Source organism: Sturnira hondurensis, unplaced genomic scaffold (assembly GCF_014824575.4).
Source record: "Sturnira hondurensis isolate 20B ecotype Veracruz unplaced genomic scaffold, ASM1482457v3 Scaffold0022566, whole genome shotgun sequence".
In the NCBI taxonomy this organism is placed as follows: Eukaryota; Metazoa; Chordata; class Mammalia; order Chiroptera; family Phyllostomidae; genus Sturnira; species Sturnira hondurensis.
In genome coordinates this window covers 14,612,313-14,751,158 of record NW_028095197.1, presented here as the reverse complement: position 1 = coordinate 14,751,158, position 138,846 = coordinate 14,612,313, and the positions used below count along the sequence as shown (strand labels likewise).

The window sequence follows — 138,846 nt, the reverse complement described above, 5'->3', positions numbered from 1 at the left end:
AGAAAGTGATTGCGCAAAGCATTCTCTCAACAGCAACCTAGACTTCAGCAAACCACGATGCGCTGTGCTCAGAATTCCTAGGGAAAATGGTTTCCAACCTTAAATGCTACACTCAAACAATTCTACCAATAAAATATGGAATAAAGATAGGCAAGGCTTTAAAATTTTTCTTCCAATGTGACCTTTTTCAAGAACCTACTGGAGGATGTGTTCCACTAAAGAGAGAGAGACCGAGACAGAGAGAACCAAGAAAGAGCCCCGCGAAGTGACCCAGTACGGGACAGATGTGAGTCTCTTTACTCAGAGGCCACCAACCGAGTAACACCCAGGGCATATCAGAGGCTCCCCTCTGCTATCACCAATCCTTTCCCACCCCACCCTTTTGTCTTGCCCCAGCCTTGCAAATGTGAAATCCTAACCCTTACACAATCATTTTACTCACATCTAAATTGAAAGGACAAAGCCAGTGCCATTTGCTATCCTGGCACCATTGGCCGGGCAGGCCTGTGACCTTGTTAAACATGACTGCCAGTTCACTCTTCTGAGATTCTGTCCCCGGGACTGGAAATTACTGGGAAAAAAAGAACAGAAAGTGACTAATCGCTCCCTACAGCCACAGGCAGAAGATAACCTTGGAACCAACTGCAGCCTCAAGTGACACCACCCAACAGCCTAGGGCCACACAACAGCCACCATCCCCACCCTTTTAGTCCAATTGTAATCCAAAAAAAGTGCAAAGCCCCCACCCCTCAATGCTGGTGTCTCTCTCCTTTCTCGGAAAGTGAATAAAACTTTACTCTCTCCACTTTCTTCTCTTTGTGAATTCTTTCACCGCCAGCATCACCGACCACCCTAACACGAATCCCTTCTTCCAAGATTTCTTTAATTAATTTCTTGGTTCACTCACTCACTGAGTGCCCATAAACTACAGTTGAATTTGGAAGGAAAAAAGTAGAATGAATAATCTTTGTTTTGGTTCTCTTTGCATTTCTATTAAGCCTTCCTTTTTTGAGATAGACCTCTGATTTGAAAGAGGAACACAAAGAAGGTAGATAAAGGGATTTCCCCTGCTAGCTAAGACTTTTGAACAAAATAGGTATGCCTTTACCTGTTCTTTAAGATGCAGCAACACCCAGTTCAAGTGCCAAAGCCCGGGAAAGAAGGAAATAGAAAACAAAACAAAACAAAACACAGAACAAGTAGAAAGGCCACATGGACAATAACTAAGGGTGGGGGGCGGAAAGGGGAGGGAGGCGGGGAGCATGGGGTGGGGGGCGGGCAGGGTTGGGAATATAAGACAGAAAGCTGTACTTGAACAAGAATTAAATTTAAAAAATTATTAAAAAAAAGAAAAAAGCCCCACAAAAAACAGAAAACAAAACAAAAAACCCCCTTTCTTCCAAAGAAATTAGCAAGACCCAAATAATGCTGCAAGCTGTGTTAATTTTTCAAAGTTTATATTTCTGAAATCTTAGCTCTAGCCATTTAAATTCTGTACTTCTAAGTGCAAAATGTTTTTGCCTTCAGCCTGATTTGAGTTTTGGGCAATTGACTGAGTCCTAGGAGGCCCTAGCGTTCAGCAACAGTGGGGTCTGCCCATGAGTTTTATAATTTCGATGTGCATTCAGGAAACTGTTGGTACTCGCATGCAGCCAATGCAGTTGACACTCTGTTCCCTCTGTGCACCCGCGCTCACTGGCAGCTGCTGTAGGTAGTATCCAGAGCATGGACAGCTTTCCACTCCGAGCACATGCATCTCCTATTCTCTGCCTTGAGGCTTTCCTGGCACTGTGAAAATTTTGCAGAAGCTCAGACAGGCTCTGTACAGAAGTGTAGAGCCACTGGCACCCCTGGGACAGGGGATAATTATCAACCAGTCAATGAATAAATACTCCACTTTCTCATCCTCCATGGTGTGATTCTGAGCAGGGCTGACTGTTTTGCACGACTTGAACTTGGCAGACCTTGGGAGTGAATGCCCCCTTAAATTTTGCACCCTGGTTACCTCATGCACCCCACACTGGTCCTGGCTTTGATTTTGAGGCAAGTTCCTCACAGTTTCTGAACGCTAGTAGCTCATAGTTAATAACCTGTATTTACCACACCCTTCAGTGTTATCTCTCCTTTTCTTGTCTCACTTTCCCTACTCTCTCACGGTGCATCCTGGGATTGTTTTTCAAATACAGTACTTGCCTCCATTTCCTTCTCAGCTTCTCCTTCTGGTAAACTAGGGTGGGCATTGCTTAGAAATGATGTATCCTCCCCGCCCACCCCCTCCCCTGACCCCATCCCAGAGGTGACTTATTTAAGCTTATGACCACTTGGTGATGTGATTCCCATAGCTGTAAAGGCATGTCTTATCTGAGGCAGAGCTGAACTCAGGCGCTTCTGGCACCCAGGGTTAGGCAGTGACTTCCCTGCAGAGAAACACACATGGGCACTTTCTGGGGTTTTTTGGGTGATGGAGGAAGGAGCTGTTATATGTTGTTGCTCCTGGGTATTCTAATGATGATGATGTTTGGAGAGGCATTTGGGGTGATGTGAGGGCAGATAAAGACCAAGGAAGGATAGAAAAGCAAGAATTGCCTAAGTAATCACCCCCAACTTTTCCCTCATTTTGGTCTCACGGCTTGAGGGCCTGGTTGTGAGCCCCTGCAGGAGGGGCATGGCGCCAGAGCAAGTAACAGAGTCTGTGTTTGTGAAAGAGACAGAAAGCTTAAGGTACGCGCAGTCCTGCTTTGGGACCAAGGTAGCTAAAGGCAGTATACATGTCCCACGCCGTCCTTTCGCACCTTGGCCTCAGCCCTGGCCCTCAGATCACAGTGCTCATTCCGGGTCAGAGGCCTGTCTGCAGAAATGTGCAGACCTCAGTGCAAGGAAGCATGAGGGAGGAGCCAGGATGGACGGAGGCAGGGCAGCTGGACCTCCCTTTAAGGAAGGGGCTGGTGGGCTGCAGGTCGTCCCTGTGCAGGACAAAGCAAAGACCCTGGGGAGGGACGACTTCGGGATAGGGGTAAGTTCCTGAATGAGCAAGTGGAGGCACTGGACTGATAAAGTCTGGGAGGCTGTTCATGTGACCTACTTCGCAGGCAGGTGAGCACAAAGTACAAACCTGGGCTATTTTCAGCTATGCGATTGCCATAAGCTTGCTGGCATCCACATGATTTAAACAACCTGTCAAGCGAGAAGCCTGGCCGTCAATTATCCGGGACTCCAGCTCTGTCACTAACACTAACCTTGGGCAAGGCACTTGACTTTTCTGTGCTTCGGATTTTTTCATCTCGCGAGGACCTCATCGGGCAAGATGAAAAACGAGGTTCTTTTCAGTGTTATGATAACGAGTTCTTTCTCCAGAAAGTACTGGTGGACACATGGAAGGCTAGAGAATGTTCCATCCCATGGAGCCTGCCTTGGAGTTCAGAGAGTGGCTGTGGCCTGGGACCCTCTTTCTCTTGAATAAAATACAAGGTTATGTGACGAGACACTGTGCAACTGTAGAACAGTGTCAGTCACACTGTTGTGTGAATGTCTGCTTTGGGGCTTTGTCTTAAAGGTTTGAGACACAATGCTTCAACAGATGTTTTATTGTCCTTGAGCCACCATGCCTTTGTTGAGTTCTTTGTAGACCATAAATTTAAGCTTGAAACACAAGTTTGCTAACCTGGCAACCAACTGCACTCATTTGTGGTTGGTTTGGAATGAAACCCAAAGCAGTTCTTGGAGCTGCTTATTTTCTGCCTGGCCTCTGGTTTCTCTCCCTCACTTTATACCTGACACCTTTTTATTATTTTATTTCCCACAGACTTGGCAGATTGCTGTTTTAGAAAGTTAAATGGAATGCCTCCAGTGGAGGTGTGATATCATGGTGGTCCCTGCTTGGAAAAGTAGAAAGTCCATTTCCACAGTGCCATATTCTGGGGGCCGCAGGCTGAGATTTCTCTGTTGGTGGCCCCTCCCAGCCCGGGCTGCACTCTGGGGGGCAGTTTTAACTGGCTGTGAACTGTCCATTCATCTCTAATTAGCAGCCGGGCTGGACAGTGGTCACACAAGACCAATCTGACAATAGCAAATGGTGCTCTGCTTCAGAAGTAATTTTTAACGAAGGCTGTTGTCCAAGGAAGGGTGGTAAAAGGTGGGGCACCCAGCAGGACTATTGAAAGAAAGCAAAAATCACATGTGGTCTAATATCAGGGGTAGTGGGAAAGTACACAATGGAAAAAGAAACTTTTAAAAGCATATTATTAATTTCTGAATATGCCAGTATGATCTTATAATAACACTATCTAGTATTTATTGAATGTTGACTATTTATCAGCTATGTTCCAAGTACTTCTCTCTGTATATTAACTCAGTAATCCTCATCACAAATCTGTGGGGTAGGTACTATTATCCTCACCTTATAAATGAAAAAACCAAAGCACAGAGATGGTATATACTTTGGCCAAGGTCACTCAGCTCCTGAAAGGTCAAGGCTGGGATTGGAAACCAGACCACATGATTTCAGAGTGTTCACACTTAATCACTCTACTGTTTCCGTCCACATGGCAAATGAAGAAAAGAGCACCAATTATATGCATATTTCAGGCCAAGTCAGAAGTGGAGGAGACATAAGAAGAAAGGACATTTAAAAAATTTATATGAGATGATGGAGGTGAACTAAACGTGTTGGGGCAAACACTTCACAATATATGTGAGCCAAGTCATCACGCTGTACATCTTACTCTCATCAAGTGCTCCAGGCCAATCATATCTCAGTAAAACTGAATGGAAAAAAAAAAGAAAAGAAGCAGAGGGCCACAGTGAATCTAAGCCTCTGGCATGGCTTTCCTGCCCTTCCCCAGAGGGCCTTGGCCAACCTTCTGCCTTGCATGCTGCCACCGCCCTCTGAGCGACACGCCTTGGCTCCGGCTGCAGTAGGCGGCTTTATTTGCACCTGTCTTGATTTGCGCAACGCCCTGTGCTTTTATGCCTTCATATACCTTTCCATCTACGCTTGGAGAAATCCTCAAGTTTTTAGGCTCAGCTCTAATGCCAACTCCTCCGTGAAGCTTCTTCAGACCTTTCAGGCTGGGTTGTTGCTCCTTCATGCTTCCTCAGCACCTGGCTTTTATCCCTTCACTGTAGCTTGCTTCTGGTAGTATTGGAATTGCTCTCTCTCTCCTCGCTCAGCTATGAGCTCCTTCGACGCACGATAGCACCCGGCACACTATGTGGCACATAGCTGGTCCTCCATGAGTGCTTACTGGAAAAAAATGCCTAAGGCAAGTGGTGTCACCATCAGACAGGTATGGGTGTTCAGAGAGTCTGTTTTCAAGCTTAGGTAAAGAACTTCAGATTTGGCCCTAATTATCTTGATGGTTTTTCTCAATCCATTCACTTATTTTGACTTGTTTGAATGAATTGTTGACATTTACATGTACTTGGCTGATGATGAGACGATACTAACATATGAATTAAGTGACCACGCTAATGATGATGTGACAATAAAGCATACAAGGTGGAGCAAGGTAGGTTTACGGTTGTTTGTATGGAAAACAGTACAGTAATTAATAAACAATAATACAAGGATAAAGTCTGGTTTGTGTACTCAGAACTGTGAATTTACTTTCACCCCACCCTGTATATACAAGTTACACCCTCATTTCCAGGGCCAGTCATGAAACCCTCCCTTTTCATTCTACCAGGTAGGCAGGTGTGCAGGTGGAAAATTATGGACATGATAGGAGTTTGGAATTTCTGACATAACTAATGAGCATCAGAGGTTCTTAAACAGTCTATAGAAATGAAATTTGAGGATAATACGTTAATAAAGTATAGGCAAATTTTCAGTTAATTTTACTAGACAGTGAAAATTACAACTGATTATAAATTCTGCCTTTGCTCCCAGTATGGCTCCCCTCTTTCCCTGAATAGCTGCTGACCTCGGCAAGGATTCCTGGCCCAGCGTGGCTCAGTCCCCTCACCTTCTTTTATCTTGTTTCTCCTTTGCCATGGAGCAAGCCAACTCCTGCTACAATGCGTTATATCTAATCATCTGCTTTGCTGCCTGTCCTTACTGACTCCTTTCTCACCCGTAGTTTCTCTTTACTGTGTTTTCTTCCCCTCGGGTGGTCTACACTCTGGCATATTAATATTTTCTCTTTTGGGGTTTGTTTCCTTGGTTCTCAGCACTTGACTAGGATCTTAGAGCCTCTGCCTCTACCTTCATCCTTCAGTTCACCTTTGGGCAGCCCCCGCCCAGCTCAGCGTTAATCCTATTTACTCACTAAAAGTGTTCTTTGGGGTGTGTGGAGTCTAAATCAGGACTTCTAGTAATTAACTCTTAGTTTTTAGAGAGGTCATTTTCTCGGTCTCTGGGGGAAAGAGATGGAATTCTTGGCAAAGTTGCAGCTGGGAGAGTCTCTCTCCACCTCCACTTACATCCTGCCTCAGAACAATCTCCCTTCCCATGAAATATCTTGGCATATTCACTTAAAAGCTCAGCAGAACATTTCACATAATGTTTTTATCTGGTTGTATACAATTGATCCCTGCTGATAGAGAAACAGATTTAAAAAAAATTCAATTTTCAAACAATGAGAATAAGCTGACTACCCTGACCCTTGCCCTATTTCTGAGCCCCGCCCCTTGGGCTCTGGCGGAAGCAGCTAGTAACAAATAAAAGTCAATGTTTACTAATTCATGCAAATGCTTGACAAAATCTCATTGAATATGTCTATAATCCTGAAATGAAGAAGGATCTATAAACCTCAAAGCCAGAAGCCTTAAAGGAAAAGATTCATAGACGTAACAAAGTTACAAAAAAAAAAGAAAGATGGCAATCTGGGAAAAATACTAAAACACATGAACAATCAATGAGTTAAAACACTTGGCTTAACGAAATGCTCAACAAATAAATCAGGAAAAGATAAACACTTGGATAAAAAAGATCAATAAACTAATGAAAAGGTGTTCATTCTTTCTAGTAATTAGAGGTATAAATCAGAACAAAAAACAAGTTAGATTGGACATAATTTAAAGACTGAGAAAATGTTAATAAGAGGGTGAAAAATGTAGACATATTTATACCAATATACACCTATTGGAATAGCTAAGGTAAAACAGTACTGACCATATAAAGTGCTGACAAAGATGTAGGGCAATTGTAATTCACATGCCTAGTGAGAATGCAAAATGGAACAGTCACCCCGCAAAAAGTTGGGCAGTTCCAAACATACACCTACTATTTGACTTAGTACTCTCACTCCCGGGCATTTATGCTAGAGAAATAAAAAACTTATATTCAGATACACACACTCAAACTATATGCAGATGTTTATTGTAGCTTTATTTGTAACTGCCGGAAACTGGGGGAAAAATATCCTTAAGTGGATGAGTGGAGAGGCAAACTGTGGTATATCCACATAATGAGATACTACTTAGCAATAAAAAAAAAATCCCATTGGAACTACTGATGCATGCAACAACTTGGATGAAGCTCAGCGTTGTGCTGAGAAAGAGGTCTGTCTCAAAAGATTGCATACTATATAAATCCACCGAAATGGTATTTTTGGAAAGATAAAATTATAGGGACAGACGATAGATCAGTAGCTGCCAAGGGTTTAGATGTGAGGAGAGGGAGAGGTGTGTCTATAAAGAAATAGAATGAGGAAGATTTTGGGGAGATGAAACGGTTCTATATTCTGATTATGGTGGTGGTAACGAATCTATATATGTGTTAAAATTCATAGAATTTTAGAGCAAAAGAAAAAAATAAATTTTATTTTATGAAAATAAGTAAAGTAGGCACTCTAATACCCTATTCATACATTGGTGCCAACTTTATGGAGAGTAATTTACCTATATGTATCAAAATATAAAGTATGCCTATTCTACTACTTGATAACGCCAAATTTGCAAAAATATTCTCAGGAATCTTTGCATCTGTACAAAGATAGTATGAAGATGTTCACGGCTATGTCTTTTATGGTATTAAAAAGAGCTATAGACTATACGTCTATCTGTGGGGATTTGGTTTCAAGTCATGATATAGTCGAACATTATCCATATTTAAAATAATATAAATTTACACTTGCTTACATGGAAAGTTGTCCATAATATGTAGTGAAATAATAGTTTACAAATAGCATATATGACATGCACTTGTTTTAAAAATGGAAGAAAGCATACATCTAAATATATATTTATTTATAGAAAAACTTCTGGAAGAATGTACATGAGACACTCTGACAGAAGTCATCTCTAGCTTGTGGGCTTATACTGATTCTCGCTTTTCCTCTTTATACTTTTTTCAGACTCCTTTTTCTTTATACTTTTGTTATAGTGTTAACATTTGACTCTGAGCATGTATTATATATTTTTTAAATTTATTTTTAAACAAAAAAACCCATGCAAAGTTTTCGGGTTTGGGTTTTAGGCCATGAAAAAATGTTCTCAAGTCAAAAAATATTCTCAAGTCAGGCTTATTCAAGTGTCACGCACACCCCAAAAGTATATTTCTGGGACTGCTGAGACCTGCAATATTATTTCCATTGTTTAACTTTTCACCTCCAATATGTGTTGTTTCCTAACACTTCCTCATTTTTGAGGAGCTGTCTTTGATATTTAAAAGGTAATTCTTGGGCTGAAGGAATATAACCTGAAGGCATTTACAGGCGTAAACATCAAATAATGCACCTTGCTTAGCATCAAGTATGGCTTTATGCATATGGTGATTGGAGGATAAAATGGAAAGGTTATCTATTACTAAATTTAGAAATTACGTCTTGATAGATTTGATGGTTGACTTAAATATAACCTCTTGTCAAGCATCTGTCTTTAGAATCAAATTACTAAGACTCCACAGTTTCCTTGAAGTCTTGAAGTCTCACATTTCTGTCTGCCTTTGCATGGCTTTATGTAAATGAGAGTGTGAAACTGCAAAGTTAGTGTTCACTGTATCACATGATATATGACACACTGGTAATTACACAGAAATGTAAGGTGACCCACAAATTGTCTGCAGAAGAAGTAATTGCCATTAGCTCATAGAATCTTAGCTCATTGGAAACTCTCTCACACACTGGAGATTCATTTGCGGGTGCTTTTGTCTGCTCGGCTTGCTCGCTTGCCTGTTTTTCTGGTCCATCTCTTCTCCATGTTTGCCCTACAGCCCACCCCCCATGGAGTGCTGCCTGTTTTTTCAGTCTTCCGTCTTTCGTTTATCTCCAGGGTTTAAGTCAATAAACAAAGAGTCTTGAATCCAACTTTGAACTCTTGTGAGTTTGGATGGTTTTTGGTCTCATTTTTAGTTACCAAAAGAGAGTGTTGCTCCTGACCTCTTGGACTCTTCCCTGCTGATTTGACGAGGCCTTTGATACTAGAGAAGGGTGGGATTTTTGAGGAAGTAGTATCTCTTTTGGTGGAGGTGGTGATGCCTTTTGCTGCTTTGTGACTCAAGTTGTGTTCAGTTCCAGTTATAATTGTATGCCTTGAAAAACTCAAATTCATACTAGCAAACTAGCAAACTTAGCAAAAAATCAAATTCAAACGTACAATCTGTAAAGAGAGATGCGATTCTTATGAGTGCAGAGATGAGAGAGTTCAGCTACAGCGTAAAGGGACTCTCAGCTAGATTTAAATTTCACCAACATTTAGGTAAGTTAGGCTATTTAAGACATATAGGTATCACTGGGGACTTGGGCAAAATGCAAATGACATATTCCATCTAGAGAGAATCTCTTTCCAGTGGTTACTATGTAGGAATAGGCCTCCTGCAGTCAGGGCCTCCACCTTTTCAATAGAAGCCACAAATAAAGACTTTTGTGTGATATTTCCAAGCTTGTCAGCTATTTCAAATAAAATATCAGTACACTCTAATCCAAACCATGTGTCAGACTGCTGGATGCGGCCATGGGTTGCCAGTGTACAAATTCTGATACAAACTAAAGTGCATAAACTTTTGAGAGCTCAAAAGTTGGGAACGATGAAAGCTGTTTTGAGGTCAGGGCATAATTCCAGCAGTGAACTTTGAGGCCCCAGTTTGAGAGGTACTACTGTGTGCTAGAGACAGAACAATGGCTTGGTAGTAATGAGATCTCTCTGGAAGCCTCCAGGACTCTTAGGCTATTCTAGAGAGAGAGGGTGGGAAATCTCAAGAAAGAGATATTGAACTTCCTGTTAATAGGTGAGTGGGGATTTGAATAATTAAATAAAAGATTAAAAAGAGATATGACCCTATTTGTATTTTAACTCCAGGCTGGTGAAGTAGATTGTATTTGTTTATCCGATTTAAAAATCTACAAACTGGAATTTTGGAAAGGAGTCACATTTATTAAGTTATTCTCGGGCATTGGGGAATAGTTATACTGTTGTTCGGGATAATAATAGTAGCGATCAAAATGGCAATAATAATAACCACAGCAGTCATTTGCTGAGCACTTACCATATGCTAGGCATAGTACATGCACTTCATATGTACTAACTCATTTAATACTCACAGGGTAGAGTCTACTATTACTTCCCTCTGTTGGATGAGCCAACCGAGGCTCAGAAAGGGGAAGCCACTTGCCCAGGGACACACAGGTATAGCGTACAACTGAGGAATTCTCACTTAGCCGCGGATCCTTAGAATGGGTTTAACATCCTCTCATTTTATTCATTTATTTTTTGAACCATTTATAAAACTACTCACCAACAAGTTTTAGCTGCCTGGACCATTTTCATCTCTCTCCATTATTTTCTTCTGTTTTTCATTACTGTGTATACATTCTTTTAAAATATTTTAGGGTTTACTGTTACCATGTGGTAATTTATGGTTTGCCTTTCTGCAGATGTAAACTTATCTCCTCCCACTACTTATCTACAAACTCTGTTCTTAATGCCGCGTCTCTTAGCTGAAAAATAGGGTATGTTTACCCTAGAACATTTGTAAAATATAGACATGTATAAAAATTTGCTTCTAATCCCACCATCCACAGAAAATAGCTATTAACTTTAGATGGCATTCTTTCCATTCATTCCTATGCACATGCATCTCTATGAAAACGAGTAGAAATATACTACTATTTTTACTAAATGTAAATCATATGCACACATAACTATAGCTTTCCTTTTTTCAATGAGCATTTATCATGAGCAGTTTCCCATATCACTACCTTTAAGAACATTATTTTAATGACTACGTGGACTTTTATCATATAGGTTTATCAGAGTTTATTTTAAAGATTTCATGACATTAGATGATGGAATATTTTTTAAATGTTCACTTTTGCAGATAACATAGTGACAAACATGTTGCACATAAACCACTGACCATATATTTGGTTCTTGTCTTAGTGTAAATTCCTCTGAGTAAAAGTAGTGGGTCAAAGCTGCTTTATATGCATTGCTCAGTCGCCCATCTGAAGGTTGGACCTAGTCACGTGTCACCGGCACCCTCAGATTTTATGATCTTCATTTTTACATAATTTTCCTCTTTCTTTAACCTCTGATTTTATTCCCTTAGACGTCTTAGGACTAGACCCTCAATTAGCTTTCTTTCTCATTCTACCAGTGTGTTCAGGACTGCCTCCTCCCTGGCGAGTAGACAGACGAGGCGGGTAGACCGCTGCAGGGACTTCTGGCTGAGCTCTGCTCGGTAAGGGAGTCAATCAAAAGGAAACCAGCTTTAGGGTCAGCTCTGTGCAAAGCCCCTGACCTCTGGGAATGGGGCCCACTCTCCACCAGTTTATGTACTTGGGGATGATTCTGCATGCGTGGGTTTCTAGGACCAACAGCCACCCAAGAAATCGCTCACACATCACTGGACATCAGTCACCAGGAGCATGGCAGCGAGAAAGGGAGATAAAGGCTACTTCCATGGTGTGGTCACAGCACATTCTCTGGGTAGCCAGTCTTTGAGGACTGACAAAACATTCATTTTCTCCAGACAAAGTGCAGAAGCCATGAGGGATACTGTTACAAAGACAGGTCAAAGACCCAACACGAGACCACTGAAGGGCACAACAAAGGGAAGACCCTGCTGCTTCTGAAGGAATGGTCCCCAAAGTGCTGAAGGGGAAGAGAGGCTTGGGCCTAGGAGAAAAGAGAAATTTGGAACATTTTCTAGGATTTCCTTTTTTTAAAGTGATTTATTACCTTATTAATATGCTGGAGAGAAGGAAAGCTCCTGGCTAAGAAATAAAGCAGTCTATCATCCCAGAAATCACAGCCAGGAATATGGATTCTTAACAAGTGTCAAAAAAGTACTCTGAATAAGGAGAGAAGAATGCAGATACATCACTTCTGTTATAATACACCCATGGTTTCTTTTAATCCATAAACTCCAATTATTTTCTTGTCAAACGTAAGGGTACTATGTCCCCTCTAAATCTCTTGTTACACCTACCAATGGATCGGAGCCAAGGGTATTATTTGTCTATTAATTTGAGTAATATTTCTCTCTCACCTACCCTCTACCCCATGCTTTCCCTCTGATGGGGGAAGTGGTTTCTGTATCTGTTCTCTGCCCCTTTTGCTTCCTACTTGTAGAGCAATAGTACAGCCGAGTTACTTAGTTATTTCCATCCATCTCATTCAATATGTACACTTCAACAGGACAGGGGTGAAGATGAGAAGGATTTCCGAGCAATGGGAAACTATAGGAGCAGAGACACGGAAGTTTGTGGAAGGGGGATGGGTAGAGATGAGCTAGAGATGAGCTAGGGAAAACATGACAACGAAGCTTCACAGGCCTCCAAATGTCATGTTTTCAAAGGTCTTTGTAGGTTTTTTTTTTTGTAAGGAAGTTTGAGGGATTTTTTCCCTCTTTGTAAGCAATGGAGAATGGTAGAAGGCTTTGAGGGGGAAAAATATGATTAGACAGTTTTGGCGCTTGTGTTGGTTTGCTTAGCTTTTTTCTCCCCCAAGCAATAATGACTCCCATGTGGTAGGGAAGATAAATAGGAAGAGGAAGAAGCTAAAAGCAGGCAGGAACGGGAGTCTGGAGGTTACTGCAATACAGAAGCCCAGATATTTGGCTTGGACTTTGGCAGTGGGGGTGAAGATGAAGAGACAGCTTTAAGAGATATTTAGGTCTGATTGACCTGACTTCGGTGCTCTTTAGAATAAGAAGAGAAAGATAGAGACAAAGCCATAAAAAATAAGTGAGGATGACTATGATTTCCCCTAGCTGATGTGTGGATGATGATATCGTTCAGTGAACTAAAAACTAAAACGCAGGTGGAGGAGGGAAAATTAAAGGGGAGATTAGAAAACTGGCTTGGGGTTTACTTGTAGAATGTCCCATTCAGTGTTGTGCTGGGAACTGTCAACAACTGGTTTTCTGAGAGGAGAAAAGAAAAGAGAGCCCTGATTGTATCGGATTTCCAATGGTGTAAATATTCCCACCACTGGCTGGTTTTAAAGCAGCCCAGGGGAAGTCACTTATTGTCGAGGTGGGAAGAGATATACACACTCCGCTCTTCTGAGTCGGAGTGAGCAGCACATCACAGGTCCTGCTGGCTCCTTTATGTGTGTAGCTCAGCAAGGAGATGATAGGGTTTAAGTGAAGCCACTGGAGTGGAGCACGTAGAAAGAAAAAGAGAAAATCAGTATCAGGGGACACATATGGAGAGAGGAGTCTGGAAAAGAACATTAGCTGACAGGCAGGAGAGTCAGCAGAGAACCAGATTCATGCAAAACAGGAGAACTAGTTTCAGGAAGGAAGGTGTGGTCAGCAGTGTCAGATACCAGAGATCAGNCTGATTGTATCGGATTTCCAATGGTGTAAATATTCCCACCACTGGCTGGTTTTAAAGCAGCCCAGGGGAAGTCACTTATTGTCGAGGTGGGAAGAGATATACACACTCCGCTCTTCTGAGTCGGAGTGAGCACATCACAGGTCCTGCTGGCTCCTGTATGTGTGTAGCTCAGCAAGGAGATGATAGGGTTTAAGTGAAGCCACTGGAGTGGAGCACGTAGAAAGAAAAAGAGAAAATCAGTATCAGGGGACACATATGGAGAGAGGAGTCTGGAAAAGAACATTAGCTGACAGGCAGGAGAGTCAGCAGAGAACCAGATTCATGCAAAACAGGAGAACTAGTTTCAGGAAGGAAGGTGTGGTCAGCAGTGTCAGATACCAGAGATCAGGTGGCCTAAGGACTTAAAGGAGGTCATTGGCAATGCCAATTAAGCAGGCGTTTTTTTTTTTTTTTTTTAATAATGATAAAAAAAAAAGACAGCACTTAGCCTTTCCCGCTCTCTTTTTAAGGAGGTCATCAATGAATTTGGACAGCACAGACTCAGTAGTGGGGGCAAGAGTTTGCCTGAAAGGGGCTAGAGAGGGAATGAATGGAAAGGGTAGAGATGAAATCTTTTCAGCAATTTGGCTCTTAAGAGAAGACGAGTGTGAAGGGAGGCAGCTTGAAAAGATGGCTTTGAAAACAAGAGTTGTAACTCATTGATGAGTTAGTAACTCAGGGACTATATCTGTCTGTAATTCAGACTAATTTCTTGGCCCCAATGATAAGCAGAACAACCACTTTCTTACTCAAGTCCAGGAGCAGTAATGGTCTGGAATCTCGTTTAGATGCTGATGGCAGTCACGTCAATACAGAAGGGGATTACATTGATTCAGTTAAATTGAAATTGTAGGTTTGGAGAGCCTATGGGACTCATGGCTTACTCCACAAATAATGGTGACTTCTCGTATTTTTGTTTGTTTGAACATTGATTGTGTGATGATTTGTTTATGTGTCTAACCATGTATTGGAATTAAACTGACTCAAATATGAACTGTAGTTGCTTTTATTCCTCCTTAGGCAATATAAAAGGATTATGTATTTTTTAAAAATTTTTGAGGCACTCCTCATTATCCAGGAATGTTTTAAAAAATCCAGCTATTAGATCTTTTTGATTGTAACAAATTCAACTTGAATTTAGAACGCTTCAGTTTTTATTCTTCATCGACTGCCTGTAATGCCCAATTTTTATTTTCAGAGTTTCCTGGGACCAAACAGAGTATGCACCAACCAAACTACATGTGTGGTGAAAATCATTTATATTTTAAACAATGTGTGTATGTACATTTAGGCACAATGGTTAACAGATATTACATACTAAAGCAACCTCCAGGAAAGCCTGTTCGGTAATCTCTAATTGAAAAGTCTCAGTGGAATGATAAAATCAAGCTTCTCTGTAGCTCCGTGACTTCTAGCAGGGTCTCCAAAGTCACAGCTGCCCAAAGGGCAATTCTGTGATTAGGAAACGCCAAGGTCATCTCAGAACAGAACCTCCAGCAACCTGGGCTACATTTACAGAATCAGCTTCTCCAGAGCAAGAGCAACAGAGAAGGGTTTTCCTACCTATTAGGAAAGGCTCCTGTAGGGTGGAGAGTTGGAGTTTTGGTGTCCGTGGCAGGAAATCTGAAGACTTGGAGGAAAGTTCACTACTGAACAAATCAACCCACGACATTCAAGGGAGAGAATTCACCCTCTCAAGGGACATATTTCCTTAGGCCCTAACTTTCGCAGTTCAGTCTTTTTGTCATATGAATTTGTCACACTTGCAAAGAATCGGTTTGGTGTCATCCGACTTAAGTCCTTGCATCACCTGGCCAAATCACTTAGCCTCTATGGAGGCCTGGGCTGTTTTATTGCTCAAAATCAGTGAGACTCATAAACAGGTCTGCAACATTACAGTGTGTACACATTTCATTGTAGAGGTAACACGACAGATTGTTCTTAGTTAAAAATGATCAAGTTTGGCTTTGAGGCCACTGAAGTGTGCAATTAGAATCAATGGCTGTCTGGGGCTTCCTTCTGCTTCTTGGGTTCACCTTCTTTCTCCAGCATCCTGTCTTTGTGTTATTTGTACAGGACTTACTGTTCTTTATTTCCCAGTAGAGCAATCTAAGGGCTTACTTTTAGTAGGGTGCTCTTGGGAACAATAGCCTTCAAAATTCCAAAAGGAGTAATTTGGTGGGATTTTAAGCACTGTGATAAGTGGTGGTAGAGTAGGGGTAGTGGAGGGGGTGGAAAGTCAGGGAGACCTAATCACTCTCCCAAATCGCACATAGAGGAGCTTTACTTTATATCTAGAGGGTCATAGAGGTTACTTTTAACTTTTGCTAGACCTGCGGTTTTCAAAGTTTGGCATGGGAAACACCTTATAGGCCATGGCTAGTAATAACATGACAATGACCTGAAAATGACATTAATAGCCACCTAATAACATCCTCTTTCTTCACAATGCTATTCTTTTAAGAGGCCTAAATGAATAAAATTCACTTTCAGAAAACCCTGGTGAGGCAGGGAGAGAATACGAATTTTTTCCATTTTTACAGATGAAGAAATGGAGGCAGAAGTTTGTAGATCGTGTGGTTCAGTCAAATTTGACCCCAGAACCCAGTCTCTTGGCCAGGGCTATTCTTTGAGCCAGGCAAGAGGGACCTCTCCCCTGCAACCTGAGATTCAGAAGGCTTGGCTCTGGCCCTCTGCAAACTCCATCCCTTCCTAAGTGAGAGCAGTCCACGGGGCCAAGGGACCATGACACCAGAGGTCTGGAATCCCAGAATTCCTGGACCAAAGTCTCTTACTGCACTTTCTAGGGCCTCATCACTGGAATAGTACCTGAGCTCAAGTTGTGGCAGTGACTGCATGCCTGGAGGAAGCTCGTGCAGCTGGGGGGTCCATATGCACACAGTGGAGGCTCTTCTGGGTTATGATGGAGCTGGAGGTGGGAAGAGAAAGGGTCTGAGGCAAGCTCTCCCATTTCACCACATTCTTGCCAAAACTCAGGTCAAACTATAAGGAGTCTGAATGTGAACTGGCCATTCCTGATTGCTTCCAAGGTATCTTTGTCAAGGCAGAAGACATTTATTTTACAGTTTGTTGGCTTGATTTATAACTCGAATATTTAGACATAAGTATGTGGGCCTTCATTTGAAATCTTGCTTCTGTTTGTCAAATTCTAGGGGCAGTCTTCCTCCTGGCTGTCAAAGCCAAGGCTAGATAGACTAGGAAGAAGTTGGAGATCTGGGATGGTTACATGATTTTACACAGCTATGATTCTCTAGCTACACTTTGCAAATATACAGAAGCAAAAATGCAAGCCTTGGGCATTCATCACTAGGACCCTGATCAATACATTGAAAATAAAAGGGGGCTGGGCCATATGGACCTGTCATTTGGGGCTCTCTCCTTCCCCCAGGTTATGGAGAGAAGGAACAAGATGATTTTCGTTGGCCCACCCAGGGACCCGGGAGGCCCAGGCTGGAAATCCCAAAAGCAGTAAGTTGCCTATTGATTACCAAAGTCGGGAGTTGTGGCGAAAAATAAATAAGGAAGTAAAACAACCAGCCAATTATCCAGAGGGCTGTCTGCCTTCCTGCACGCCCTAGGCATTTGGAAACAAAGACTAAAGGGGTGGTGTCGGGATGGTTTTCAGCCTCGTGTTCCCAATTACTGAGTAAACTGACAAACAAAAGAAAAAAAAATTGCTGAAAGGAGTTTAGAGGAAGCGATTTTCTCTAGCGCTGTTGGATCACAGGAACATGGATGAGACAGTCTCCGGCGCCGTTACATACCCCTCGTTTCCTGCTCAGGCCGGGTCAGAAGGCGCAGCCGGAGAAGCGGGCACTGTCCGCAGCACCCCCATCCCCCTACCTGACGCCTGCAGCCCCACGGGGAGCTGCGGGGCATCGCCCGTTTAAGGGGCGGGGCACGGCTCCACGTGCTTTCTGCTGAGTGACTGAGCTACAAAAACAGAGGCAGGGGAAGGGGGCGGGGAAGGAGGGAGTGAGAGAACAAGCTTTGACCGATAGTAACCTCTGCTCTCAGCGCAGCCGAATCTATAAAAGGAACTAGTCCCGGCAAAAGCCCGGTAATTCGGAGGGAGAGTGTGTGGGGCAGGGACCCGCAGAGCCGAGCTGACACTTCTTTCCCCGGGCGCAAGGCAGGGCAGGGGTCGCCGCAGGACGAGGGCCACCAGAGCCAATTTCTTGGGACGCTTTGCTCCTTTCCCCCCCTTATTTCCCTCCCTTCTTCGGAAGGGTTTTTTTTTAAGGGGTGGGGAAAAGAGACGAAAACACAAAAGTGGAAAACAGGTAAGACGTTCTTCAGTGACTTTAGGCGTTACTGTTTTACTTTGGGACTGTTTGGGGAAGTGCTAGGTTTGGGGGACTTGAGTCCGAACCCCTACCTCTTGCAATGTAAATGGTGCTGGGATGGCATAATGCGGAGAGGACGTCCTAGGAAAGCTCTGGCGACCCAGAGACGCGGTGCTGCTGCGCTCCGGGATTGCCCTGCGGTAGAGCCCGGGCGCATCTGTGGGCGTGGGGACCCGGGCGCAATACCTCCGGCTCGGGGGGTTGGGGGGCTCCTAGTCGTGTTGGGGGCGCTGCTGCTGGAGTGGGAAGACTGGTAGGTCCTGCACTGGTAGGTCCCATTGTCTACAATCGCCTGAGCTGGCTAGAAACCCCTCTGGCTGTGGGTCGGCGGGCGCCCACCGGGATGAATGCCCACACCTTGTCCCTACTCCGTTCTTAAGTAGCTGGTCTGAGTTGAGCTCAGATCTGGGGATCCACCCCATGCGCCCTCGGACTGGAGCGGCGCATTCTTGTTTTCTAAGAACAGGACTGGGAGGTGTCCCAAACGGGGTCCGTGGTGGTATTACTCACTTGAGGCCTCAGGGGCTTTGTTTGACTTGGGGGGGGGGGGTGCGGGTCCTGCTTATGGTCTCCTTGCGCTCACCGAGCTGGCGTCCCAGGCACCTCGAGGTGGACGAGTTTTGTTATTTTAAAAACATGACTTGGAGAGCCTTCGGAAACCTGGAGCTGAGGTGCCCTTTCCCTCCTCTCCCCCACCCCATTTCTTCCTGCCCTCTGCTGCTTGTCTCTTGAGGCCGCCTAAGGCAAGGCACAGGGATGGAGAAGCTGGGGCGAGATGGTGCAGCGGAATGACCGAGAGTAACCCCGGCGGGCGGTGCAGAACTGAGCTCCACGGCTGGGCTGGGCTCAGCGTGGGGGTGGCGAGGGCTGGGCTCCGGCTGTCGGTGGCCCCGGGGGACTGGTCCGCAGCGCCTCCTGGCCCGGTGGCTTGGGAATCGGCCCGGTGGCCGGAGCGGGCCAGGCTCTGCAAGGCGTTGTCGCTCATGGGTTCCAATGGAAAGCCTGTGAAGAAGGAAACCTGGGAGATCAGGCGAATTCTCGTTGTTTTTTGTTAGAATGTTTCCTGACTCCCAGCCATTGCTATTTCTGAAGATTCTTGGGGTGTGGGCTACTGCCAGGATTATGCGTAGGTGCCTCTTTTCAGCACCTTATTAGAAAGAAGGAAATAAACAAGATTTTAAAAAAAGGGTGGGGGGGGGCGATAGAAACTTCTGGCGCTGAAAGTAATTGACCCTTATCTTTTGCACTGAAAGTAATTGACCCTTATCTTTTGCATTGTTTATAAAACCCACGGCTTTTCTGTGATACCTCACAAAGCGGGTGGGTGGTATATACATTCATATAATAGAGGACAAATTTGATATTTTAAAAAAAGGCACTATATAAGTAAGGCCCCATTCCCTCTTTTCGCCGCCCCCGTTCAAAGGAACACCTCGCGAAATTTTCCAAGTTCAAAGGCGAAGTTTCCTTGTTTTAGTTGGGGACAAAAACCCAAGTTTTGATCTTTTCACACAAAACTGAAATCTCAACTAAAAAGTGCTTAGTTTTTCATCTCCCCTTTTATTTCAGCCCATTTTTCTCATACCTCCCACATAAGTGATGGGAGCTTTCTGTTCATATCATACAGCTGAGACGCTTCTCTCAAAGTAAAGGAAGCGTGAAAGTTTGGAGAATGTTCCGGAGTAGGACCTCTTCAGACAGTGTAATAATTTCCAAGTACTCAGTTTCCATTGTCAGCCTGTTCCCCAAATGCCCCTAAAAGCATTAATGTAATGCATGACAGGGAGAATTTGGAAGACATTGGATTCACAGAGCCAGTCATTATCTACTTGAGCAAAAGCAATAGAATCAGAGTGACCAGCCTTAGTGATGACCACAGTCCACGTAAGTAGTCAGCGTAATTCACAAGCCCCACTTTAAGGACAAGCTGTGCATTTTAAAATGATGTGTTAGTGAAAGAGACACCTGTGATATGTGTCTCCCCTCCAGATGCACATTTGAAATCTCAACCCTTACCAGTATTTTGGTTTCTGTATAAATAGAGGCCTGGGATGGGCACTGGACACATTTTGACTTAGGGCATGGTTATAGTTCATGTAAGAATGATTAGGATAGGGAAAGAGTGATTGGGGCTTGGTTGTTTTTAATCTTTGCTCTGGGAAGTCTCAATGTTTATGTTATTAAAAATTAATGAAACTGAATGAAACAGTGATGACTTTTTCTTATCTTCCATAGTATGTACCTTATATAGAGAGAGGTTGTAATATTTTCTCAGTGGAATTTTTTTTTAGGGATCTTCCCTCCCATGAAGCGAGTTGCTTATGCTGTATTTGTAGTGACCATAAATTGTTAGTATCTTCATGGTTTCAGTTTTTAGCTCCCAAAATAATTAAATGGACCTTGTCTTAAGACTGTTTGATTATGAACCTTTTGGATATCTAGAAAATACCGGTAGATGTGGTTTTTGCATTTCTACAATAGTCTCGAGTCCAAATACATTTTTATTTACTTATCTGGATGCTTAAGAGATAACACTTGTATAATGCTCCATATAGTCCATTACGCCAGCATCAACTTTTAAATGATCTTTCTGAAACCTTGTTTTATTTAACTCTCCTGGGAGAGGGCTTACACTAGAAACCAAGACCCTCTTCATATCTGCAGGTGGCAATAATCTTAAATGCCCCTGTTATTGCATGGGCACTGTGAAATAGCACTGTGTGCCAAACTAATATTCCAAATGCCTTTCAAACACAAATTTAATCTTTCCATCAAACTGATTTATTAGTCCTGTTTTGTAGATTAAAGAACTGAGAGGTTAACTAGCTTGTCCCTGACCATACGTCTTTCGAGTGGCAGAACTAACATGTGAACCGCGCCCGGAGCTCCCCTTTGTTAACTCTCATGCTGAATGGTGAGGTTAGTGTGAGACAGTTTCAGCTGCTGCTGGCAGAGGACTTTGCAAGGATGCTCACTATGTTCTGGTATGTTCATGGGCTGAGTCCTTATTAGAATCTACAGTCTGTATCGTATTTCCCTTGTTTCAGAGGGGGCCAGCCAAGCTCTCTTCAGCTTGTTGGGACATTGGTTGGCTAGGGATTGCAACACCATGGAAAGAACAGACAGTAAGATGTATTCATCTCAAATTCGTGGTTTAAAATGAAAAATGAGCTATTGCTTTAGCCAACTATTTGTGAGTAGGTATACCATCTCTAAACATTTCCCTGTGTGATACACAGAAGATGGAATGACAGAATATTTGGCTATCAGAGTGTAAGGAAAAAAAGAAAGAGCTATCAGTTTAACTGATGAACCTAACTTTGGTGAAAAATTTTTTTGATTATCATACAATACGATTCCTGCCTGTTTTATCCTTATTTGTGTTGTGGACTTTAAAAATTTTTTTTTATTTTTAAATCATCACCTAAGTATATGTTTATTGATATTAGAAAGGAGGATGGAGTAGGGGCATGGAGGTGGGACAGAAAGAGAGAGAGAGACGAACGTCAATGTGTGAGTAAAACCTGTAACCTAGGTATGTCCCCTGACCAGGGATTGAACCCACAACCTTTTGGTGTACGGGATTGATTACACCATGCTCCAGCTAACTGAGCCACCTGGCCAGGGCTGTTTTTGGACCTTTTGGAATAAGCTGTTTCTTTTACTGCCATTATTGTCCAGGAAGCAAATTTAGCTTTTTCTTTTCTTTTTTTAATTTAGCCTTTTTTAAAGGTATTTTTCTCTGAAAGTAAATACAGTTTCAAAGTCTGCTTTATAAAAGTGAAATTGGATGGAAACTATATTGCTATTAAATAGGTATAGCGAATTAGATACAAACTCTTAGAAAGCATTTTTTCTTGGTAGAAAACAGTCATGTTATTGATTTACTGTGTGCTGGGTGTTTTGAGCATTCTACATGTAATAATTCGGTTCATTCTGAGGAGAACCACATGAGGTGGCTACTGTTACTGTCCTTTGAGGAATGGACAGGTTAGGTGGCCCGATCACCGAGTTTGTAAGGAGTGGAGCTGAGGCTGCATCCCAGGCAGTTTGGTTTCCGTGAATTGACCAGTATTAGGGTCAGGACCGATCGACATCAAGGTTCTGACAACTGAAGTACCAACAAGAGGCAAAGAGTGTAGGCCCCTGTTCATTTGGATTTTTTAAAAGTTTACCTGAAAATAGCCCCCTGAATAGGTAGCCTGCCTAGAAGTTGTTGGAGTGGTATGTTTTAGAAATACGAGAAGCCAGAGAATGAAAATCTCGTATTCAAAATGGTTTTCAGAGAGGGCCTTCGGTCACTCTGCATTCTGTCGAGATGCTAAACTGCATCAGAGAGCTCACGTGTCTGCACGTGTTTACTCTGACAACACGTGCAGACGCGTGAGACTTGGGTCCTAAAGCAAAATGAACTTTGAAATGCTGCCTTTTTGCGTTTCCAAAACCTACTTTAAAACCTTACTTAAATGCCATCCTTCTGATAAACTCGCTGATTCGCTCTTCCATGCCAACACAGAGTTAAAATTAACTGTCCCCTTTCTTATCCCTCCGTAAGATTGGATTACAATGCTATTCATGTCATGTGTTTAATTGTGTTTTGATATGGTGACATTTCTTTGTCTTCCTCTAGAGTGTATCCGTCTCCAGGAGGTCTTTGATTTATTCTCCCAGCCCTTAGTTCAACTCCTCTGATGTGGAATGTGGAAGGTGTTCAATAAATGTTGACTTAAACAACTCAAACAAGGAGAATGGGAAACTAGTGTTTGTTTTCTGTATCAGAAATAAAATAATGGGGTGATTATAGAAAGATAGTAGAAATAGAATTATTTGAGAAGTAACTGGAGTCAAAGTTTTCTGACTGAGAAATTTTAGTACTTACTTAAATTATCTAGGCCACCTAACTTTGTGGAACAAACAATTCTGATTCCATTCAGTTTCACTTCTCTTTTTGAGGCAGCTGCGATTTTGAGAAGATGCTGTAGTTGGTGACATTTCACATTCATGTACTTTGGTTTTCACATTAGTTTATTTTTAAAATAAGAATGAGATAATTTACAAAGTAATTTACAATTTAAATACGTTTTAAAAACCAAAATAATCTTTACGCATAGAATATTATGCTAAGTGAAATGAATCAGTCAGAAAAAGCGAAGAACCATGATTTCACTCCTGTGGGATATAAAAGTGAAACTCGTAGCCACAGACAAACAACAGCACAGTGATTACCTGAGGGAAGGGGGAAGGGAGAATAGAAAAGGGGAGCCAAGTATTTGGTGATGGAAGATTTGGCTTTGGGTGGTGGGCATGCAAAACCCCATCATGTTTCAGAGAAATGTACGCCTGAAATCTATATTACCCTATGCACCAATATCACCCCAATATAAAGCCGCCAATACGCCCATAACAGCCTTTTATGCATAGGACCTTTTATTCATTCTCTCCCCCTCTCGGTCACTCTTTCTCTTTGTGTGTATGTATGTATATATACATATAATTCTTATATAATATATATAAAACCCATCAGCGGTTATGTTTATTAGGTGAAGATTTTTGACTACCTTGAGAATATGATGAAAGCTATGGATTTTCCAGAAAAAAATACACATAGGCTTGTACACTCCAAATTTTACATAGAATTAACAATTTTACACATAAGTATATTTTGCATATGATTTTACTAACTTAGCAAGGAGCCACACACATAACCTTAGGCAAGTCGTTTTAGTTTTCTGAGATTTAGGTTCGTTTGTGAAATAAAAGAGGCTGAAGTACTTTTAAGGACCCCTTCAAGCTCTGATGTCTTTTAACTCTAGGTCTGTATTGAGGAAAAAGGATGCTGATCCTTTGATTGGAGCTTCTCAGCACTGTGTCTTGAGGGAGAGCAGTGTAACAGGGTTTGAGATCCAGAGGGGGGCACTAAGAAAGCATTAGAGGGCTCCCCGTGCGAATAATGACGGAAGAAAGGAAGAGGATGGGAGGGGAGGAAGAAGGAAAGAGAGCTGTGGAAATTGCCTGTTTATGCATTAGGTGGGCCAAGACCTCAATCATAGAACCAGAAGGAAATTCACACCTGAAATGCAAAGGGGTTAGTTCATCTCAGTAAATTTCAGTAGAGCAGACAGGATGTAGTGAGACACAGTAGGACGTTGTTCTTATCGTTTGACTCCCTATTTGGAGAATCATCATTTGGACTCTCCATTCTGGGCATCTCTGTCATCTCTATTTTGGGTGTAGGTTTTACTTCTTACACATAAATTGCAGTCCTGTTAAGCCAGTATGTGATAAAAAAAAAGAGAGAGAGAGAAGAAGAGCAAACCAAGACTCATTCATCTTTTAAGAAAGGCGTGTTAAGTGTTCATCCTAGAACAGCGGTTTTCAACCTTTTTCATCTCTTGGCACACAGAAACTAACTACTAAACTTTTGTAGCATACCAAAAATACATATTTCTTTTGCCAATCTGACCCCCAAAATAGATTCAGTTTTGGTTCATTCACAATGGATGGCAGTTGTCGTGTTGGCTGTTGTCATTTTTTTACTTGACAGTCTAAGGGAAAAGAGGTCTGTGCTCCTGACTAAATAGTCAGGTATCGCATGCTTTCAAAGTTCCTGCGGTTCACCAGTTGAAGATTGCTGTCCTAGAGAGTTGGACTAACCTTACAGCGATATTTCTACGTATCTCAGAAGACTCATTGGGTGTCGATACGGGCAAGACACAAAGCTTTGTGAAAGCATTGTCATAAATTTGTTGTTTCAGAAATCATAATAAATGAGGAGTAGAAGGAAGAGGGAGGGAGAAAAAGAAGCAAGAGGTTTCAGGGGTGGAAAGAGAAAGGAGCTGCTAAGCTGTTTGGGTTTCATATCCTTATTTACACCGGTTTTGCAGAATTCCTGTAGGAGGCCAGGTTGGGAATAATTGTTTATGCCCATAATCCACCCAAGTTTGTTTTCTTTTTTTTTTTTTAAAGTAATTTTAAAATCTTATTCTGGAATTATTTCTTGATCTGAGTTTTTCCTCATAGATTGTCTTTTTTTTTTTTTTAAGATTTTATTTATTTATCTTTAGAGGGGAAGGGAAGGAGAGAGGGAGAGAAACATCAATGTATGGTTGCCTTTCGTGCGTCCCCTGCTGGGAGTTGGCCTGCAGGGAACTGGCCTGCAACCCAGGTATGTGCCCTGACTGAGAATCGAACCGCGATCGTCTGAGTCGCAGGCCCGTGCTCAATCCACTGAGCTACACCAGCCAGGGCTGTTTTCTTTAAGAAGCAAGTCTCCGAGGGTATGACAGCTTGAGATTGATTCTCTCTGGTATTTAGATGATACAAATTTGACATAAAGGGACCACTGATGGAGGGAGCAGCCCTCCTTGGAAAGGCAGAGAGAAAGTGAGGACTCAAGACTAATGAGTTTAGATTGTACTGTAGACACTTCTCCAGTCCCAGAGGTAGGTCCTTGTGCTGGAAGGTGGCAGTGTACCTCTGCTGGGGTGAGGCGTGACCTCTGGTACTGGAAAAGGGAGGGAAGAGGAAGGTAGACTATTGAAAATATAAAAAATACTGTTTATATTATATTTCTGTGAAATATAAAATGTTTTAAAAAATACTAAGTATATAAATGAAATGTGTTAATATGCAAGAAATACCGTTGAATTTTTTAAACACTGTAAGGTACTAGGTGCTGAGCCAATGCCAAGACTTTAAGGACCTGCCACCATAATAACCCTTAGCTTGGCATTCAAGGCTCTTTGGACTAAGACTGACCATTTTGGATAGCTTTGTCCCAGATTATAAGAGGCATACTCCAAGGAACTGCCCCTGGCTTTCTCACCAGTGATTAGCACATAGTATGGCTCAATAACTGCTTAACTGAAGCGCCCTCTACAGGTTTTCTCTGACTTCTACTTTCAGAATACCTTCCGCTGCTTCTTGGCCCCTCCTTGTTTTGAAAACTCATGTCCATCCTCTGTGGTTGCTTTTGTTTGCACATACCCTCCGCTCACATTCCTCTGTGACTGACATTGTTCCCATGCACCTTGGCCGGATGGGAGCACAGCCTGGACCGGCCTCCCCTGCGTTTCCTTGTTTAGTTGCCACGACAGCCCCGAGATAGGGCAGCGTTACAGGCCACTCGAGTCATTTCAATTGACTCACGTTTTTGTAATCACTGATATGTTTTTAGAAGTCAGCCTTCTATCGGGCTCCTAAAGTGGAAAACCGGTGTCGGCTATCTCAAAGAGAATGTCATTTTAAAAAGAAGTAAAGTAAAACCCACCTATTTTTTAAATTCCGTCTGTAAAATAAAATTGCCTTCTGAAGGCCCTAGCTGGTTCTGAGACTTGCTCTTACTTTGTTAAAAAGGGAAATTGACCGGTGTTACAGGGGTGTTGAAGAGAAGACCAAGCCAAAAACGTTCTCTCTAATGTCATAAAGTTTTTATGAAGGCTAAAGAGGTGCTGAAAAGAACAGGATTTTCTCATTATGTGATCCAGTGTTCGATATCATGCCTGTCCACTTTCCTAAAATCTAAGCACCACTTACGTTCATCTTGTATAACTCTCCCCGCTGTGGGCAAATAGACTGAGTTGGCCCCTTTTTTCAGATGGTGCACCTGATACAGAGAGAAGTTAAATAACATGCTCGTGGTTTACATGTTTGGACAGAGCCAGGGATTCAAATTAGGGGCTGATATCCAAGCTCCAGGCAATTTTCTTGGACTCTGGTGATCATCTCGTGCAGCCTCCTCATTGCATGGACGTGTTTTCCGTTTTATGGCTCAAAGAGGGAGGGTGGATTGCCCAGATGACCTCCCCAGCAGTCACTGACTGCAGGTTAGTATCTTGACCTCTTGCCTTTTTAATCCAGGCTTGTTTGTACCAGAATTTGGGGCAATACTTACAGGGTCCTTCTAGGTGAGAAGAGATTGTGGCTACAGAAGTCTATCCTTCTCAGCTTAAAATGGACCCTGAAGCTTTGAATAGGGACTGGCTTCACTTATGTATTCTTTCTGTCAGTCCAGTCTGAGTCTTAACGGGTTTCTCAACTGGATTCTTTTTCTTTCCTGCAAATAAAAATTACTCTGGTTTTAGACTGGAATTGGAAGGACTTCTCCACAGAAGTTCTGAAGGTTGAGTCTTTCCTAGGAGCCGTTTCCTTGACGCACAAGTACAAAACCCTCTGCTAATTTTGGCCAGTTAAGATCAATTGTGATTCAAGGCAAGATTCATTTCTTTTCTTTTTTTAAGAAATTTTGTGTTAATTATAGTAAGGATCTTGAATTCAAGAAAAAGAAAGGCTGTGTAGTCAAGTAGTTTATTCAGTTGTCAGTCCTGTTGCAGGATTTGCAAATTTAGGGGAATTTGTACCATTTTCCAGTTTCTAGCACTGGTCACAGTTTGCAGGATCGCAGCGTTACTTTCTCTGCAGAGCAAAGGGAGGGTTGTCTGACACTTGGTTCAAATGGCCTTCCTGAAGGGGCGTGTGTGCCCTGGAGGGTGCAGAGACCAGCTGGACTCTCTGTCTTTAGGTGGAGCTCCATCTGGGGACTCCCTGGTGCTCACCTGATGTGGACACTTAGCACATGGTCCCTTGGGAGAGTGAATTATTTGAACTTTTAAATGCCACTGTAAAACCACAGTTGGAGGGAAGAGGCTGACAGGACTTGCACCCCATAGTTCAGTTTCAGTTTCCCTTGAGCACTTCCTAACCTGGCAGAGAAAATGTTTGATGGGTGAAAATAGTGCTTTCTAGAAGGAAGTCTCAGAGTCATGATACTGTTCGCACCGTACAGAGCTGTTTCCTCTGGGAGAACCCTCCCAGACCTCAAGGAGTGGATTCAGGGTGCCAGTATTTTTTTTTTTTTTAACTAACAGCCTTAAGTTTTTGTTTCTCAGAATCACAAGCATGTGGATTCAAACTTGTGATTTTATTCCTCTTCCCCAACTTTAGCGAGGCAACTAGCAAAGTGATTTATTTTGGTTATCGTTGAGAAGATCTGTTGTCAAGTGGCGGGGACAGGTCCCCGGCCTCCCTGACTGCTCTGGCACCCTGACTGGGTCCCCAGCTGCCTTGCTAACTGGTCCTGGCTGGGCCGTGGAAGCAGAGGTGTCTGGGATACATGACATGCCTGCACTGCCGGAAGGCCTGGCTAGTGAAAAACCTTATGAAGAAGGTTGCTGGGTTGGGTCACATACTCTAGGAGCTAGGATTGGACGGAAGTCCGGAGATTAGACAGCTGGTTTTGGCCGAAGTCAAGGAAATAAAGTGTTGAGGTTAGAAGAATTGTATTCAGGCGTAGTGTTCCTGACCAATGCTGCCAGTTCTGGTTTGGGGATGGAGCCCCTGGGGGCGGGGGCATGTTTACGATGGTTCTAGAGACCCAGTTTAGTGAATTGCAAGTTCTCCTTTGCTCACATGAAGTCAATGAAGATGAATGTCCTTTCAAACAAATTAGAGAGGCTTTGAGGAAAGCCAAATTAAATACGCTCCTGCTTAAACTTGTGTTGCCTTGAACACAGCTGGAAAATTTGTCATGGTTTTAGGCTACCTGAACCTTTACTTTTAATGACATTTTTCATGTGTTGCTGTAGGGAACCCGTTTTAACCCTTTTTTTCCGTTCCTGGGGTCTGACCTCAGAGGTCCTCATTCTATACAAAGGTTTAGCAAGCACCAAGTCATTCTGGGCACTGGGAGTAAGAAAATGCTGAGACACATTCATTAGCTTGCTGCACACGAGTTACGGGGACCAGCTGATAAATTGGTATGCCGGGAAAGATTGTAGGGAGAGCTGGAAAGATGGAGGAATTGTAAGGCCCAGATTGCGAATAGGTTATTGACCAAGAGGCTGGAGGAAGTAGGGTGGAGAGGAAAACTGAACCCAGATACTGAAGACTTGAAGGAAGGTGGCAGTGTGCCTATATGAAATAATAGAAGTGAGTGGTGCCCCCCACCCCCCCAAAAAAGGGTTTTCTGGTAAAACAATGGCAGAAGTGGCACCACAATACCCAGGTGACCTTTTCACATCTTCCACTGAGTTGGGCATGGGAGAGATTTTCTTCAGTTTGTTCTGGAGAGGTCCGTCGTCGGAGGGTTAGGAGGGAGAGTGCCTGTGGACAAAGGAGAAGAAGAGAGATTTGCCCATGCTGTGCCCCACCCTTGATGAGTGTTTTACCTTATGAAATCTGTTACACTAATCATAATAGCTGCCATTTACTGGATACCTGCTTGGTTCCAGGAACGGAAATAATGTTTTACGTACATGGCAACTCTATTTTAATGGAAAGGCTACGGGGGCTCAGAGTCCCTAGGGTCCCAGAGCTGGAGAGTAGCAGTAAAAATTCAAAGCCAGTTTTCTCTGACTCCAAAACCTCCTTTATTTCTACTCAATCAATTCAAGAACATAAAAAAGAGTTAAGGGGGTTTGGGGGTGTTTGCTTTTGCTTCATGGTAGCGTGGGGTGAAAGGAAGGGGAACTGGGTGGAGGGATGCAGGTTTGCCCGTCTCAGATCCTTTGAGCCCTTCCATAAAAACAAACCCTTCAGGCTGGGAGACGAATGTCTGAAGATGCTGACCCTTCAGAGGTGTAAACCAAACAAAATGGTTTTTGCTGATACAGTCGCTAAGCCTTTTATCTTAAAATTCTCTTGGAAAACCCTCCTACAACACGACGGAACATTATCCAATCTTTTTTTCTTTTTTTTTGCAGATAAAGGACCATTTGTGGAGGTTTGTTTGCTTGTTTCTGTAGCTCAGGGTGTTTATGATTTCAGTAGTTTCTCCCTTGCAGGTCCCACTTATTTTGGCATTTTGATTGTGGTTGAAGAATTTTGATTTTTTTTCTGTGACTGGTTGATTTCTTTTCTAGGGGAAAGGTTCTTTCTCCTTTGTTCTGCCCGCCCCCAACCAGGGAAAAGGCAAATGGTTGTATTGTTTGATGCAGTCTTCCTTTGAAGGTTGTTCTGTGTGTGTGAAGCAAAAATCAGCAGGGGAAGAAGGGCCATCTCTTCTAACACTTTGTTAGGATTTCCTCATAATTCTACCACGGTGCAGCGAGAATGTGGTTACAGGACAGATGTGCTTTCAGAAACCTTCACTCCCCACGTTAGAAGTCCTGAGACTGTTATAGCTGGTAGAGACTGGAATGTTGAGTGTTAAGCAGAATCTTTGGTTGTACAAGTATCAGTAACATAATAGAAACAGATTTAAAGCTTTTGAGTTTCTTTTAACAAACATAGAATTAAGATTTTTTAATTGACTTTTCGAGAGCGAGGAAGGGAGAGAGACAGAGAGAGGAAAACATCAATTTGTTGTTCTACTTATTTTATGCATTTATTGGTTGATCTTATGTGCGCCCTGACCAGGGGTTGAACCTGTAGCCTTGGTGTATTGGGAGAACACTCTAACCAACTGAGCTACCTGGCAAGGGCTAAAATAGAGTTGTTGAGGCCCAAGAAATTATGCTTCTTAAAGACTAGTTACAGATTTGTACAGTATTTGTGGATCTCTTCTAACTTTTAGATTTTATATGTTTATTTCATAGTCCTCATTTTGAAAATTAGCCATTAGCAAATAATCTTGTCCAGGAAATTAAATAATGTATTCCAGGGTAAAAAAAAAGAGTATGCAATTATCTATAAACTTATTGCTACTAATAACCAAGCAAATATACCTTTGGTCATTTCAAAACAGTCCCACTAAATTACAGATTGCTGGAATTGATAAAATTCCCTGGGTCTATATTATTTAACATGGTACTGCAATAGCAGAGAATCTTTTAAAATGATAGAATTCTAGAATGGGAGAATGGTTTCATTTTATTGTTGGAGGACTTCTTACGCCTATTGCCTCCTCAAATTTGGATACTTAAATGTTACAATTTAAGTAGAACAAAATTTCGTGGGTGACTGAGTACCAGCCTGTGGTCTTTCTGCAGGCCTCTAAGGGCCTAATGGCAACTGAGGGCAGTTTCACGGAAATCATGGGGAACGTCCGGGGTAGAATTTAAGGGTTAGCAAGGATAACCTTAAGGGTAGATTGATCAAAAGCAACTGGAGGCCAGAAAAGTTCAACTGAGGCAGTCGAATCAGCTTCAGGCCGAATAAAGTTGCCCAGTCGGCCTGGGAGAAATCGGGAGATGACTCACAGTCCCCCTTCGGCACCACCACAGCCACATCTTCAGTCACGGGTGTCCCGGCTTCCGTCGTGGCTGTAGTGAGACTCTTGCAGCCCGGTGTTCTGACTTTCAGGAACCTCACGAGCCCCTTTCCTGAATGTGGCTACTGATCTAGGGACCTGTGCTCAGAGGCAATTAAAGAATAAACTTTGCACAGCAAGTGTGCTCTGTTGGGTTTGCAGGTTTCGTATTCGAATGCGACAGGGCCCTCTGCATCTCTCTGGAGAGGAGATGAATAAACATCTGTAATTCTTGCTTCTGCGCCTACATCTCATGAGTAGGCAGTCAGCTGAGCTTTTAGCACCAGCACATTTTCAGTTCATATGTGGTGCAGTTCAGTCCTGCATTCTATCTGCCTCTCGCATTGTAGGTTTCTGGCTAGCGGTTCATTGATGTAGGATATCTAGAAACAATTTCATGTGATGGATTTCAGAAACACCGACTTCTGTCCTGCTTTTGGCAACCATGTGGAAATTTGCCTGGCAAAGAATAATACACACATACACACACACTTCTTCATTAATATCAAGTTTAGAGAGATAGCTCTCATAGAGCCACTATTTTGATGGATGAAAATTAGTTGCTGACCGCACATTCTGGGTATATAAACTCTTCAGAAGAACAAACTATTGTAGGCGAGATATCACAGTGGGAAAGGCGTCTAGCAGTTGTTGAAAAGTTATTTTCTGAAAAACCTGGGGGTGACTTGCTTTTTGGCCCTTCAGTTTTTCTAGAAGGTTCGAGCAGGCGTGTGGTGAGCGTGGGTCTCCAAAGCCCCATCAAATTCTTTCTATCTGCTAATGTAAGATTTAATGTCTAAAGGAATGTGCCCTGGCTGGTGTAGCTCAGTGGATTGAGCGCTGGACTGAGAACCCAAAGGATTGCGGTTCGATTCCCAGTCAGGGCACATGCCTGGGTTGCAGGCCAGTTCCCAGCAGGGATGCACAAGAAGCAACGGTACATCGATATTTCTCTCCCTCTCTCCTTCCCTTTGCCTCTAAAGATAAATAAATAAAATCTAAAATAAATAAAATTATTTTTTAAAATGTCTAAGGGAATGTAATAAGGAAAAAAATGCGCATGTTTGCACTGCTTCCAGAAACTCGGTTTGTGCAGTAAGAAAAGGGTCAGCTGGACTCTTTCCTTCCTGCAAGAACACTGGAAGCGCATGAGGCTGTGCCCTCCAGCTTCAGGGTTGAGCTTCCATCTAAGGAAGACACGCTACAAAGAAAAGGCAGTCATGGGAAGTAGTTCCTGAATTTTTTTTTTTTTTTGGCTTTGCTAAGTGTGTGTGTGTGGGGGGAATCCCCAAACCCCTCCTACCTTGTTTTTGCCATGTCTTCCATTCTCTTTTCTTTTGTATATTTCTTATTCCTCCTTGACATGGTGAAGTTCAGAAGGGCCAGATGTTTGGGTGAGAAGGGGAAAGGGGGGGCAGGGTGGTAGGTGCTGACTAGGGTATTCATTTCCCCTTTATACCAGCTTGCTGTGAGCCCATGTGTTTGCCTTTTGTCAGCATCACCGAGTCTGTCCGGCATTTCTGGTTTTGTTCAGAGAAAAGGTAAAAATTCACAGTCTCAGCGATCACTCTGTGGCCCTTTTACAAATAGCACATGGCCTACCCTTGCTTTTCACTGTCCCCAAGAAGCTTCACCAGAAAGGACTTAGCCACCCCTATGACTGGCTGTCCTCTTACTCTGCTTTCCTTTTCTTGTTCTTACTACCGTACTCTGCCTTCACAACCTGCTGTTGCTTGTCTACTTTCCACTTCCTTGCTAGAAGTTCCTCGAGAGCAGGATCTTTGCTTCTTTTGTTCTCCGCTGCATCGCCAGTGTCTAGAACAGCAGCAGACACATAATTGGAACTCGGTGAATATCTGTTGTGGTGAATAGGATCCCTGTAAAGGTGAGGCTGCTGTTGTTGGTTGAACGAACAGGTGGAGAATATCTTACTCACTAGTCAGCCTTCCTAGGGAATCACACACTCATCAGATTTTACACTCGGCAGTTCTTAGGTGCTCCCAGGTAGGATTGGACTTGTGGAGTATGTTAATTGTTATAATGGAAGGTAAGTTTTTATTTTGGTGGGGGTGGGGGAGTCAGGCTATTGACGTATAACTTACATACAGATATGCTTTTCTTCTTTAAGTGTATGGTTTGATGAATTTTGATATAGGTAAGTTAGTGGTATAACTACTACCCTGCCAATTCATGATGTAGACTGTTTCCGTCACTCAGGGCTCTTTGACAATCTGTCCTCCCTCCACCCATGACCACGGGCCACCGCTGATCTGATTTCTGTCCCTGCCCTTTCACTGTTAGAGAATGTGAAATATGAGTAGACTCATATAGTATGTGATTTTTTTTTAATCTGGCTTATTTCTCTCCACATAAGGCTTTTGAGATTTATCTGTTCTGTAGTATAGGTCAGTAATTTGTTCCTTTTTATTGCTGAGTAGTGTTCCACTGTAATTTATGCATTAGTTGATGGACATTTGGGTTGGTTTCAATTTGGGCTATTCTGTATAGGACTTCTATAAAAATATTCACATACTATAAAAATATTCACATACTGTTATGTGAACATCTGCTGTCATTTCTTTCAGGTAAATCCAGTAGTTTCCCTTCATCTGTGGTTTCATTTTCCGTGGTTTGTTACCTGCAGTCAACTGCAGTCCAGAAATATTAATTGGAAAATTCCATAACAAAACAATTCACAAGTTTTTTTTTTAACACCCCCCCTTCCCCAACAATTCATAAGTTTTAAACTGCATGCCATTCTGATGAGTGGGATGACATCTTGCGTCACCTTGTTCTGTCCTGCCTGGCACGTGCATTACCCCTTTGTCACGCGTGTCCTCGAGTTACCTGTTTCCTCCCCGCCTGTTAGTCACTTCGCCATCCCCACGATGGGTTCGACTGTCACTGTATTATGGTGCTTGGATTCAAGTCACCCTTATTTTACTTCACAGTGCCACATTCACATAACTTTATAACAGTACATTGTTGCAATTGTCCTACTTTATATTAGTTCCTGTTGTTAATCTTTCCCTGTGCCAATTTGTAAATTAAACTTCACGGTAGGTATGTATGTATGGGAAAAGCATATATGTAAGCTTCAGTGCTCTCTGTGGTTTCAGGTGCCCGCACCGGACAATAAGGGGGTGCTCTTACACATGGGACGGGGTGACGGGGCTGTGTCATCAGCTATAAGACATCGCCAGACTGTTCTGCAAAGTTGCTGTTCCAGTTCCCATTCCCACAAGCAGGATATGAGAGTGCCTGTTGCTTCACATTCTCTCTAGCGTGTTAAAACTTAAAAAATTTTAGTAGTTCTTGTGGTGGTAGTTCATTGGGGTTTTTACAAATTGAATTGATTTTTTAAAAATTACGACTAAACCTGGTTTTGCTTGGGTGTTCTCCTTTTAGCTTCAGTAAAGTCTGTATGTCTATTGCAACAGCAATAAGAAGTATAGTGAAGATTTTGGCTGGTTTTTCTTTCTTTTTAAAAATTTTATTTTTCAATTACAGTTTATATTCAATATTATTTTGTATTAGTTTCAGGTGTTAGGCAATCATACTTTACAAAGGATTCCACCCCGCTCCCTCCTGATATTTCCAGTATCCCCCGGCACCACACATAGTTATCGCAATATTGTTGAGTACATTCCCTATGTCGTACTTAACATTCGTGACTGTTATGTAACTCCCAGTTTGTACTTCTTAATCCCTTCACGTTTTTCACCCAGTTCCCCCAAATCCCTCCCCTCTGGCAAACATGAGTCTGTTCCGTGTTACTGTGAGTCTGTTTCAATTTTGTTTGTTCGTTTATTTTGTTTTGTAGATTCCACATGTAAGTGAAATCATATGGCATTTTTCTTCCTCTGAGTGACTTATTCCACTGACCGTAATACCTTCTAGGTCCATCTGTGCTGTTGCAAAGGAAAAGATTTCATTGGTTTTTTGGACAAGTAATACTCTGCAACTAATGATGGTGAACATCTTTATTTATTTTAGAAGGTCATGTTTTAGCAGTCTGTTGTATTTTCTAGATATGAATAACGTTAAAAGGGCAGTGGCATTTGAAGTGAAAATTTCTTACAAAAATGGGCCAAAGTTTGAATAGCCACTCTTTCCAGGCCCACACTGTACAAAAGAAGGCTGGGATTTGGAAACTAACCGTCTGTTGAGTTTGGACAAGGGGTGATCCATCTGAGTGACTGATAACAAGACCTGGAAAGACTGCGCACAGGACTTGAACATGAAGCTTGGCCAAAAGCATATTTGACGGCTCCCTTGTCCTTGGGAGGGCCTGCTCCATGCTTAGCTACACCCGCCGACTGTGGGAAGCAGACCAAGATTTAATTAGTTTCCCAGATGCCCCAGGAGTCACCAAGCAGTCCTCTGTGGCCATCACGAGTGTGCGGTGGAAGCCCGTTGAACATAGAGCTCCCTCTCTGGGGACAGTTTGTCTGAATTAGTTAATCAAGCTTGAGAAATCAGTTACCACAGGCCCAGAAATGCCACCACCCTTATAGTCTATAACCCTATTTCGCATGTCCATCTCTTCGTTAATTAATTAAGCAGACATTCCCAAAGTGTTTATTTACTACATGCCCAGTACTGTTTTTGTGTGTTGTTTTTTTGTTTTCATACCAGGGACAGGAATGGTCCCTGCCTGGACTCAGAATGTGGGGAGGAGGGCAGCGAGGGGAACCGGGCTGTCCAGGGAGCTCCACGGAGGGGNCTCCCTCTCTGGGGACAGTTTGTCTGAATTAGTTAATCGAGCTTGAGAAATCAGTTACCACAGGCCCAGAAATGCCACCACCCTTATAGTCTATAACCCTATTTCGCATGTCCATCTCTTCGTTAATTAATTAATTAAGCAGACATTCCCAAAGTGTTTATTTACTACATGCCCAGTACTGTTTTTGTGTGTTGTTTTTTTGTTTTCATACCAGGGACAGGAATGGTCCCTGCCTGGACTCAGAATGTGGGGAGGAGGGCAGCGAGGGGAACCGGGCTGTCCAGGGAGCTCCACGGAGGGGCTTCTAACCGAGGTGACAGTGCAGGGGAGGTAATCAGGGGAGGATCCTGAATAAAAGACAGCTAAATGGAGACCTAAGTTTGAGGAAGAGTTAGCCAGGCTGGCAGGACAAGGGACATCCAAGAAAGTTCCAGTGACAGGATAGAGTGCGGTTCATTCGGACCCTGCAAGTGGTTTTCCAGGGCATCAGGAGGTGGGGGCTGGGGGAAGGGGAGACTGGAGTTCCCAGGGATACTAGGTAAAGTACAGTGAGCGTTGGGCTTTATCCTGGGGGTGGGGGGTGTTCAGGGGGGGAGTGGCACAGCCAGATACTTGGTTTCGTTGAATAACATTGGTTGCCCTGTGATAAATGGGTGGAACGGGGCAAGCCTGGGAGGCCAGTGAGGTGGCTCATGTGGGAGGAGAGTGTCCTATTGACTGGCAATGATTGTGAAGTGGGACCCCTTCCAGCTGGTGACTGGAAATGTGCAGAAGGGCAGAAGTGCGTGTGCTACTGGCGTTGAGACATTGAGAAACCTAGTGCATAGTCCTGCCTTCTTTTTAGCTTTGGTTTGTCTGCTCGCTCTTTTGGAAAACGGGTGTGGAAATGTCCCTTTGGCTTCAGTCACCTAGCGGAGCTATAGCGTGGCTCCTCCCAGGGATCACTGCGTTATGAAGCAACCTAGTGGGGGGAGGGGGTTATGCAGGTGGCCAGGGGCGGGCCAAGGTGGGTGGGGAAACACAGGCTAGGAGCCTGGCTGTTTGCACCCAGCAAAACCAGAGCAAGCCGCCTGCTGCTGCTTTGGGCTCCTTTCTGCCAACCTTCTCTGTGTGTCTCCTGGTGGGTCTCCGGGGTCAGAACCTGTAGCCAGAGACCCAGAAACTCTAGTTGTAGGGAAATACCATCCCTGAAATTGCCTCCTGATTTTCCTCATCTCATGAACCTTCTTTAGAGGAATGCCTTTCCTTCCTCTGAGATTTTCCACTCAACTTTAGCAGAGGCGACACTGTGCTCCGGTTTGGCCCCGGGGACTCCCACCACTAGGCTATTCGTGTTTTTCCCTTCCGGCTCTTTCTTCCCTTCCCACCTTTCCCCACAGTGGGTTTGCTAGCAATCCAGGGAACATCACCTAACCGTTTCTGTGCCAGCAGGTACCGACAGGACCAAGAAGGGTAAGTTAGGAGAAAGGAACTAATTTCTCTGGCACTTTTAATGTACCACGTACTGTGTTGGAAACTTATTTATAGCTAATTATTTATTTCCCTGTTCCTGGGATGCAAGTCCTGTCCCTGGCCGCTTGAAAGGGTTTTGGGATTATAAACACAGTGGCAATCTGGCTCTCCAGGCTCAGAGGCCAGTTACCCTGTAAACAACAAATTGCAGACTGACTTTATGCCAGTTGAACTCTTCCGTGTTCTGGAGTGAGACCCTTGGTGGGTCTGTGTCTTTCTATAGGTTTGCTGCGTAAATACACCCTAAGTCTTGAGTACTTCAGAGGAATTCCTGACTGGTTGGATGGTCAAGGAATGAATCTGAATAGGTAATGAACGAATGGGTCATTCCTTCTCCCCAGATTCTACAAATTCTCTCCATTCTCTTTTTCTCTCTCGAAGTTTTTAATCCAAGGCCTTGTTGGGTGAGGGACCAAAGGGTAAGATCCTACTAAACTTGACCTTTGCACCAAGATGTGATTTGGACGCATGGACTTTCCGTCTACCGCTTTGTTTGTATCCACAGGCGGTCACTACATTCTTAGCTCTTTTTTCCGTCTGTTCCTCATGCAGAAGGCCCCATTCCCATCTCTGCTCCGCTATAGATCACGATGATGGATCGGGCCATTTTAAAACTAAAACTGGTGTTTGGTTTCTGCTAAGGGTTCGTGACTGTGAAGTGCCAGCCGGGCCTTGCTTTAACCTGTGTGTCCCTCCCTCCCTTCCTCTCCCACTTTTCATTTTTCTGTCCCTCCCCCAATTTTAACTTTAGTGTGACTACTTGGAATTATTCCAGCATTAAATAAATGCAGTTGTGGAGTGGATGGTGAGGATGCATAGACAAGTTGAATCCCCTGTTTACGAGGACTTCCCTTTCTCCTAGCGTGGCTGAACAGTCCTCCAAGGAGGCACCTGTGACACCTGACAAGCAGCAGCTGGCCCCTCTGTGCAGGTGCAGATGGAGCAAGGCCAGAGGGTACAGATGTCTGGACAGTGGGAGCTTGTCAGTTTCACAGGTGACGCTCCCCGCCTGCCTCCGCCGACTTGTTTCTCCACGGGATGCTGTTTTCATTCCATAGATATACGTCACTGGGGTTGTCCTAAAAACCCAGGAGCCAGGTGTCGTAGCATTTCCTTGGTGGTTATTCCCAGTCATCTAAGGCACACAACAGCTTTCCAGACTGGGAGACTGCTTTCTCGGTGGTGCCATTTATCATGTGAACGACTCAACTTTGCGGCCAGATGAAAACGTGGTCTGCGGAGAATTTCAGGGACTAGTGTAAATGAATCCAGGTTGGAGGCCAAATCTGTGAATGCTGCTGACATTTTATGTGAAGGAAGGCATTTCCTCAGAGAAGGGAGGCAGGTCTCCCGGATTCCAGTATACCACTTTGCACGCAGCGTTTTGACCACCTCCGATTGCTCACTTAAAGCTGTTTTGGTAAAGGTATTTTTCATTCCCACGTGATCACAGCCGTGGAGCTCAAACAAATCCCTGTCGACTGGAGAAGGCTGAGGCCGGAAGTCCAGGAGTCATGACCTGTTGAACTGCAGTCATGATGCAGACCTGGGATTGAGGTCTCAGGTGAGGGGGCTGGAGCCACAGCCCGCATTGGTGTGTGTCTGGCTTTGCAGCAACAACTGACAGCTCTCTCTCTCCCTGCTTTATCTTTCAGTTAATGACCAGCCACAGCGTCCCTGCTGTGAGCTCCAGCCACTGCCTCCAGGGATTCCCAGTCCCAGTCAGGTTGCTGTGGGCGACAGCCGAGGTGACATGGCTTGCTGGCCTCAGCTGAGGCTGCTGCTGTGGAAGAACCTCACTTTCAGAAGAAGGCAAACAGTAAGCTTGGGTTTCTCGGGGGTGCGGTGGGGGTGCTCCCATGTGTTGCTTCATAGTTTTGAGTTGGGGATTGGAGCAGGGAGGAAAGAAAATCTCGGTTTTCCCAAAGTGATTGTATGAATGTGGCTCCGGGGGCTCTATCACTTATCACTGAAGGCAGGTTTGCAAACCACGCAGAAATAGTAGCTTTGGTTTGTGCTGCTGCCCAGGCATGAGTTCTGCCCCCTTCGGAATCTGGTGCAGACGCCCCTGACCATCCCACCGGCTCCTTTCGCTGCAGCCTCGGGGGCCATCTGGCTCTGCCGGAGCACCTATGGGCCCCTGTAGGTCTGGGCTGTGGGAATGAAGTTAGCTAATGGCCCGGCTTTTAGAAAGACGGAATCTTTTAGTGTCAGTGTGGACTCTCTCAGCTTGGACTGCAAGCCTGGAGGAAAATAAGCCAGAGATTTGTTTTTATTTCTGTGGAGGGTTCTAAGCCATTCACTTCCTGGGTGGTAGGGGAATTCTTGGGGTCGTCCCGAGAGAAATCATCTTTAATGCGCAGGTGAATGGTATTTTTCCACAGAGGGGACTGGAGGCTGTAAGGCACGGTGAACTCCTGGAATCTCAGATGCCAGCTTTTTGCTTCTCTATCTCTGACCACTCTTAGAAATCACATCTAGTCCCTTGAGTTCAGCTGTTACCGCTCTGTAGCTGGCTGCTAAATCTGTTTGCTGCCCTTCCTTTTTCCTGAATTCTGAGCCTGCATCCCCACTTGGCTGTCTTAACGAAGCTTAACACATCTCAACTCAAATGGTCACCAAAAATGACCATTTTTTTCTTGGACTCAAAGAGCTATAAGGGACCTTGGAGACAAATTAATTGAGTGTTTCTCAAACTATAATAATGTTTGGACCTTTTTAAAAGGAACAGAAATGTTAGAAGACTGCAAATGTCCCTTTGCGTTCACTAAATATCTTTTTATTATATATAATGTTACTTAATCTATACATATGTGAAACTAAATACAAACGTCTTATTGTTATGCTAGTATATAACTGTATAATTCATAATACTTATACATTTAATGCAAACAAAATTGCAAAATCAATACAATTCAAATGATTATAGTAAGATAGCTCACACTGTGTAGCTGAAACCACATCCAGGAAATAACATGAACATGGCAGTGAACTCTGAGGTGCCATCCTTTTGCGTTTGGATAGTCTGTGCTCTGAGCATTCAGTTCTCTGACCATTTTCCCCATGACCTTCATGTGATACCATCTCACTTTCCTTTGGACCACCAGTCTCATCATTCATAAATCACGTCTGCATCTGTTCCTTCCTCATTAGTCTGCTACAGTTATGTTGGTGCCAACACAATCAAGCACAAATAGAAACTTAGGCTTTGAAATCTCGTGCCAAAACTTGTTAGGAAGTAGGCATTTAGAAAATCCAGATATGTTTATTCTGATTTGTGTAGATGACCATTGAAAGGAAAACACACAATGGTTAAGATGCTCGCGAGGAACCCATCAGGAGTACATGCGCATGCACCCAAACACACACACACAGACACACAGACACACACACATGGATTCCAGTTTGAGAGATAGTATTTTGTCCAGCCCTTCATGTTACCCGTGGGGGCCTGAATCCCAAGATCATTAATGAGAGTAGTAACTAGAATCTAGGTATCTAATATCCTACCTATTTTAGTAATAATAATAATGGTAAAATATAAAACCTGATATTATATAAGGAAAGCAAACACCTAGAATGAGCTTCCGTGTGCTAGGCACTAAATAGTGTGATATTAACTGGATTAATCTTTTTGTGACTCCATGTAGTAGTCTTACATCCTTGTTATAGCTGGGGTCCACAGAAGCACATGTACGGTTCAAATGCAGACCATCTGAGTCTAGAGTTGGTATTCTAAAACACTATGCCAAATTGCTTTTCAGTGCTTTTTTTTTATCCTTTGTCTCAAGATCTTGAAGTTTCTGACGTCTTCACCTGTCCTCCACTTTCCATGGCTTTTTCCAGGTTCTGGTGTCCCAAGCCCAAATTCATTTTCCATCCTCATTTCTTGGCTACCATGTGGTCCAGGTCTCCTGCCTCCTCTCATCCTGGTTCTGACAGCCCATATGGTAGAAAGCCATTCCTGCTGTGGTGTGTCCATTGACCAATGAGTAGTGGAAAGCATCATATCATCTTGGCAACGATAGCAGACCAGAAGAGCAGTACAGTCCAGAGCCTTTCATTTTACAGATAAAGGTGCTGAGGCACAAAGCAGGGAAGGAATTTTCCCAGGGTCAACCAAGGAATCGGTCCTGGAACAGGTTGTGGGGGTTGGGTCATTCTGGTTGGGCCAGTCTTCACTGTTTTTGAGCTTGTTGCTTCTTGCTCACTATAGCTCATGGGTTTGCAAAGAGTTAAGATTGGAGAGGCAGGCAGGCTTGGCCGAAGGCAATTGTTGTCTTGTGGCAGAGTTCCTATTGAAGGAGGAAGTAGGGACACAACGTCCTGACACCAAAGGACTTTTCTAGATGATATGTCAACTGCATGCTAGCTTGTCCTGGTGATCGCTTTTCTTGATTCCTGAAGGAAATGTAGTTTGCTGAATGAGAAAGAAAGGTGGATTATTTCAGGTTGCCGGTGTCCAGATCGTCAGCGTTGGAAAGATCTGGCCTGCCCCCCTTACAGTTGACAGAACTGGGGTTTGGGGTGAGGGACAGGGGTCCAGAGTGGATCATAGCACCAGAACGAATTTCCTGGTGGCCCTACAGGCACAGGCCCTTCTTAGCAAGCTTTGCTTTGTCTGCTCCGAAGGTTTAATGTCTCTGGTGCCTAAGTTCTGACTAATAGCTGCTTCCCAATGTGCGTGGCGTGGGTTCTGGATTATGTGGTTTAACAGCGGAACCTGGTAAGGGTTCTGGTGCCACTTTGTCAGCTCACATAGTCAGAACCAGTCCATGTGCAGAAAATCATTGCTCGTTTCCCTTCATCTGAGATCCTAGAGTCTACACGTGGCCCCAGAGCCTGGCATCTGGGATATGCTAGGTAAGTATTTGCTGAATGAATGGTAAATGGGTTAAACGAGCCATTAGTTCACAGCCTCGAGGAGGCTTCCTTGCCCCAGGGGCCAGGAAGAACAAAAGGAATATATAAAAGCCATGGCCTACCGGTACTCCCCAGAGCAACCCCATTGAAAGGGGGCCATTTGCCCTTTCACTCTGTGTCCTTGTTTGCAGGTGAATTCCGGGGACCACTTTCTGGTGCCCACACTGTGCAGGCTCATGGAGACCATCAGCCAGGATTAACTTTCCGCTCTTCTTGTCGGGCAAAGAATCCATCGAAACTAGGTTGCGAAAGTTGGGTGCAAAGCTCAGTTTGGGTCCAAAGTAACAGTTAACTAGTGTGGGTGGTGGCAGTTATTCAGCACAAACAGGTCAGGAAGGGCGAGGGGCTTCAGAGTTTCAGGATCCTCATCTGGTTTTAGGATGAGCCAGAGGCCAAGGTCCCTGTGGAACAGATGGGCCAGAGCGTGGCTATATCACGTTTTTTTTTTCCCTCTGTTGTTAAATATTTTCTCAATTAGATCTGATTAGCCATAAGGCTGGGAAAATAGATAATTCTAATTTTTGCATAAATTAGAATATTGGTATTTGGGCATTGTTTAATGACAGGAATACGCTGTCAAAAATTAAAACTCCTTAAGAGCCATTATAGAATTTTACAGAATAGATGAAAACTTTCTTTTCCTCTTCCCATTTCCATTTTCCCCTGACCCACTTCTTCCCTGTTCTTAGTCCTGGCCTAGCAGTGATGGTCCAAATCCAGATAATAATTCTAATTATTATCTAATTTTAATTCACTTCTAACTCCAAGTTGGCTACCATATGCCATCGGATTTAGGGGAACAGTCTTCTCCTAAGTTTTAGTTTCCTCTTCTATGGACTGAAGAACATTAGAACAAATAGCCATTTATTGTTTCACTTGGGTAAATATTGACTGAGCATCACTACCTGTGGGGCAGTGATCTGAGTGCATAGCAGTGAACCAGGTAGACATGATTCCTGCTCTTAGAGCACTTACAGTTTAGAGAAGGAGATATGAATCACATAATCCACACAAGTAAAAATAATAACACATTGCGATGTGTCATGAAGGAAAACAACCCAGACACGCTGTGGTGCTGTGTTAGGTACGACCAGGCTGTGGATAGGGACTTCATTTGGAATGGAGGGTCAGGACATTGAAGCCTTGACCCCTGATGTTCCAGTAGCACTTAGGCAGCGGAACATCAGGAGTCCAGAGATCAAGGGAACTGTGTTCCAGGCAGGGCCAGATCACGCAGGGATCTGCGTTTGGAGAGGGGCAGCTGCGTTGTCTTTCATGTGCAGAGGGAGCCTCCGGGGGTCAGATTGTGTGATGTCCTTGGCACCCAGAGGACTTGAGCGAGTACAGCCGAAGGACACAGCTGAACTCATTACCTTCACGGGTTCCATTTTATGCTGTTTCCTTCTTTCATTTAACAGTATTTGGTGTGTCTGTTCCCATAGCTCCAAATAATCGTCATGTTCATCATGATGATTCTTGGTATACAGGCTGCATTTTGGAGTTTTGAGAGTACTTTTGTGTCCATTGTCTTGATTTGCATGGCGATCCCAAGAGGCAGGCACTGCCCTCCCTGTTTCACAGCGAGGAGAGTATTATAGGTTAGGAAGGTAGTTAAGATTAGAGGAAGTGCTAAATCTTTTGGTCCCAAATTTTACTCTGGGCTGATTCCATTCACATTACTGGTCGCTTTATAGGAATCCATCAATACAGTCTTTGTTTAAGTTCATATTCTATCGCCAACATTTAGATTGTTCCCAGCGTTTGCTGTTACAAATAAATTACTATAAAGGTTTGATACGGCTGGCCTTTTCATCCTTTTGTATTACTTCCTTAAGCCAAAATCTCAGGAGTACGATTATTAGGTCAAAGGGAAACGGCCCTTGAAGTCTGTGATCAGATGTTCTTCCAAAGGATTAAACTAATTTAAAAAACCACCATAAATGCACAATGGTATAGTTTTAGGAGAAGGGCAGGTCTGATTTTGAAAATTGTTTTTCTCTCTAGCATTCCTCTGGTTTGAGCTTAAAGATTTCACTTCAGTTTACGCAGACCTAATTGAAGTGTATAGTTCCAGGGATGGGCCTAAAACTAATTTTTCTTTCATTCATATCTCTGTCTCGGACACTTGCCGAGGCTGTTATCTCGAACAAGTCATGGAACAAGTGATTTCTTTTCTAGTTATTTTGGGGACATTTATCAAAATCTTGTGTCTTTAGGGAGCTGCTTGGAAGTTATTTATTTGGTCGTTTGCTAAGTATTTTTTATTTTGATGCTGATACAACACAGAATGTGCTATTGCTTTGAACATTCTGAGATCTGGAGTAACTCATTGTCCCATTTTACTCTTTGTGACAATGTGGATAGACCTGGAGAACATTATACTAAGTGAAATAAGCCCATCAGAAAAAGACAATTACCATATGATTTCACTCATGTGGAATCTAATGAACACACTGAACTAACAAGTAAAATAGAGACAGACTCACAGAGAGCAGGCTGACAGCTAAGGGGTGGATGGGTAGGCAGGAAGGGATTGAGCAAAAATGAAAAAGGACTCAAGGTTGTGGACAACGGTGTTGTCTGTGGGGGTGGGGCATAAGGGACCTAAATGGTAATTGGAAAAAATACAATAAAAAAATAAAAGTAAAAATAAAAAGACCACACTTCCTTTTGTGTCTCAGAATATACTTTGATAGTTTCATCTGTTTCTTTTTCCCATTGCATCTTATTACCTTGTCAAGTCCCAAAAAGTATCCTATCTCTACGTTAATGGCCCAGGGCCACTTGGTGATGTTGAGAGGTATCTTTTGGTTGTCACTATCCTGGGTGGGGGTGGTCGGTGTGGCTGGTATCTAGCGGGCAGGGAACAGGGATGCGGCAAACACCCTACAGTTCGTAGGAGAGCGCCCGATGATGGTTACCTGGCCGAGAGTGTCAGGAGTGCTGCTTTGGAGGAACGCTGCGAGCTCGGGTTTTCCCACGTGATAGCTGAGGTAGGACGAGACGGACAGTCCAGAGTGGTGCTTCGCTGCTCCCCGGAGCAGCTCCGCGTAGCTGTTCACGTAAGCATCAGAATCATTTTTTAATACCCGACAGTACAAGAAGGCTCCTGAGTTTCTGACTTTGGTGAGAAACACCTTTTGAAAACGGTGTTCCTCTTTCCATGTCTCTCCCTCCTTCTGGAGGAGAGATGGGGAGGTGGGTGGGTAGGTACCGAAACAAGGTTTAGAAGAGTGCTCAATAGGGGTTTATAAAAGTAAAGCATCAGTTTTACTTCCCAACTCTTTATGAGGGCCTCTGTGAAGGAAAAGTGTGCTAAGTGTAGGGATAGGGGAGAAATCTTCTTTGGGTAACAAGTGGAGCCAGAATGGCAGGCCTGGCAGTAGTCAAGTGAGGGTCCTACCGGGAGGCTAGGAGGACGAGAAATGCTAGATGATCCCCTGAGTTTGGAAGGTGAGTTTTGTGTTCAGTGACAGAAGTCACTTCAGAGGTACAGGGTAAGAGGGCAAAGATTACCTTTTGTCTCCCAAGAGCTTTTTGTCTTCTAGCTTTTGGGGGTGTGAGCTTCGAAAGCAGCCTCTTCATTCATGCATACGTGTCAGTGACTCGGGTTAGCAAGAGGTTTGCAAGATCAATAATCCGTACACTCTGGTGATAGTGCAGGGGGCATAAGGAGGCCTGGGTGCACGGTGGCTAAGAGCCAGGGACCCTTGAATCTGACTAGCTTTGAATCCCGCCTCTGCCATTTACCAACCTTGTAGCTTTGGGCAATTTATTAACTCTTTAAGTCTCATTTATCTCATCTGTAAAATGAATATACTAATAGGAAGGCCTGTTTAAGTGTTTAAGCATCATTCTTCTTCTTTTTCTTACCTCTTTTCCCGATCTGCTTCCACTCGCTTCAGAAGCTGAAAGTGTTTTGTATGATTTTTTTTGTTCTCTTTGCTGTCAGTGCCCTGGGGAAAATGCACTCACTTTTTTCAGACAACCAACGTATTTTGAGCATCTCTTGCCCTACAGGGTCCTAGATTTGGGGGCTGCAGAGGTGGCCAGGACCATAAGGCTTGATTCACTGGGTCAGATCAGTGCTCAGGAGGGCTAGCGAGTGGCACACTGAGTGGCCGTTTTAAAAGTTGTGTGTCCCAAACATGGTTCTGTCAGACACTGGAGAATGTTATGCTAAGCGACATGAGCCAGGTGGTGAGAGACAAATACCGTATGATCCCACCTGTAATAGTAACCTAATGAACAAAACAGACAAATGAGCAAAATAGAACCAGAGGCATGGAAACAGGGAACAGGCTGACAGGGACAAGGAGACGGGGGTGGGGAGGGGGGTGAAGGAGGAAAGAAGGGGAAGGGTCTAGTTAAAGAACAAGTGTAAATGACAAATGACTCATGGACATGGACAACAGGGTGGGGATTGACTATGGTGGAGGAGGGTGGGGAGGTGGGGCAGGGGAGAGCAACAATTGGGGGGGGGAATTGGGACAACTGTAATAGAACAACAATGAACAAGACAAAACAGATAAAAATTAAAAATAAAACTAAAAAATGAATGCAAAAGGACACGTTTAGGGGTCAGTAGATCTGAGTCCCAGTGCCGGTGGGCTCTCTTACCAGGCTATGGCTCATGACCTCTTAGAACCTTAGTTTCTTCACTTCTGACATGGTAAGGATACAACTTACCTCACAGAGTTATGGTGAGAATTAAATGTCAGAGATGAGATATATAAAAATTCCTGGTACACAGGAGGTGCTCGGTATTGGCCGTAACTCTAACAAACCTATGGGCCATGAGTTCACTTTCCCTGTATGGAACGTGCTGATGTCTTTTGGCCATGCCACCTGGACCTCACACTGCATCAGATAGAATTTTATATGGCCTCTGGGGTTGAGAGGAACTGGCCACTAATCTCAGCCCTGCCACTGACTAGCTCTGTGACCGTCCGTCCTCGAAGCTTTGGCCTCGATGTGAAAGGGAGACAACAGTGGTTCCCACATCACAGGGGTGTCCTAAGGCTTGAATGAACTAATGCGTATGTAACATGCCTACTACACATTGGACTTGAAATGAATGGTAGCTACTATTGACCCTAAAAGTGCAAATCGTAGCTTCAGAGCTTCAAGGTTGGTGGTGATCTTACTCATACTCTTCATGTAGTTGTTTTTTCTGAGTGTATTACTCCCTTCTGAATTCATCCACAGTTACACCATTTTAAACAAGTTTTATTCCTGTCTGTTAATATTTGTGATTTTATTTAGCTGTAAGCTGGGAATGGATACAGCTTTGTGTTCTTTTTTCACTTAGTGTTATATGGTTAAGAGGGTCTGTGTTTCATAAACATTGTTGGGATGATGGCATTCTACATTGTCGAGTAGGTGTATGATAATACAATCATTTCCCAGTTGCTCCGCCACTGTTTCCAGTATTTTTCAACTGTCGTGTTTCACAGAACAAATAATTTCATTTGTGTAGCTTTCGATGTTTTGAATTTAGTTCTGTGGGTTATATTCTCTGCAATATTATCTGGTCAAAGGGGATGCACATGTCTGTTGCTACATGTGGCCAAATTGCTTTCCCAGAGGACTCAGATGATTGCCATCTTTATTGTTTTACAAACTTCAGCTTGTTCTCTTACTCAACAAGCATCTTCTCAGCCCTCATAGTAGCCTAGGCTTAGAGAGAGGAAAGGGAATGAGGGTAGAAGCTCCTGTCTAAACAGGGCCCCTGCTGTGCTAAGTGCTGATGAAGGCGGAGAGTGCCTGGGGAACCTTGCCCAGGAGGGCCTTCCCCTCAGCAGGCAGAAGAGGCCAACGCCATCTGAAAGCCTGGGGACTTCATGTACGTTGCTGCCCCTTTGGAATTATCTATAGAAGGACTGGGCAAGCCCAGTCCCATCCTTGGTCTTGGAGACCCCGGCGATAGTGTCTCTTCTTTCAGAGAGGGATGCACGGGATTTGTCTTTTGTTTTTGCCTGGTGTGCTATCTCTAGCAAAACCGTTCTTCATAGTTATGTGGCCACAGTAGGTTTTGTTCTTTTTATGGAAAAATTAGAAAACACAGGACAGTATTTAAAAAACCACTCATTTTCTTATCACCTCAGGACATCCACTGTTATCATCTATACCTTTCCTTCCAAAAGGAGGGTTTTTTAAAAAAGACATTAATATGGAACCAGATCAAAGGCATTTGGAAATTAAAAATGGACTGTTTAAAATTCTAAAAATCTAACAACAAAGAACAAAAAGAAACCTCCNCCAACGCCATCTGAAAGCCTGGGGGCTTCATGTACGTTGCTGCCCCTTTGGAATTATCTATAGAAGTACTGGGCAAGCCCAGTCCCATCCTTGGTCTTGGAGACCCCAGCGATAGTGTCTCTTCTTTCAGAGAGGGATGCATGGTATTTGTCTTTTGTTTTTGCCTGGTGTGCTATCTATAGCAAACCGTTCTTCATAGTTATGTGGCCACAGTAGGTTTTGTTCTTTTTATGGAAAAATTAGAAAACACAGGACAGTATTTAAAAAACCACTCATTTTCTTATCACCTCAGGACATCCACTGTTATCATCTATACCTTTCCTTCCAAAAGGAGGGTTTTTTAAAAAAGACATTAATATGGAACCAGATCAAAGGCATTTGGAAATTAAAAATGGACTGTTTAAAATTCTAAAAATCTAACAACAAAGAACAAAAAGAAACCTCCAAACAATCTGAAGTACCAGTAGTGGCAAAAAGGTTGACTTAATTAGGATCCATTCCCAGTGTGGAGTATTAAGTAGTCACTAAAATCCATAGTTTAAGAGAATATTTAGCACAGCAGGGCCCAGTTGCCTTGGCCCTCCTCTCAATGAAGTCTCTCCGTGGTCATTACACACCTGAAACTGTGCTAAGGCTAGGGATGCAGAGATGACCGGGACCCAGTGCTTGCCTTCAGGGTGCTTGTATTGCAGTGAGGAAGCCAGTGACAGAAACAGATGATTTCAAGGGCTCGACTACTGTGGGAGCACAGGAGAAGGGCTTCTAGCTCAGCCTGAGATTTTAGTAAAGGAAGTTTTGTCTGGTTGAGTCTTAAGAATGATTAGAAATGAGCCAGATGGGGCAGGATGGGAAGCATCGCATCTTTCTTAAGGAAAACACAGAGATGTGAAAGAGTGTGTTACGAGGTAAGAATTGTAAACAGAAAGTGTTAGGAGAGCTTAGAGAGTGGTGGCAGGGCCTGGAGAAGTTGACCAGTTGTTTAACTTTTCTGTAGCTTTCCCAAAGCTCAACGACATCGGACACCCATGGTAACTGTTTAAATTGACCTTGCTCTGTCTTATTTTCACTCAGTGTCAGTTGTTGCTGGAAGTGGCCTGGCCTCTCTTCATCTTCCTGATCCTGATCTCTGTTCGGCTGAGCTACCCGCCCTATGAACAACATGAATGTGAGTATCTGAACATCCTGCCTGAGACTCCCCACTCACTGGCACGTCACATCTAGGCAGTGGGCATGGGCTAAATTTGACCTTTCCCAAGAGGCTGCCTTAGGAGACGTGGTAAAATGGCTTGGAACAGGAAAGCGAGGCTTTCAATTTTTTGATAAGGCATGAACTCAGGAAGCTACTTTCAGTCCTTGTGAATGGGTATAAGAGTAACGGTAATAATAGCCAATGTCTGTTTCATACATTATAAATCGTAAAAGTAAAGTAACCTTACAGATAGTTTAGAAAGTGGTGATTAAAAAAGGCCCCTCGGGCAGTCCCTTCTCGCCACTGTCACCCGGTCCCTGCCAGTCTTTTTCATGTGCATTCAGTCTTGGTTACACAGGTGCAAATCATGGGACACATAATTTTAAGCAGCATTTGTGTAGAAATTCTCAGATCGACTGTTATTATTTGATTGGATTCTTATAACATACCAGACTTTATTATCATCATTTCCTTTTTAAGTAAACTAGGGCTCAGAGAAGGGCAGGGACTTGCACAAGGTCACACATTAATAAGTGGTGATGGAGATGAAGTAAAACCTGGACCCTCTGACTCCTAATTCCGTGTTCTGACGGCAGCTTCTACAGTGAGCATGGGAGGTAGAGCAGTGGCCAAGAACACATGCTTGAGATGTCAGGTTACTGGGATTTGAATCCTGGCTTTAGCTATTACTAGCTATATCACACTGAATGAGTGACTTAGCTTCGTGGTACCTCATCTCTATAATAAAACCTATGTTCTGTTACTGTCATTATCCCACAGTCACGTCTTTCTCTGCTGGCTTGGCTCGCGGGAAGGATCATCACTGCAGAAGTTTCCCTGTCTAAATGATCAATGTTCATGTAGGAGGTTTAGCAGGAACCTCTGTTCCATTGCGCCTGTAACTTCCCCCACCATTAACCAGCTCCACCCATATCCTGCCAGCCTCATAGACTTACAGGATACTATTCTTCAGGAAAAGGATGGCTCAGGGGTCACTTTTTGATTCTGTTCTTGGTCTGGTCAACAGTCCATAGAGGCAGTGATTTACCTGCTAGTTTGCTAGTATGCATTCTATTCCGAGGTGGGCCAAACCCACCTCTGTGACTGAGTGTGCAAAACCCCGAGCTTAGTCTTATATTATTTATTAATATCACAACTGTAAACCTACTTTTGTCCACCCCTCTATATTCAAGTCTTTAAAAACCTTAGAAAATCTCTGGGACATTCTCCCAGAAGTGATTCTCAGATTTTACTAAAAAGGAAGCGAATATAAAATGAAATACACTCTCCATTTGCAGGCCCAGGAGATAATTCTGCCTTCCCTTTTGGAACCCCAAAGATGAATGAGCAAACGTGTGTTTGATTTTGTTTAAGAACTCACCTAAGCCCCACTGATGTGCGCATTTCAGGAAAAACTCGTTTTTTCCATTTGCTCAGCTATTCTCTCTCTGGAATGATCACAGGCAGGCAACGTGGGGGAGTCGGAACAGGCAGACGTTGGGTCAGACGAATCGGGGCTTTCTTGTCTCTGTCTCGGACACTTGCCGAGGCTGTTATCTTGAACAAGTCACGGAATTTTAACCCCCAGTTCTCTGAATCTAGACCATAGACTCTTAGAAATGTGGAATTGCTATATCCATAGAAGGCAGATGAGATTTCTGCCTTTTACCTATGTACTTTTTGCAACCTTGCCTCCTGTTCTCACTACCTCTAGGGACCTAGCTGGAAGGTGGATTGCTAAGGTGAATCTTGCAGAGGGGTCTTGTCTCTGTAAATAAAAGGTGGTGCATGATTTGTCCCCATAATCTTTCCCAGCTTGACCCGGAGCCATCAAGGCCCATTACTTTCCTGGCTCCTGGGATTCCATTATGCTATTTGATTGTCATCCTGTGCACGCATGCCAAGTCCTTGTCCTTGCAAATAAGGTGGACGCAACACACAGGGAAGGGTCTTTGCTTCACCCATCATGGTATAGCCTGAAATACCTTCACCTGCTATTGTCCTATGCTGTCTGGCCAACCACCACCCTTGGTGCCAGAATCTCTGGGAGGTTAAATGGGAGACTCCTGTGGTCCTTTGGGCACTTGGTTGGGTTGCATAAATCTTCCCTGTATGAGGAGCAGCTGACTTAGGCAAGGGACCTTGTTTGGTTTTCCTTGAACTATAAACAGGGAGATAAGGAGGTTAACTGAGTAAATGTTAAACAGACCAGAGTCCCTGCAGAGTGGCCACAGTGATCAGATCTTGTTGCATCCTTGCTTTGGATGTTGACTCTCTGCTTGGAATATGGACGGAAGAAAAAGATAGATTGAAGTGCTGCAATATTGAAATGTCGTGTAGCAAGTCCCAGATCTGGGTGAAGTTCTGGGGTGACTCTATTAGCCTCTTTGCATGAAAGTAGTGAGATGAGTAAAACAGGGTTCCTGCTTTGGAGGAAGGGTGTCCCTAGCAGGACAGTAGCAGAGTGAGCACTATTGTAGGCCCCCCACCACAGTGCCTCCGTAACCCTAACAGGCCCATTTCTTGAGCCTTTCCACTCTGCTAGGCACTCTGCGTCATGCTTTGCCTGTCAGAGCTCATGAAATATTCACAGCAGCTCTCGGAAGGAAACTGTAGTTTTATCACCATTTTACAGATGAGGGAACCGAGAATTTTACAGGTTCAGTGACTTGGCCCAAGTCTGTGCTTAGTGTGTTGTGGAGACTGGATGTGAATCCTAGTTGGTCTGACCCCAGGCCCGTGGAGCTGCAGTGTTCTTTGCCACCCAGAGAGCCATGGTTCTCAGTGGTCACTACTGCTCTCGGGTCACCGCCAACCTGGAGAACATGATGAAAGCTGCAGCCATGGCCTTTCTGTCCAAAGGAACTCACACATGCTTGGTCCTCAGGTTAAGAGCTCCTGTTCCAGGGCACAGGGCACACTTGTCTTGGTATCCTCAGAAGCAGCACTCAAGGCCAACTGCCACAAACCAAACTGTGCCTTTGGCACCTTGGACAAGCCAAACACATGCTCTTTGTAGGAAGCTCCTCCATGATGAAGGCAAAGGAGAGTGAGCAGATGACCTGTTGAAGGGGGCTCACGGTTTCAGTGAGTGATGCAAGAGCAACAACAAATGTGGCTTCGCAGAGGACATCTGACCCCATGTTTACTGGGTGCCTTTGAGGAGCTTGTGAGCTGGCAGAGGAGGTGACAGTCATGTAGCTTTGGCCGGCAGAGGACAGACAGTACAGAGGAGACTGAGAAGGGCCCAGGTATGAAGGGGCCCTGGTAGGAGGAAGGAGATGGATTTGGATCAGGGGAAAGTGGGTTCTACCCCAGTCCTGCCCACTGATTCCTGCCACTGACCATGGCTTCTTGCCATACTTGGCTCCTTAGAGAACGAAGGAATTGAATTGGTTTAGGTGATCCTCAGGGCCCCTCTCTGCCTCTGAAAAGTGAGGTAGGCCATGGAAGACAAGCAAATACACTAGGTCTTTTCTGTGTATGGTCTAATCCACCCCTCTCGCCGCTTCTCCAAGGTTTGTGCCGGGAACCCCATTCTACAGATGTCAGGTAGATTAAAGAATCGCTATCTGGTGCCAAGTCTCCGACTCAGGTTGGAGTAGTCAGAGGGGGCAGGTCTCTGTGATATGGGGAATGGGACAGGAAGAGTTGGGCTGGGGAGTGTATGGAACCAGTAGAGAGAAAGATTGAGTCCCAAAACTGCTTCAAAGAACTCATGTTTCTCCTGTGTTTTCCTTCTCCTCGATGTCAACAGGCCACTTTCCAAACAAAGCCATGCCCTCCGCAGGGACACTTCCCTGGATTCAGGGGATTATCTGTAATGCCAACAACCCGTGTTTCCGTTACCCGACTCCCGGCGAGGCTCCCGGAGTTGTTGGAAACTTTAACAAATCCATGTAAGTACCAGATCAGGTTTTTTTCCCTCTGTTTTCCAGTTAATTCTTTTCCTCCCCTTCTCAACCTCTGGAGAATTTTGAATGGTTGGATTTGAGTGAAGTTACTTTTGGGAAGGTTTGTGTATGAAGTCTGCAGAACAAGGGTAGGGAGAATTGCTATGGGATTTCAGACCTTCCATTCGTATATTTCAGGAGTAATGGTGTGTAGCTAAAAGCCATGTGGCTGGGGTAAGGGGGTGGGGCATTCCTCCAAAAACTGGCGGATGAATTGGGAAGGGAAGACAAGGAGTGTGCTGGCCTCCTGGGGAGACATCTGCTCCATTGTCAGTCAGCCCACTCGTGCAACAGACAGTCACTGGGCATGCGAACCGCCTGGCCTGGGGGCTGGGGAGGGGCGGGTAACAAGCTGTGCACAAGCAGGGGCCTGCCTTCCAGGAGCTCACAGCCAAGGTCCTCTCTGTTCTCAGATCAGCTCTCTTGCCCTGTGGGGGCCTCTCACACTGCAGCGTCCCACTGTCTGGTCTCTGTCTTCCCTGGTGTGAGCCTCCCGGGGGTCAGGATGCCACTTCCTTTGATTTTGTATTCCTGGCTCCCGATTTCAACGCCAGACACAAGTATGGGCTTACTAAGTGTTGGCCAAATGTGCCATTGAAGATTCTTGGAATGCATAGAACCATGGTATGAGGTAGATTGGACTGTAGGAAAGATAGATATTAAGACAGTTCCTTTTTTTTTTGAAATAAAAGATTTGATTTATTTTTAGAGAAAGAAAGAAAGGAAGGGAGAAAGAGAGGGAGGGAAACATCAATGGGTGGGAGAAACACGAACTGGTTGCCTCTTGCGTGCCCCCACCCAAGGGTCCTGGCCAGCAACTCAGGCATGTGTCCTGACTGGGAATTGACCAGCGCCCTTTCAGTCTGTAGGACGATGCCCAGAGCACTGAGTCACACCAGTCAGGACTCAGGACAGTTCTGAGGAAGCTGCAGCTAGGGCATGCGGGGCCGTGTTACATGGACCTGGGGCTGTGTAGCGTTTGGGGGCCCCTTCTTCCATGCAGAACTATTAAAAACTTTATTGTTTAAGTGTGCCAGTCTAAAGATGAATATAATGCAGGTTGGATCCATCTTATACATATCCTGAATGTTGGTTTCTATTCTGAATTTAAAGGAAATTAAAATATTTTTGTGGACCCCAAGAGTGTCCTGAGCCCTACGTATTGTGCCCATTGTGTCTCATGGATAAGTTGGCCCTGGGGGAGTGTGTGAGTGTGTGTGTGTGTGAGGGAGGGCTTCCCGGAGAGGAAGCATGTGGGCTGGGCCTTGAAGGAGGTGGTGGGATCTGGTGGACACATGGGAAAGAGCGTTTGGGGCAGGGCTGGTAGGTGGCAGTTTAAAAGCATAGGGTGTCAGTGAAGCAGGGCATGGAGAACAGCTGGAGCGGAGGACCAGGCAGCCAGGCTGAGCGTGTGTACCAGGCAAGTACTTTCTTTGTGTGGGAGAAGCAGCCAGACTAACTGGAGCTCTTGTGCCTTTCCTGCCCTCCCTGCAGTGTGTCTCGCCTGTTCTCAGATGCTCAGCGGCTTCTTTTGTACAGCCAGAAAGACACCAGCATGAAGGACATACACAGTGTTCTGAGAACATTACAGAAGATTGAGAGTAACAGCTCAGGTAAGCAAAAGCCTTGCGTGTATTGGCTTGTGATTGGAGATCGACCTGTACCACGGAGAGAGCAACTCAGGGGGCCTGATGCGTGTCCCTTTTAGCTCTTCCCTACTGGCCTGTCCTCCTCTGAGGCTGGGCTGCAGGACCTTTCTGCAGGAGGCGTTTGAGAAGAGACTGGGAAGACAATGAGTATGCTGGCCTCCTTTTGGGTGACAGGAGAAACCCCCCAGAGAGGAATGGCACAGGCCCAGGGTTAGGACCGTTAGGGGTGGTGCAGGTTGCTTCCAACTTCTTTCCTTTGGAGGTGGCCATATGGTTGCAGCGAATGAGCAGATTTATGGATGGGGATGCTTCTATGTATAGAAGGGCAATGAAGTTGCAATTTGATATGGGTAAGTGAAAGTACACACTTCTCTCTAAAAGGAAGATGCAATTCACCTGCCTTCTAGACATCTGATTTAGTCTGATGGACAGTTGAACTCTGATCTTTAAAAAGTGAACTCTTGCTCTCTGATCTGATGAGGGCCAGGAATGCCATTAAGGAAAAGTGTCTGGGAAGCAGGCAGTTTGCTGAGCGAGGTGCTGGCGGAAGAAGGCAAGGAGCAGCCTCCCACGCAGTGGCCTTCCAGGGGCCAGGGGGCGTGGGAACGGTCCCCTGGGCGCAGACAGCGAGGAGGTCCCCTGTGCATGTTCTGTAGAGAATTTGAAAGCAAGAACGAAGCCCACAAAAGGCAGTCTACATTCTCTCATCACTGTGCCTCGGTGGCTGTAAACAATGTCAGTGATAAATGACTCCCCAGCTGCTGTTGCTGCCAGCTGTTGTCGCTGCTCCAGGAAGGTGCTTTTTACTCAGTTCGGTGTTGGGAGGGCTGGGGCGGGCTGGCTTTGGCTGAAAGGCCTCCCAGTTTTTGATCTACTTGGCAAAATGAGAAATGGTGAAAAGTGTTAGTGTTTAAACCAGATTTGGATTGGAGCTCTCTCTTGGTCAGACAGAACTGTCCTTTTTCTGGCCTGGAAAAGAGGCAGCCGGCAGTGCGGGGGCCTGGGAACAAAGGGAAGGAAAGCTGAGCGAATGCTGGCACGGAGGAGGTATTGCTTCACATTAGAGAGAGATGTGACGGTGCTTAGGGTCAGATTGGAGGTGCCCCCAGCTGGACTGCTTTTGGCTGCATGGCCAGGCCATCTGGATGCTGCTTCCTTGCCTGGTAGGCCCCTGGTCCTGCACATGTGTGTGTGTCCCAGTGCAGGACACAGAGAGGGAGCAAGGCCCAAGCAAGGCATCAGTCTTTCCTCATCTACTTACTGAAGGGCACCTGCCTGGCCGGTCAAAGGCAGAGCCCAGGTCATTTCTTCTACTACAGAGAGACAGTGTGGCCGAGAGGAGAGAGTGTTAAGATATTTCGCGTGGTGGTTTTGTGGGTTTGTGAACCAGTCACTTAGGCCCTTTTGGCGTCTTGTCTATGAAACGGGGACAGTAGAAGAACCTACCCTATGGGATTTTTTTTTTGAGGAATAAATGAGATAGAACATTTAATTGCTGAAATGTTAAAATAGCATCTAACATCCAATGTCTGTCTCCCCTCTGGTTGGGTCTGAGTGTGTCTCTGTCTTTCCTGAGGTTTATCAGAAGTTACAGCAGCATCCCAGCACAGAGCAAAGGGGACGTCTGCCTCCTTTGTCCTGTGCCCCGCATTTCTGTTCATGCAGTCTGAGAGTGCGGCAGACGTTTGGGCACATACGTCACACCGTTGACTCAGAGTCCACGTGCCGGCAACCAGAACTGTGGAGTCTTTGAAATACTCGCTCTTGCAAGTTACTTGTTCTCCATTCCTTAGTTGTGTGGTTGGCTTGTTGAACCTAAGGAAAATCCCTGTCTCTTTTCTGTGTTACATTTTTAGATCCTCTAATGTCATCTCATCCTACCAAACCCATTTTAGGTTTCAGTTTTGCCGTGCACTCTAATTTGCTGCTGCTGCTTGTCGCTTCCTGCCATCTAGGTTTTTGACAAGTAGCCCTTTCTGTTCTCCACCAAGTCAGTGAGGACTGTGGGACCCAGGCTTGCCGTTTGGGTCAGTCCACTGGATACTAACAGTTTCCCGAGCTAGAGCATTGCTTTATTTTCAGTTACTGGATGAAACTTTGGAGGCTGTCAGTTCATTTTATAGATAAATGGGCTGCTTGGTTCAGTCATTCAGCCCAAGGTGCTGGGCTCAGTGGGGCACAAATCAAACTTGCCCCTGCCCCTGTGGAACTTCCGTTCTAGACAAGAAGAGGCCAGGGGCTTTCCCGGTTTTTGCAGCCACAGGAGGGATGTTCTGGGAGTGGGACACAGTGATACCCGCGGTTCTCTTCCACCAGCGCTACCTTGTGCTGGCCTGCTGATCTTCCAAATGGGAAGGCCTCTCAGTGCTGCAACTTAATCACAGACGAGTCGAGCTATCCTTGAAGGCACCCTAATGAGAAATCCGCGTAGAAAGCCTTCCAGAGGGATCTGACTGAGTGTTCTCACCACTGGAACTTTTCAGACATTTTAATTATTTTGTTCCCAAACCTACATATAGGCAGGCCGAGTGCCGAGGCGGCGGGGGGCTGCCTTAATGCCCGGGAGTCCGTGTGAGGAACGGCCATCCTTCGTCAGTCCCTCTCATTGCCGCAACCCAACAGACATAAAAATCGTGCAGATTTTCAGAAATGCTAGAAAAAATGACGGGTCTAGATTTTTGTTGCTGTGAGATGCAGGCTGTTGAGGGGTGTTTCTCCTGGTGAGTTTTGTGCGATTTCAGGCAGCACACAGATGACAAGCTTTAACTTTAACCCGTATCAATTGCAGCGCCATGGGTATGACTGCTTGGGAGGATGTTAAATAGTAAAAAAGAAGCTGACTTAAAGAAAACATTTTATGTGGGTATGGTAAAACTGTGAGTGTAGTTTGCAAATGGCTGGCGATTGGAAAACGCTGGTATAGGAGAAAGATATCTGGGCTCTGTATTAAGGTTCGTTTTGGGAATAAATCCAGCCTCCTTACGTGTGAACCTTGGGCACGCTTTGATTCTTCCTGGCCCTCCGTTCCCGAGAGTGTCGATTCGCCGCCCCAAGGGATGTTGAGCAGTACACCGGGTGGAATCTGCGGGCGACCGATGGCAGGGGCGTGGCGCATTGTTGACACACACTGTAAATCTGAGTTCGTTCGTCACCCCTTCCATTCCTGGCTGACTCTTTGGCTTTGCCAATTTGTCTAACTGCTGTAGGCCTCAACTTTCCTTGCCTGCAAATTGGGACCTTGGCAAGGCAAGCTGAAAGTGTTTTGTCTCGGAACCTTGGTCAGTACTTGGACGGGGGAGCACATGGGACTCACGGGTGATGTGGGGTATCCCCTGTACTGTGACCCCCGAGGGTGGGACTGACCCTCATTCCTGACTCTCTCCCAAGCATCAGCACAGTAGCAGGCACGGACTAAGCAGTCAGCGAATCTTTGTGGATGATGGTGAAGGAAGATACCTGCCCTGCCCTGACTGGTGGTACAGCTCCTTGGGTTGGGGGTCGTCCCGCAGACTGAAAGGTCGCTGGTTCAATCCCAGTCAGGGCACATGTGAGCCAGGTCCTCAGTTGGGGGTGCGCAAGAGGCAGCCAAAGGATGTTTCTCTCACATGTTGACGTTTCTCCCCGTCTCGTTCTCCCTGCCTTCTCCTCTCTCTAAAAATAAATAAATGAATCTTTGAAAAAAGAATGAAGATGCCTGCCCTTCACAGAGATTTTAAGGGTTAAGTAAAAGTGCTTTGAAAAGTATAAAATCCCACAACGTGTATTTTTCAAGTTGATTCCCTTGTGTGAACCCACATCAACAGGACTCTAAATTAACAATAATGACAAAAGTTCTTAAAACAGTCTCGGCTTTCTTTTTTTCACAAGGTTTATTTTCCAGAACTTTATTGGAAGGGTGGCCATGAACCCAGAGGTCCGAAATGGATTTGCTGAGAAGTGAAAAAAAATTTCCATTCATAGCCCTCTTCCAGGAGGAAGGGCTCTCCTAGGGTTCTTAGCAATCAAAAATTGCCAAAAGTAGGAATTTAAAAAATGTTCTTCTTCTTAAAGAGAGCCCCCCAAATCTGCACCTGCCAGAGATACTGGGGAGGGGGGGGAAGAGAGAGAGAGAGAGAGAGAGAGAGAGAGAACTGCTTCCTTCCTCACCCTCCTCCTTTGCTCTCTCTCTCAGCCTCTCACCATCCAGCCCACCTGGCCTCACGGTGGTGAATCTGGCAGGCTAGCCAGAGCGGAGACCTCCCAGATGGGGCTGGTGCCACTCGGTCAGGCCTGGGCTGGAGAAAGAGGCGTCCCTTTGCTTCTTTGTTTTTACTGCTTTTCCCTCTGAGCTACTTGACTGCATCACTTTGCGTTACCTGACAAGCTAACACATTAGCCTCCTTCTGCTGAACATTCTGCTCAGACATCCGCTTTGCCTCAGTGCCTTGCTTGCTTCCCAAATCCTTTGTCTCCAGGTGGTACCACAGGCTCAAGCCCCTCCCGAGTTTGCACGATATATAGTGCTCAAGGCTTCCTGCTTGGCTGGAAGTGGGAAGGACATGTCTTGGGGCTGAGCCTCTTGCCATCCTTGGGTAGACTGTCGTGCACATCTCTTCGGAGTTCCCCAACTCCCCCATTCCCAGGGTAGCTGGGCTCTTGTCTACTGTGGCATCCTGTGGCTGCTCCCTAAGCATCACCATTTCTTAGGCTGACTAGGGACAATTCCCAGGTGTGTGAGGATGCTGTGAGCATTCTCTGTCTTTATCAGCTGGGGCCTGGTCCAGTGGACAAAGCTATAGGGGCTGTGGTGGGGCCAGAATGCAGATCCCCAGTCTCCCCTGTGCAGAGGACTCAGCAGCTTCCATCCTCAGCCACGATTTTAGCTCTCCAGGTGTCAGGCCCTGTCCCAAATTAGAGCTGCACCAACACCTTTTATCAGAAACCCCATGTATGCTCTGTGGAAATTCAGGAGATGATTTTCCAGTCCTGCTAAATGAGGCCAGGCACGGTAGGTGAGGAGGGAGGGATCTCAAGCTATATGCAAGGCTGCCACTTTATACATTTTGGTGTTTCCATGCACACGACAGTCCATGTGAACGGCACTTCCCACGAGAATGGTGCTTCTGAAGTCAGGTAGTGGCTAAGAGCCTACGTGGCTCTTTGCCGTGGCCTAGAGGACTTTATCTCCCCTTCCTACACTGAGGACTAAAGAGTTACAATTGGCCTCCCATAGCCCCCGAATGGGGCTTCCTGAAATACTTTCTGTCTGTCCGGGATGTCCTCTGAAGCCGATGATAACTTAGCCAGGAAAGAACAAGGAAGAACTTCGGGCATTTTGTGGCTTGGCTGTGGCTGTCCCTTTGGAGGACATCCCGCATCGCTGAGGTCAAGGTTGGAAAGGGGAGAGACTGGAGGAGCGATCCAGGGCAGTGCTGCGTGTGCATCCTGACATGCTGACTTGGGTCTTGAGCTTTCCCATCCCTTCGGCGAGGTTTCTGCCCGTCAGTGGTGTGCCTGCCATTTTCTGTATTTTCATGGTTCAAATCTGGCTTGTTTGGCCTGTGCTCTGTAAGACTTTTGTGAAATAAGTCCTGAGGGTTATGCTGGAATTTATTATTTAGGGGAAAGGGTCATAACTTCCTGGCTGTTGGATTACTGGCAATACTGAGAACTAACTATGGACCTTTGGTTCTGTCTTGATCTTTGACAATCAAAAAGCATGGTCCCCGGAGGGCAGGGCAGGCTCCAGGGACATGGCAGTGTCCTTGGCTGTGGTGGGGTGTTGAGGGAAGAAGATGTAAAGTTATCATCTTGTAAACATCCGCTGGGCAGCACAAACTAATCTTGACTTGGAACAGACTTGGCAGCCAGACTGCCTTGGTTCAAATCTTGCCCTGCTTCCTACCAGCAGGTCGTTCCATAACATTTCTGTGTCTCAGTTTCCTCAAAGTGGGGATATTAACAGAACCTCTCTTAGATATATTGCAGGGAATGGGCATGCTAATAATGATAAAGCATTTAGTATAGTGTCTGGCACATAAGAAGTACCAGGCTTGTGCTTTAGTTCACTGTGTTTTCATGACCATCGTGTGAAGTAGGGAATTTTGTTCCTTTCTATGCTCCTGAAGGAGCTGAAGTTCAGAGAGGCTGAGTAACTTGCCTAAGGTAGCACAGCTGGCAGGAGGCAGGAAAAGGGCTACATCTTCAGTCTTTCATAGTCTTTAGGACACATACATTATTGTGTCCTAAAGAGGGGCAGCCCACTGTAGCCAGGAACTTCTCCAAGCTCACAGGACAGGATAGAATGAGAAAGGAGACAAGAAGACTTCCTAAAAAGAAATGCCAGACTTGCTCCACTTGCGGGCTTTGTGGGCAACAGGCACGGGTGGAACGCTCCCCAAGGTCCGTCTGGAAAGAACGTCCTGTGACTCACAGCCCCATCTCCCTCCCCGCCCGAGCTCTTTCATCCCCCTGCCCCCCTGCCGCGCTGAAGTTGAGGCTGCAGCCCCGGGTTTATTTTTTGCCCGTGTGGGCCCCCTGTGTGCCATCTTGTTGGAAGAGCTGATGACATGTGTCAGTATTACATCATTGAACTGGAAAGTGGTTTAAATCTTTGGGTGATTGCAGTTCATTTCCTGAACGTAAGTGTCAAAAGTTCTGATTCAGGGTCATAGGGTTTTATATGTTGAAACCTTCACGCCTAACGTGAGAGAGTTTTCCTCGACCTGTCTCCGCCAGGCTGGCTCCCATGGCCCAGGACGGGGGCTGCTCCTAGCCAGGCCATAATCAGGTGGCTGCCAGGCCGCAACGCTGTGTTGAAATATGGCTTGAACTAAGTCAAATCAAAGGTCAGCTTTACCCAGGCAAGAGTAGGAAGCACAAGTGCACTTGACCACAGGACAGCATGTACCCCACGATATCGGACTGCCTTCCAGCATTAGGATGGTTATCGCCAAGAACAGTACTGAAAAAAAAACAACAACCCCAAAACCCAATACGTTGTGACTTGTGTTTCCAGCTTAAGATTTATTTCCAACCTTATAAACGTAAGATTCTGTGTATGGTCCTGGGTGACAAAGAGCTGTCCGGGAGTCCAATTTGTTTCTAGGGGACAGCATCCCGCTTCTGGCCCTCGGGTCGCTGTTGTCCCGAGGCACAGACGGGCCGTGTCAGAGCGACGCGTGGTCTAGCAGGCGAAGGTGCACCGGGGAAGGATGCCATTGTACGTGTTAATCTGTTGTGCCCTTTAAGACTTACACTGGCACTAGCAGGTTGGTGTTCCCACCCCCATTTTATTGACAGGGAAACTGAGGCTGGCTGGAAAGGCTTGTGTCTGCTGCCCAAGGTCACAAAGCTGTGAATCGAACCCAAGTTTGTCCAACTCCAAAAGTCAGCATGTCCCCACCACACCACGCTCTCATTTTTATTCCAGGACTGAGAAGTAGGGGTGGCATCGTTAGCTTTTGATGCCAGAATCATGACGGAGCATTCTTTAAAGAATATAAAGAGATTTATTTAATTCCTGATATAGTAGGAAGAGCCAAAGCTTGGTAGCCGGAGCCGTTGGGGTTCAAATTCACCATTTGCTCTGTAACTTTAGGCAGGATGTTAACCTTTCTGGGCCTGTTTTCACATTTGAAAGATGGGAACAATACATTTCTTGTAAATTTGTTTTAGGGATTTAAAACATAACACATGTAACATGGCTGATGATCAGTAAATACTAATCACCATCCTCTGGCCACACATCACTACCTTGTCCTTTCGTAGACTTCATTAACTTTAAAATAAGAAAAACAAAGCTATGTACATTACATATATATAAATAAATAAACATATATATATATATAGAAGGAAGAAATGTGTGTGTGTGTGTATATATATATATATATATATACATACATATATGTATATGTATGTATATATATATACACACACACACACACACACATTTCTTCCTTCATCCAGGTCCTGGAAGGGTTCCCTTCTCAGCCCCTAGCTCATGAACTCATTTTCCTTTTAGTCCCAGAACTCATTTGGGCCAAAGCTGTCTCCTCAGTGTTACCTTCATTTCCTTCTGGGCCCCCCAAACCAGCCCTGCTCTGCCTTCCAACATGCCCCCCCACCCCGAGTCAGGAGTGCTCCTGGCCAGTGTGAGCAACTCACCCTCATCCTTTGGGGCTACAGTTTCCACTGGCTCTTCAAGGACCTGTTGACTGTTCAGGTGCTTATCGGTCGATGCGAGTCCTCATTCCAGGGGCTACCTGCAATTTCACCTTCGTCACTTCCCAGTGAGATACGAGTGTGCTATTGCTTCACTCGATGGATGTGGGGGCAGGTGCGTAGTGTCCTCTCCAGCCCCCAGTTTCAACAAGGACTGATTCTGGAGTGGCAGAGAGGGCTGGGGGCTCGCAGCTCTGTTCCTCCACCCTCTCCTCCCTCCATGTCCTCTTGGGAGGTTGGGGCGAGGGGTCATGTCTTCACGGAGCCTCTCTTCTGTCACAGGCTCCTGCCTTCAAGCAGCACAGAGAAATGTTGCTGCTTGAACAACAGCACTGGTGTTTGGGGTTCGGTAGCCATTTAAACATTCATTCATTGAATGCAAGTTCACATTACATGTGAAATACTTGAAGGACTATGTGGCTCCTAAAGTTATGGAACCTCCATTGGTTTTAAGAGAAGGCTCTCTGGCTACCCTAGGACTTGCCTCAAAGAGTTCAGGGAGCATGACCCTAAATTTTCCGGTTTCTCTTGGGAACCCTTTGCATAATTGTTATCAGGACTTTATCAATATTTATTTTGAATTTAACTTTCAGCTTGTATTTTCTCATACATAATGAGTCAGTGTTCAGGGTACTTTACATCCTTAATGTCGTTAGTGCTTACCTAACCCACACCCCTGGTGGGATAGACCTTCGTGGACAGAGAAACGCAGGCTCAGAGGGCCTAAGGGACCTCTCCAAGGCCGAGTAACTGGAAAAATCTGGAACCGAGATTTGAGCCAGGTCAGCCAGACTCTAGAACCTGAGATCCTTTCGTTATGTCTCAGTATCCCTCAGCCATCCTTCCCTGTAGAGAAGAAAACTTGTTCTGGGTTGGGAACCCCCGGCCCAGATGCCCAGCAGGGAGGTCCTGAGGCGCCGTGCACTCCAGGACCCTGGCCTTCTTTCACCTGCCAAGGGGTTCCCTCCTGGGAACAGCCAGGTCTTGCTGCTTTCCCTGCTTCTCCAAAGCCCTCAACTCCCCAGAGCAATCCTGGTCTTCCCAGAGGAGGGCCCAGCCGTCTCAGTGAAACAGGTGGTCCCTATTCTTGAAGAAAACACAGCCCTAGCATTGGGAAAACAATCAAAAACAACAATATGGGAAGAAACCCCAAGAAGACGCTTGAGTGTGTTTTTTACTAGCCCTTTTATAGCAGAGAAATGTTTCAAGGTCTTGTTTATAAAGTCAGACAAGCTTAGGCTGGTTAGAATTTGGCCCAGGTCTCTCAAGGCCATTTGATAGGGCGGGGGCTGGGAGACCCTCCTGGGGTCATTTTAAGTGGAGTATCTGGGCCTTGGATGCTGACGGTGATCTCCTTCTCCACTTCTCCTTTTTTCATTTGCCTTCTCCGCCCACTTCTCAAGCAGCTGATTGCTGTGGTTCCTTTTCATGTTGAACAAAAGAGACTACAGCGATCTTGAAATCTGAGCTGGGGACTGGAGGGCGCTGACCGACAGTAACCCCAGCTCGCTGGCTGAGGGCTTCCCTCCTCCGCCTTCCTGCCTCTGTCCTCCCTTCTCCCTCCTTCCCCCTCTTGCCTCCTTCCCTCGTGCTTCCCGGCTGCGCTCAGGCAGGCTGGAAAGAATCCGAGGAACACTAAGTGGCTGTGAAAGCATCCCCCCCGGGGGCAGGACCTCCCCCGCCATACCTGTCTACCTGCTCTGGAATTGTGTCCTTATTAGCTTGGTCAGATAGGTCTGGCCCAGAGAATTGGCGAGAAATAAGATTCTGTCCTGTTTTTCCTCAGCCCACAAAATACACACTTCACTTGTTTTGTTCTTTGGACTCCAAGGTCCTAGTTTTTTTTTCCCCTTCCTTTCCTTTGCCCCACCTCACTCGCCCCACCCAAAGAAAGCTCTTGGGAATTGGACAGGCCACCATTTGCTCCTCCAGGCAGAACGAAGGAGACTGAGTTCAGCGGACCAAGTATTTTGAACCATGTTGGAGCGATTGCGGCAGGAAAGCTCTCTCGGCCTTGTGCTGGACTCTCGGTCTCCTGCAGCCAGCAGGCACTCGCAGCGTAGTGACCAGTCCCCTCCCTGATGGCCGTGTTCTGTGTCAGCATTCATACCTTCTCAGTCACTGAGGCGGCAGCTCCTGGGGCTCCTCAGCCCCTATAAAAGGTTCCTTTCCGTCCTTGATCTTGGTTTTTATGACAGCCTCTGAGTGTTAATAGCCCTGTTCTTTGTTTAAGAAAACTGAGGCCCTTGGAGATCAAGAAAAGAGGAAGAGTGAGGTTCATGGTCACACAATTGAGGAACAGCAGAGCTAGGTCTTGAATTCAGATCTTGTGACTTTATATCCGGTGCTGATTCCCCTTTACCCCCAGTGTACCTTTCCATACCGTGGATGAGACGATCCCCTGGGATTATCTTCTCATCCCACATCTTACGGATAAGAAAACTGAAGTCACGTCAGCTCACTCGGGCCAAGTTAAATGGCCAAGTGCCTGTCTTTTCCACATTGTGTTCCTGTCTTACCTCTAATAACTGGTCTTTCTCACCGGTCCTCTTCCACCGATGCTGATCCTTGTAGTGACCTCATAGATGTGATCTTTCCCACTGATCCTCTGTAAAATGCTAGGTCTATTTATTCTCTAAAGTTCCGAATAGACAAATCAGTCAACTTCACCCTTTTCTTTATCTTAAAGACAGTATCAGCAGAAAGAATGCAGTAATTCTGTCCAACTCGGGAATTCAGCCAGGCAAATACATAACACAGACAAACATGCATGTGTGGAGACACACACCCTCTTAGATCATAAATTCAACTTCTCCATTGAGTTGGCAGAGTCCCCCTCTGTGTTTTAAAGTATTCTAAAAGCACATGCTTTAGGGGCCGTCTGCAAGGAAGCCAGTGAAACCAGGCTTTCCCGAAAGTGACGATGACAGTAGCTGTCTTTCTCGAGTCCCTTGTGCATGTCCAGCGTCGCACTGGGACTTCAGGTGCATTTTCTCATTTAACCGCCAGCTCTTCAGCCCCGGGAACTAGATGCCATTATCATCCCCTGTGGTCCTGTTGACACTTCCCACTCTCTGAGCCGTTGAATGAGAAACTTCAGTGCTATCTCGATCTGGTGTGTTTTGCCTCCATGCCCCGGTCCACTCTTCCCTGACCACTCACTGCAGGGTGAATGTACTTCTCCGTGATTGGCTGTTTTCCAGATCACCTCAGTTCATTGGTTAATTCACTCATTTGTGTCATCCATTCCTTCACGCATCCTCCGTTTACTGCATGCTGCCTTCTGCCAGGCACTGCTGCACTCCAGAGTGGCAAAGCCCCGGCCCACAAGGCACTTCCGTTCTCCTGGGGAGAAAGATGTGTGCTCGGACAACTGCCACCCCTTGATCTGTGCCGTGCTCAAGGGAAACATAGGATGCTGTGAGGGCACAGCAGAAGGCCAGCTAACCCAGCTTGTGAATGGGAACGTCGGGGCAGGCTTCCTGGAGGAGGTGAATCATGGCCTAAGTCATAAAGGAGGGGTAGGAGTTAGGACTGTGTCAGACATCTGGCGTTCTCAAAATTCTTGGCTTCCCCGCTCATTTTTCTGCCAGCCGCATGATGGAGAAAACGAAGACCAGAAATACACAGCCACCCCCCACCCCCACCCCCACCCCGGCCTCCTACCACATTCCTCCTTCCTCTTCCTTCTCACCCCCATGTCTCAGGTTTTGAGGAATCTCCTCTCTGTGTTTATCGGCTTGTTGACAATTTATTCATTTGAAAACCTTTTCTGAGAGCCTGCTGTGTGCACAGCAGTATGACGATAGGGCGTCTGGGCTCTGCCTCGTGAGCGGCCTTGCCCCTTCTCACCAGCCACAGCCCCCAGAGAAGTGTGGCTCTCTGCCCTCTTCCAGAATTTGGTGTCTGCCTGACTCTCCACCATGGAACCCTTGCAGATAGACCTCATCTTGGTCAGGTGCTTCTGGGAACTGTGATCCTGCCTCCTGCCTTCTGTTTATTGATCTACCTGTTCATCTTCCTTATCAGCCTTGGGCGTTCCCTGAGGGCAGGGTCTGTGCTCTTACTTTTTCTCTATACTTCGAAGTGGCACATGGGTAAAATTGAGTGGAAAACCCTTTCAAAATGACAAGTTACCATGTATCGAGCACTGTGAGTCAGTTGCTCACTGTTCATACTTTATGAGTATCTCTATCTAATTCTCATATATTTGAGAGGTGGATACTGTTGGTCTTATCTCGTAGGTTAGAAAAGTTGAGCTCAGGAAAGCAAAACAAATTCCTGAAAGCCACACCATTAATAGACAGCATAGTCCAGCATCAAATTTAAGTTTTTTTATGGTCCCATGCCCCCGATCTTTCTACCATTTGTTGTCTGGAATCACCTGGGGAGTTTTATAAAATTCTGATGCCTGGGTCTTAGCCCCAGTTCTGATTAGGGATTGGGGGTTGTGGCCTTGGCATTGGGATTTGTGTGAAGCTCCCTGTGTGAGTCTAATAGGAGCCAAGGCTGAGAACTTGTGTGCTGCACCACATTGCCTTTCTGTGTCCACACTGGCTGCAGCTGCTGGTGTGTGAATCTGAGTGTCCACATATGTGGTGTCCATGTGACCAGAATGTACGTTCTTCGTAGCCAAGAGTCTTTGGCCTCCTTGCTGCTGCCCCACCCCGTGACCTTGCCACCTCTGCACGTGTACTGCCAAGGGTCCTTGACTGTTTCGTAAGCTTCTTGGTTCTTAATGTCTCATCCAGGGGAATTCACTGATAGGTGGTTGGAGTTTGATCACATCCAGCTGTTTTCATCCTCAGAGCCTGTTGACATAGCAGAAGAGTCTTATAAACACACTGAGCGCACTTGCTGATCTGGAGAGTGTTGCTCATGACCTAGACCCGTGGCAAGTGCAGCCAGAGCCGGCCCTCCCACACTCTAGCAGCCCCGCTGCAGAGGGAGGAGGCTGCTCCAAAGCTCCCCAACACCATGTCCACACGCTGTTCTGGCTTCTCCCCCCCGGGAGGGATTGATGGCCACCTAGTCGGGGAGAGTCAGCAGACGTGCATATTCTGTTCTGTTGGGGCGTAGAGAGGTCTGACCCTCGGTGTGCTGCTTTTCCTTTGTTCCACAGTGCTGAGTGTCTGGCTTTTCTTGCCGGGCCTCAGCCGAAGCCACCTGCTTTCCTGTGTTCCTTCCTGTTTCTCCTACCAAAGGGATATTGGGACACCTCACAAGTCACTTCGTGTCCCTGGGAGTGTAATATGAGCAATTGGGGATACTTTTTACTACTGGGGGTGGGGGTTATCCTGAGACCCCTGAGCCCTTGTTGGACTTTGTCAGCTGAAAGGAAGTCTCCTGTGATGCTGCTCAGATCTTCTTGAATCTTCCTAGTCCTAATCCCAACTCCTAATATTTATTAGTCAGCCACCATTCACTGACCAGCAATTCTTTGGCAGGCCCTGATCTGGACGCTATGTTGCAAAAATAAAACACATATTCCATGTCCCAGAGGCATCGTCTAGTGCATACAGTAAACATATAAAGCAACATTCCTAGAAGTATGGCCCCCAGAACCGCCGCATTCGAGGTATAAGGGGTGCTTATTAAACTGTAGATTCTTAGGTCCCCCTTCTATAGCTGCGGTTGCAGGATCTCTGGGGATGGGGCCCAAGCAGTTGCATTTTATCATGCTTCCTCAGTGAATCTGAGAGCTGTTGTGAGGTTCGACAACCACAGCACTGAGCCCTAGGGTAACAGGGCAGTGTCACGTGTGACAGTGAGCACTGCTCAGTGGCTATCTACAGGAGTATCTGTTCTGAGGAGGAATACCTCCGAGGAGGAACAGCAGCTACCTGAAGGTGTCATGACGAATCACTAGATGTAGCCAGAGAATCACTTCTCTAGAGATGTGAACTGTGCTGATCTCCTTTCTGTGCCTCTGTTCCTCATGTCTGTTTAAGCAGAGCATGCTCGGGTCAGGCAGCACTGATGACAGTCTGCAGGGGCTGTGGGGCCTCCTACTGTATCGCTGCACATGACCCCTTAGCTCCAGGTGTAGCTCCTGTCCTCCTTAAGCCTCATATTGTAGCCCTGTTTTCATATCTAACCTCTATTTGTCTTCAGTTAAAGATTTGGGTTTGCAGGGTTTGCCCCCTAGAGGTCAGGTAGGGCCTGGGCCTGTGGGCTGCAGTCTGCAGGTGTTGACTGTGCTCACGAGTAGCTGTTTTTTTCTTTATTGGGAGAAGGTGGGTTACTAAGAGAGTGGAGTAGGGGAGAAGTGGATAGTCAAATGAAACAGGGCAGGGAAGACGATGGCATTTTAAAGTCAGGGGACCATCTGCTCAGAAACCTTTCAGTTTGGAGATGAGGACGCTGAGCGTCAGGAAGATGATAGGAAACACCTGGAGACACCACGAATCTATGAACAGCCTCCGGCCCTGGGGACTGAAGTTCTGGGTTTCTGGCCAGTGCCGCTTCTCCGTCACTGCATTGGATAGGAACCTTTTCTAGATACACCTGGAGGGCTTAATTTTTAAAGGGGGCTGGAAAGAACCCGGTAGCACTCCATTAGTAGGGGTGATTTTTTAATATATACTATATGCTTTCTTAAAGTCCGACACACCTGGATTTTGGAGCTTCGTGCTTGGAAATGAAATGAGACCATGTGTGTGGAAGCAAGTTGATAGGTTTTCGAACTGAGGCCCCTGGACCCGCAGCATCAGCCTCATCTGGAAGCTTGTTAGAAATGCAGATTCCCCAGTCTCGTCCCAGGCCCCCTGAGTCAGAAACTCTAGGGTGGTGGCCAGCAATCTTTTAAACAGGTCCTGCAGATGATTCTGGTGCCTGCTCAAGCTGGAGAGCCATTGCTCTTTAAGAGGAAGTCGGCCCTGGGGCTTTTGGGAACGAGACTGCACGTATCTCCGCTGTCTGAGGTGGCGGCGGGGACAGGAGCAGTGGGGTTAGTGTCACAACTCTCAGGTCGGAGGGTGAGATCATTGAAAGGGTTTGGCCTTTTCCTTGAGAAGCAAGGGAAGTGTGCGTGTGCGTGTGTGTGTGTGTACAGGACTATCGTGCTGTTGGAGTCTAGGAGCGCATGCTGAGTGTGGCTCTGCACATCTTCAGAAAGCAACCTTTTCATGTCACTCCAGATACAGCGAAACTCCCAAACCTTGTTTCTCTGTGTGCTTAAGCCAGAAGCCTGTGATTGTCAATCGGTTTAAAACAAGGCAATCAGTAGTACGATATTTTTCCCCACTTGCACAATTGTGCTGACTTTTTTTTTGGAGTTACTTATTAGATGAAAATAAAATGCTATTTCTTGGCAGGTTTGACCCTTCAGGATTTCCTGGTGGGCAATGAGACCTTCTCTGGATTCTTGAATCACAACCTCTCTCTGCCTAGAGCTACTGTGGACAAAATACTGGAGGCTGACGTCAGTCTTCGCAAGGTAAGCTGCGACCTCCAGCTTCCTCGGTGAGGCTGATGGCAGTGACGTAGTTGGAGAGCACGTGGAAAGAAAAGAATAAACCGCTATCTTTGTAACAGTGCTGAAATTCACCTGGTTTTACTTCTCTGCTCAGGCTGGCGTTGCCACCATTCAGAGAGAATGTGTGGCCTGCCATCCTGGGCCAGGTGGTTGAAATACAGCCGATTTTTCTGCCCGTTTACAGGCGTTTGTTCCTAACTTCCTCCTAAAAGGGGCATGAATTTAACTTATGATGGATTGAACATTTTCTGGAAACTTTCACAATTTTGAGACAATAACCAGGATTTAGGATTATTGAGCTGGAATAGCTCTGTCAGTAGATGAAAAAACTTAATGTTTCCTATAAAGAAAGACCTACATGGAGAGAATGCTTGTTTTTCTTGTTTATATAACCAGGAAGTGATAGTAGTGTCTATAAAGAGTTTTAACCTTACACTCGTAGGAAACTTCCTCTGGCATCATCAGAAACCATACAGCTCCTGTGCGGTGGGTAGTAGGCCCGACCTGTGTGGTTTATTGATTTTCACAGACGCGTCTCAAGTGTGTTCCCTGGCAGGAAGGGGCGCTGCTTCCTTAACCTGTCTCGTGTCTACATACCAGCTTGTCTTCTCAATGAGCAGAAGTAGAGGAAATGTTTATGCCTAAAAATAAGATCTCTGCTGTACATGCTCTAGAACTTCTAAAATCAGAAAAATGTGCTTACTGCTCGCCCTTGTGAAACTAGGGAAGAATATGCCTTGTGTTTAGCAACTGTGTGGTTGGGAGATGGGCCCGAGGCAGCAGGCGTATGAAAATAGTTGCGTTTAGCACGATTTCCATTGCCCACTGCCAAGTTCATTTCTGTCACATCTGATCAGCTTACAGTGAGGGGTATCCTAGGGATGGCGATGGTCCTTGAGGGGTAGGTAGGTTCTCCGAGTTGTCAGTGTTCTTAAGCACATACAGCAAAGGTCAGCTGACAGCCTGAGTCAGACCGAAGTGCGGTTCAGTATCTGGCAGTAGGTGGGAACTTCACGGTCCGTGTGGCAGGCCAGGTGCTCCGCGGTGTTAGAAAGTTTTGTGAAGCTTTTGTCTCGTCACTCACAGAAGGCTGTACTACAAGCAGGTCAAGCTGCGCTAATTTAAAACAATAGGAGAAGTAGTGACGGGGTAATAAAGAGTCTGCATCAACCACTCATTATTCCACAAATTTTACTGTTTGTAATGTTCCAGCACTGTGGACACAAAGTGAGTAGGAAAAGCAAGGCCCCTCATCTTACTGAACTTGCTGTCTAATGTACATTAAGGCCCATGCGTGAGGCTCTGTTTCTTTAGGCCCAGAAAAGCTAATCAAGCAAGCATAATAAGGTCAAGCAGAGGCTCTCTTGTGGGGTGGGGGTCGCTATAATGAATAGAGAAGAACGACCCAGGATGGGTTTACCAGTGATACGAGAAGCTTGCCTGGTGGTACTCTACTCTGGGGCGAGTAAAATGAATAGCTCCACATTCTAAAATTGCTTGAATAGTTCTTTACATCAGTGAAATATCTGTACCTACAAATAAACAGTATAAATGCTTTCTTCCTATAAGTCAGTCCAACCCTGGTTTAACATATGAGTTCCAAAATAATAAGAATGTTTTTCTCTAATAGAAGTGGTTTCAGGAGGTCACACTTTGGACCCCTAGTCACTGAATCATGTGTCCCACTTTTGAGAAAAGTGTTAGACTCAGGACTTTCCTTCTCAAGGACAAGAGAGTGGGAGATGATGAGTCAAACACAACCTTCAGGTTTTAAATGTCCTGCCCGGTTATAACCTTGATACATTCCGAAGTTCACTGGAGTGGTGTCCACTCTTCAAAGCTGTGTTGATGTGAAGACCCCCCCAAAAGGGTGGTCAGCTTCCCATCTTTGTAATCCAGTTTTCCCTGTCTCTCTTTACACGGAATCCTTCCAGGTATTTCTGCAAGGCTACCAGTTACATTTGACTGATCTGTGCAATGGATCCAAGTTGAAAGAGGTGATCCACCTTGATGACCACGACGTTTCCACACTTTGCAGCCTGCCGCCGGAGAAACTGGAGGCAGCTGAGCAAGTTCTGCGTTCCAACGTGGACATCCTGAAGCCCATCCTGGTGAGTGGGTGTGCTCTGGGGAGAAGCTTCAAGCACTAATTCTTTTGGAATGTGAAATATTTCCTTGGACAATGTGACCGTTTTTGTAGGAACATGGAGCTGGCTGAGAGTTTGAGATGTAATATAGCTCAGTGGTATTCCAACTGTTCTTGCAAACTTTTGGGGTGTCTCCCACAGAGTCGACGGAGGGAGAATGAGTTGGGTGTGGCCTTGAGTCTCATCCCAAGGTCCCCTGTGCCTGCTTCGATCAAAGAAGACCTGTTTGTTTGTTTTTTAATTATAATTTGAGATTATAAGAGTTCATTTGAAGAAGAGTTTTCCAGTTAAAAAAAAGTCTCAAAACCACTGACGAAAAGATAGATAACCTATTCATTTTAAAAAGCCCATCAGAAAGTGGACATTATGAGCTGTCAAAGTGGCAAAACCTTAGAATGGGGTGGAAGCACACTCAGTAATTAACTTGATCAATGACAAAACTGCGTTTACAAAAAAAAAATGCCAACAAAGTCTGGTTAGTCTAGGAATCAGTAGTTTGGAGAAGTGGTCCGTGAAAATACATGTTCATTCTTATTCAAAGAATGGGGGTCTCACCCTGAGCATTTGGGTCATTGGAGTGGTGGTGGTGTTGTATATAGTTCCAGAACAGGTGTATTTAAGGGAGTTTTGCAAGACCTCTGGTGAAATGCCCCTCCAACAATGTCATTTAACATCCAGTGTTCTGGTTTTTTACTCAGATTGGTAGTACTCGGATTGGTCAGTAGGTTCTCTTAAAACCAGGGAAAGAGGCCTGGAAAAAAGATGTGCCTGGAAAGAGATGTTCCTTATTATAAATAAAAGGAAATTGGAGTCCTCTGGGACTTTGTGACACATAATTTCTTCATAGAGAGCTAGGTCTCTGGGGGTGCTTAATCTTTCTGACTTCCCTTTCTGCCACATCTCTCTGCCTCTAGCCAGGGAAAGTTCGCTGCCTTTCACGGCTTGTGTGATTAGATTGGACCCATCCAGATAATCCAGGATAATGCCAATTTTAAGGCTGAGATGGGTAACTTGAAGAATTTCTCGCAGGTGCTGGGGTCTGTAGACCGAGGCCTGCCCGCCCATCCCATTTTCACCAATGACCTCCCAAGAGCTCCCTGACAATAGCCTTGGCCAGCACCAGACACTGAGCCACAGTGAAAAGAATGTGGGGTTAGCTAGGCTTGGCCTCTAGTCTTGGCTCACCATTGTCTCAGTGGTGTGAAGGTGGTGTCAGGTCCTTGAGGTGAGGAAATAGAGTCTGAGTCTTTAGCTAGCAAGGATAGGCATACGGCTAGATATGCCTCCATTTCAGTAACAGCTTGGGTTGCACATCCACGGGACTAGATGTTGTCCTGACCTCTCATAGTGCCTTCACCCTAAGAGGGAAAGTTCTGTGTCTGTGGAACAGAGAGTTCTGTTCACATGTCTTCTGATTCACGCAGCACATTCTTGCAAAGGCAGAACTCTGTCAGTGGGACAAAGGAGGTGCAGTGAGGGGTGCCTTGAGGTCCTGGAAGGCCAGTGATCTCACAGCTGGGCTGTGTGTAAACCAAGGGAGCAGATGCAGGAGGGTCAGCAAAGTCACCCTTGTCTTGAAGGGTCTTTGTTTGCTGCCCTTTTGACTCTTAGACCAGGACAGCAGATGGGGCTTGGCTTGTGGCTTCCTGGGGCGAGATACTTCAACTTGTCACTTACAGTCCTTACAGAACATGTGTGGCTTCTTTTGCAGGAGAAAACACTTGCTTTTTTTCTTCTTCCTGAAATTCAGACATTTGTGTGAAGTATCCGATTTTGTTTGGGTTTGACTTCATTGCCCACCTGTTTACAACATATGCTTTCGCTCAGCAAGCAGCTGCAGTCCTCATCATTTGGTCAGTGGTAGAGAGACATGCCTTGTGGATTTACTCTTCAGACTCTGTATTCACCTAATTCATGTGGGAAAAGGGGACTGGAGAACTGGGGATAAATATTTGGTGAATTTAGCAGTGTTTAGTGTTCATATGACCACTCAACTCCATCTGTACATTTTTGCCTCAATGGTATTGTCTCTTCCTTGAAAAGTACTGCCATTTCTTAGAGGTTTGATTATTTTGGGGGAGCAGATCCTGAGCTATGTGGTGGTAGGTGTATTTAAATGTGTTTACAAACAGAAAAAAAGGGAAGTATTTTAATGCATTAAACATAACAAGTTTAAAAGTTAATATTCAAATTGTGGAATTATTTTCAAACAATTAGTACCTTCAGGCATGAGTTTTATCACTTCCTATTTTGATTTAAAGATGTTAAAATGTTCTTCCAAGGAAAGCTCTATTGTCAGGTGAATCATGGGAAAGAGACAGTGACTGCTTCTGGGTGGTGATGGTCACTGATGCTGGTGTGTGCTTTCTTTTCACCCTGAACTATAATGTAAATCCTGGTCCTGAGTTGGAGTTTTTGAATATGGGCAAACTGAAGTAGTAGATTTAGTCTACTTTATGAGAGTATTTCGGGGGGAGTTTGAAATGTCCAATAAACACATGGTAACATGCGTTGGCAAAAGGAAAACGAAATGGTGTATTGTATTGAAAGTACATCCACATTTCACTTTATTTCCTAGTAGGGTCCCAGGAAAATGTCTGTGTGGATAAGACTTTTGTAAATTGAAGAGAGTTTTCAGTTCCATTTTAATTTCACAGATGTTCTGTCTTCTATTTCTAGTTGTCTGTGACGTCTAATGCATTAGTAGTAATGCTTCCCAGTCTCCATTTTGTATAGTGGTCATCTATAAACAACCACGTTCATTCAGTAGATACTTATTGAACCCTGATCTGTGCCACATACTGGTCCTGGGAGGTGGTGGTGAGCAAGGTACTGCTTTTTTCTGAGCTTCCCTGCTGGTGGCGGAGTAGATGGGATAGACCAAGCAAGGAGCAGATACTGAGCAGAAGGACAGCCCCTCTGCTCGGGGCTGTGCAGGCCCTGATGGGGCCTCTTAACCTGGTCTTAGAAGATCAGGAAAGAAGCATCCTCTAAGTTGGAACCAAAGAATAGAGGTGAGCCAGGAGAAGTACAGGAGAAGAATGGTCCAGGCAGAGGATAAAAGATGTGGATGCATTTGGGGGTGGGGAGGAGAAGAAGGTGGGATTTAGGGGAACCGCTCATGATTGAGTAGCTCGGGGTAGATTGGATGTCACTATGGGGAGTTTGATGGGAGGAGGAATGTAAGACATGATGCTGTGGAGGTGGGCAAAAGTTAGCTGGTCATGAACTTGTTAGGCTAATGGGCCTCACCCCTAGAGCCAAGGGAGCTACCGAAAGACTGGAGGGTAGAATGACTGGTTGAGGCGAATACAGAACAGAGTAGATCTGCGAGTATGAGTGGCCTTGGAAGGAGGACTCACGCCAGTCCATCTCGCCTTCCTGATAGGCTTTTCTCCGTTTCTTTTGATTTTCCTTCCGCAGACATTTACTGGGCATCTGGGTACTGTGTGCCAGGAACGGGGCTGAACACTGAGCGGATGTGAAACACCAGCTCAGAAACTGAAGTCCAGTTGCCTTTTAAATGTTCAGTCTTTTACAATTTAACTATTAAGCTAGTGAGGAAAGGGAAAAATAATGGAGTGGTCTGTTAAACTCAGAAAGGATGGGGCGCACAATGGCCTTTGTCATTCTGGGTTCAGCGGCACAGAATGCTGTGCTTTTAGGAAATGTTACTGTGTTGTGATTCACACGTTTTGCAGAAGTGGGTGGGAGCCATTGAGTAATACAATCAGCGTTTGTGGATTCTTCCTCCTCCAGTGATATTATAGTATTTACTTGTGATCTAAAAAAATTGAATAATGCATGAATTCCTGTTAGCTCAACACGGAATGTACAGTCCTTCACTGAAGGTTTTATTTTCCCCATTTCCCCTCCTTTCCTTACTTCAAACAAGAAAATCACTTGCTTCCAGTGGTCGATAGGGACCTGTATGAGTTCATAGCCAAGGGAATGTTTTTGGTTAGGAAGAATAATAGTTGGAATTCCAAACTGAATTGTTACTGGAGCTCCTCGGACAAAGGATCTGGCAGGGTTTGTTGGCCTTTGTCAAGAATGAGCAGGAGACCACAGTTCACTGCAGGCACATGGTTCTCGGATATTCTGGGGCCTGGTTTCCAAGCATGTTTCCTGGGGTTGATGTTATTCAAGGAAGTTACATCTCTCAGATCCGGTAGGTACGCAAGCCAGCATACTTTCTTTGCCCTTCCTTCATTTCTGCCCCGTCTCCCTCCATTTCTCCTCCTCTTCTTGCTTATCTGACATCAAATTAAAAAGAAATGGAATAGTTCAAATACACAGAAAGGTACAGAGAATACCACAAGGAACACTCCTGTACCACCAGCCACCATTTGATCATGCTTGCCTCGGAGCCTTTGCAAGAAATAAAGCGTTCCAGATATGGTTGGTGGCACCTGTGGTATTCCTCTCCCTCCCATCAGCCATAGCCACTGTTCTGTACAGCCGTGTGTGTCTTTGCATCCTGTTAGTAACAGGGCGCTGCGTTGTTTTGCATGTGTTTATGTTGTATAAAAGCGCGTGTTCATCTGCAGCTTGTCTTTTTTCACTCAACATTAGATTTTTGAGATTTATCAATGTTGATACATGTGGCATCTGGTTAATTATAACTGCTGCCTGGTATTCCATTTTTATACTAACGTTTGAAAAAAATACATTCTTCCAGTCTTTGACTCCCCCCGTGTCCCCAGCATTGTTTATCGTGTCTTTGGGCACACAGTTTTTACTTTTGAAAGTTGGAGGGGTGTTTCTTGCCCCATTTGATTTGGACTTTTTATATTTTGTGTAAGAGGGCTTTTCCTACCCCGAGTTCACAAGTATATTTTCTTCTGTGTTTTCGAAACTTTCATTTTTACTTTTAGCTCTTTATTGAATATACCCCAAATTTAATTTTACATAGTGGTGTGAGATGGAAAGTTTATTAATTTTTCTTACATGAATAGCTAGCTGTCCCAGCAACAGTAATGGAATAACCCATCCTTTCCCCACTGATTTGTAATATTAAGTCTGACTCTTTGCACCAGTCCATTCTTTGTATTTTTGTAATGTCCAAGCACTGAAAAGTAGAATGAAGTCTTGAGCCAAATAATAACTCTGTAGATAATCTACGTTTTGAACTTGGTCTGAATTTGAATTGTGTGTGTGTTTTGTTTTTTTTTAAAGATTTTATTTATTTATTTATCTTTAGAGGGGAAGGAGAGAGGGAGAGAAACATCAATGTATGGTTGCCTTTCGTGCGTCCCCTGCTGGTAGTTAGCCTGCAAGGAACCAGCCTGCAACCCAGGCATGTGCCCTGACTGGGAATCGAACCGCGATCGTCTGGTTCGCAGGCCCGCGCTCAATCCACTGAGCTACGCCAGCCAGGGCAATTGTGTGTGTGTTTTTAACCCTGCGATGTCAGCCTGCACCTGCGTGTGTGACTCTAGGCAGCACTTCTTTGAAAATGGAAATTTGTATTGGCTGCAGATTGTCAATACTGTTCAGGAATGCTGATTATTTATCTGAAATGATTAGTATAAACAAGATCCTAGAAATGGCATTGACTGTTCAACCTATTGCTTATGGATGGCTTTAGCCAATTTCTCTGAAACCAAAACGTAAATCAGTAAATTAAACAAATATACCAAGGCTCACACTATTGACAAAGTCACATGGTAAGGTACGGTATCGCAAGGGGGTCAGAGAGCCACAGTAAATGTCATGAGATTACACTCATAGGTTAAACAGTCATTCAGGAGGCCCTGCTGTGTGCATGGAGTTTTGCTGAGTTGCGTAGCTTTTAAAATAGGAAGAATAAGCTTGCCCCACAGTTAAGACATGCAAGTTGAAAAACCTGCAGGAAAAAAGCATTACTTGTGCAGATTTAAATTCTTTGTTCAGATGGCAAAGACACATTTGAAGAACAGCATGAATTGCTTGCTCATTGATTTGTCCCCTTCAGGGGAGAGATGACTGCTAATGATGACAGGGGCCGGTGTTGGGCCTGGAGTTAGAGAAACCCGGTCTTTGGCACGTGGTAACTTATGTACACAAGGGGCTGAACACAGAAAGTGCTGACTTTGGCAGCATGAAAGAGAATTCCTTCTTCCCAAGCTTTTGGTAGCTTTAAACTTTATAGTTTTTCCCATTCTTGTTGAGCTACCACCAACTTGGTTTTCAAGACTATTTCCATGGTCCCGTCTGGCAGAACCCAAGACAGAGTTGGGAATTTGTGGTCAGGGTTCCATTTGGATACACACATACCCCCCCCCATGTGAGATATTTTTACCTGTTACCTGTGAACTAGTTTATATGTTTCTACACTATTGGAAAGCATTCATCAAAGACTTAGTTATTCTTAAATAAAAAACCTGCGAACATAGAATGGTTTTAGTGTCCTATTTTCATTAGGAGTGGGTTTTTTTTCCCCCTGTATGTGTATTAAAGTCAAGGTTGTGAATGGTTTGAATTCACTTTTTTTATTTTCAATAGAGATTACAAGTTTATATTTGAGCTTTAAAAGATAAAGTATTTTTTCTCATTGCAGACGGGAATAGACACCCTGTCACCTGTCCTGAACAAGGAGCTGGCTGAAGGCACAAAAACTTTGCTGGACAGTCTCGGGACTCTGGCCCAAGAGGTAAGTTAGAGCTTTCCATCACCGGAAGGTGGACCATCCCATCGGTGTTTTGACCCTGCGTTTGGCTAACAGTGTTCTTCGGATTTGTATATTATGAAATGTACAGTCAATATTAGAGGCATCAGTGATTTTAAAAAATGAAATGGTTTGATCTCCTTACATTAGAGAAGAAGGAACAGACTCATAGATGTCTCAGAGCTAATTAGTCAGCGGCTAAAGGCCCGATGTCTAGTCTAGAACTTTCTTCCATTTTTATTCCTGCCCCCAGCTAATAACTCATTTGGAAAGAAGGTATTTCCTCTGATCCCCCGCTATCCCATGTGCTGTGTTTGTCTCACCAGCAACGTTTCCACATTGTTTCTTTTGCTGCAAGGCCAGAGAATCTTTTTTACCAAAACACTTGCTTGCTAACTAAGCCACGTCTTTCCCTAGTGTACACCTGGCCTTCGGAGTTTGATTTTGGGAATAAAGTCTTCTGACGAACACTAAGTTGAGTTTGGCCTTGAGGCCACCATGTGGACAAATCTATCAGAAAAACCTTTGTCTTAGGATCAGTGGGCCTGTGGGTGCCTACAAAAGCAGTTCACCTCTCCTTCGCCTCCAAGCCAGGGTGTGTTTCACCTTCTGACACCCAGCCTCATTTCACATTAGACTGGAAAGGAGGGATTGTCTGGGGCCCAGCATGGAGGGCGCTGAGCCAGTGGGCGAGGATCAGAACAAGGCAGGCCTTAACCTGTAGGACATTGGCTAGGACTGCTGTGGGGGGGAGTTTTCTCAGACTTGGCCCAGCCTGATTGTAGTTGCTTCTCTAACACATTTTTTGGTATTGGTATCATTTTTTTTAAATATCAAAATTTAGTTTGTTTTCTGGGAGTAAAAGTATCAGATGTTGTTCACTGTGGAAAATGCAAATTGTTTGGAAAATATAGAAAACACCAAGATTAAACAGTTGACACTTCTGTCTATCATTTTTGGTTTTCCCAAAAAGAAAAGAAACTTTTAAGTATGCTCATGTGTCTGGCTGAAGAAGCTTGGCTTTTGTTACCCTTCCAGGAAAATAAAAGCCCTCTCCCAGCCTGCCATTCGTTAAATAATTCAGTTGTGAATGCTGGTGACGGTTTAGGAGGTGGAGAAGCTTGGTCAACTGGGGGGGGGGCGTCTTCCAGGAGGCAGAAAGAGACACAGGGACTGCCCTGCAGGCCCATCACTGTTTCTCTGGGGTCCTGGTAGCTGACATGTACGGCCCTGAACTGACCACTGTTCCGGGTCCTCTCCCAGCCTTAGAGAGAGCAGAGCAGAGACGGTAACGTGGGAGGCTGTCTCCAACCTCTTCCACCACCGGCCTGCCTTTTGTCTGGGGTTAAAAAAAAATAAGTGCAAGCATGTGATGTTCCCACTGCTGATGTGGTGGAAACTCTCCAACTGCGCAGTATACATTTTTCTTGGCAGCTGCTTCCGTGTGTACTGCTTGCTCCCTGGTCCAGGGCGAGCAGGGGCCATCTGGTCTCTCAAAGTCACTTGGACCACGTGCTACTCATTGTCTCCCTTGCTATGTCTCTGGGACAAATGGGAGAAGATAAATAAATAAATCAGCGCTCTCCACACCAAGGACGTGTGGAGCATGCGCCGGGGACCAGAAGAACGAGGAAGCATTTGCCCCTACGACAGGTGCTCGAAGGAACCAACAGTTTGGAGGGACTGCACCATTTATGGTGCCTCTGTCCAAATACATGCTCATTTTATGTGGGGAGAAATTTATTATTTGGGTGGGGGGGGCATGGCGGGATGGTGGTGGAAAGGCTGCCCGTGGGAAGAGAAGCGAGTGGCTTTTACTCACTGTTATTTAAGAATCTCCAGGGCTATTCTACCTACCAACCGGAAGAAAGGTGGTCGGGCCCTCTCCCCCCTCCCCGTCTGTGTACCTCAGACAGGCTATGAAAAGATGAAGTGAGGAAAAGCTGGCCACCTAATTGTGTTCTAGTGGTGTGTGTTAGATGTCCCCTGTCTGGAGGGACAAATGTTTGGGACATTCGACCACCCCGGGAGTGTCTGGAGTGGTTCCCCTCTGGAGGCCGAGGGCAGACGGGAGGTACAGCATCTAGGAGCATGCTCCCCCAGAACCAGCAGGCCCTGTGAGACAGGGCACGCGGAGTCTGATTCTCGGCCTTCTCGAAGGGCTGCGCGGGGTCCCACAGCCTCCGCCCTCCACGCTTCACGGCTCGGTCTTCCACGTGATGAGAGCATGCGGTGACTTTTCAAGGGGTATAGGGATCTGTTAATGATTTATTGTGGAATGTGTGGCAATACAAAGGGCTCTGTAAATATTTAATTATAATGGCCATTGAGCCAAGAACGCCACAAGGTGCTGGAGTTCGTTTGTATGTGACGCAAAGCGCTTGTCGAGTGGAAGTCCCAGACACAGCGCCCGGCTGCCTGGAGAGTCTGACTCATCGCTCGTGGGGCCCGTTCTGTGCAGGGCGTATATCATGTGATTTACTCCTCACCACCACACTCTGTCATCGTCTTGATGATACATTGGGCCTTAGCAGAGTGACCTTTCTAAGGCTGCATGCTAATGAGAGACGTAGCTGGGATTCAGACTCTCCAATCTTAGGCTTTTTCCATTGCCCGACACCTAACTGAGGTGTCTCACACAGTAGCTCTTCTCCCAAGGGGAGAGGGGTCTCCACACTGGAGTTGGAGGTGTTTTAGAAATGCATCAGTGACCGAGGGTGTGAGCAGTTCCCGATGTGTGTGTATGAACACATCCCTGTTCGGAGAGAGCATTCTGTCCTATCGACCTAAAGATAATCAGAGTAAAATAAAGCCCATCGCCAGGGGCCCCCACTAACTGCTAAGTTGTACTACTTCATCTTTAATGTGCCTAAGCATCTTGTGAAAATGCAGGTTGGAATTGCAGATTGGCAGATCAGAGTCTGTGCATCAAACCTCTCAGATTCCGCTGATATTGGTGGTCCCCGGACCACACCCAGCATGGTTCGGGCAACCCTATTATCATAGGGGTTTGAGGAGATGATGTCACACAAGACAGGTTCTGGGATGCGGCCTTGGCAAGGCCCAGAGAGTAAGATGATTCTTTCTCCTCTCTGCCTCCCCCCTCGCTCTGCCCCTTTCCTGATGCCCGGCCTCAGCTGTTGAGCATGAGGAGCTGGAGTGACATGCGGCAGGAGGTGGTGTTTCTGACCAACGCGAACAGTTCCGGCTCCTCCACCCAGATATACCAGGCTGTCTCCCGCATCGTCTGTGGCCATCCCGAGGGTGGGGGCCTGAAGATCAAGTCCCTCAACTGGTATGAGGACAACAACTACAAAGCCCTCTTCGGAGGCAATGGCACCGAGGAGGATGCTGGCACCTTCTATGACAATTCTACAAGTGAGTGGCTGTGCAGACTGAAGCCCTGGTCCCAGCCCACCCTCGAGGTGACTCGGTCAGCCCTGTGTCACCTCCGCCCTCGTGCATACGCTTATCTTCTGTAGCACCATTGCATGTTGATATGTCCGCTCACCAGGCCCAGCCCCTAGAGGAGAGCAACTTTCCCTGCGTAGCTACCTGGCTCTACTTAACTTGAATGGAGCCCGGCACATCTCGGGTACACAGTGTGTTTGTCAGATGAATGAGTGATTGAAAGCCAACCTCTCAGTTTTCTGGGGGACATAGGAGAGTGGTTCCCAGAGTAATCAAGGCTCTTCTCCTCCTCCCCTGCCTTGAGGTATGCCTTAAAATGAAAACAGTAGCAGTAATAATCACAACATAAAAGTCAACCTTTAGGGAACATCCTCTATGCACTCTGTTTGTTATCTCATGTAACCTTTACAGTAACCCTTCAAGGAAGGTTTCATTGCCCCACATTTTATAGGCTCAGAGAGGGTAAGTGACTTGTTCAAAGCCACAGCGCAGCCAATCCACAAGAGTCGGGATTAAGCCCAGACGCTCCTGGCTCTATGCTCCCCCCCCCACACCCCCGCAAACCACATGACCACATGGCCTCTGAAATACCTGTTAGCAGAGGGGTGTATCTATCATCAGACTCGGGCATTTGATCAGCTGTTTGTTTTCGGTTCTTAGCTGCGGTACGGTGTTAAAGAACCTTGTAACTTCATATCTGCTCCTCACACCCGGGCAGCCCTGCAGGCATGTGTGTCCTGTGCCTGGTGGCAGTGGGGAGCCAGTGTTACAGTTTCAGACAATGGCATCCTTTTCCTTGAAAACTTGATGCAAGCAAGCCTTTCTCTATTTCCGACCGCAGGTGTGTCTTTCAGACACTGAGTGAGGCAGCTTTTTGTGCATTACTGTAACACAAGAACCTTTTATTTTTCTCCGGAGTAAAGCACTCCAGACATCGCAGCTTGCTGTGCAAGCCTGGAGGGGATGGTGTTACAGGCAGTTTTCTGAAATGCCATCCCCTCTGCGCCCTTGCTTTGCAAGTCAACCCAAGAGAACCTTCATTTTTACAACAGATGTAAATGTGGGCAAATCCTGTGTTTTTTTAAAAAAATTATATTGTCTTTGCAGCATACTTGGTACCTATAAGAACCCAGAATGAAATTTAAAAAAAAAACAGGAATCTTTTTGGAAAATCAAATCCTATTGTGTGTTATAACTTTGGCCACATTTACTTCTCACTTTAGGATGATTCTTACATTTATTATATGTACTTGTGATGTCACCTATTAATTAAAGGGAATTATTTAGTTTTCAAGTGAAAACAGTGGGCTGGCGTACGAGCATGAATGTAGCGATGTGCAGGTGTAAGTAGGTGTAATTCACTTTATTTTTGCAGGGAAGCAAACTGAGGCTCAGACTCATGAAGTTATTTATTCCATAGCTCTTAAGTGGTAGAGCTGGGATTTGAACCTAAGACTGTGTTGCCGGCTCCAAAGCCCTGTTAGTTCCCACAAGTATATCACCATGTGTATGAATATTTGTCTTTCATCTTCATAGCTCCATATTGCAATGATTTGATGAAGAATTTGGAGTCCAGTCCTCTTTCCCGCATCATATGGAAAGCTCTCAAGCCTCTGCTTGTTGGGAAGATCCTGTATACACCTGACACTCCAGCCACAAGGCAGGTTATGGCTGAGGTAAGCTGCCAGGCCCAGGAGTTCCTGTGCAGAATCCTGCTAGAATTACAGGCAGAACAGTAAAGGCACTTCCAGATGGAGTATACTGAGCAAGCTCCTGGCTCTTCTGGGATTCCCACAGTGAGAGCCGCGAGCCCCACCCAGGCCGGAGCCGACTGCAGAGGTCGGCTCTCCCACCTTGGGTGTTGGAGCTGCAGGGGACCCCTCTCGGGGATGGGAAGACGGGGCGAGGGCTGCTGTGATGGAGCCGCTGCCTTTCTCATGTCTCTGCCTCTCCTTTTTCTTCCTGCTCCCCCGGCTCCTCTCCTGACTCCAGGTGAATAAGACTTTCCAGGAACTGGCTGTGTTTCATGATATAAAAGGCATGTGGGAGGAACTCAGCCCCAAGATCTGGACCTTCATGGAAAGCAGCACAGAAATGGACCTTGTCCGGGTGAGTGTCCTGACTACTATGTGCCTATGTGATGCTGGAGAGGTGGGTTTCTGGTCACCTTCCCAGACGTAACTGAGGTGAGAATTCTTTACATTTAACCAGCTTAGACGTATTGAGCAGAGCTCAAGCCACAGGCTGTCCCCTTTGTAGAGCAATAGGTGACGGTACAGAGAGAACACTGGTTTCATGCACATTGTCATCCATGCATCTGGTGGTCAAAAGTCAGTTTTCTAAGGAACTGAGTGAGGGCTGATATTTGGAGCAAGAGTTTAGGGATTGCAGGACCTTGACTATTTTCATTTCAGGCCCTTGAGCCAGCCTCAGTATCTAGCTTAGCCTTCCTGTGTCTCGGTAGAATGTGGAGAGAGGTGCCGGGAGCAAAGGGCTGGTCTGACCCATAGACTGGTGTGAGATACTCCAAAGTCACGGAGTGAGCACAGAGCTGCTGTGACTACGTGGAGGGGAATTGCGTGCACTTAGTCCCTCCGAATCACCTGAAAGGGTTTAGTCCTCTAGAGACAATTGGATTCAAAAGTGGAGGAGTAAGAACAGAATGTCTCCTTTGCTTCAGCCTGAGTGCCATTTAATCACATCATCCCTGCCTTAGGCTGAGTCAGAGAATCATTAGACTGTTTCCTCTCTCCATGGTGAGGGAGCCGGAGTCCTGTTGTGGCTGCTGCCATTAAGAACCAGGAACGGATTTGGTCAGGTTTCTTGTCTTTGATAACCTCATTCATCAGAGTGCAGGTGGGGTTTAGAGGCAATTCCTCTCTGGAAGGTACTCCCTCAGGCTTAGGATGGTCCCGATACCTTGGGAGGGGCTATCCCCAGGGGGCCCTCCACTGATGAGAAAGCTGGAATTGCCATGTACTAGTCCTCTTACATCTGTGGGGCTCTTAAATCCGGGCCTTTAAAAACCAAGGTTCTTTTGTAAGAACAGGAGCAATGATTTTTGTGGGTTTACCGAATAATTCCCGACTAATATTAATGGCTACTCATGCCCTTCAAGTATGGGTCTCTGTCTGGTTCCAGTCTGTTCTCTGCAGAGGAACTCACGTGATCCAGCCATGGACAGCGGCCTAGACCTAGGTGTGCTCTCAGGCCTCTTCTTCCTGGTCCCCTCCTTGGAGTCTGCATCTCTCCCTGTTGGATGTCCTGCCTTCTGAGTCTCAGAGGATTCCATGAGTTTGAAGGGATTCCATAGGTTGGATCTGTAGGCAGATAGATGTTTTCCCTACTTTGAAATGGAGAGTTTGGCTTGGATGTTCCAACTGCTCATAGGCTCCCAGTTCTTTGGGACAGAACCTTGTAAATACGGTTGTGAGATTCATCACAAATCCTGCTGGGAGAAGCCAGGATGTGCAATAGGAAATGTAGAAGCTGTGGCTGGGGAGAAAGGCATGGCATGTGGATTTTAGGACCTTTACTTTTTAAGTTCTAGGGGACCATGAAAGGGTTTTAAGCAAGAGCAGATGTAGGTACATTACTGTGTGATGAGTGGATTCAAGTCGGGGTAGGGGGGTGGGAGGGGCAGGCGGTGAAATGGGATGACTGTTTGATTGTGGAGGGGTGAAAGAGAGGGAGGCTTTAGGATGATTTTTGACTTCTGGCTGGTGGATGGTGGGGATGTCCCATAGGTGATAGATACTGGGGCCTGGAGAGCAGGGGATGGTTGGAGACACTGACTAAGGACTTACTGGCCTGTGGGTGGAAATTGAAGGAGCCTCTTCCAACTTTCTCTGTTAGGGGATGTTTCTTTCACACCACGAGCTTGGGCTTCTCAGTACTCTCTACCTGCTACAGCCTCGCGTCTGGTACATGAGGCCATGCCTAAGGTTTCTGCTTCTATTGGGGTAGTTGTCTCTCTCTCCCCACCCCCATCCCTCCCTTCTTTTAGCTTTATTGAAGTAGAAGTTGTATATATTTAAGGTGAACAACTTGATGTTTTGATATACATATCCAGTATAAAACAATAACCACAATTGTTAACGTGCATCCTATCACATAGCTACTGCTTAGCAAATTTCAAGTAGAGAGCATGGTCTTGTCAGTATAGTCACCATACTGTACCTTCGACCTCAGATTGTATAATTGAACCTGTCGTATGCTTTCGCCTCCCCATGTTCCCCACCTGCAGTCCCCGGCAGTTACCACTCTCCTCTGTGACAGCTCTTATCTTGCTTTTGTCCGTGGTTCTGTCTACACCCATTGCATCACCATACAGATCCGAAATCAATTCTCTGTTGCACCATGGAACCCGTGATACTAAATGGCGCTGATTTTTAGCTGTTTTTTTTTTTTTTGCCTTCTTCATTTCCAGGCCTGGCTGTCTCCCTGGCTACCACTCCCAAGGGTGAAATTAGGCCTCCTGGTCTCAGCAAGTACCCTAGGATGGCCAGGTGATCAGGGATTTTATTAGGCTCATCTCTCTGGTCTTGTTTCCTTGGCCATATTACTCAAAACTCACACTGGGCAGGGCCCAGACACCACGTGTCTTCACTCAGCTCTCGTTCATTCACTTCAGGTTTGCGAATAAAGTCATTTCAGAATTGCTAACCCATACTCCTGTGAACTTTTGTGAGGTACAATTTTGTATCTATTTATGTTAGCAGAAATACATATTTTACTGATGACAGTATAAATTGCTTTTCCCTATTGGGAAGCAATTTGGGATGAAAATTGCAAGAACCATAAAATATGTGGTATCCTGTTTACCTCCATCCCACACGCCCTCAGGGATGTATCCTACAGAAATACTTTTAAAAGAAAGAAGTCACCGTAGGACAGAAAACGTTATTGCTATAATAATTGTTATTGTGAGAAATTAGAAATGGGCTAAATGCTTAGCAGTATGAGAATAGTCAGTGAAATTATAGTGCATATAACCTATGAAATCATTATGCTTCCATTAAAATAATAAATATGAAGCCACCTGGGGAAAGAAGCTTATGTTCCTGGAAATAAGATGCATTCAGAAAGCAGCCATATTTGGTCCCTTAGAGATTCCGTGTCTGCAGAGCCAGGGTTTCCTTGTCCCCCTCGAAGCTGCGACAGGAGCTGCAGCTGCTGCCCCCTCTCCGTGAGCTGAGGTGGAAGCTGACCATTGCTTTGGCGGCACGTCTCTGCAGGCCTCTGCCCCAGCCCTCTGCGCCTATTGGTGGAGCACCAGACGGGCTTGTCCTTTTTTTCCATATTGACCCACGCGAGGGCCAACCAGCTAGGGAACAAGGGATGGCAGACTGGCCTCCTTTGCATCATGACCTATGTGTCCTGCAATTGGGAAAGATCATATTTTACTTGGTTTAATAACAGCATTATTTTCCCAAACTAAAGAGCAAAAGCGGGTTTGTCTTCATTCAGTCTAGGGATAGGGTCTTTACGAGGAGCCGTCAGATGCCGTCTAGAGAGAGGAAGGAAATATAAGGCAGTGGGAAGGTGTGGTAGAATCAGAGAGCCTGTGTTTCATAGTCTGGCTTTGCTACTTATTAGCTGTGTGACCTTATATGAGGGACTTGACCTCTCTGAATGTCAGTTTTTCCATCGTTAAAATGGGAACCATTAAAGATACCTTCCTCATGGACTTGTGTGAGGTAAAGCATATAAATAATTCAGTGTAGTAATTGTGCAAAGTAAGTAATTGTACAGACTACTGTTGTTACTGTGGTTAATACCGTTAAGCTAGCTTGTTTGGTGCAGTGGGAAACCTGGGGACTCTGGGTCAGACTGGTCTGGCTTGGAGTCTCAGCTCTGTGGCTATTAGCACTATGACTCAGCCTCGGTGAACATCATATTCATTTATTTATCAACCCCAGTGTTCTCATCTTTAAAATGGGGACATGTTTACTTCACAGTTTTCTGTGAAGATAAAAAGAAAAAGGAGACAACTTATGTGAAGGGTTTTTTGCAAGTCACACGTTCAGCAAGTCTTAGTTGGTGTCTACTACTTGTGATTTCTCATTGACACTGCAGACGCTCTTGAACAGCAGAGGCAACGACCGCTTCTGGGAACAGCGATTGGTTGGCTTGGATTGGACCGCCAAAGATATTTTGGCCTTTCTGGCCAAGTACCCGGAGGATGTCCAGTCCACCAATGGCTCTGTGTACACCTGGAGGGAAGCTTTCAATGAGACCAGCCGGGCAGTGCAGACCATCTCTCGCTTCATGGAGGTGAGGATCTGTTCTGTGGATCATTAGAAAAGACCGTGGTGTTCTCCCCGCCCTGCCCGAGATGGTGCAACCAGTCAGACTGGAAGAATGTTTAGAAATGATGTGCAGACTTATTTATAGTAGCATTCCTCAAACCTAACACAGGACTGGGTGTACAAAAGCCACTAGATAAATGTCAGTGGAAGGATCGAATGAGTAAATAAACAAACCTAACTCAAACTTTAATCTATCTGACTCAAGAGCGTTTCTATCCACTGTCCTCTGGGTTTTCTTATGTTTCGATATTTCAATACTTAATAGCAACAAGACAGTCCCTCCAGGCATTGTTTGTGAAACCTTTCTGAAATCTGATCAGACAGGCTACATTTAGAAAAAATTGAGTTTTCAAAATTATATCACTTAACGGGGAAAAATAAAAAGGTTTTATTTTTTTTCTCTATTGATTTGATTAGTTCTTAATCACTCAAAATTGCTAAGGAAGCAAAGAGGAAACGGAGATGTGGTCATTGTTTGAACTTCCTTCGTACCACAGAAGTAGTCAGTATAGGTAACTTACCTTTAAATTTCAGTTAAAAAATGTGACCCATTTTTGGTGGAATGTTAGAAAAATGACTTTTGGGAAGATTTGTAGAGTGAGTGTAAAAAGTCACACAGTGAGCCCTTCCCTCTTAGGGTAGGGTCTGCCTTGGCCACCGCTTGTTTGGTCCCCAGAGTTCTCACGGTGGCTGTTTTTCCTTCAGTGTGTCAACCTGGACAAGCTGGAACCAATAGCAACAGAAGTTTGGCTCATCAACAAATCCATGGAGCTGCTGGATGACAGGAAGTTCTGGGCCGGCATCGTGTTCACTGGAATTAGCCCGGGCAGTGTCACGCTGCCCCGTCATGTCAAGTACAAGATCCGAATGGACATTGACAACGTGGAGAGGACGAATAAGATCAAAGATGGGTAAGTTGAATCCCATCACACCAGCCAGCCTCAGGGAAGTCAAGAGCAGCTAAGGTGACTGCGGGTACTTAATTTTGTCAACTCATTGGGTAGAAACTCCAACGAGTGGCATGATGTTGGTGAAATGACCACATTTTGGGGGTGGAGGCAGTTATTTCAAAGGTTATAAAATATCTTTATCTTTTTATAAAAATACTGTTATCTTTTGTTTGAACATTCTCATGCAAGGGCATTAACCCCAAGGAATTAAGTCAACAGGAAAAAGAAGAAGAAAAGACTTTAGGTTTCTAGTGTTAGCATTATCCACTTTTACAAAAACAAGCAAATGATCAATATGAAAGGGAGTGGTTAGGTAAATTTTGGTATGTCTACTTGGTGCAGTGTTAGGTATTCAAAGGAGGGGAAGAAACCAAACTAATAAGTGATATGCTCTTTCTGATATCTATTTAACAATACGTGTGCGTAGCAACTGACACCAGAAGGTAAGATACACAGACAAAAATAGTGGCTCAGGAGTGGTGGTGGATTGTGGGTGGTTGGGTGTTTTTGTTGTATGGTTCTAAGGAATGTTTGATCACCTGTGGCTTACTTCTAGGTACTGGGACCCTGGTCCTCGGGCTGACCCCTTTGAGGACATGCGGTACGTCTGGGGGGGCTTTGCCTACCTGCAGGATGTGGTGGAGCAGGCGATCATCAGGGTACTGACGGGCTCGGAGAAAAACACAGGTGTCTACGTGCAGCAGATGCCCTACCCCTGTTACGTCGATGACATGTGAGTCACTAAGCCACTGTCTTTCTTTGGCCAGCTAACCCCGTCCCCAGGTGGTGTGCAGACACACGCACACCCCATGGGAGGAGACAGTGCTTTTATCTAACTTGCTTTATGTGGTTGTTGATGCCGGTCGGATGTTGTTTTTGAAATTCTGTGAAGGTTTCAGGAAATAAGTTGCCAGATGTAGGCCGTTGACAGTTGGAGCCACATCAGACACCGGTAATCCTCCTTCCTTTCTCCTTCATGGTTACCGGAGCTTTTCCTTTTTTTTTTTTTTTTTTCACTCTACTCTTTTGGTCAAAACTTGCCACTCTGTGTCATGACAACCACATGCAAGTGCATGCACAAATGCACATGTCCTCCAAACACGGAGACAGCCTTCTGGACCTTTAAAAGCTGACTGCATGCACATTTGTCTACTCCTGCTCTATAAACGGTACATTACATTTTGAAACAGTCCACATAAAACTGAACGAGGCTTCTTTTATCTTAGACTGTTAAGATAATCTTTTAGTGCTTAGCACCAGGCTTCCAAGTTCTTGTTGTGCGAGATGTGTCTTTAGGTGTAATGATTTCTAGTAAGAGAGCATGCGGAGAGGTGGAATTATTGTAGGCATCTGAAATATGTCCTGTCGCCTCCAAATTGGAAATTCTCTCTTCTTTATTGTTGGGGTGTGTGTGTGTATGTGTGTGTGTGTATCCATGTGCACACATGTAGAGTTCAGCGTGTGGAAGGGCAGGGCTCCTCTCCCTGTGTTTGCTCTCTGCTTTGCATTGAATAATCTGTCTCCTCGTATGGTTCACTCTAGCTTTTCCTCGTCACCCAGAATTCCCTTGATTTTTATCTACAGAAAGATTAGCCAGAATTTTCCAAAGGGAGACTTTTGCAAAGACCCCCTAAGCCGCCCAGATTTACTGTCCAAAGGATGTCTAGGATGAGGACGTGGTGGGAGCCTAGAGGTGTTAAGAGCCTTTGCTATCGTCACGTGGCAGTAAGTGCAGAAGTGGTAGACCTGGAACTTGAGGCTTGAGTTGCAGGGTCCAGATTCTGTGTCCCATTTACGTCACTGCATTTCCTGTTCTGGTTGGGAAATATTCCCAACAGGAGCTGCCTGATGTGTGTTACTGCCCTCTTTGTTACAATGATTATGCAAGACAGCTTAGTAATGAGATGAGATGACCTTGGAGATGTTGAATTCTATCAGGAGAGAATGAGTTGTTTTGGGGTTTTTCTGTTTCAGTACTTTGAAATCACCCTCATTTAGCTTAATGACATCCCACTGTTACCTCGTTACTAAAGCAGGCCCCCAGAGAAGCTTATTTTGACAGTACTGTGTTAGTTTAATTTTTATCACTACAATGCACTGCTCATGAAGCATTTGATAAAATAACTCAGACATGTCAGAGGACCTGCCATCTTTAGCTCCGTTGTGGTGCTTGCGCTTGGTCCCTGAGTCTTGCTCACACTGGTCTTGAATTCTCTCCCCCCTCTCCCCGGGGCCCCCAGCTTCCTGCGGGTGATGAGCCGGTCAATGCCCCTCTTCATGACCCTCGCCTGGATTTATTCTGTGGCCGTGATCATCAAGGGCATCGTGTATGAGAAGGAGGCACGGCTGAAGGAGACCATGCGCATCATGGGTCTGGACAACGGCATCCTCTGGTTCAGCTGGTTCGTCAGTAGCCTCATCCCTCTGCTCGTGAGCGCCGGTCTGCTGGTGGTCATCCTCAAAGTAAGCTGCCTCGCGGGCCCCTCCCGGCTGGGACCTCCTGGACAGCCCAGCACAGGCTGCCCGAGGAGAAGAAAAGCAAATATTCTTTGGGAGGGAAGGGGTCCGACATTCCATCTCCTGCAGTACCTTCGTTTTATAGTTGGGAAAATTAAAACCCGGAGAGGGACAGTGACTCTCCCAAGGTCAGCCCAGCTGGTTAGCAGCTGGCCAAGATGAAAAGGCAGGGTGCTTGCTTCCCAGGTTAACACACACTTAATTGTGCCATTGGCAGAGGTTCATGGCAGCATCTGAGAGCGATTCATTGTCTTGCTCTTATTGGGCAGTGATTCTTCTGGACTATCTAGAAACTGTAATCCGAAGGATGCCTATTGTTGCAGGTTAGGTTTTCTGGGAGCAGAGACTGAAACAGAGCTGGGCATGTGAACCTTTGTTAGGGAGCTGCGTCTCCAGAGGGAATGGAGAGGATGCGGGATTGAGCAGAGGGAGAGGAACTCCAGCGCAGGGCCAACCCCGTGGAGCTTAGGAGCGTATACAGCTTCTCACAGTTGTCCCTTATGGAGTTGAAATGTTCAGCTCCTCAGGTTCCCCCAAGGCTTCCCTCCCTGACTTCCCAGGTCCTGGGCCCCTCAGTCAGTCATTGAAAGCCTGTGTTCCCCAGGGCCACGGGGCTCTCTGCAGCAGTGACAAACCCGGGGAGTTGATGCCTGGAGGCTGTCTGCTGACAGCTGGACAAGCCCCCAGTAGGGGACTGTGGGCACGGTTCTGTGTCCACCACATACGTTAATAAGTTTATATGCCAATTTTCTTTCCCTACAATCATTTCATTTAAGGATACATCAGCTAAAAATGTTTTTAAAGAGTGGGGAGTATAGGCCCTGGCCGCTGTGGTTCAGTTGGTTGAGTGTTACCCGTGAACTGAAAGGTTGCTGGTTCAATTCCTGATCAGGACACATGAATGGGTTGAGGGTTTGGTCCCCAGTCAGGGTGCATGCAAGAGGCAACAGATTGGTGTTTCTCACATGGATGATTCTCTCCCTCTCTTTCCCCTCCCTTTCCCTCTCTCTAGAATCAATAAAACAACAAAATTTAGAGAGGGGGGAGTGCAGTGGGATAGGAAGTACCTTTAACTTAATACTAGTTACATTCATTATAAATGAGCACTTACATTGGTTGCCAAGCACTGTTTTAGACATGTTGTATGTGCTTTTCTAGTATGTGCTCACTCAATAACCCATTTGATGTACAAGGAAATGAGGCTGAGGAGGGTTACCAACTTCACTGAGGCCATGGACAGTTCAGCAGAGCGGTTCTTGCTAAAATCAACCCCCCTCTCATGCCATGCTCTGCTATCTGACTGCAGGGGATGGGGCTCTCTGGCGGGGATGGGGGTCCCGTGGCAGGTGCGTGAGAGCTGCTCTGGGACAGTGCGTGCTGGCAGGTCCTGCTCAGATACACCCACTGCTAGCGATGAGCTTAAAGGTCCATGTAAATTTGGCTGACTGGGAATGTAGAATCCGTGACAGGTGACCAAGGGGGATAGTACGATGGCCTTGGCTTCTGGAGGGAGAAGTCACGTGGGTTGCTGTCTCTCACAATTCCTTCTTGGTGCCAAGAGTCGTCGTCCTTGTAAAAGAAGAAACCAGGTAATAGTTCTTTGAGAAACAAAGGATGAAATTGTTGAGACGAACCTCGACGAGTATCAGCCCTGGACTCTGTTCTGGTCCTGATTCGACTGCTGTTTTGCCGAGTGGTCTTAGTCTAGTTACTCCCTTTTCTAGCCTTGGGTTTCCTCAACCAAACCATGGACAGCGCTGTTCCCCGATACTGGCTCTCAGATAAGCAGGAATACGCCCTGCTTCTTCCCGTAGGCCGCGTGAGGGTGTGCTTGCTCGTCGGAGCAGCGCGTTGATTGAGTTTCCTCCTTCCCAGTTCGGAAACCTACTGCCGTACAGCGACCCCAGCGTGGTGTTCGTCTTCCTGTCCGTGTTCGCCGTGGTGACCATCCTGCAGTGCTTCCTGATCAGCACGCTCTTCTCCAGAGCCAGCCTGGCGGCGGCCTGTGGGGGCATCGTCTACTTTACGCTGTACCTGCCTTACGTGCTGTGCGTGGCATGGCAAGACTATGTGGGCTTCACGCTCAAGATCTTCGCGGTGAGTGACCCTGGCCTTTCTGCAGCCCCCCCCCCCGTGTTTCACCTCAGTCCTAGCTGAGACGGGTGGGGGGTGGGAGTCTCTTTCCCAGGAGATGTGAACATTAGTGCTAGATTGGAAGCTTCTAAAAGTCAGGGGTTGTGTCTCCTTAAAATGTTTATCATTAGCCCTCTCAGTGAATGCTGGTTGAAATGAATCGGGTAGCATCTTTCAGAGAGCCATAACGGACCGTAAATGCAGCTGGGGATATATGGCATTGGGGACCCCCTTTGGACAGCGGATGCCACCTTCACCTACATTGACCGTGTAGTCACAGCTACAAATAGAACCGGAAGCTCTTGAGGTCACAGCTGGCCCCTTCTCGATTCTTGTCTTCTTTGCGTCCAGTATGGGGTTTTGCTTGAGTAATGTTTTCTGAGCTGAAAAAGAGTAAGGAGCAGGTGCCCTATCTCCCCACAGACCACTGACGTCAACACTTCCTTCCCCTCGTACATCGGAGGCGGGGCCTTCAAGGGGGTGTGCAATCCTGTATGAATCTGGGCGAGCTCCTAGCTCTCCCCTGGTTCACTTGTAAGAGTCCCTCACAGGGTGCTCCAGGTGCCTCAGTCTGGACCCCTTAAATATAACAGGCTCCTCTGACTTGAGCCATCGCTAGTTCAACAGGACATTGAGGGTGTGTGTGTGTGTGTGTGTGTGGCCTTTGGAGTGTCTTTGGAAGCAAAAGATTCTAAAAGTTTCATACTTCTGGCCCTGGCTGGTGTAGCTCAGTGGATTGAGCATGGGCCTGCGAACCAGAGGATCACGGTTCGATTCCCAGTCAGGGCACATGCCTGGGTTGCAGGCCAGTTCCCGGCAGGGGGCATACAATACATTGTGTGTCCTCGGCAGAGGCAACCATACATTGATATTTCTCTCCTCTCCTTCCCTTCCCCTCTAAAGATAAATAAATAAAATATAAAAAAAAAAGTAAAAAAAAAAAGTTTCGTACTTCATCTTACATGCATTTCTGAAATGTGCGTGCATAATGAGTGGTTATAAATAGGATCGTTTCGTATGCTGCCATGGGGCCCACTCCCCTAACGGGACTCTGTAGGTGAATGCTTCCGTGTCTTGTAATTGATCCATTTTGCAAATTCAAATCTCTCCAGGTGAAATTTACATTAGAAGTGTTAGAAAAATGAGACAGGAGCTGGGTAGGTGACTTTTGCCTCTTTCTCACAGAGCCTGCTGTCCCCTGTGGCTTTTGGGTTTGGCTGTGAGTACTTCGCCCTTTTTGAGGAGCAGGGCATCGGGGTGCAGTGGGACAACCTCTTTGAGAGCCCCGTGGAGGAAGATGGCTTCAACCTCACCACCTCGGTCTCTATGATGCTGTTTGACGCCTTCCTGTATGGTGTGATGACCTGGTACATCGAGGCTGTCTTCCCAGGTACCCTGAGCTCCCACACTGCTTTAGCTGTCTGCTAGGGGAATAGGAGTTTTAGGAGCAGAGCTGTTTTGCCTTTTTGCTGCACTTTCTGTAGGGCTTGGGGCTCCCTGGAAAGTAGCTAGGACTTTAGATCTACAGCAAACTCGTAGACCAAAGAGAAGCAGCTGGTGCTAAAAGTACAACTCTCACCACTGATACAGCTCATGTTTCTTGAGCACTGTGTGTGCTAGGCATTGTGCAAAGTGTTTTATATACTTTGGTTCATTTAAAGTCCTCATACAACTACTCTTATGTGTTTGGAAGTGAGAGAATTGTGACTCAAAGAGGTTAAGTAATTGCCTGTGGCCACACAGCTGGTAAGCCTTGGTGCTGGAAGGGGGTGCTGGGCTGTCCTGGGTCAGCCGGCCCAGGAAATGCCTCCCGGTGCTGACCCAGTTCTCTGATTCTGCGCCCGCAGAATCACCACCCATGGTGGGTTCTGTTTCTTCAGCACAGACTCCAAATAATAAGTATGTTGTCTCTAAGCCCTCGCTTGTGGTTTAATTCAATTAGTATTTGTAAAAACTTATTCGATACTTCCCTTAATAAATCTCCTTGAGCAAAACCTGCCTTGGATGCATTTTTATGTCAGATCCAATTCTGAGAGAGTAAGGTTTAACTCTTTTGGGTTCGCCTTCTAATTTTCCTCTAAAGGGCGGGCTCTATGTAGAATGTTTATTTATCCCTACCTGAACTTCCTGCAGAGGATATGCAGTTTCGTATTATGCAGATCTGGACTCGCATGCTGAATCCTCTGCTTCCTGGCTGGGTGATCTTCAGTCAAATACTTATCCCCCAGTTTCCTCGTCTGTAAAATGGGCATATAGCTGCTTCGCTTCATGGGGTTGCTGGGAGATTTAGGGAGGTGCGGAACTTAGGTCATATATGGTAGGTCTGCCAAATGTTAGCTCTTCGTCCCCCACTTTTGTTCCAGTCTGTCTTATCTCCAGGGCAGCACGAAGGAGAGCGTGGGTCTGGCTGAGGTATCTTTGGAATGCTGCAAAGTGGACAAGCTTGATTCATACCTGTGCTTTGCTTTCAGGCCAGTATGGGATTCCCAGGCCCTGGTATTTCCCGTGCACCAAGTCCTACTGGTTAGGTGAGGAAAGCGATGCGAAGAGCCATCCTGGTTCCAGCCAGAAGGGAGTATCTGAAAGTAAGTGCTGCTGCCCGCTCTGATTGGTGGGGGCAAGAGTCTAAAACCATTCCAGGGGCAGGGAAACCGCATGCAGTGTCCCTCTGCCAATTCCCCCATGCTGTTGGCTTATCAAGGAGTCACCATTTGAGTCCCCGAGGGACGTTTTCTTGGCTTCTTGAAAAGTGACTGTAGACCTTTCTCTCCACCCCTCCCGCCCCCATTTTTCATGCTATGCTAGTGGCTAGAAGAGAAAGAAAACTGTGGTTGCGGAACAGTAACCTCAGCCTGCTTTGTCCGTGGTTGTAGATGCGGAAGCAGTGTAGGCTGCCACCAGATGGTGGCCACCGAGCTCAGCCTGTGCTTCTTAGTGTTTTCACCCATCACTGCCCAGAGTCCTAACCCTGTCCTGGCCCAGGACCAGCAGGTGGTGGTGCCTGTGGTTCAGCAAAGGCTCTGCCTCCTGGACTCTTTGCTCAGGTTCTTGAAGGGAAACCCTCTCTTTGTGTTCACTGTGGCTTCCTCAGTAGCTAATAAGTCCCCTTTCTGCTCATCCCTTCTGCGCCCTCCTCCCAGTCACCAGTGGTCAAATGTGACATTGCTTAGTGTGACCCTCCTGCCCAGCCTCCGTTCTCTATCTCGCTCCTGTGTCAGTCACCAGTGCTGCTCACAGCTGCCAGAACGTGCCATGTCCTTCCCTAGCTCCCTGCCTCGAGTACAGTTTTCTCTCATGGGAGAATGCTCTCTAGCTTACCTGCCATTTAAATTCCTGCTCACTCCTCAAGACCTACTGCACCATCCCTTCCCCCGAGCAGTCCTCCTGGTTTCCCACAGAGTCAGTCACTTTCTTCTCTCAAATTTCATAGAATTAAAAAACACCCCAAAGCCCTTTACTTTAAAGTAATTGTAGACTCACAGGAAGTTGCAAAAAACGTGTAGCTTTCACCCAGTTTCCTCCAATAGTGACAATCTCAAAACCATGACATTGACACTTGTCCACTTCACAGACCTTCAGGTTTCACCAGTGTTATGTGCACTTTGTGTGTGTGTGTGTGTGTGTGTGTGTATTTAGTTCTGTGCGGTTTTGTCACATGTAGAGATTTGTGTCATCACTGGTTCAGTCAGGATGCAGGACTGCTTCATCCCACAAGCCCCCTCAGGCTGGCCCTTGGTAGCCACAGCCTCTGTCCCCCGCCCCATTCCCCGTCCCCTGTCAACCAAGAATCTGTCCTCTACTTCTATAATTTTGGTAATTCCATAGTGCTATGTCTATGGACCCGTGCATATATAATCTTTTCAGATTGGGTTTTTACTCAGCATAATTCCCCCAAGATCCATCCAAGTTGTGACGTATAGCAACAGTTCATTTTTTTTCATTGCCTGGTAGGTTCCACAAGATGGCTGTGTGCTTCCTCAGTAAGGAAGTTCCACGGCACTTTAAATGGGTTTTCCGAACCACTTTTAGCACCTTCTATTTGAATTACTTGCCAGGTCTTCTCCCCCCACTAGACTGAATCCTCCTGTATCACTGCATTCTCATCACCAGCAGCAGTCCCCAAATAGGCCCTAAGTCAATACAGGTGGGGCAAAAGTAGGCTTGTGGTTGTGAGTATGCAAACTAGTTTATTCTTGAATTATTACTTATTTATTAATTATTGTGTTATTTATTATCATTAACCTACTTTTGCCCATCGCTGTATTTCTAGCCTGCCTTCCTTCGTGAGAAACCTGCAGTAGCCGTGCAGAGAGAGCAGCGCCGAAAGTACAGGCACAGCTGCCCTGTCTTCGCACTCCGCTTGCCATTGCCTCTGTGGGTTCATTCCTGTTCTCTCTCTCCTCAGTCTGCATGGAGGAGGAGCCCACCCACCTGAAACTGGGTGTGTCCATTCAGAGCCTGATGAAGGTGTACCGAGATGGCATGAAGGTGGCTGTGGACGGCCTGACCCTGAACTTCTATGAGGGCCAGATCACCTCCTTCCTGGGCCACAATGGAGCCGGGAAGACCACCACCATGTAAGGAAGAGGGTGCGGCTCTCTCAGAATTAGCCTCAGGAAGGCTCTGTAGTACAGTTAGAAATTCAAACCTAAGAACATTGCATTGGTCACTGGGGTGAGGGCCAAACATGTGAGGAGTTGGAGAGTGTAAAACTATTATCTCATCGTGCCAGTGCTTTCCAAAGGCTGGTTTTTGCTATATATTATTTATTCCACCTAAAATAGTCTGGGGATCTTTTCGTGACCATTCCCATTCAGATCTCAGAATTTGGGAGTGTTGTCAGAACCCAGCGCTGAGGCAGCTCTGGAAAAGGTGGTTCTTTGGAGCCAATGTGCTCAGAACAGTGAGGCCAGGATGTGGAAAGAAAGGTGAGACATGTTGGAGGGAGGTAGTGATTTCCAGGGACTCTGTGTCGGAGCAGATGTGAGAAACAGCTGGGCAGCTGGCTGTGTGTCTTCCCTGGGACCTACCAGGACCTTGTGGCAGGCAGCTTCAGAAGGGGGCGCGGGTTAGAGAAACACCAGAATTAGCCTCAGTGGCTTTCAGTGTGGCCCATCAATCATTGAAAAGGATGTATCATTGGGGGATGACCTTATTTTTCTATTTTGTCTTTTCTTTTAAAGTGAAAAACCAACATATTATGAACATTGCAGAAAATCTTAAAAAGGTGTACAAAAGTCCTACCACTTAACCCAGAGTGCTTTTTATCTTTGAATAATTTCTTATTGTTTATCCATTTTACGTGGACATGATCTTAGGCATACGAAATGTATGCTTTAAAGTGGACTTCCCACTGTAACTTGGAATTCACTTAAAAATGCTCATACTGAGATGGTCAGCAGATGGGTCCACTGCTACTTATTCGCTGAAGTGAGGGCTTCTTTGACTTCTTTGTGGGGGTGTCCGAGTCCAGTAGGAGGGGGCGGGGTGGGTTGGGAGGCTTGATGCCTCTGCTCGGCGGGGGTGGGGTGGGGGGCTGTGTGCCTGGAGTGGAGCATTTCTGGGGAGGCGGGGTTAACGCTGACTCCTCTGCTGTAAAACTTTTGTCCTCAGGTCCATCCTGACGGGGCTGTTCCCTCCCACCTCGGGCACCGCCTACATCCTGGGGAAGGACATTCGCGCTGAGATGAGTACCATCCGGCAGAACCTGGGAGTCTGTCCCCAGCACAACGTGCTGTTCGACATGTGAGTGTCAGTGAGCACATTAAGGAGCAGGATCTCTCTGGGTGTGTGTGTCCATTGTCGTGGGCAGAGTAGGACTTAAGTGTTTCATAATCTTTGGTCGTAGCAGGCTTCACCTGGACACTTTGAGACCTAGTTGTCCTCCAGTTTTGGGAGGCGGTAACTGTTGGATGGGAGAGGTTGCGTCCATCCAGCTGGTGGATGGGGTATTGCGAAGTGGTGCTCCCCATACGGTCCTTCAGAAGGGTCAGTTGGCCCGTCCTTTCTCCTGCCTCACACCTCCCTGATGCTGGCTTGCCCCATCAGCAAGTAAGGGGCCCAGGGGCCCTCGGGGTGGGGCAGGGAAACACCTGAGCTCTGTAACTTTGGCCAAGGACTTTCGTCCTTCTGAGCCCCAACTTCCTTCAATGTAAAGCGAGCAGCTTCAGCTCATAACCTCCACAGGGTGTATGTCCCTTCTCTCAGGGTCTGAGGTCCTTTGAAGTTCAGGGGGGCTGTTCCAGGTTAACGCACAGCCAACTTCTTGATTGGGGGCCCTTTGAGGACCTGCAGTTGCTCGATGCCCTGCTCCGAAAGGTTGGAAGTGACCTGTGGCATCTCAGCTTTGCCTTGTGAAGCAGCTCATCTGGTTGCTTACCACTGTTCTCCCTGGAATCCTTCCGGAAATTTATTTCTCAGATGTTGATTAAGTTAGAAAGGGTGGGAGAAAGAAGAATGTGCCGGTTCTCTTTTCTCCCGGATCCGGAGGTGCTGCGTTCTGGTGCATCCTGCAGGGCCCAGCACTGACCTGCCCCTCTGTTCCCAGGCTGACTGTCGAAGAACACATCTGGTTCTACGCCCGCCTGAAAGGACTCCCAGAGAAGACGGTGAAAGCGGAGATGGAGCAGATGGCCATGGATGTTGGTTTGCCACCCAGCAAACTGAAAAGCAAAACAAGTCAGCTGTCAGGTGAGGCTCAGAGCTGCCTTCCCCTTCCCTCTCCCCTTCTTCTGCACACGCTCCCCCCAAACGACAACTGCCCCAGGGTCCCCTGCTGGGAGGGGGTCAGAAACATGTCCCTGGCCTGTCCCCAGATGGTCTGGGTGCCTCCATTTTTCTCTTGCCACTTCTACCTTAACTCATCGTCTGGTGCTGGTCCTCAGCCTCCCTCTCTCTTCCTTCCAGGTGGAATGCAGAGAAAGCTGTCTGTGGCCTTGGCCTTTGTTGGTGGATCCAAGGTTGTCATTCTGGATGAGCCCACAGCCGGCGTGGATCCTTACTCCCGCCGGGGAATATGGGAGCTCTTGCTGAAATATCGCCAAGGTAAATGATGTGTATTTGTTCTGTGTCATGGGTTGGGAGGGAGGGAGGAGGAGGCCTGAGACTATGGCAATAGCTAGTGGATGTTCTTGCTAGAGAAACAGAATTACTACTTCTCAGAGAAAATGTAGAACTTGTTTCCTTAAAGCTCTGCGCTCACCCCCGTGTGGAGGTGGGAGTCCTGGTTTATCAGATGCTTAGAGTTTATACCTCATTACCTAGGGGCCCGCAGGGAGAAGGGAAACGGGGATAAAGGTCATCTCCTCAGGCCCCCCACCCCCAGCTGCCAGCACCATCTCTAGCAAAGAACTTACCCATGTGTCTTATAACCACGTCTCCGACAGACTGAGGTTCCCTAGAGCACAGGCTGTGCCTTTGTTCATCTTGGTCCCCAACGTGGTGCATTAAATTTATGTTTGGGAGAGTGGCTGAGCAAATGAGTGGGTGGGGGAGGTCAGGAGCACCATGATTGGCAGTCTGCATGGAGACATGGACGGTATGTAAGGTTAGCACCTTATGGTAACGGAATGAGGCCTACAGGCTCTGGAGCCAGCTCTGGCTGGCCCCGAGACCTAGGAACAGTCATTTAACTTTTCTCAATTTCTTTATAGTAGTACCGACCTCATAAAGGATTTGGTTAAGTGAGAACGTGTGTAGACCACTTAGCACACTGCCTGGCAGGTAGTAGTTCCCAAATGTTCCTGTTTTTAATTTTATGAGGATGCAGGCAGGAGCTGTCCTCACTCACAGCTTTGCCCTTGTGGGGTCATGGCTACGCAGGCTTCCGGGCCCTTTTCCTGTGCTTACTGCTGCTAATCTTTCTTTATTCTGGGCACTGCAGTCAGTGAAAGTTCACAGGTGTCACCTGCCCTGTGTCCCTGTGTTTGTGCCCGGCAGGCCGCACCATCATCCTCTCCACGCACCACATGGACGAAGCAGACATCCTGGGCGACAGGATTGCCATCATTTCCCACGGGAAGCTGTGCTGTGTGGGCTCCTCCCTGTTCCTGAAGAACCAGCTGGGAACAGGCTACTACCTGACCCTGGTCAAGAAGGACGTGGAATCCTCCCTCAGTTCCTGCAGAAACAGCAGTAGCACCGTTTCGTACCTGAAAAAGGTGAGTTGCAGTCTGTGCTGGGCTGGTGCCGGGGCGGCAGAGTCAGGACTCGCTGGCTGAGAGTGGCTGGTCTAACCTGCTCCCCGTTCCGGCACGTTGACGCCACTGTCTCTCTGCGCTGTGGCCCTTTGGCAGTCACATCAGACCGCACATGTGCAAAGCTCAGGAGACTTCTGTTCCCATCATGCGAGTCCTGTTGAATCCCATTTGCTTGTTCCTGCGGCAGTGCAGAGGATGAGTGATGGAGAAGGTCCTTAGAGGACTTGATTATGCTGAAGAGAGGAGACTTGTTAAGAGTTAAGAGCCTTGGCTGCAGAGTGCCCTGCTGTTTCTGCTCATTACCTTGAAATGTCATTGACTTTACCTTTTAAACTGCAAAGCAGCAGACATTTATTGAATTTATCGAGCACTGATTTCATGCCAGGCACTCACTCACTCTAGCAGACTCTGGACATAAAAGAAAATAATGGTAATAATTAATTCTTTGTAGCATTCATTGTTACTTATACATTTTTTTAAAACATCATCTCAAAGTGCAGAAGAGTAACCCTGGGAAGAAGGTACTGTAATTACTGCCCCAGACGAGGGATGTGGGGCTTACAGTGATTTGCTAAGTTCATTCCAGTTTACCCAGCAGGTAAATGATGTAGGTGGGACCTGAAAGCAATAGCCAGGTATGTTTTCCTCTGCACCACAGTCCATGCCTGAGATTTATTTGTGTGTTGAAACCAGTGGCACCTAAACCATTCACATCCGAAACCTTGAACTCCTGACCTCTTCTTACTTACCTTGTCACTAGTACCTGGTTACTCCAGGTGTGGTCTGAGGACCAGCCACATTGGGGAGCACTTGGGAGCTTGTTAGAAATGCAGAAACTTGGGCCTAACTCAGACTGCTTAGACTCTGCATTTTCAGCAAGGGGCCCTGGTGATGAAATGCCCATGCAGGCTTGAGAAGCGCTGAACTAGACAGCTAGCCAGGCAAATCCCATGCCTCGGATGGTTGACGAATGCCTGCTTAGGGCGGTCACGGGCAGGCCAGTTCTGTCAGCTCTGCTTCCCGACGTCCCACTCTAGGAAGCGAGGCCATCAGGCGGTAGCCTCCCAGCCACAGCTGTCCCATTGCACGCCTCTCTGGAGAAGCCCTGTGCCCTAGGTCTCGTACAGCAGAGCCTCTCAGAAGCCCTTCCTGGCAAAGGTTGTGGTGGCTGTGCCTCGCTTGGTCCCTGACCCATTCTCACCTCCTTCTTTGCCATCAGGAGGACAGTGTTTCTCAGAGCAGTTCTGATGCTGGCCTGGGCAGCGACCATGAAAGTGACACGCTGACCATCGGTAAGGATTCTGGGGTTTCTTATTCAGGTGGTGCCTGAGCTTCCCCCAGCTGGGCAGAGTGGAGGCAGAGGAGGAGAGGTGCAGAGGCTGGTGGCGCTGACTCAAGGTTTGCTGCGGGGCTGGGGCTGGGCGGCTGTGGGCGCGGGTGCAGCTCGGTGGCAGGTTGGCCTGACGCTTGCTGGGAAGCCTGGGGCTTGGCCTGGGAACGGACAGGCAGTGTCCCAGAGAGCTGAGATGATTAGGGTTGAGGAGGTCCCTTAGAGGGGATGCATCTGGCTGGGCACTGGAGACCATGGATGCGGAGCTTAGGGCCCAGCCAGTCGTGAGGGAGTAGAGCTTTGGACCTAAGGAAGGTGAGAGCCCAGGAGGTCAGGAGTAGCCTGCTGGGTTTTGCTCTGGAATTGTGTATAGGAGGCCAGTGTTACCCGTAGCATAAATGGGACAGAAACCTTTACCACGGTCATCTCTGCCCAGTCCTAGTAGCCGACATTTTCCAGGAAGACTCAGTGCTCTGTCCATGAACTGTTTGGTTAACCTTCTGCTGAGGTAGCTAGAAGGAAACCTCTTTAAAGGTTAGGGAAGGGGGAGGAGCCTTTTAAAATTTGTTCAGTCAAGTTTTCCATTGAAGAGACCGAGTGCAGGCAATACCCATCAGCTTTCAACCCACAGTGCACCTGGTTTTGGTGATACAAAGACACAGTCCTTGTCCCCAGGAACTCAGGCCAGAGATGAACTCGTGGAGTCCCTTACTTGTCTGAGACATGCGTAGTGTGTGACCAGTGGGCTTCAGAGGAGTGGGCAAAGGGAGAGGCAGGGAATGGCCCTCCCTGCATGTGGCGCCGCTGAGCTGGCTGAGCCGTCTTCGTGCTTGGGTCCCTACAGATGTGTCTGCCATCTCCAGTCTCATCCAGAAGCATGTGGCCGAGGCCCGGCTGGTAGAAGACATTGGGCATGAGCTGACCTACGTGCTGCCCTATGAAGCTGCCAAAGAGGGAGCCTTCGTGGAGCTCTTCCATGAGATTGATGACCGGCTCTCGGACCTGGGCATCTCCAGTTACGGCATCTCAGAGACTACCCTGGAAGAGGTAAGTCTAGTGACCGGTTGTCAGCATATAGCAGGGCCAGCAGTCCAAAGGCTGGACGTGCAGACTACATTCCACTGGAAACCGGATTCCCATGGAACTGGCCATTGGGTCCTTACATCTGTGGCATCTGGGTGATGTTGGTCCCGGTTAACCCTTCAGGGTTGTAGTGGGAGATAGTGGGAAAGAAGCATTAGGATTGCTCCCTGGTGTGCCCGTGTCTTGGCCACACATAGGAGATGGTCAGCATTTGTGGAACATCCATCTGTGCCAAGTGCTAAGCTTGGTGTCTTTTTTTTTTTTTTTAAATCATGGGAACGTTGATTAATACTTGTTAGAAGATGAGAAAGTGGACACTCGAGGATGCCGAGCTGGGATTTGAATCAGGGATTTTGGGTTTCAGAGCCCACGGTCTCTTTATTGTGCAGCTGCACCTCCCTTCAGAGACACAACATCACGGGTCTCGAGGGCCGGAAGGGATATAGAAGTTGTTGGGCGCAGTGGTCCCCAAGCTTGACTGTGCAGCAGTATCAGCCGTGGGTATTATTGACAATAAAAATTCCAGGGCTCAGCTCGCTTGCTTCCCAGGCAGTGGGCTGTAGGTCTGAGTGTGGAAGTCGTTAGTCTAGTTCAGATTCTCTTCTGATTTTTAAATCCCTGGGATGGGGCACCATCATCTCCTGGTCATCCTGTCCTGGACAGTATATCATGGTGCCAGCCCACTCAGAGATTTGGGGTCATGCCCCCGGGAGAAGCCACTTGGCTCATTGTCTGTAGGTTCGGAACAAGCATCTGCTGCTGCTGTTGTCCTGATGCCTTAGCGTTAATGTGAAAATGATGGTCGGGATCGATGGTTTCAGCACTGAGGTTATGTTCTCTAGTTTAAAAAAAACACACAAAAAAACCAAAACACAAAAACAGTTTCTGTTCCAGGTGACTCTGACAAAGTGGTTTTAATAAATGAAGCATCTACTTTTTGTCTTTAGGGCCTAGTGTACCATCTAATAATGTAATAATCGCAGTGGCACTGACTGCTGTCATAATATAATGCTTATTAGAATGTTTTCAATTACTCATATTTTTCAGATATTTCTCAAAGTGGCTGAAGAGAGTGGGGTGGATGCTGAGACCTCAGGTAACCCTCCAGGGGCTGCACGCTTTGGGCTCTGCCTCCTGCAGACTGTCTTAGCTCACCCGTGTTAGGCCTTTCCTTTCGAATTATCTCTTTACATCCTTATTTTTAGTGGACAAGTTTGTTATGGATGTGGAGAGTTCATTTTGTTACAGATAAAAGAACGTGTGGTACTTCTTTCCCTTTGCTTTCAGATGGCACTTTGCCAGCGAGACGAAACAGACGGGTCTTTGGGGACAAGCAGAGCTGCCTTCGCCCGTTCACTGAAGACGATGTTGTCGATACAAATGATTCCGACATAGACCCAGGTCCGTTTGGGCAAGATCTGTGTTCCGTCACTTGAAGTGACTTCCTCCCTTATATTCTTCTCTGGTGTTACCTTCCTGTGGCCTTGAACCAGACTGATAGATGGATAAGGTCCAAAGGGAAGTGAGAAAAGGAGAAAAGCCGCTTTCCCTTTCCCAGTGTTGTGCCCGCGGTCAAACCTGAAAGAGCCGTCCTCATCGCTGACTTCCCTGCATGGAGATCTCTCTAGATACACATACATCAGAGGACAGTCCCTCAGTCCTCAGAATCCATTTATTATCTTTTCTCTTAGAGCCCCAGTTTCTTGCACACAGTAGGTGTTTAGTTGTTGACTAAATATTTTTTGAATGGATGGATGACTTTGAAAAAGCCACAGAGTGGTGAATTCACATTTAGACTTAGCTGTGCCCTAGGCTTAGATATTTTGGATGCGTGTGTCTCCCTGTGTGTTTGGGATGGAGAAAGTAAGGCAAGAAATGAGGCAAATACTGGTAAGATGTCAAAGCCCTACAGCTAGGAATCATTTGTTTAAGATGAGGATTTTCAGAATAAATTTTTAGCAGTAGAAACCTTTCTGGCTCTCCCCGCTCACGTGAGTGTGTGGCTCCCTGTTCTCCCTGACTTCAGATGCTGTCTGCACTTAGATTCCGTGAATGTGTCTGCTTTTTACCCAAAGTATAATAGATGGGAGGCAAATTATCATTTCATGTTCTCAGGTATGTCAGCCCATGCACGCGGTCTGTTTCATAGAACATGCCGTAGGGGATTGAAGATGACTTGATTCATCTGAGTGGCTAGATGTAACACTCGGTGGGGTGTGCACACACCTCTTCAGTTGTCTCAAGGCCCTGCATTTTCTGCACTCGGCAGACAAGGGCGAGAAGGCAGAGCCTTCTGTTGCAGCTGCACATTTATGGTCTTAGCATTTCCTTGGATGTGAAAGCCCTTGGCTCCTGAGATGCTTTACCTTCAACCTCAGGCTCCAAGATGGTGCTGAAGATGCTGGAGGGAGGGGCATGGTGATGTGAAAGTGCTTAAAATAGTATGTGACCTTCAGTGCCTGCTTCTTGCAGAATCCAGGGAAACAGACCTGCTCAGTGGGATGGATGGCAAAGGCTCCTACCAGGTGAAGGGCTGGAAACTCACACAACAACAGTTTGTGGCCCTTTTGTGGAAGCGGCTGCTGATTGCCAGACGGAGTCGGAAGGGATTCTTTGCTCAGGTAAGATGTGCTGTTCCAGGCCAAGGACTCAGTGGTGGGCTGCTGGCTTCCTGACCAGTGACCCACTACGCACGAGGGCATCGTGGTTATGAGATGGATGCTGGAGCCAGATTATCTGTATTTCAATCCCAGTTCTGCTTCTTGCCACTCATGTTGCTGCTGGCAAATTACCTATCAGTGCCTCGATCTCCTCATCTGTAAAACGGGGATAACAATAGTGCCTATGACATGTAGTTGTTATGAAAATTACAAAGAGAAAATACTCGGAGTGAACCTCATATTAGTGATTGCTGTGTGTGTGTATTTATGGTCGAGAAGAGCTGAACGAGGACTAAATTTGGAAAAACTGGCTGGGAGAATTAAACTTTCATAACTTGAAAGATGATATGACCAGATGTAGTTGACATGTCAACATACGGTGTTCAACTGCAAACTGATAAAGATGACCAGAGAGGTCAGAAAATATTGACGGAGAAGACTCATCACCGGATTGCCTGCACATCAGTGTTTGCACACTAGCTCACTAGGTTAGAAGGGGAAAAATTACTCCTTTCCAGAAAATCAGGAAGTATAGAGAAAGAGTCTGCAGGGGTTCTTCCCTGCGGACTGTGTGGGTAATGCGAAGGGCATGAACTTGGAGCATACAGACCTGGATTTGAATTCTGGTTCTGCTACTTATTGGCTGTGTGAACTGGGACGAGTTACTTAGTCTCTCTGAGCCTTGGTTACTTTGCTGATTGGTGAAAATGATACTACTACTTAGGGTTGCAATGAGCATTATTAAATAAGAGAATTCTCTTAACGGTACTTTTCCATTGAACTAGTCACTCAGCGATAATTTTCAGCATTGAAACCGGGGTTATCATTTAAATCTTTAAGTTTTTTTAAGGATAAATTTCTCAGGAATTAAGTGGAAAGAGCTTAGAGTTTACGTACAAAGTATGTACAAGTAGTTGTTTTCAGAGAAGGTACGAGTCTAAAGTTTGAGGTGGTTTAATAAGGATGTAGGTGACTCTACCTTTTGAGGCCACGGGGAGGCAATGGCAGTGATTCCCTTTCAGTGGAGATGTTGCTGTAGAGTGGTTTTATCACAATGTGATATCTGAATGGGCCAGCTAGTCTCAGACTACAGATTATAAATGAGAAAACTGGAAGTGATTTACTTACAGAGGCAGAACCAAGCTCAGGTCCTCTGGCCCCCAGTCCAGGGTCTGTTGTCTCAGCCTTCCTCTGCGCTGAGCAGGGTTCATGGCCCAGTGTGGCCTTTCTCAGATTTTCAAGGGGAAGAGGGCCAAACCCAGTATTCCAGATCACTCCGACATGTGACTGCTGTTCACTCTCAGCATGGTTCCTCCGCCAGGTAGCCATAGCCTCTGGCCTTGTAATCCAGCTTCCAGAAATGCCCTGGAGGGAAGAGGTTTAATTTTCAGGCTCCATGCTTCCAACCTTCCAACAGTACCTTGGTAGAGTTTGGCCATGGGCCTTGCTCTCCTCATCTGTGTGCAGGCTGGTCTGGGAGGCTGGCTGGACGCACAGGCGATTGTCCCATGGCTGCCTTTCTAACTGTCTGCGGTTTCCCTTCCCCTTCTCCCCTCTCACTACAGATCGTCCTGCCAGCTGTGTTTGTCTGCATAGCCCTGGTGTTCAGCTTGATTGTGCCCCCCTTTGGCAAGTACCCCAGCCTGGAACTTCAGCCCTGGATGTACAACGAACAGTACACATTCGTCAGGTATGTTTTTGCCTTCTATGCCCAAGGAAAGAGGAGAGCTCAGGCAAACCAAGGGCATTTGCTGTGTCGAGGGCCAACAGAAGGGGGACTCAAAAATCACACAGTGGAGTGGATTTACCAGCTGGGGCTGAAGCCCCTACGCAAACTAATATTCAGTGCAAAGAACATTGGTGAACAAACCTGAGGGAGAAGGCCAGTCTTCTGTTGCCACATCTGAGCTCCTTTCCTCCTCTGGGTACTGGTGGTGCCAGGGACAGGCATATGTGTTTTATGTAAATCGTCTGCCCTTGCAAAAAAAAAAAAAATCTGTGGTTGAGCTGTAATGTATCTGGCTTTTGTGGTTTAACACAAGGCTTCCAGATACTTTCAACATTCTTGTTTCTCGCACAGTGCAATCTGTGTATTTGTTATCTATCTAGTCTTTTAAGTTGTAGATATTAGCTAATGTGTGTACGTTAGACAGAAATACCAGCTCCTCCACAACAATCCAGTGCATCAAACAAAAGGACAGAGGAAGTTTTTCATCTCATTACCCAGGACTTTTCTTCAGTCCTATAGTATTCGTAGACCTTTAGATCTGGGAAGTGTTTCAGTGATGTAAAAGAGAAGCTAAAAAAAAAAAAAAAACCCACACAGAAAAACAACACATAAGCATGTGAATCAGTCTCTGTGTCTCTAACCCAACCCTCCCTTCCTATTCGGTGCAGGTTTCCTTCATTCTTTCCTTCCCCAGATGCTGTCCCCATATTGCCCAGGGCTGTGGAACATGGACTTTGGTTTGTAATCCGAGCCTTGTATGGTCTGTGTGTTCCAGTGGCCGTGGGAACAGGCAGCCAATAAAATCTGCCTGCCCCTTCCTAGAAGGATATCCTGGTTGTCTGTGCCTAGTGGGCAATATGGGGAAGTATTTTTGAAATACTTATCCTTAATGAATTAACTTAGTTCATGTTAAAATATGTATGTCACTGTGTATAAGTATGTGTATACGCATGCACATACCTCCTTACATATAACTTATTACACAGCTCCACGTTGTGGTGCTGTACGTTAACGTGATACCAAATACATGTTCTGAATCTGAGCTGCTTGTGGGTGGGCTCTGTTTTATTCATTTCTGTTTTGAGCTTGGCCCACAGGAAGTACTTAATAAGGCATTTATTTTTAAAAAAAACTTTTCCTTCTCTAAATTTATGGTTTTAATGATGACTCGCTGAGCTGGCTGCCTCTCATGTGCCCACAGTAATGATGCTCCCGAGGACACGGGCACCCAGGAACTCTTGAACGCCCTCACCAGAGAGCCGGGCTTCGGGACGCGCTGCATGGAAGGAAACCCAATCCCGTGAGTACCACTTCTGTGACGGTACCCTTCCCACCGGCTTCCTGTGCTTGTTGCCTGGTTAGGTCTCGAATACGCTGCATTTGTCAGTTGTACACCACGCTGCGACTGCCATCGTTTGCCCTTCAAACCATCTTTTATGTTTAAAAAGCTGATACAGTAATCTAATATGACCCTCTAGGTAGGAACAAAGGTAACAGGCTGGGAGAGTATTCTAACATCCTGCAGAGCAACTTGCTATAGATGCTTGTTTCCTGCTTTAGAAATGAATGCTTAATTTAAATAGCACTTTATACGTACGGAACAGGTATTTTTCCCTCCTTCCCTTCCCCCGCAACCCCTCTACCTCAGTGCAGAGATAGGCTGCCATTGTATATGATTTGCAATTTTGCTCATCAGCTTCTTGAACAGCCTGAAAAGATGAGTAGTTTGTTTTTATAAAAGTAGACATTTTCTTCTTTTAGAGTTACATATTTTTACTGTATTCTCCTTCAAGATCCTGTATAAAAAAAGGAGGCAGTGTGTAAATAAATTGAGTTAAATACCCGTAGATGAAGTAGTATACGGGGAAGGTGTATCCAAGAGATTTCTGTGAGTAAAGACAGTGGAGAGAGGTGAGCTCCAGGGAGAGCCCAACGATGGCAGAGGGAGGTCCAACTTTGCAGGCTCAGGTGGAACTTGCAGTTGAGGTTGTTAACCACAAAGGGAAGAGTTAAGGAAAGAGTGGGAAGGTGTAGGCATAGTGGGAAAGGGCTAACAAATTCCAGATTTTATTTTTTTCAAGGATTTCATTTATTTATTTTTAGAGGGGAAGGGAAGGAGAGAGGGAAAGAAATAGCAATGTATGGTTGTCTCTCGTGGGTCCCCTGCTGGGAACTGGCCTGCAACTCAGGCATGTGCCCTGACTGGGAATCGAACTGCAGTCCTTTAGTTCGCAGGCTCGTGCTCAATCCACTGGGCTACACCGGCCAGGGCCAAATTCCAGGTTTTAAAGGGAAGGTACTGCCCCTGCCAGAGTCCCAGACCCGTGCACATGGCACCTGTGTATGCAAGGTTGTGGAGCAGATTTCTGAATGGACAGCTATTATGCACTTATCTCTTATTGATTGGATACTTACTGTTTGTTAGTACTTAATATTTGATGGGCAGTAAATCCTAGCAGCCAATAGCAATTCCTAAAGGACAAGATGACTGAAGTGGAGAAGGACAAGGAGACACGCTGTCTGGATTTTATAAGACTTTTGATGAGATTCCACCTGGAAGTTTTGTAGGGAAGATGGAAGAACGAGATGAGCTGAAACAGAGTCAGATGGATTCATCCCAGGCCAGCTGAACAGTGTGGACGCCTAGATTCATGCCAGCCCAGCAGGACCCTGGCATCAGAGGGCTCCCAGCCTCGAGGCCGAGCACCACTGAACATGTGTTCAGGGCCGTTGGACATAGGGGTCCCACTCTGGAAACACTCAGGTTTTTCAGAAAGTAGTGGCACGAAGGGAAGTTTGACTGGGACATTTCCCTGTGGCATTTAACTTGCTCTCAGCCAGTCATTTGGTAAAGGTTTTAGAATGTGAGATTCAGGAGGGCAACCATGTCTTAGAAGTTTCCATTGCATTGTTGGGCACTTTACAGAGAACTAGAGAGCCATCCATGAAACTGCATTTGCTCCAAGAATAGTTTTAAGGACTGTGGCTCTGCTTCAAATTGTAGAATTTCGGGACTGGAAAAGAGACTAGAAATGACTTGTGGATTCATTCTGTACTTGTCCTTGGTGGAGAAAATAACCAGTGAGGAGGCAAAGAACTTGATGATCTCACAGTCATTCAGAGCTTAAGTCAGGCATAAAGGCTTTCTCTCTGTCACCTGGGGACTGGTGCGCAAACAAGCTCTTCATGTACTCACGGCTCTCACCCCCATTCAACCCAGATTCTCTGCTTGCTTTGAAACAAAGTGAATCTTGACATTCTCTACCAGATTATCAGCACATGAAGCATAAAGTTGAGACTCCTTCCCCGGCCTCTGCCATCTGGCTTCTGCCTCCTTCCCCTCCTCATGGCTCGTCACATTCCAGCCACACTGCCTTCCTGTTGTTCCTTAGACAAGAAAACTCGGGGCCTTTGGACCTGCGCTGTTTATTGCTCCTGCTTATAATGTTCTTTCCCTTCCAAGGTCTGTCTGGCTGCTCTCCCTCGTTGTTTACATTTTGCCAAAAGTCTATCACCTCTTCCAGCGACTCCTTTCTTACCACTCACTCCGCCTTTACTTGGCTATGTTTTTTGGTCATATAAGATTATATTATTTGACTGTTATCTAACTCTTTGATGGGAACACCAACTCCATGAAGGCAGGGAGTTTATGCAGAAGAGGGTCTGGCATGAGAGCTGACACTCAGTAAATATTACAGAGTGAGCACGTGGCTGCGTGATTGAATGCTGGTGGATTGGATGGACTGGAGTTCAGGACATGAGCATTTCGGCCCTCTTTGCATTCCATTGCTCTTATCTGGGAAGTGAGTTTGCGTCTTACAAGTCTCTGGAGAGATCGAATAGTCAAACAGTGAGGGGGCAGAAGCATGTCTGCAGCTGTTACGGGTGGGTCCTGTGCTCCGGAGGCACCAGGAAAGGCCAGGCGCTCTCCAGTGACCCTACCCTCGCTGTCACCTTTTGCAGAGAGAGGCCCTGCTTGGTCGGGGAGGAGGAGTGGACCACTGCCCCGGTTCCCCAGACCATTGTGGACCTCTTCCAGAATGGGAACTGGACGATGGAGAACCCCTCACCCACCTGCGAGTGTAGCAATGACAGAATCAAGAAGATGCTGCCCGTGTGTCCCCTGGGGGCCGGGGGGCTGCCTCCTCCACAGGTGAGTCCCTCACAAGATGTACGTGAGCAGACGGGGTGCAGGGTGGGCTAGGCAAGAAGGAATGGGTGACACATCAGGGGGGTCTCTGTTAGTCTTGATCTTGAATTCTCGTCATAGGGAAAAATGTGAGTTTTGAGAGAGGAGGCTTCGACCACATCCTTCCTATATCTGAAGGAGCTTAGCCTGTTTCTTTATTTTGAAAAGTCAGCCCGGGCCACTTGAGTTAAAATCAGAACGCTACATTCTGGATCGGTGGGCTGTGGAAGACACACCGTGGCCTCTCCCAGACTAGTGGTGTCAGAGGACAGACTGTGACAGATGTAGCTTCTTCCAGGCTCTTCCAGCGATGTGCTGGTGACCCAGGGAAGGCCACTCTGAGACCCTGGGCCTGTTTCCTCACCTCCGACTTAAGGAGGCTGGCCCGTGATAGTTTTGTGGGTCTTATCAATGCTGAAAAATTATCTGAGAGTCCGTCTGAGTGTGGGATGCAGTCCTGAGTCATTTTTTTCTGGGAACAGTTTCAGGATAAGGCTTGCTCATGCTCGCTCTCTGCTGCTTTGTCAGCATCCACGTTGCAGGGTGAGGGGAGGCAACTTTAAGTGCGTGTGTGAACGTATGTTCTGGTTCCCTCTTCAATAGCTCATCTAGGACTGTACTTCCAGAGATCATTATATAGTTTGTTAAAATAATAGCTAATCTATTCCTCAGTGCAACACATTAAACAAGAGAATTCACTAGGCATAGACCACGATGCTGCTCCCTAAAACCCTTTTGTGACTGTGAAGAACCAAATTTTACAGTCTGTTGAGTTGTCCCGAATAATTTCCTAGGGAACTTCCTGCTTGGCTCAAGTATATGGCCAGAGCCAAGGGCAAGCGAACTGTGCTTTGGTGGTTGGCTTGCTGGTACCTGCGCCTTGTGAGCAGAGTCTGGTCACACTGTGATACATGTGTGAGGGGCAGGGGTCCGTGTAGTCCCTGGTTTCTGTCTCAATTCTGGCCCATACAAACACATGTGCTTGGTTTTTCTGTGATAACAGAGGAAGCAGAACACTGAGGACATCCTTCAAAACCTGACGGGAAGAAACATTTCGGATTACCTGGTGAAGACCTATGTGCAGATCATAGCCAAAAGGTCACTATTTACTGTACTGGGTCTTTGCCTTATCATTGCTGATCAGAGGAATGTGAGACCTAAAAGTAGTAGACCGAGTCCTGGGGGAAACATCCGATTTTGGCCTGATGACAAGTGAGAACTATTAGGAACATTCAGCTGTCAGCTTCAAGATTGAGTCCGCCTGGTTCCAGAAGGAAGAGAAATCTGGGTTCAAATTCTAATTCTGCCACTTACTAGCTCTTTGACCTGGGGTAGCCTGTTATCCTTTTAAAGCCTTAGTTTGTGTAAAATGTGAAAGTAACATTGCTCTTATGAGTTTGTTTTGAGGGTTAAACAAATGACATACTGTATTTTGCTGTGTGTACTGTACCCACATTTTTGAGGGGAAAAATAAGGGTGCATACTATACATGGATATAATGATTACATACCATGGGGATAATAATCCTGCATATAATGTGCACAAAAACATGCGTGTGCATTATATATGGCAAAACATAGTATATGAATACCTCTCATGGATGAAACGCATGAGAGCCTTGGCTGTGGAGCCTTGGAAAGAGCCATGTCGCTCCCTGGGCATTGTGGCTTAATGTTAAATAGTTCACTGGTGCACAGAAAATGTTTGCTCTGTTTTCCTTCCTATTGATTTGGTTAGTTGGGCTTCTCGGAAGTTCTCTGTGACTTTACGTGACAAGGGTATACTTGAATGGTAGTTACTGTGAGTTTCCAAGAAAGAGGCATTACCTTTCCATATGTCATCCATAATAGATATATTCCTTTGAATTTAAATACCTTCTAGTTTGATCACATCTTTGTCTATATGTTGGTTTCTGAATTGGTTTAATCCGAGGCACGAGGTTCATATACGTAAGTTTTTAAGAATGGGAAAGGAAACAACATGCCAATTAGGGCTTCTTTCCTGCACCACCATCCTGATCATAGGTTTATTTCTGCCCCTTTGTTGTATCCTCAGGTAGATATTTACTCCTTTTGTATCATCAGGCACAGGATCAGTTTTTTCTTTGAACTGATTTTTGGTTTGTCTTTGGCTTCTGCAGCTTGAAGAACAAGATCTGGGTGAATGAGTTTAGGTGAGTGACCTCTTTCTGGGCTTTCCTTTGCTTCCTCTGGGTGCCCGCAGTTCGGGAGGATGGTCTTGTTGCAGGTGGCTTGGATCCTGGGAAGCTGTTAGTGTCGGGATTGGTGGCCCTTAGTGTTTCTACTCAGTGCCCAGCTGCCACTTCGGAGGCATTCGAAACGCTGGCGTCCTGATCTCCGTGAGGAGACTCAGAAGTCTCTATCAGTCTCTAGCGATTTAACAGGAGGCACAGTGTTATGAAAGGAATACCTATGCTAATTACACTTTGCCCCCAAATCCAATTTCCAGGGGTCCTCTTGAGTGGCATCAGAGGCATCAAAATACATATTTGCACTGCATTTCAACCCATTTATCCCTGTGGGTTTTGAAGGAACAGGTGGGACCAGGGACGAAAAGAAGGAAGAATCCTTAGAGCTAAGGAACATCTTATGCGAAGTGGGACACCGTATCTGGCTGCCTCACGACTTGGCTCTTTGGCACTGCTTTACCTCTTCCTCTTTGCCTCCTTCCCGGGGTTCAGGACCCACAGAACTCTTAGCAGAGCGGACTGGGGCTCCCATAGTTGTTCTCATGACAGGAAAGAGTCAAGGCCAGCTTCTAATAACCCCCTGAAGCCTCTCTGGTGTTCTGCACTACTTGTTCTGACTTCCTGTTTGCTTGCCTTGAAGCCCAAGTCCAACCTGAATAACCAGAGTGGGAGAAACTTCCTAGATACGAATGGTCATTTTTTTCTGTCTGTAATCAGTCTCAGATCCTTCCTACGTGGGCAGGAACTAAAGAAAGAGACTATCACATCCATTAGAGAAGGTCAGGTTGTAACTTTCCCTGGGTCTAACTTCAGGCCTGCTTTGAGTAAGCAATTCATCTACCTGAAGTGTGTCTACACCCAGGTGGGGTCTGTTGCCAAGTGATACTGGGCACGGTGCTGCCTGTATTTTAATGTCAGGCTGTCCTTCTAGGTACGGCGGCTTCTCCCTGGGTGCCAGAAATTCTCAGTCACTTCCTCCAAGTCAAGAAGTTAATGATGCCATCAAGCAGATAAAGAAAATCTTGAATCTGGCCAAGGTACAGTATCTATCCCCAGACATGTCAGAAATGGGTCCATAGTCACTGGTGCATGGGAGCAGTTGGCAGGTAAACCTGATCACCCAACCAAACTTTATTGTTTTAAGACTTGAGTACAAAGCCATCACCGGCTCATAGTGTATTGTGCCAGCCAAGACTGATCTAGGACTCAGCGACCACTTCATATCTGAAAGTGTAGACCAAAAACAAATGCAGAGGTTGAAAATCTCTCACAAAAAAACTTAAACTTATGGAGTTAGCCAGTAGGTAAATAAACTTAGCCTCAAGCCTACTTTTTTAAAGCAATCACTGGTTAAACAAGAAATGAATCATTTTCTATACATTTTCATCAGGTTTTAGGACCCAATAGACATTGACCATTTCTCTGTTTCTGTGGTGTCCTATTTTGAAGTCAGAGTTGAGGGGGTCGGATGATGTGGACGCTGGGATCAGAGACAGGAGCGATGTTCCCAGAGTCTGCGCCTCTGCTCTGGGGGCACCGGCCCCACGAATCCGACACATCCGCACGTTGAGTGTAGTCTTGGGTCTTGGGATGATGCCAGGGGAGCATTTTGAAGAATCCTCACCATCCAGTTATAGAGAGACACTGGTTTGAATCACGGGGCTTCCCTGTGATCCCTTCGAGACTTGTGGCTCGTGGCAACATCGGTGCTGTAGATTTCTGGTCACTTCTCAGTGGCTTTAGATTTCACTTTCACGAACAAGGTCGTCGTAGCGCCCTCCCTGGGGCTGTGTTGTTCTCGTGAACCATCTCGACTGAGGCAGGTTTCTGTTGTTCACAGGACAGTTCTTCAGATCGATTTCTCAGCAGCTTGGGCAGTTTCATGAAAGGACTGGACACAAAAAACAACGTCAAGGTAAAGCCCTTTGTTCCAGGAGCTGCTTGATGAACAATAGTCCTCATGTTCCCTGAAGTCCTTTTGAGCAGTCATGACAGAAGAGGGCAGCCTAGTAGGTTTACCACTGAGGATGTGCAATGATTAAGAGAATTGATTTGCCACCAGGCACAGCAGATGAACCTTGAGACTTTGATCGATTGATCAAATGACTTAATCTTCTGAGCCTCAGTTTCTTAATCTCTAAAATGGAGACAGTAATCCTGGCTCTCTCAAAGCTGTGGCAAAGCAAACAAGTTAAAGAGATAAGGCAGTTGGCACCGTGCTTGGGCACAGTGCTCAGTCCATCCTTGTTGCTGTTACCACTTTGCTGTGTTCTCTGACCATAGCGTTTTGTCTTGGTGCGTGACTGGAATTTCTGAAGTTGGTAGACATGTTTTGCGTGGGTGTGCACCCACCTCAGGAGCAGGATTTGGAAATACTACCTTGTTGTATTTCAGGTGTGGTTCAATAACAAGGGGTGGCATGCCGTCAGCTCTTTCTTGAACGTCATCAACAACGCCATTCTGCGGGCCAACCTGCAGAAAGGAGCGAACCCTAGCCAGTACGGGATCACTGCTTTCAATCACCCTCTGAATCTCACCAAGCAGCAGCTCTCGGAAGTGGCCCTGTAAGTGTAGCTGTGTCTGAACGAATCAGGTGGGGATGGGAGAGGGAGTTTGGGGTAATTGTGGAGAGGGGGAAGGTGCCGTGAAGCTGGCAGTGGAGTGACAGCTGGGGAAATACATTATGGTGTGTTTGGCTTGGTCCGTGCTCTGGACAGAAAGTGATCAGTTTAGGAATTGTCTGGCAGGGATTGAAGTGCAGTAGATAAATGGTTTGAATATGTGAAAACCATTGCATTTGGGGAATTCATATAAGGTAAGTTAAGTTGCTAATAAAGTCCTGAAAATATTTTAACTCACCATCAGTGTCATGTTCAATTAAAAAAAAAATAGTTTTGTTTGTTTTTACACCACTGGTTTTGAACTTGGTGAAACATACTTTTATCAGCTTGTGTTTTTAAGTCCGGAATTGTGTGTGTGTGTGCATGCGGGCGTGCAACGTTAAAGCCAATATGAAATAGGCAAAGTGTGGTTCCTAAACTCTCTAGATGCGTGTGTGGTGTTAAGTGAGGCAGTTCATTGCCACGTCTAGTACTTGGCCCATAGTTGGCATTCACAGATCAGGTCCCTTTACTGGATATGGGGCATGGCACAGTTATTTCTTTTGCTTCACTTGTAGAAAATGTCAGTATTTGTCACCGGGATCTTTATACCAAACTTACGAAACTCGTGTATGTAGCTTATATTAAACCTTATTGTTGGGTTGATGGGCCGCATGCTGGTGTATTCAGATTTATTTACAGCCAGAAATGAACTCATTTGAATAGTTTCACACCGATGTTTCTTTATGTAGTTTTCAAGCTACACTAGTCTTTTGTGTGCAAAATTTATAACGTATTGCTCTGACAAGGTCAAGAACAATGGAACAAAGTGAATGCCATCAAGCCACTCTCAGACTTCTATAATTGTTTCATTATGACAGTGGACTTTTTAAAAAAATATTTTATTTATTTATCTTTAGAGGGGACGGAAAGGAGAGGAATATCAATGTACAGTTGCCTCTCATGAGTCCCTGCTGGGAACTGGCCTACAACCCAGGCATGTGCCCTGACTGGGAATCGAACTGCAATCCTGTGGTTCGCAGGCCCGCGCTCAATCCACTGAGCTACACCAGCCAGGGCAACAGTGGACTTTTTAAACCTCGGTTGAATCAGTTTTGCATTTGAATGGTCAGATTTGGGCGGGTTTTTTGGTTTTACTTTGTTTTTACTTGAAAATAATAATCTCTAACCCTGAAAAAATGTATTTGACGAACAGGTTATTTTCCCCCGGGCTGTGTTTCACACCCGTCTGTGTGTGTGTGTGTGTCTTCCTGAGTGAGTCTTCGGTTGCATCAGTGGCCCCTCATATCCTCACAGCCTTTTTCTATTTGCAGGATGACCACATCAGTGGATGTCCTTGTGTCCATCTGTGTTATCTTTGCGATGTCCTTCGTTCCTGCCAGCTTCGTTGTGTTCCTGATCCAGGAGCGGGTGAGCAAAGCAAAGCACCTGCAGTTCATCAGCGGAGTGAAGCCGGTCATCTACTGGCTGTCCAATTTCGTCTGGGATATGGTAAGTGCGCTGGTCTGTTGCCGCTGTGTGCATCTCCACCAGGGCCATGGGTTGAGTGAAAGAGCCCCCGGCCCTTGCTGATGTGTTGTGGCCAGTCTAAAGGTGAATGAGAAGGGAAAAGACAGAGGCAGTTGTATACATTCATGTCACTGGGCATGGTTTTAAGTACAGAGAGAAAAAATATCCATCCACACTGACTGCAGTCAGTACTACCACCATGAGCTAATTTCCTAATGAAAAACATTTCAAAGAAACATTGAAGTGGAAGACTTAAACTTGTCGGGTAGGTTTTAACCTCCAGAGTCAGGCTGTTCTTTGTCTCACTAGGAAATCCATCATTCATTTGATAATGTGACCCATTTTACCAGAAGCTTATTCATCTATTGCAAATAAGTTTTCATGCCAGCTGCAAGGCATTGCTTTTGTTCCGACCAATATGGAAAACTTCCAAGAATCCCAAAGTTCTAATTTTTGTAAAACGGAGCCGAAACGTATCTCCCTGTGAATTCCATTCATTGTAAGCCGTACAGAGCAAATTTCATTCTTCTCCCACTGGATAGCCCCTCAGATATTTGAAGACAGCTTTCAATTGAACCTAAGTCTTCCCCAGATAGGACAATAGATGAGACCACGTTTTGTAATCTCTGGAGCACAGTACACACGTGAGTGGCGATGATGGTGATGGTGTCTGTGCTGATTTGTGCAAGCTTCTGACGTGCCACTCTTTGGATCTGAGTGCCTTTGGCCATACTCTGTATGGTCAATGTCCCTTTTGAAGAGCAAAACCCAGATTTTAAGCTTGTATTTAGGCTGCGGTCTGAAGGGTTACCTGTCTAGAGGGAGCTGATCTTTATCCTGCACTTTTACTCAGCCCAGGGGCATTGCATTTTGGAAGTAGCGGTGTCTTGTTGGCAATTTGGTAGTGAACTGAAATCTCTCTTTGACAGGTAAATGGGTCTCTTTCACTCTTTACTAATGCAGTTGACTTTTTTGGAGCCTAAATGTTATATTTATCCCTGTTAAACTGCATTTTGTTAGTGTCCATTTGCTTTCATCTTGATTCAGTAATTACTTTATTCAGTAAACACATGCCTCCTATGTGTCCAATTCTGCCAGGCATAGGAAATTCAGAGATGAAAGATCAAATCCCTAATGCAGGAATATCCCTTATCCTTCTGTCTGATATCTGCCCCTCCCATGCTTCAGAGCCTCTGAAGTTGGCTATCATCGTGTCTTCATCTAAGTTGTTGATAAGCACATTGAGCAGAATGAGGCAGAAGCAGAGCCCTGTGGTCTGAAGCTGCAGATTCTTCTTGCAGCTGACAGACGGACCGTCACGTCCCTGCCTGCGCTTTGTTTTGCCAGCAGTGATTTCTCATAATTGTCTCATGCTCAGGTCTTTACTTGTGCACTTTTTCACAATTTGTATCTTTAGAGAGTTTGTATAAGACTGTATTTGAGCCAAAGTGATGACATATGCTATGGAGCAAGATCTCAAATGCTCCCTATTTGTGCATTTTAATTCGTGACACCGTGTCAGGACAGACTTTAAAATTATTGTCAGTGTGATGGAACAATTCTGACATTCATATTATAAGCACTTACCTCATAGGTAGATTACACATGAGATTGAACTTGGGCAGACTATAATATAGCATTAATGATGAAACAGACACAGTCATCTTCGCGAAGAATAATGAAAGCTTATTTGCTGTCTGTGAAATTGAAATGTCTCTGGGTGGGAATCCATCGTTCAGTGAGTTTACTGAGCGTGACACCTTGGCTCAGCTGTTGGAGAGACAGAAAGGGCGTTCAGTTTATAAAACCAGCCAAGGGTAAAATGCTTGTCAAAATGTATTGTCCAGCATATTGATTAATACTTTATGTGGCTTCATTAATCCAAAGTTATGCTCTAATATGTTTGTCTGCCCTTTCCTGTCCGATGAGGGTGAAGACTTGGGAGGTGTTGTGTCTTTGATGTAGGGGTGAACCTTGTTTCCTTGTTTCACTTTCAGTGCAACTATGTGGTCCCCGCCACGCTGGTCATTATCATCTTCATCTGCTTCCAGCAGAAGTCCTACGTGTCCTCCACCAACCTGCCTGTGTTGGCCCTCCTGCTTTTGCTCTATGGGTAAGGCACCTCTGGGTGGTGATGTCAGTAGGGGAGGCATGCGGTGGTGCCCAGTGTCAGAGGGAAGGCCGGGGATACCCAGTGGACCTTTGTCTTTGTGCCTCACCAGGTGGTCGATCACGCCTCTCATGTACCCAGCCTCCTTCGTGTTCAAGATCCCCAGCACCGCCTACGTGGTCCTGACCAGTGTGAACCTCTTCATCGGGATCAACGGCAGCGTGGCCACGTTTGTGCTGGAGCTCTTCACCGACAATGTGAGTTCTGCAGGACAGCAGCTCCGGCTGGGAGGGACACCGGCGAGGGCAGTATTGAATCCCAGCCTTGTGCCCTTGTCTGGGGGAATGACACCACCCACCACCCACCACTCGGGCCTTTTTCCCGTTCTCTCTTCCTCCGGCTTGTGTAGTGTCTCTCTCCCTCTTTTCCTTATATGTCATCAATCAAACCTTTGTGTTTCCTTAGACAAGTTCTCTTTGACTTCTTTCTGTGTAAATGTTGCTTTTCCAATATTTTTTCACTGCCACCTTTGATTTCCATCGCCAGTGCTATGTCTGAGTGGCACCATTCATTCCGGAGCCTCTTCCTGCCACCTCTCTTGGTGTCTTAAGTTGTTCTCCCTCAGTTCTGTGCCGTTAGCCCTGATGGGTCCTTTGAACTGTAGTCTCACATTCTTGCCTAGCGCAAAGCTCCGTTTCTGTAATTTATAGATACCCCAGACTCACCATGCCCTAATTATTTTTCCCCTCAGAACCTGACATTTCTCCTGCCTTCCCTGTCCCACTTTCCTGGGTGCATTCCCGTCCACGCAGCCCCCCAAGCTGCAGCATCTGAGTCATCTTACGTGCCTTGTTTTTGCTCATTTCCCACACTCCACCGGCTACCTTGTCAGATGTTACAATTACAGATCTCTTCATTGAGGGGCCCTGTCTGTTCCTCTTGTCATTGCCTTGGTCCAAACGCCTTAACTTGGCACATAAGGCCTTCCAGAGGGGCACAGCCCTTCCTGGCCCATCCCCACCCTAACCCTCCTTTCCCCAGAGGCTGTCACCTTCAGCTGAGTTGTCCCTTAAACCCACCACACTCCCGTAGGCCTGGCTCTAATGCTCTTCCTCTGTCACAGGCTCTGGCCCTTTAAGGTTGAGCTCTAATGGGAAGCTTTCCTTTCCTGCCCGCTGGGAGGTGCTCTCCCTTTCCCCTGTACGCCCAGAGCCTTCGGTTCACGCCTCCACACAACACGTACCCAGTGGTGCCGCAATCTCCTGCGTCCAGGCCACTCTCCCTCAGAATGGAGGTGAATCTTTGCCTCACCTGTGCCCTAGCATGGTGCATCCGGCATATAGCAACCTGCTCAGTGACTGGATGTTTGGCTGCTGCTGGCTCAGTATTTTTAAGAAGAATTACTTAAATTTCCACAAAACTCTGAAACTGAAATATTGACCCAGACAGGAGCAATTTGCTTTTACAATGCTGAACAGATGTTTTGATGGATTTGCTTGTGGTTAAACATAACCATGTGTATCAACTTTGCTCCCATTTCTCCATGTTCATAGTGTCATTTCAAATTTTCGAAAGAAAAAATCTTACTATGTTATATATTATCAGCTATGGCTGATGCTATTTCACTGGTATCTGAATTCAAAGGTTCAGCTTGACCTCAGGGTGTCACATTTTCCTCTCCACTCCCATACCTCAGACTTTGATAAATTTTTAGCTTCAACCACAAATAACATTCAGCTTCCCTCTGTCTTGTTTTTGTTTTTTTTTTCCAGAAGCTGAATAACATCAATGATATTCTGAAGTCTGTGTTCTTGATCTTCCCACATTTTTGCCTGGGACGGGGGCTCATTGACATGGTGAAAAACCAGGCAATGGCTGATGCCCTGGAAAGGTTTGGTGAGTGACAACAGTAGTCAGATGGGGGGGTGTTTTGGTTGAGATGGTGGTTTGCATGGGTCTTCTTGCCACCCTGGCCTTTGTTTTGCAAAGATGCTGGGAACTGGGCACAGGCCTCCCCTCCACTGATAGGACTGATGACAACCTAGCTGGTTGTGGCATGGGTCTTGTGACACAGCCATTTGTGTCTGGGACAGCAGTGAGAAAAGAGAGAGGGCAGTTTTGTAGTAAGGGAAATACTGCCTTTAGCTTGAATCCAGTGCTGAATGCCAGTGGTTGGGAAAGTCAAGGTCATTGCAAAAGTCAAACCACAGCTTTGAGAGTTAGATACAGGCCGGAGAATCAGAAGGAAAGGTGCAAACCTTGGCTCATTAGGAAAATCATGGGCCTGCAGATGTGGCCATATATCATCTTTTACATAGTCTGTAAAAGGTAATTTGCTGCAGCTTTCTACCTTCTTAGTCCTTAGAAGTATTTCTCCTGTGGCCACATTACTGCTCTTTATCCACTGGCTCATGTAAGTTAGATGAGCATTGCTATTCAAGGGACACAGGGCAGAGACTTTTTTTTTCAATTTGAAGGTACAAAGGAGATGCATAAGGAATTTAAAGGAATATTTACATAAAACCAGGTGATTTGACTGAGTCACAAGGTTAAATTACATGCTACTGATGGGGCATGGTTTTAAAATGCTCTCTAGTTTTAGTGAAACTTATAATTTGCTAAAATACTGACACTAAAAATTACCCTGGATTGTTGCCTTTTTACAAAGGATCTTGGCATCTCATTAAAGAGGAGACATTACATATGTTGGATGATATTACAGAACTAATGCACGTTGGCTCCGAAATTCTTGATTGAAACTGAATCACAGTGTGTTTTCTCAAAACCTGACCTGCATCAGACTGGGGCAGTGGTCACTCTCTTACATTTTTTCTCCCCCTCCTCATGGGTGATGACTTCTGGTGTTTCCAGGTAGAGAAGTGCATTTGAACCTGAACTTGAGGAAGGGCTATATGCTTTGCTACTACTCTGACTAGACCTCTGCACTGTGTCTACCAGGGGAGAATCGCTTTGTCTCGCCACTCTCTTGGGACCTGGTGGGCCGAAACCTGTTTGCCATGGCCGTGGAAGGGGTGGTGTTCTTCCTCATCACTGTGTTGATCCAGTACAGATTCTTCATCAGGCCCAGGTGAGCTTTTTCTCAGAATTCACGGAGGAGCACCTGCCTGGGGGCCACAGAGGGGATGCACATGGACATACTTATCAATGGCGTGGGGACTGAATAGTGCTCCAAGCAGATAATCAAATTGTGTTCCTAATGGGGAGTACAGGCCCCAACACTGCCAGTCCCGGACACTGTGGAGAGTAGGTTTTTTATAGGACCGCCTTAGAAATAATATTTCTCTCTTGAAAAAATAGCTTGAAAGGTTGACTTTTCTAAAATTTGTCTCCCTAAGACCTGTAAAGGCAAAGCTTCCTCCTCTGAATGATGAGGATGAGGATGTCAGGCGGGAAAGACAGAGAATTCTTGATGGCGGAGGACACAATGACATCTTGGAAATCAAGGAGTTGACTAAGGTGAGGCAGTGTGAATACGGGCTGTAATAGTGGGTCTTCAGTTTTTTTCCAGATTTATATGTTGGAAACTAGCATTTTGCTGGCTTGAGCTTACTAAAAAGAGCCTGCTTCTCAAAATGGGCACCTACACCAAGCTTTGTCAATGTAGTTATTTTTAAAAATCTGTAGTATCTGTATATATTAAGTAAGTGAAAAACTATGTAGACCTGATGACCAGTATGCTTTGTGAAAGGTTGATGCTAGATTTAAAATTAAAAGAAACCCACTTGTATTTTGAGCCTCAGAGTAATGCAGAAACCCATTGCCACAGAGATAGACCAAAGGCCAAGGCTCTTAGCATGTTCTAATACGCGACTTAGTCTTACTGACTGGTCTTATTCTGCAATGGGTTTGGGTTGGGATTCCCTCTTCATGGCTGCCTGGGATAGCCATGAATCACTGTGGCTCATGAACTTTTGCATTTTGTTCGTTGCAGATATATAGAAGGAAGAGGAAGCCTGCTGTTGACAGGATTTGTGTTGGCATTCCTCCTGGCGAGGTAAAGGCTCTTTCCCTACGTCGTATTTGTCCCTATTAATTCAGACTGTGTCTGCCCAGTCAAACAACAGTGTTTGTCAGGGGGTAGAAGTGGCTTTTAAAGGCTTCTCTACTTGTGTCTCTGTGAAGCAGTCAGTCATTGAGAGAGACTGGCGACCCCGTGTGTCAAGAGAATGATTTAGGATAATCTCAGGCAGTGTGAGAAGAATATGCATGCCAACATGTGATTTTGTGATCTGTTCAAGATGACGAAACTCAAATCGATTTTTAAAATCAGAGTTCCTCTTTTCTTCTTCATGTTTGTGTTCTTTCATGCCCTTTAGCCAGATTACATAGTGAAATTTGACCAGCTGGCTCTCATTATTATTTTTCACTCATTAACTTTGGCCTCCAGTTAAGGACTTGATAACATTACAAAACACTACCGCACTTAAAGTGATCCCATTCATCGTAAAACATCTGTTTAAATGCCCATGTGATAGCTTCTTCACCTTTTGGCTAAGATCTAGTGTGTATCTGTCCTTTTCAGTTTGATATCTGATCTGTCCTCTATCTGAGGACGGTGTATTACATGGCCTTTTAGAACACGGAGATGGAGTAGGGGCTTGTTCCATCCACTCCATGCATCGACCTGTACTTCCCGGAAGTACTGTATTGTAGTACTTCCAGGAACGGTGCACCAAAAAAGAAATATAAAATGCCCACGTGATTCCTGAAGACCAAGAAAACATTCGACTCTTCATTGATATTTGAGAATGATGTTTTAGGATCATGTTATATAAAAACTAAGCTGAGGTAACTATTTCATAATGATCATTTATATTTGGATTTTTCGTAATTTGCTTAAATCCCTTATTTAATCCTTTTCAGTGCTTTGGGCTCCTGGGAGTTAATGGGGCCGGGAAGTCATCGACTTTCAAGATGTTGACTGGAGACACCACTGTGACCAGAGGAGACGCTTTCCTCAACAAGAACAGGTGGGAAAAGAGGCAGTCTGTGTTTTGTTACACAGACCTCTATTACTTATTTAAATAAATCCTGTGTCTTTTTAATGATCACACAGTACCATATAGAGTTTACAAAAACGGTGAAACACAGTAAAGCGTAAAGAAGAAACCCAGAATTGTCCGTAATTGCACTACCTAGAGATACGCACTGCGTACATTTACTGTTTTGCAACAGCTTCATTCAGGTGTAATTCACATGCCACACAGTCTTGTTGTGAGAGTACAATAGGATTTTTAGTAAGTTTGCAAGGTTTTGCAACCATCACCACAATCCAGTTTAAAACATTTCCATCACCCTAAATTTATTTTATATGTACAGGTAAACGTATTATAAAATGGAATCATATAGTATTGCTATTTTTAAAATTAGTTTTCATTGTTTATGAATATATTATTCTACAATGTAGAATTTTATATTCTGCGCAAGATTCCCCTATTTCCTATACCTATAGTTTATTCTATCAGTTTCCTATTGTCGGACATTTATTAGTTTCTGTTTTTTACTATGAAAGTATGTCCTTGCACCCATCTAAGATTATTTCCTCAGGGAAAATTCCTACAAGGTAAGGGGTATCCACTGGCCAGGTTGCCCTTTCTGCAGGTTGTAGCAGTATGTGAGGCTATTACCTGAGAAGGCACAGGTCACTGGCAATCTGATCACTAGGGGTACAGCTGCACTTCAGAGACCTGTAAACAGTGGTATAAGGCAGTGGGTTTGCGTGACCCATACTAGCAAATATATTTTATGACTCAACCCAGTAAATACAAAGACATACACAAGTATATAATAAAGTATTGTAAAACAATACCCACTCCTACTACTTGTAGGGCACTCTTGACATTTCTTATTCTACTCTCTACCCCACATTGTTTAAAAATACTGGTCGTGACCCAATAAATTCATTTCCCAAGCCACTAATGGCTGATGACTCACAGTTTGAACAATGGATGGGATGGGATGGTGGTGGGCACTAACCCATAACATTGAAGAGAATAAGGAACTTAATGTGCTTATGGATCTCCTCCTATGCCTGTAAGCAGTTTTCCCAGGAGCAGTGCAAAGGTTTAAGAGAACAGAAGTCTAGAATAGCAGGCCTCAGGTGCATACCTGCTTCCCCACGCGTGTTCCTGGCACCAGGCTTCTGGGGCACACACCCACGAGGGCCAGTAAGTGGCCCAAACGATGGCTGTAAGAGCTGGCCCGGGCAGTGTAGCTGTGAGAGCCAGGCCATATCCATGGGCACCGCAGTCATCATTCTGGAAAAAGGTGGATCTGGGAGTACTAATCAGATAGCAGAGAGGCATGAATACTGCCGAAAGGCCAAACTCAGGGCTGTCCACAAGTGGTGGCTGAGGTGTAGCCCTCACGTTGGATGTGGACCCTGAGCTTCTCCCACATTTGGGGTTCTTAGATTGGTTTTATTGTGCCTAAAAGCCACCCTACCAATGTATGTAAAATTGTGTTTATAGATGTATTTTTTCCTGTCACCTTAAAAACCAGGAGGGTGCCTTGGTTGGATATTTAGCAGGACCGGGGTGGGTGGTTGGAACGTGCTGTGGCTGAGTCAGTGTGTGGGCAGCAGTGTGCAGCGGGATTCACACCCAGCATTGCTGGGCCTGCTCTGGATCTGAACGGCCATGACGGAGACTTTGGAGCAGCCGAGCACTTGGTGCATGTGATTGGATCACAGCGTCAAGTCTGGGGTAGAAGTTCATGTTACAGTCCCAGAACTGTATGAGTGGGATTATTGGTAAAGGTGCTGCAGTGCTTGGGGTGGACTCAGGAATTCTAAAGTGGGACTGAGCCTACAGATTGAAGGGTTGGGGGAACCAGATGCCAAGACCGGGCAGGATAGAGGCAGGAACCCTGACTGCCAGGAGGGGCTGGCATCCAGCGGCGGAAAGGCTGTTGCTACAGCACGTTTGCTCACGGGTATTTTTTGTCACATATAAGACTGTCTGATCAGAGTATCTCCAAATGCCCAAAACCTGACCAGTTTCGTTTTTCTTTGCAGTATCTTATCAAACATCCACGAAGTTCATCAAAACATGGGCTATTGCCCTCAGTTCGATGCCATCACAGAGCTGATGACCGGGAGAGAACACGTGGAGTTCTTTGCCCTCTTGAGAGGAGTCCCAGAGAAAGAAGTGGGCAAGGTACTGTGGGTACCAGCAAGCTAGCCTGCCTTGTGTGGCATCCTGACAGTATACCTTATGGCTAGGACTTTCACATGACCATCAGCTTCAGGCTGTTTTTCTGCATGGATGCGGCAGCATGAAATTTTGGTTTTTTGCCCCCACTCTCAGTGCGGGACTTGGTGGTGGTGGTGGTGGTGTGGGGAGCTGTGCGCAGGCCCACGCGGAAGGGCCATATTCCCTGTGTTTGGCTCTGTGGCACTTGCCCGACCATGATTAGAGAATTTGGTCTGACTCAGGGGAAGACCTTTCCTGTGTAAGTGCAGGAAAGCGTGATAAAGTTACCAAACCAGATGGATGTCAAGGGGCTTTTCATTGCCCTAGGTCGGTGAGTGGGCAATTCGGAAACTGGGCCTTGTGAAGTACGGTGAAAAATACGCTGGCAACTACAGTGGAGGTAACAAGCGCAAGCTTTCGACGGCCATGGCTTTGATCGGCGAGCCCCCTGTGGTGTTTCTGGTGAGTCTGTAAATGGGAAACTGTGCCGGCCTGCATGGAAAACAGCACTTTTCTAGAAAACTCCTGTACATCCAGGGTGTTGTCTGACCGGCTGGCCTGTGACCAGCACCCCTCCCCTGATCAGGAACAGCCGAGCAGCCTCAGAGAGCCAGAGGGAAGCCCCCTGGGCCTGTCCCTGACACACCCTGGGTGGCTTTGCCATGCCCTAGGCTTCCGAAGGGAGATGCTCCCGGGGCCTCGTTTCTCTGGCACGGAGAACCCAGCAAGTGTGCTAAGGCTGGGTGTGTGGTCTGCCTTTTCTCTGAAACATTTTTTACCATCTCTGTGTTCATCCCTGAATATGGAGAGTGTGGACACAGCTTCAAGATCCCCGAAGTAGCCCCTGGGCCACAGTCCTCACGTGCTGACAGGAAGGTGGAAGATTAGATGGGATGGTGACCCTTGACCCTTTTCCTTCTGTGGAGACAAGCACTGAAGTTACTACAGAAAGAAGCCTTGGTTGAGGCTTTAATGTTAGCCAGGCTGTTTGGACCTGGAATTTAAGACTGGCAAGTACAGTAAGACAGGCTGAGCTGGAGTGAGCTAGAAGAAGAAAAGGAGATGGGATTTTATCAAAGCTGTATACTGACCTCTGTAGAGATTTCAGACAAAAAGAATTTTTAGTATATACTTGTCAGTCACGAAAAGACGACTGAAACTAAATGGTTTTTTTCCCTTCCATTTCTGTTTACTTGGAGAAATTTGGTTTCATAAAAATGTCAGTTGAGTTTTCTGCTTCGGCGAGACGTTTGTGAGAGTGAACTGGTTCTTGGATGTAAGGTTTGGTTCTCTGGTCCATCCGTAAACAACTAGAAACCGGTTGAGTTAAAATTTAGGCTGTTCCAGAGATGCTTCTGCATCTGAAACCAAATCTGTGTTTGACGTTTTGTTTTCCCCCCAGCAAATAATAGGACTTGTTTTTTCCTAATTCCAGGATGAGCCGACCACTGGCATGGACCCCAAAGCCCGGAGATTCCTGTGGAATTGTGCCCTAAGTGTCGTCAAGGAGGGCCGATCAGTAGTGCTTACGTCTCACAGGTCTGTAGTGAAGACCTGGCTTGGCTTCTCCAGGGTGTGATGTTAAAATTGCCAACTGATATAAATGATCATTGTGGAAAAACTAGAAAATACAAGAAGGCAATGAGAAAATCAGCTAGAATTGTCTGAATTGCATCACCTGTAGATAACAATTACTATCATTGGGAAATAATATGTTTGCTGTGTCTTATGCGAATCTAAATACACAAGTGTGTGTGGTCTGTGTGTGTGATTTGTAAACAAAAATCCAAGCTTAGTGTTACTGCTCTTTCTCATTTAACAGTGTACCGTGAATGATATTCCAAGTCAGTTATTTCTTCTAGCTGGATCATAGTCCATTTGGATATGCTCCAGATTTATTTAATTCTTTTTTTGGTAGACGCTTGGATTGTTTCCAGCTTTGTCCTGACTTTAAACAAAACTGCAGTGACCAGTGTTTGTAACAGGATGCAGTTATACCTTAGGAAGCTGGGAATGTTTCTTGGAAATGTCGGATGTCACGGTGATGTTCTAAAGGGTATAGGAGCATCTCTCTAAAGCTTAAACCTCATTCTGCTTTCCCACAGTATGGAAGAATGCGAAGCTCTTTGCACTAGGATGGCAATTATGGTCAACGGGAAGTTCAGGTGTCTCGGTAGCGTCCAACATCTGAAAAATAGGTAACAAGTCATTTCCTTGGGATAGCACCTACTGAGAAAGCTTGTATTTCCTTCCTTTTGTGCGTGTATAAACGGTGGCTCTTAACAAAAGGGAAATACACGGAACAAAATGGTACAGTGGTAAGAACGGGGGCTTGGAGGTCGAACAGAGCTGCATTCCAATTCTGTCTTTACCTTTGACTGGTCGCGTGCCCTTGGGCACGTCACTTGACGTCTCTGAGAGGATGTTCCTTAAAGAATATTTACCCACAGCTTTGAGATGAAATGGAAAAATTTCATCTGGAATTTTTCCAGATGAAAAATTCTGGGATGGTTAGAGCACAGGCTTCGGAGTCAAATGCAGACGGGTGCACACCCTGGTCCTGCCCCTTACGAGCTCTGTTCTATGGGGAAGTAACCAAGTCCCCGGGTTTTGGATTCTCTGGAACACCTGCTGGGCTTCACAGGGTCAGGTGCAGATTCAGTGAAACCACGTGTCCAAGGCCCTCAGCACAGCGCCTCTAGTAGAGCAGGTGTTCCGTCAATGAGAATGAGTTCCTTCTCTGTGGCACTTAATTTTGGGTCTGTCAGGGACCGGGGACCCCTCTTCTTCTTTTGAAAAACGTCCTGAGGATCTTCCATCAGGGCTTTGTTTTTTTCTGCTTTCAGGTTTGGAGATGGTTATACAATAGTGGTACGAATAGCAGGGTCCAACCCTGACCTGAAGCCCGTGCAGGACTTCTTCGGACTGGCCTTTCCGGGAAGCGTCCTCAAGGAGAAGCACCGGAACATGCTGCAGTACCAGCTCCCGTCCTCGCTGTCTTCCCTGGCCCGGATATTCAGCATCCTTTCCCAGAGCAAAAAGCGACTCCACATAGAGGACTACTCTGTTTCTCAGACAACACTTGACCAAGTAAGCTTTGCAGATCAAATCAGATTGCTGTTGCAGGGTGAGGAGTCCTGCTCCCTTCCTCACGCCACCCTGGGCCGCAGAGCAGGGTAGGCGATCTGAGCTTGAATTCCCATCTTCTACTAGTTGCCTGTTTTACTAAGTGTCTCTCAATCTGAAAAGGGAGATGATGCTGTCTACTTCATAGGGTTCTTATGAGAAGAGGCTGTAATAATAATCTTAATAACTACTATTGGGTACCTACCATGTGCCATTTTGCCAGGCAACTTAGCCTATTTAAGTAGCAGCGAACAGATCTGGGCAGATAGTAGGCAGTCCGTAAATGTTCGTGTTCGTCCCCCTTCCCTTTAATCTAACCTGTGTAGGTCACAAACTAAATAGATGATTTGGCAGCTGGTGATTTGGGAGTCAGTAGAGGAGGTTTTTTAAAAAATTAACCAGTTTTTTATTGGTTAATACTTTTTCCAGTATTCCCCCTTTACACAATTTTCTAGATAATCTATGCTATCTTGTGTTTTCCTATCTGACCTAATGTCCACATAGGGAAAAACACAACTAAAATAAAGACAGAGAAAATCGTAGGGGTCTTTATAAAGGTCCATCTTTCTTTCTCTTGACAGGTATTTGTAAACTTTGCCAAGGACCAAAGTGACGATGACCACTTAAAGGACCTGTCATTACACAAAAACCAGACAGTAGTGGACGTTGCAGTTCTCACATCTTTCCTGAAGGACGAGAAAGTGAAAGAAAGTTACGTGTGAACAATCCTGGTCACACAGCGTGGCTCAAAGAAAGGAGGGACTTGCCCTGCCTTTGCACCAGGTGAAGAGTCCAGAGGAAAGAGCCGGACGTTTCTGTGAGAAGTAAACTGGATACTGTACTGATACTATTCAATGCAATGCAATTCAATGCAATGAAAACAAAATTCCGCAACAGGGGCAGTGCCTTTGTAGCCGATGTCTCACGGCTCTCGAGTGAAAAAAGACTTGAATTTAGTTTGTTACCTTATGCCTATGTAAAACTCTAGTATGGAACCCAGTGGACATTCGGGTTTGAAATCATACTTTTTTTTTTCCCTTTGCATTCTCACTGGGGTTGCAACAATAATTCATCAAGTAATCGTGGCCAGTGATCATTTCCCCAAATCAGAAGGCATGCATGCACATCGTCACTCAGTGAGCTGTGCCAGGCCAGGAGACTGGTTTCCTGGGGACACCTCTGTCGATGGCAATGAGTGCACCAGAATTCTTAGTGCCAAGTTGTGCTCAGAAAACCTGGGTGTGTCATGCACACTTTGGTGGAAGCAGTTCTCTCAGTCTATGGACATCGTCAAATATCAGGTGACAAAATGGTGCCATGTGTGGGGGCAAGCAAAGTCCTGCTTTGATCCCCACACCAGTGAGCTGCTCTGGTGGTGGTAACATGCAAACTGTGGGTGGCTCTGGACAGATGAGACTTGGTTTCCTTGTTACATTGTCTCTTGCTTGGAGCTATGGGTCTCCAGGGTCATCTTTTCTGGGACTCTTTAAATGCACTTACGTCCTGGTAAGAAGCAAAGAACCAGCAGCCGGGTTGTTGGGGCTGTAAGCTGCTGTGGCCTGGGCGTGGGATTAAAGAGAGGGTGTGTTCACACCTGGCCAGGCCTGTGTCCCTTGTGTGCACTTGGCCTGGTTGTCTGCCAACACGGTACACTGCATCTTAAGATCTCATCTGACACTGCATAGTATTATTTCTGGCTTTTTGAATTAATCTAGCATACGAAAAGATGGAGTTGTATTTTGACAAAAATCTTTGTACTTTTACTGTTGTTTGGAATGTTAAGTTCTATCAGTGACTTTGGAAACCTTAGAATGGCCTCTTTGTGGAAGCCTGTGGCAGAGGGGAGTATGGCCACACGGCCCCGCCAGCTGTGTTTTCCCACGTGAGTTCGCAGATGGATCGTCTGACTAGTGCCTTGTGACTGGAAAACGGTGTGATGGTCAAGCTGTCATGACATTGTATTTTAAGTTCCTTGAAGATCCTTTCAAATACTTTTCATCTCAGTTCAAGTTTGTTTCTTGTGTCTGTGTTATAGTTGAGTGAGTGTGGGTGGGTGGGTGGATGGGGTGGGGAGGAATTGAGACTCAGACTTCCTGTGCCATGGTGTTGAGCCAACTGGTTTACCAATACAGGGTGTTCAGCTGTGGTTGCGGGGTCCCAATGAAAGAGAATCGGACTGTCCACTTCTTGAAAATAGCAGCAGTGAAACAGTTAAGAGTGTTTAAATGTCCTAAGGGTCACAAGGCTTCAACAATGGGTATTTTTACAGAGAAGACAGCTAATTTGAAAAGTTGTTAAGCAAGACAATTTGTGCTTATGGCTTTTAGTAACTTCAAATAATTGCCTTTGAAGGTCTTGATACTGCATTCACACAATCCCCAATTTTTCATTTCTAAAATCACTAACCTATTGTGAAAAAAAAAAATAACAAATGCCCTCACATGAAGCATATTTCAGGTTTTCCCAACCCAGTCCTATATTTTTAGTCAATAAACACTTCAAAAATATTTTACCAATGCTTAAGGTTACCTGTCTTGAGACAACAAACATGAGGGAACTACTATTTGGTGTAGTTACCTTTCATTACTTGTTCTAAAATTCATTAACTCTAAGAGTGTAAGATTTCAGGTCTATTTTAAATAAATTTTTAGTTTTTAAAAAATTTGTAGAATGTTATAACTCACTGATTGGAAAAGAAAATGACTTTTAGTAATTAATGCCAAAATTGTTTTCTAAAATGATAAGTAATGAAGGTGTAGTTCCAAAAACTAGAGATCTTTATGAGATCATTTTATTTTATGCTTTCTAAAATGATACAAAATTCATAGTAGTCTCTACTTTTCAAATTTAAACTTGTTTTCTCATTTCATTAGAATCATGTTTGAATTTTCTACTCTTATCAAATCTATGAGCAGATCCTTGCTTTAATTACTCTGACATCAAGGCCATATTTAAAAAAAAATTCAAAAGACACTGAACTATTTTGGAAAAATACAATGTTTCAATATAGATTTAAAAGGATCTCTTCTGAAGCTAGAAACAATCTATAGTTACACATCAGCTTCATTAATAGTTACCTTTTAGACTATTTGAATAGTAATCTTTTAAATTTTCCTGTGTAAACATTAGTGGAAATTTTTACCACTCCATACTCAAGTAAAATTTCTGTATATTTCCACAGGGAATATAACTGTGGGTTTCAGACATTCCCAAGTGTTCAAAGATTTCTGCTTTTGCTTCTTTCAGACATCTTGAAAACCTTAGTAACAACTGTGAATATGAAACAGAAAACAGTAACAAAGCCCTCTATACCTAAATGCCCAGCACCGCTCATTGTTTGTCTTGTGTTTTTAAACCAAACCTCAAACTACTGTATTTCAGTATCTGTGCTGAAAGCAATGCATTGTGACTATTAAATGTCGCACATCATTCATTCACTGTATGTAACTATTGACTAAAGGGATTTGTCTATGTTTTCTTCTTGTGGTTGTATATATCAGGAATTTTTTTCCCAAAGAGCCATGTGTCGTAGAATATTGAACCACTTTGATACTGAGATAATTAATTTGTACCCTTGTTACTATTTACTAGTAATATAGTACTATAATAATATTCTAATTTGCATTAAAATGTTGCACCCCTTTTATAGAATGTTTATATTTACATAAGGATTAAGTATTCTTTCTTCTTACACCCGAGGATGAAGCTGTGTTTCTGTGCTTTTTTTTTTTTTGTCATTGGCTCTTCATTCCAAGCACTTTATGTTGTCTGTAATGGGATCTATTTTTGCACTGGAATATCTGAGAATTGCAAAACTAGACAAGTTTTCACAATAGATTTCTAAGTTAAATCATTTTCATTAAAAGGGAAAAAAAGAAAAAATGCATTTGTCTGTAACTTTATATGAAGTATTAAAGGCATATTTCTACGTTGTCATGAGTCACAAAATAAAGCTGTGACGGTTCTGTTGATCTAGATGCATTTTTGTGTGTGTGTGCATTCGCAGCACCACCTACTGTTAAAGCAGTTTGGCTCAAAAGGAGACATTTTAGCAGAGGCTAAATGTCCTGTCAATCACCAAAGAGAACTGAAAGGATTACTTGATGTTTTTAAAAAGGCGGTTTTTACTTTCATGATTCAGTCAAGAAAATAACTGAGATTAAGTAAGTTTAAATGGTTTTTAGTCAAATTTACTCTGCTTAATAATTATGAAGCTGTGGAGATTTCTAAAAATCCTCTGTAGCTAAGACCGTTTAGTAAAAACCTCATTTCATTTGGTAGTAAGGAAGCTACAAATGCAGCCTAGTGCTCTTTTGATTGGTCAGCCAAAAATACAAGGGAACAGGGCGGCAAGTGTACAGCCAGGTGCTGGGCTTGGTGGAAGGGTGAGCCTGCAGGGAAAGGAGGAGTGTGGGCAGAAAAGTGATACTAACGTCAGAGATGCCTTCCTTTTCTCCAGTAAAAAGTGCTGTGCAGTCTACACTTGAGATTATGTAGCGCTGATGAGAAATGGGGATGTATTCTTCACAGCTAATAAGCAATTACAGTCTCAGAAATGACTCTATTTCGGTACTGGAAGAACGCCTGTCAAACATCCCGCCTTAGGCAGCTTGGTGGAGCTGTGGCTGTATTTGTGGCCTTTTCTGCACAGCTGTAGTGTCGTGGAACAGGCAGTGTGCGGGTCCGAGCTTTGAGTGCACCAGGGGACCACTCAGCATCAGCATCACCCCTTTGTCTTCCCCACCTCGATGTTCATGTGACAGTGTCTTCCATGAAATTGATTGAAAACTGCATTTCTTTGTGAAAAATGATAACTGACGGAGAGGAACAAAACCATTGAAAAATGAACAGTTTAATTTAGATGAAAATGTTACCCATGAGTCTTGACCAAAACTTTCTCCTATTTAGAGAAGAGCCAATATAAACATTTACAGATTTAAAAAAATCTGGCAACTTTGGAATACTAATGACTACATTAAATAGAGAAAAGCATAACAAAATTACCTATCTTTTCTAAGTGTTTATTAAGTTGCCAGGCACCTCATTTAATCCTCAGTTTATACCTGCTCTATGAGGTAAGTAGCACCATTTGACATACAGTAAATTATGGCTCAGAGGATAAGGAACTGCCCAAAATTATACAGCTAGTAACTGGAAGAGGGTGCTTTTTTAGAGGGGGAAGGGAGGAAGAAAGAGAGGGAGAGAAACAGACATGGGGGAGAAATAACCTGCAACCCAGGCATGTGCCCTGACTGGGAGTTGAACTAGCAACCTTTCGCTTTGTGGGATGACACCCGACCAATTGAGCCACACTGGTAAGAGCGAGAGGGTTCTTTTTGGTGAAGTTGGGTATCAGTTAAAATTATCCCGATCAGTATGGTATCATTATACTGTATTTACTGACCTCTGTTGTGTGCTAGATACTTTGCTAGGTTCTGGGGATACAGTGTTGAAGATGACAGAACTCCTGCTCCAGTGAACTTAAATTCAGCGGAGAATTTATATTCACACTCCCAATGGGTATGTGGGCAGTGAATTCAGGGAG

General features: G+C 45.6%; 1 protein-coding gene and 1 pseudogene across 4 annotated transcripts; both read left to right on the top strand.

Annotated features, from left to right (window-relative positions):
* Positions 1–17,778: 17,778 nt before the first annotated feature.
* Positions 17,779–137,272, top strand: ABCA1 (ATP binding cassette subfamily A member 1). 4 transcript variants are annotated; one of them, XM_037035741.1, is made up of 51 exons: positions 17,779–18,064; positions 19,697–19,827; positions 39,207–39,370; positions 49,807–49,900; positions 53,682–53,823; positions 55,372–55,490; positions 71,045–71,166; positions 73,140–73,316; positions 79,894–79,986; positions 83,139–83,379; positions 84,949–85,088; positions 85,405–85,521; positions 89,491–89,688; positions 90,429–90,634; positions 91,230–91,406; positions 92,914–93,136; positions 95,066–95,287; positions 96,509–96,713; positions 97,795–97,908; positions 99,729–99,900; positions 100,937–101,068; positions 101,871–102,013; positions 102,230–102,367; positions 103,262–103,482; positions 104,841–104,919; positions 105,696–105,898; positions 106,982–107,030; positions 107,222–107,335; positions 108,407–108,555; positions 110,160–110,284; positions 111,525–111,623; positions 114,287–114,476; positions 115,516–115,610; positions 116,653–116,685; positions 117,653–117,758; positions 118,562–118,636; positions 119,116–119,285; positions 120,656–120,833; positions 122,849–122,964; positions 123,074–123,218; positions 124,734–124,857; positions 125,920–126,049; positions 126,318–126,438; positions 126,914–126,976; positions 127,846–127,952; positions 129,998–130,139; positions 130,503–130,637; positions 131,611–131,714; positions 132,281–132,373; positions 133,022–133,265; positions 133,883–137,272. In XM_037035741.1, the coding sequence occupies exons 2-51, from the start codon at positions 19,800–19,802 to the stop codon at positions 134,021–134,023; spliced, it is 6,918 nt and encodes a 2,305-aa protein (XP_036891636.1). In that variant the 5' UTR covers positions 17,779–18,064; positions 19,697–19,799; the 3' UTR covers positions 134,024–137,272. The 4 variants fall into 4 exon arrangements, with proteins under 4 accessions (XP_036891636.1, XP_036891637.1, XP_036891639.1 ...); XM_037035742.1 differs by lacking the exon at positions 104,841–104,919 and adding an exon at positions 104,741–104,813; XM_037035744.1 differs by lacking the exon at positions 19,697–19,827.
* LOC118979897 (uncharacterized) lies at positions 127,454–127,660 on the top strand (annotated as a pseudogene).
* Positions 137,273–138,846: the final 1,574 nt, after the last annotated feature.

What these genes read in the sequence shown, in the direction of transcription:
- ABCA1 (XM_037035741.1), top strand. Translation starts at nt 19,800, where the DNA reads ATGTTCCGGAGTAGGACCTCTTCAGACA. An exon ending in ACATCCTGAAGCCCATCCTG is followed by an intron (nt 73,317 to 79,893) that starts GTGAGTGGGTGT and finishes TTCTCATTGCAG; the next exon opens with ACGGGAATAGACACCCTGTC. An exon ending in ACGAATAAGATCAAAGATGG is followed by an intron (nt 90,635 to 91,229) that starts GTAAGTTGAATC and finishes GCTTACTTCTAG; the next exon opens with GTACTGGGACCCTGGTCCTC.